This window comes from Solanum lycopersicum, chromosome 2 (assembly GCF_036512215.1).
Source record: "Solanum lycopersicum chromosome 2, SLM_r2.1".
Taxonomy (NCBI): domain Eukaryota; kingdom Viridiplantae; phylum Streptophyta; class Magnoliopsida; order Solanales; family Solanaceae; genus Solanum; species Solanum lycopersicum.
Window position 1 is genome coordinate 42596538 of NC_090801.1, and position 144179 is coordinate 42740716.

General features: G+C 33.6%; 5 protein-coding genes and 2 long non-coding RNA genes across 10 annotated transcripts; 5 read left to right on the forward strand and 2 right to left on the reverse strand.

Annotated features, from left to right (window-relative positions):
- The first annotated feature begins 50221 nt into the window (after window positions 1-50221).
- Window positions 50222-55056, forward strand: LOC138341701 (uncharacterized). 2 transcript variants are annotated; one of them, XR_011214553.1, is made up of 5 exons: window positions 50222-50390; window positions 50930-50980; window positions 52282-52958; window positions 53897-54457; window positions 54550-55056. It is a non-coding gene; the product is annotated as an uncharacterized lncRNA (long non-coding RNA). The 2 variants fall into 2 exon arrangements; XR_011214554.1 differs by lacking the exon at window positions 50930-50980 and having other exon boundaries at window positions 54550-55055.
- A 118-nt stretch (window positions 55057-55174) lies between these two features.
- Window positions 55175-56617, forward strand: LOC138342045 (uncharacterized). The gene has a single exon (XM_069294228.1). The coding sequence runs from the start codon at window positions 55175-55177 to the stop codon at window positions 56615-56617; it is 1443 nt and encodes a 480-aa protein (XP_069150329.1).
- A 220-nt stretch (window positions 56618-56837) lies between these two features.
- Window positions 56838-60591, reverse strand: LOC104645537 (uncharacterized). 3 transcript variants are annotated; one of them, XM_069293295.1, is made up of 6 exons: window positions 60270-60591; window positions 59028-59537; window positions 58176-58878; window positions 58051-58099; window positions 57433-57972; window positions 56839-57356 (listed from the first exon to the last, which is right to left on the reverse strand). In XM_069293295.1, the coding sequence occupies exons 2-5, from the start codon at window positions 59109-59111 to the stop codon at window positions 57969-57971; spliced, it is 840 nt and encodes a 279-aa protein (XP_069149396.1). In that variant the 5' UTR covers window positions 59112-59537; window positions 60270-60591; the 3' UTR covers window positions 56839-57356; window positions 57433-57968. The 3 variants fall into 3 exon arrangements, 2 of the variants coding, with proteins under 2 accessions (XP_069149396.1, XP_069149395.1); XM_069293294.1 differs by having other exon boundaries at window positions 56840-57356; window positions 57433-57603; window positions 57791-58099; XR_011214555.1 differs by having other exon boundaries at window positions 56838-57356; window positions 57433-58099; window positions 58176-58778; window positions 59332-59537.
- Window positions 60592-76143: 15552 nt separating this feature from the next.
- LOC138342046 (uncharacterized) lies at window positions 76144-77010 on the forward strand. Its single transcript, XM_069294229.1, has 3 exons — window positions 76144-76275; window positions 76397-76643; window positions 76835-77010. Exons 1-3 carry the CDS (start codon window positions 76144-76146, stop codon window positions 77008-77010), a joined length of 555 nt encoding a protein of 184 aa, XP_069150330.1.
- Window positions 77011-88602: 11592 nt separating this feature from the next.
- Window positions 88603-91021, forward strand: LOC138342047 (uncharacterized). The gene is made up of 6 exons (XM_069294230.1): window positions 88603-88619; window positions 88885-89170; window positions 89729-89783; window positions 89836-89894; window positions 89995-90060; window positions 90617-91021. The coding sequence occupies exons 1-6, from the start codon at window positions 88603-88605 to the stop codon at window positions 91019-91021; spliced, it is 888 nt and encodes a 295-aa protein (XP_069150331.1).
- A 5865-nt stretch (window positions 91022-96886) lies between these two features.
- Window positions 96887-97460, reverse strand: LOC138342290 (uncharacterized). The gene is made up of 2 exons (XR_011215142.1): window positions 97323-97460; window positions 96887-97241 (listed from the first exon to the last, which is right to left on the reverse strand). It is a non-coding gene; the product is annotated as an uncharacterized lncRNA (long non-coding RNA).
- An 11294-nt stretch (window positions 97461-108754) lies between these two features.
- LOC101256819 (trihelix transcription factor ASR3-like) lies at window positions 108755-111631 on the forward strand. Its single transcript, XM_010317350.4, has 2 exons — window positions 108755-109981; window positions 111048-111631. Exons 1-2 carry the CDS (start codon window positions 109337-109339, stop codon window positions 111417-111419), a joined length of 1017 nt encoding a protein of 338 aa, XP_010315652.2. The 5' UTR covers window positions 108755-109336; the 3' UTR covers window positions 111420-111631.
- The last annotated feature ends 32548 nt before the right edge of the window (window positions 111632-144179 follow it).

Sequence of the window (144179 nt, forward strand, 5' to 3'; positions counted from 1 at the left end):
CGTGCAAGCCATGAGGCTTTATTCATAATTTGTCTAAGTGACTTATACTTACCCAAGATTATGTGGTACAAGATTTATGCATCTTTTCTTTTCATCTTTACTCACCTGTCATTATTTTCTCATAGTATAACATACATATGCTCACTTGGAATTCACATTGAGGGATATTGATTCTAGGCATGGATACAACTTTTCTCACTTGTACTAACCTATCCTTATGTAGCCACTCTTTATTTACTCATTCATGGTTTAGAATAAATATTCTCTCATAGAAATTTATTTAGTGACATTGACTTTTAGGCATAGATGCAACTTGTCTCATTTGCACTAGCCTATAGTCATGTAGTCACTCTTTGTTGGCTTATTAACTATGAATTCTTTCTTAAAACTTTCTTTTGGAGTATGCTTGATGTTAGACTCTAGATTATTCTACACTCCCATAGGTGAGTACCTTTGGTAACATTTTCCTAGGCTTGGTTTAAAACTTGCCTCACAATTAATCTTAGCCTCTTATCATGTGGTCACTATTGTCATTAGCTTTAGCATATTAGCTCTTCATAATTACTCACCCCATAACGTGAATATTCATTTCGTCATATGCTCATGCACTTGGCCTTTTAGGTTGTTCCACACTCTTATTTAACCCCCCTGGAGTCATATCGATTCATCGCATACATATTAGGTTCACTTACTTTTAAACGTATGTTGGACTTATGAATCCATACGTACAAACCATTAGGCTTCATTCATAATTCGTCTAAGTGACTCATACTTATTTAAGATTATGTGGTACAAGACATATGCATCTTGTAAGTATGCAAAGTTCTCAAGTTCGATTCCTATGGGCAACATTCATTAAATATTTTTTCACGTAAGATTTATGTATCAATACGAAATTGGGCAAGGGAACCTTGTTTCAAATCCCTTGAGCAACACTTAGCCCCATATTAAATTTTTTATTTATATTTTTTACCTAGGAGACTTCAGGTATAATCCCAACACCAACACTTCTTTTTCCTTTCTTTTTCTTTCCTCTCTTTTTCGATGGAGACCAAGAGGATGTAGGATCGATCCCCCACAACCTCATTTTATTTTTCTTTAATTGTTCTCCTAACTTCATCACCTATCCGAGAGGTTGTGGGTTTGATTCCTGCACCTCTCAATTTATATTTCTTTTATTTTTCTCCTATCTTTCTCACCTATCCAAGAGGTTGTCGGTTCGATCCCCACACCTCATTTTTTTGTAATTCTTTTTCTCTTTCATTCCTTCACTTGAGCCTTACCCCATTTCGGATCACCCTTACCTCATTTTTATTATTTAATTTTTAATAGCTTGCATATGGTGAGCTTTTGGGTTCAATCCCTAATGACCTCACATCTTTTAAAAAAAATTCAGCATCTCACTTGTTGCTTAGCCAAGACCAGATTTACAGATTTTCTGGAAATTTGGTCACGTTTTTAGTCCATTTTTTCCATCATTTGAACGTTAGATTCTTAGGTCATTCGCTTGATATTTCGTACATTATTATGTGCATCTTTTCAAATTTATCATATACAAAAAACACAAGGCTTTAACGTGCCATTTCATGCTCCAAAATATGCCCAAGAACACAGCTACACACACATTGCACACAAAATCATCATCACATATATCTGAATATACATACATGAACATAATCATCACTAAAACACATTATATCCCTAATTTCTACCACCAAATATACCCAACGTACAACAATCGATTGGAGCTAGTTACAGGGACATGAAAAGGGGAATACTCCTAATTTTCGGATTAGAATTCGACTGAATCTTAGGGGCCTATTGGGAAAGGGACCAAGAGGAAGAAAACCCATACCTTTTTTCCTGGTTTAACACCTTTCACATCTTATCTCATGTGCTGCCAACTCCCACAAAAAACAAATGTTTCTCCACTAATACTCACACGCAAACCGTTTGAAAACTGCTTTCGCTTTTCATTTTTTGTTTAGTTTTTCTTTTGAGTTTTTGTGTGCAAGTTCTTCAAGTGATGAACTTTGATTTTTTTTTGTTTTTACTGATGATGAAACTTAAAATTAGAGTGAGATACGTGAGAATGACAGTGGAGAGAGATGAGAGTATGTTTAGAAGTAGAAGTTTTAGTTGAAGACCTAGTCAAACTAGGACACTTTGTAATTTTTTAATTTTATTTTTAATTTTTATTAAAAATATGATTTTAACTTGTTTTAAATAAAAAAATTAAATAACATTTAATTTAACTTAATCATTAAATACCAATTAATTCAATTTAATAATTGCTTCCACCAAAGATCGAACCCGGGTGAAACCTAACTCGTGAAAATGAATCAATTTGGGTCAAATCTACCCGAATTTTTTACTCCTTATATTTATTAATTAATTAAATATTTAAGGTTATAAAAATACTACCCTTTTCCTAGAAAAGACCATTTTATCCTTTGACCCTCCAAACCTAAGATTATCCCTTTCAAGTCCGGTTAAGACTCATCTGGTTGAATCTTAATATTTGGGTGCCCTACATGGTTGGACCCATCCTTGACTAGCTCAACTAAATCACTAAGTTGGTTGGATTGACTGATGTATAGGTTCATAGGTTTGGTTCTACGAGCATCAATCTGTGTGAACCCAATCTAATCTAGGACTTCTAGGTACTTTAAGCATTACTTAACATAGTCAAATTTTGGGTTGTTACATTATCCCCCCCCCCCCAACTATTTAGTAACAACAAGTTAGTCATCCATAGAACATATGCATACATAAGAAATTCAACACTTTTCATTGGTTAATATCTGATTCACATATTAGCATGATGGTGCACATGTTTGCAACCTACTAGCAGCCTCACATTAATAGACTCAAGAAACTCTTTTCTAAACTAGTCTCATCAAAGCATACAACATAAGTAAACACATAAGTCACACAAATCAGCAACCAACATATGACTCAAACATATTAACCTCATAGTACTGCATAAAACCATACATAGTCAAACACATGAAAGACTATTTAAGGCCTTCTGGGGTTTGCTTCCGAAAGGGTCTTAGACCTCACACACTCGAGTCATCACCAGAAGTGCCTTCCCCTACACCCCTAGACTTGAGTGCGAAGAATTGTTGCCTCCTTGGATCCTATTCACTTGGACTATTAGGCTGAACTTTCTCCTTCCCTTTTTCTTGACCTCTCAAATTCATACAATCCTTCATCATGTGACCTGGTTTCCACAACTATAACAAGCGTCAGAGACCATCATACACTCTCATTCATGCAGTTTGCCACACTTAATACAAGGTGGGCTTTTATGAACTGTATCTACTTCCTTAATTCTCTTAACTCTGGGTTCTCATCTTTCTAAAACACCAGAGTTGATTTTAGATACGCTCTTAACACCAAGAAATCAAAATTTCATAAGGCGTGATAAGATTAGAAGAAGGGAAATTTTCCTAAGCATCATGCAGTCTTTAATTCATGATAGTGGTGCACTTCACTACCATAACTTAGAAACTACTTAACATGCTTTATATGAGCCTGATGTCTTGGATATTTAACCTAATACTCTGATACCAAGTTTTTCACGACCGGGGTCCAGATCCTAGCTGAAATCAGCGTCATTAACCTCTCAGAGGTCGCAGACAAGCCTATTTTAATCGTCATTACATTTGTTCGGATTATTTTAGCGGAAATTTGAAACTTTTTATTTTGTTTGAAGTGTACATACACTTCATAGTTATAGCATGCACACACATACAAACAAGTTCATTACTCATGTGTATCAACCATCTAATAAAGGATTATTCAGTCTTTAAGCCTTATAACATAAGTAAAAATTTGCTAAAATGTCACCATAACATAAGTCTGAACAAATTAGGAAAGAAATACTAATGGAACATACTCCACTATCCTAAACTTCTTACTAAGCTCAAAACATAACGACAGGCATCCACCAATGCATCAGAACCAACCAAGTCTAAATGAAAAGCTTTGATGTCTGAACAGCTGCAATGAATGTCTTCAACACCCTCCTGAACTTGCACCTAAAATAGTATAACGTATGGGATTAGTACACACTTGTACTAAGTATGAGTGTATGCAAGTACACACCAAATATATGCATGATTAAGAAGATATCTCTCGTAAAGATAAGAGTTTATGAAAAGCCAAGTCAGATGGACTTGCCAAATAACATTAGGAAAGTCATGCTATGAAAGTAAAATGCATCATAGTTCTTTTCCTAATGCACCCAACACATAACATATTTAATATAACACATAAATATATCACATATCATTCGTTTATATACCATGAGACCTTGGAATCACAAATTTAATGTTAATACTTCCCAAATAAGGGCTCAACATATGGGATCTCAATTTGGGAGCTTCTTTAGCAAAGACATAGTCTGCTGCTTTCATTCTTACGTATGTAAGATTATTCATTTCATTAATTGGTAGGCTTATATAAACAACAGCTATACCTAGGATGAAGTTTAAATTTTCTCATCGGGATCATGAAGTGCAATGACAAAGAATGACCTAATGTCATTACCTGAATCTAGTTTCACCTCCTGATTGTGTTGCACATACATCTTCAGTATCATTCATTTCATTAAATTTCATATTTTGAGGAACTTCAACTTTAACCGACATAGATCATGTGAGCATAATGAAGTCCGGTGTCTTCCGCACACCTAAAAAAGGTGGAGTCACTGGCCAAGGTGAAACCAAAACATCACTACCTCGCTTAGGTGGAAAACCATTGGTTAGTTCCCTATGTTAGCAGCATAGTTCAAAGACTAAGAGATTTAAGGAGACCCATACCCACCATGGTGGACAGTCTCAATTCATGATAATCACGGGCACCTCTGCCCTTCCCGAAAGAAGGCATCACCACTCATACTGGCCTATCGGTGCTCCATTTAAAGTTCCTATTTACATTCAACTCATACATCATCGAAACTTGCTTCTAGCATGAGGTAGTCATATCTCATTAGATGATTTTTCTTATTTTATTTAAGTATTAAGTGTGAATTATCCTTACACTTACATATAGAGTGTATTGAGACTTGTCTCTTAATATTCAACACATTCTTAGATAAGTACTTTTGTTTACATTCTATGTGTGTAGGTACCGCTTGTTTCACTTGCACTAGCCTCATATTGTAGTGCCACCCTGTTCTTTCTTACCATCTTTTCATTTCATTTTTACTCACCATTCATTATTTACTCATCGTATAACATACATATGCCCTCTTGGAATTTACATTGAGGGACATTGATTCTAGGCGTAGATACAACTTGTCTTCATTGTACTAGCCTATCCTCATGTGTCCACTCTTTATTTGCATATTCATGGTTTAGCATAAATATACTCTCTTAGAAATTTTATTAGTGACAATGATTTTAAGGCGTTGATGCAGCTGTCTCACTTGCACTAGCCTATAGTCATGTAGTCACTCTTTCTTTCGTTATTAACTATGAATTCATTCTTAACATTTCCTTTTGGAGTATGCTTGAGATTTGACTCTACATCATTCTACACTTGCATTGGTGAATACATTTGGTAATATTTTGTTAGGCTTGGTTGAGAGTTGCATCACCATTCATCTTTGCCTCTTATCATGTTTTCACTATTTCATTCGCTTTAGCATATTAACTCTTCATAATTACTCACCCCATTATGTGAATGTTCATCTAATGATATGCCAATGCACTTGGCCTTTTAGTGTGTTTCACACTCTTATTTAACCCCCCTTGAGTCACATCAATTCATCACATACATCTTACGTTCACTTACTTTTAAACATACGCTGGACTTATGAATCCATACGTATAGACCATGAGGCTTCATTCATAATTCGTCTAAGTGACTCATACTTAGCCAAGATTATGTGGTACAAGACTTATACAACTTGTAAGTATGCCAAGGTCTCGAGTTCGATTTGTATGGGCAGCATTCATTAAATATTTATTCACGTAAGACTTATTTATTAATACGGAATTGGGCAAAGGAACGCGGTTTCAAATCCCTTGAGCAACATTTAGCCTCATAAATTTTTTATATATATTTTTTTCAGCTTGGAGACTTGAGGTAGAATCCCAACAACAACACTTCTTTTTCCTTTCTTTTTCTTTCCTCTCTTTTTCGATGGAGACCAAGAGGATATGGGATCGATCCCCCACAACCTCATTTTATTTTTCTTTAATTTGTCTCCTAACTTCCTCACCTATCACGGAGGTTGTTGGTTTGATTCCCACACCCCTCATTTTATTTTTCTTTCATTTTTCTCCTATCTCCTTCACCTATCCAAGAGGTTGTAGGTTTGATCCCCACACACCTCATTTTTTAAAAAAAATCTTTTCTTCTTTCATTCCTTCACTTGAGCCTTACCCCATTTCGAATCCCCCTTACCTTATTTTTAATATTGAATTTTTAATATCTTTCATATGGTGAGGTCTTGTGTTCAATCCCTAATGACCTCACATAATAAAAAAAAATAAAAATTTCAGCATCTCACTTGTTGCTTAGCCGAGACCAAATTTCCAGATTTTTCTGGAAATTCGGTCACGTTTTTAGTCCATTTCTTTCATCATGTGTATGTTAGATTCTTAGTTAATTCGCTGGATATTTCGTACATTATTATGTGCATCTTTTCCAAGTATCTTATACAAAAATTACAAGGCTTTAACATGCCATTTTCATGCTCTAAAACATGCCCAAGAACACGGCTACCTACACATTGCACACATTTTCATCATCACATAAATACGAACATACATACATGAACATAATCATCAGGAAAACACATTATATCCCTTATTTTTACCAGCAAATATATTCACCCTACAACAATCGATGGGAGCTAGTTACAGGGACATGCAAAGGGGAATACTCCTAGTTTTCAGATTAGAATTCGACTAAATCTTAAGGGTCTATTTGCAAAGGGACCAAGAGGAAGAAAACTCATACATTTTTTTGTGGTTTAAAACCTTTCAAATCTTATCTCAAGTGCTTCCAACTCACACGAAAAACAAATTGAAAAATGCTTTCGCTTTTCGTTTTTAGTTTAGTTTTTCTTTTGAGTTTTTGTTTACAAGTTCTTCAAGTGATGAACTTTGATTTTTCTTTCCTTTTTGCTGATGATGTACGTGAGAATAAGAGTGAAAGACGCGAGAATGAGAGTGGAGAGAGATGAGAGTAAGTTAAGGAGTAGGAGTTTTAGTTCAAGACATAGTCAAAGTTTATTTTATTATTAATTTTTATTAAGAATCTGATTATCCCTTAATTCAAAGAGTTAAATACCAATTAATTAAACTCAATCATTAAATGCGAATTAATTAAATTTAATCATTACTTCCACCGAGGATCGATCCCGGGTGAAGCCTAACTCGCAAAAATGAGTCAATTCGGGTCAACCCTACCCGAATTGTCCACTCCTTGAATTAATTAATTAAATAAATAAATATTTAGGGTAATTACAATACTACTCTTATCCTGGAAAAGATTATTTTACCCTTAGACCCTCAAAACTTAAGATTACCCCTTTGAAGTTCGGTGAAGACTCATCCGGGTGAATCTTAATATTCGGGTGCCCTACATGGCTGGACCTAATTTTGCTTAGCTCAACTAACTCACTCAGTGGTTGGCATGGATGATGCATAGGTTCAGAGGTCTGGTTCCACGCGCATCAATCCGTGTGAACCCGGTCTAATATAGGCATTTTAGGTACATTAAGCATTACTTAGCATAGTCAAATTTTGGGTTGTTACATTCTTCAACCTTGGACCGGTAGAAGGTAGGAGGATTCATCCATGTGAAATCCCTAGAAGAGATGCCATGGTAGCAACATTTTAATTTGGATGGGGTACAACCTCCCGGTTAGCTTGGGCCATCATAGCTTGGGCTTGAGTAGTGACGACTTGGGCTAAGTGGATAAGGACAGCCCTAATGTCAACATCCGTCAAAGGTGGAGGATTGACTGGAACTTGTTCATCATTACTATCTTCTTCAAGAGGAGGAAATTGATCACCACGGGGAGAAGCTCCCGCATTGGAAATCTTCTCTTCAAGCCTTCGTGTTGTATTCCTTCGAGTGTTCATTTCATATAATAACAATGATAGGATTAGGTGCAAAAGCACACAATAAGTATACTCTAATGGCACGATATTGGATTTCCATGAAAGTGAGAGTTTTCTTAGGCATCACATAGGTTCTTATCCATCAGTGTGGCGCGCTTCACAACTATGAATACGAACTTACATAGACGTGGTTGACAGAAACATTGACTCAAAGATAACTCAACCTCATGCTCTGATAACAAGTTTGTTACATCTGGGTTTACCCCCTAGACGTAACTGGTGTCGGCATCCTCTTTGAGGACTAAGACTAGCCTTTTAGTTTACATCATTACATTCATAGGTAAAATTTAGCGGAAAATTTAAACTTTTCATTACTTCTTCTTAGAGGTTTACATTGACCTCAAAATACACATAACATATATATATATATATATATATATATATATATATATATATATATATCGAGTATACATAGAACCTTTGTATAGGAAGATTATTTACCCTTCTACTTTTATTGCACATGATTATATAAAGTATAGCATAGACATAATAGTCATCTCATCTCATAACCATCAAATAAGATTGTAAGAACTGGGCATAACCCATATATGAAAGTAAAAATGCCTCACATGAGCTATACAATATTTCATGCTAAATGAAAAGCAAGAACATCGAAGTCTTTAACTAGAGGTATCTCTATAAGTTAGATAGTGGCATCCCCCTCGGAAATTGAGGACCTACCGTACTTGGATGAATAAGAGATCAAAGCCTTCTTCAAGTCGCTTTCAAAACACTTCAATGACCGAAACCTAAAATGTTGGGGAAAAGGAAGAAATGGGGTTAGTACGCCACTTGTACTAAGTATGAGATCATATGCACACATACTTTGAAAACATGCTAAGAAAAAGGGATATTTCAGAAAGTATGAATTTTTCATTTAAAACCTTTATGCACATTCAACAAGACCATACCAATCTGTTACACACATTTATTAAGTCATAGGCATGTACATCACAAAGACAAAAACATAAAGTCTAATCAACCATGCATATCATATAATTCGGTACATTTTCAAGTAACTCTATCATCAAGTCATATTAAAAATAACCATAAATAAGAGTACATTTCAACATAGCCAAAGTAAGATAAATACCCATAAAACTCTTTCAAGTCAACAAGTGCAACGACCAAGTAAATCCCCATAACCTTACTCAATCGAGTAACCCAAAAAGAATCATGACCAACGTCCTACTTCAAATAACATGGCATTTAGGTATACATATCATCTTACTTTAACCATATAAACCAACACATATTCATAAGTGAACTAATAAACATATAGTATCAACAATGTGAAAGTCCAACATATAAATGTCACATAACATTATAAGCATAATCATACATAAGAACATCCTACTAAGACTCCCCTAAAGGCTAACTAGTGCAATGATTAGGTAGAGTCCCATACCCCTACTTAGACTAAGCTAAACCAATTAGGTTGTCATAGATAGAGTTCAATTCTTTCATTTTACCTTTTGGGGACATCTTTCCCTAATCGACATATACCACATGATCTAGTATGGAATCTGGTGTCATAAAACCCAACACCGAAGGAAGGCAGACTACCTGGCAAGGTAGTACTAAAACATGAAACATACTAACTACGTGGATCCACTAGCTAGTATTCCTATGGGGCAACATAGTTCAAGAACTAGGAGATATAGTTGGGACCCTCTATATGCTACATGCATTATAGTATCCAATATCAAGAGTACATTAGTTATCCTACCTTCCCTATGTAGGAAGGGACACTCCTCAGTCTATTTCACTCGGTGCAAAGCTAGAGTCTCTTTTTGAAATATCTTTAAGTTTTTATTGTCAATCATAGCTTAGTTAGGGAATAGGGTCTACACCTTGTATATTAGTAGTCATCATATCTAAATAAGAATTGTGTGATTATAAATACTTTCGTTACAATTCATATAGGTGAGGTTCGCACATTAAGATCTTCATATCATGATAACGCAAATTGGTAAATCATTCACCCTCCGTATAAAATTGACAGCTTAAGACAACACCTCACAATAATAATAAAGACATTTCAATTCAACATCATACCATCCTATCAATCCTAATACAAGGCATACTAAAATACAACATCATGACTTAATCATTATTAAAGATAATTTGAAGTAAAGGATAGAGATCATAAGACTTACCAAATCTCCTTCATAGTTCATCATCAAGGTCTTACCATAAACCCTCAATTCAACCCAATTTGGGTAAAAATCATCATAATTCAATAGTCAACATGATAACAAGGTTATAAGAATCACTAGATCACAATTTAATACTAGATCATAGCTTAAGACAAGATATTTAGGTCAATTCACAACATACTTCGTAACCTATACCATCTTCTTAAGAACTAGCTTGAAAGAATATAATTGACTCTTATATGTTCATGATTAATTTAACAAAATCATCTAATAATAATTCAACTAATAACTAATTTTTTTGATCCAAATACAGCCTATTCATATCAAGATCAAAACTAGGGTTAAGGGTTAAGGGTCATATTCTACAAACTAGACCAAACCATCAAGATATATCATAATTAAGTTAGAATACATGTTAATCAATTCATATTATCCAATCAATAATATAAAAAAAATTCATAGCATAATTTTTGAGATTGAGAAAAACCCACATGAAAACTCAAATTTTGAAAATACTTTGAAGGAACCCTTTGAGGAAAGAGGTCTCAAAGTTGAATTATATCCCATACATCAATGTTTGATGAAGAATTTATGGTTAATCTTCCCTTTACATTCCCCAAATCCCTCCCCTGGCTTTTATTCAATGGTGTCTTCAAATAGAGAGAGAGAAGAGAGAAGGAAGAGAGTTTTGTTTTGAGAGTTGTAATTAGACTAATGTGGTTGGGGTCTTTATAAGGGAGGTTAATTAAGTTAATTAGTCTTACCTTAATCCCTAAATAACAACAAAACCCTGAATTAATTCTTTTAAACTAAGTTAAAACGTGCAGCAAAAACAAGAAACTCACAGATAGGACCCTGTCGACGCCTCGTGGCTCAATCGACGGACCAGCCCCCCTTCCATTCTGCATGTCCATCGATGAGTTCGGAGGGTGCGTGAATGAGCCCCTTCAACAAATTTTTTAAGTGTTGGTCGACGGTTGGCATCAACGCCTCATCAATCGAGACACGCCACGTCTATGCTCTTTCTTGGGTGCACGTTGCCCAGGCAGTGTTTAAATCCCCTTGCAAGGGTCCTCCTCAAGGGACATTGGTTCGTCCTTGGGGATTCATACCCAGACGTTTTGACCATGACTCAACTTAAGAACATGTTAGACACCCTTCCACCATTTTTCATTATTTTCGGACTCCTAAAAAATAGTCAAATAGGGTAAGGCACGCTAGTACCTCCTTGAACTACTTTCCGGACGTCATGGACGTTCATGAACATTTTGGTTTCTAGGCTTCCTAAATGACTTATAAATATTATATTGGACCTTAAATTAGTTTTTAGACCTTATGACACTTATTTTATGTTGTAGAACACATCTTGGATTTTTAAATTGTTACATGTTGTCATTGGTATGATCCTAGTCTTTGAATTTATTGTTTATGGTTTGCTACATCCATGAGCGAGTTTATCATTTCTAAATCTCATAAGTTTTTCATGAAGTTTGTTGTTATTTATGAGCAACTTATTGAACCATTCAGTGTTTCTACACCTTATGGTGAGTCCATTCTATCAGAGTGTGTCTATCTTGATATTCTCATTTTCTATCAATCACAAGAGTACCATGAGTGTTTTAATTTAGTTAAACATGGTAGATTTCATTGTCATTCTTTCTATCTAATGGCTTCACACATGTTATACCTCAATTTAGTAGGACTCAATTTGTCATGTTTTAGTGTCTAAATGAGCCCATCTTAGTGTAGAAAAGTAGTTCACAGTGCCTAAGGATCATTTAATTTCTTACCTTCTATTAAGGAAGTTAGTTTCTAAAGGGTGTGTTTATCACATAGTCCTAGTTAACTACTATAGTATTGAGTTACCTCTTATTCAGTCAGTTTCAGTAGTAAAGAGTTTCTAGAAGTCTTTCCGGATAATCTTCATGGAGTCCCTCCTGAGAGAGATATAGACTTCATTATAGATATTTTTGCACCTACTCCGCCTATATTTATTCCGCCACATAGAATGGAACCAGCAGAGTTGAAAGAGCTTAAAGAACAATTAAACAGCCTCTTAGATATGGGCTTTATTCGACCAAATGTCTCACCTTGGGGCGCTCCAGTCTTGTTTGTGACAAAGAAAGATGGTTCCCTTAGGATGTGTATCAATTACCATCAGTTGAACAAGGTTCCCATCAAGAACAAGTATCCTCTTCCAAAGATTGATGATCTTTTCTATCAATTTCAGGGGGCACCTATTTCTCTAAGATAGATCTGAAATCTGGATACCATCAGTCAAGAGTAAGGGAATGTGATATTTTAAACATAGCTTTCACTACCCGTTATGGTCATTTTGCATTTTTTTCTCATGTCCTTTAGTTTGACCGATGCACCTGCAACATTCAAAGACTTTATGAATCGGGTATTAAAAACATACAGTTATGTTTGCTATCGTGTTCATTGATGACATACTAATATATGCAAGGAATGAAGAGGATCATCCTAGTCATCTTAGAATAATTCTCCAATCCTTAAAGGATAGAGAGTTGTATGTCAAATTCTTTAAGTGTGAGTTTTGTCTTGAGTCTGAGAATTCCTAGTCCACATTGTGTCTGGAGAGGGAATTAAAGTTGATACTCAGAATATAGAGGCAGTGCAAAATTGGCCTAGACCCACATCTCAACATATCTTGGATAGATTAGTCAAGTTACATCACGTCCATCTTAAGGTCATGACATGTAGTTACAAAGTTTAAGACATAGAACAACAATCACCAACAAATGGGGACTGTAGTCACATTATTATGAATCCAAAAGAACTGGATGCAAATCCCACATGAACATAGTTAAAAATACCAGTCCTCTAAGGGCACAATAATACACATACCCAATACTCTCATGGAAACCACATACAAACTATTAGTGTATTGGTGTGGTACCTAGGCCAATCACAATTAGTAATCATAAAAAGTATGGAATCCAAAAAAAAACCATTAGAATTCATAATAGACGTGTTATCTGAGCAACCATTAGTATTTGTGTACCAATATGTAACCCGGTCCAACCAGCAATCACAAACAAGTATGAACAACCACAAACGCAATGAACAATTACAATTCCAATAACATGTCACATAACCAGGTTTATGCATGAGATTATCAACATGATATTATTTCATATATTTTCTATATTTTCCCAAACATGTATTGCATCATTGAAATTATAGAGTAGCGGACATGCATATATACATAAACCAAATAATATATAACCATCACCTACCTCAAATCAAGTCCCTTGGAAATTCTAAACAACCAAGTTTTCCCTATTTAAGTGTCTTGACTTGTTCTTCGTTTAAAATAATAATTAAACACAACAATCAATCATAAATAGCCTAGACATCACCCTAATTATAACCAAATCCTAACCATGAGCCTATTCATGATTATTCTTCCCAACTTATGTCTTTTTCCATCATTAAATCAAATCGAAACCCTCACCTAACAGTAATATCTTTGATTTTAAAGGGATTAAGAATCATTTTATAAGATTGCGAGGTAACAAATTTACCTTAACTGACAAATTTCATGAAAAAATAGGTGCAAACAACGCTAATTCACTCCTCTCAATCTCATGAATACTGATAAAGAAAATAGGAGATTTTTAGACTGATTCTATATTAAATCCTTACTTACCCCATTATAGAGCATGAACACACTTGTTTTAGTGGGTGCAGCGTGCTATAGGATATTGCATGAAGTACTGTAAATTGAAATTCCCTGAAAAGTGGCATTCGTTAAAAAATTATTTTTACAACATATCTTCCTCCCTTGGCATCTCAAACTATTCCTTCTATGCCAAAATGGATCATTTGAGTTCTAGTCACCCGAACTCTATTTTGTCAAGTCATATAGGTTTCTTAATGTCTTGGAAATAAAAAATATCCACCAATTCTAGACATTACACTCCACCTATTCTTGGATATCCCAAGACTTCACCAAATCCAGATTTCGTCTGAGGCTAGCCTAGCCTAACATTTTTATGTCCCTATCCGAAATGTTCTTTGGCTCTATTTATTTCACCATTGGCCTACTAATATATACTTAAAAGGGTCATCACAGTATTAAATGTTTATTACTCATACTACACTTCTTCACCATGCCGATCGTAATACGATTTCTCACAATTGGCTTCTGCCTCGTGCGGACTAAGCATGGATCAGAGACTTTGGTGAACCCCTAGTATTTAGAGTTTCATATCCCCTATTAAATAGTAATACAATCTATTATTTTTCCAAATTAACAAGGAATATAATTAGACATTTTTCGCAAAACTAGGAATACAATAATAGACATACCCAATCCTCTCATGGAAACCACATACAAACTGTTAGTGTATTGGTGTGGTACCTAGGCCAATCACAATTAGTAATCATAAAAGGTGTGGAATCCAAAAAAACCATTAGAATTCATAATAGACGTGTTATCTGAGCAACCATTAGTATTTGTGAACCAATATGTAACCAGGTCCAACCAACAATCACAAACAAGTATGAACAACCACAAACGCAATGAACAATTACAGTTTCAATAACATGTCACATAACCAGGTTTATGCATAAAATTATCAACATGATATTATTTCATATATTTTCTATATTTTCCCAAACATGTATTGAATCATTGAAATTATAAAGTAGCGGACATTCATATATACATAAACCAAATAATATATAACCATCATCTACCTCAAATCAAGTCCCTTGGAAATTCTAAACAACAAAGTTATCCCTTTTGAAGTGTCTTGACTTGTTCTTCTTTTGAAATAATAATTAAACACAACAATCAATCATAAATAGCCTAGAAATCACCCTGATTATAACCAAATCCTAACCATGAGCCTATTCATGATTATTCTTCCCAACTTATGTCTTTTTCCATCATTAAATTAAATCAAAACCCTCACCTAAAAGTAATATCTTTGATTTTAAAGGGATTAAGAATCATTTTATAAGATTGCGAGGTAACAAGTTTACCTTAACGGACAAATTTCATGGAAAAATAGGTGCAAACAACCCTAATTCACTCCTCTCAATCTCAAGAATAATGATAAATAAAATAGGAGATTTTTAGACTTGTTCTATATTAAATCCTTACTTACCCCATTATAGAGCATGAACACACTTGTAATAGTGGGTGCAGCGTGCTATAGAAGATTGTATGAAGTACTGCAAATTGGAATTCCCTGAAAAGTGGCATTCGTTGAAAAAAAAAATTACAACTATCTTCCTCCCTTGGCATCTCAAACTATTTTTTCTATGCCAAAATGGATCATTTGAGTTCTACTCACCCGAAATCTATTTTGTGAAGTCATATGGGTTTCTTAATGTCTTGGAAATAAAAAATATCCACCAATTCTAGACATTACACTCCACCCATTCTTGGATAGCCCAAGACTTCACCAAATCTAGATTTCGTCTGAGGCTAGCCTAGCCTAACATTTTTATGTCCCTATCCGAAATGTTCTTTGGCTCTATTTATTACACCATTGGCTTACTTATATATACTTAAAAGGGTCATCACTGTATTAAATGTTTAGTACTCATACTACACTTCTTCACCATGCCGATCGTAGTGCGATTTCTCACCATTGGCTTCTGCCTCGTGCAGACTAAGCATGGATCGGAGACTTTGGTGAACCCCTAGTATTTAGAGTTTTATATCCCCCATTAAATAGTAATATAATCTATTATTTTTCCAAATGAACAAGGAATATAACTAGACATTTTTCGCAAAAACTAGGAATACAATAATACACATACCTAATCCTCTCATGGAAACCACATAAAAACTGTTAGTGTATTGGTGTGGTACCTAGGCCAATCACAATTAGTAATCATAAAAGGTGTGGAATCCAAAAAAAACCATTAGAATTCATAATAGACGTGTTATCTGAGCAACCATTAGTATTTGTGTACCAATATGTGACCCGGTCCAACCAGCAATCACAAACAAGTATGAACAACCACAAACGCAATGAACAATTACAATTCCAATAACATGTCACATAACCAGGTTTATGCATGAGATTATCAACATGATATTATTTCATATATTTTCTATATTTTCCCAAACATGTATTGCATCATTGGAATTATAGAGTAGCAGACATGCATATATACATAAACCAAATAATATATAACCATCGCCTACCTCAAATCAAGTCCCTTGGAAATTCTAAACAACCAAGTTTTCCCTTTTGAAGTCTCTTGACTTGTTCTTCGTTTAAAATAATAATTAAACACAACAATCAATCATAAATAGCCTAGAAATCACCCTGATTATAACCAAATCCTAACCATGAGCCTATTCATGATTATTCTTCCCAACTTATGTCTTTTTCCATCATTAAATCAAATCAAAACCCTCACCTAACAGTAATATCTTTTATTTTAAAGGGATTAATAATCATTTAATAAGATTGCGAGGTAACAAATTTACCTTAACTGACAAATTTCATGGAAAAATAGGTGCAAACAACCGTAATTCAATCCTCTCAATCTCAAGAATAATGATAAAGAAAATATGAGATTTTTAGACTTATTCTATATTAAATCCTTACTTACCCCATTATACAGCATGAACACACTTTTTTTAGTGGGTGCAGCGTGCAATAGAAGATTGCATGAAGTACTGCAAATTGGAATTCCCTGAAAAGTGGCATTCGTTAAAAAATTATTTTTACAACTATCTTCCTCCTTTGGCATCTCAAACTATTCCTTCTATGCCAAAATGGATCATTTGAGTTCTACTCACCCGAACTCCATTCTGTGAAGTCATATGGGTTTCTTAATGTCTTGGAAATAAAAAATATCCACCAATTCTAGACATTACACTCCACCCATTCTTGGATAGCTCAAGACTTCACCAAATCTAGATTTCGTCTGAGGCTCGCTTGGTGGTACCCCTCTCGATGATTGTTGACTCAACATTGATTTCGTGCTTGAGTTGGAGGGCTCTCCCTCCATCCATCGAGTCAAGTAATTCGCTATCGGAAATTTCTCCGCCGCCTATCTCATCCATTCTGTGAAGTCATATGGGTTTCTTAATGTCTTGGAAATAAAAAATATCCACCAATTCTAGACATTACACTCCACCCATTCTTGGATAGCTCAAGACTTCACCAAATCTAGATTTCGTCTGAGGCTAGCCTAGCCTAACATTTTTATGTCCCTATCCGAAATGTTCTTTGGCTCTATTTATTTAACCATTGTCCTACGAATATATACTTAAAAGGTTCATCACAGTATTAAATGTTTAGTACTCATACTACACTTCTTCACCATGCCAATCGTAGTACGATTGACACCATTGGCTTCTGCCTCGTGCGGACTAAGCATGGATCGAAGACTTTGGTGAACGCCTAGCATTTAGAGTTTTATATCCCCCATTAAATAGTAATACAATCTATTATTTTTCCAAATGAACAAGGAATATAATTAGACATTTTTCGCAAAAACTAGGAATACAATTATAGATTTTTCACAAGAACTAGGATTACAATTTATTAAGTTTCCAAATGAATTAGAAATAAAGTATATCAATTTTCTACTTGAACTAGGAATACAATTTATTTATTTTCCAAATATAATAGGAATGCAATTTATTAATTTTTCTATTCAGGTAGAAAATATGGTTGGTCATCCCTCTATGAAGTTTACGGCCATTCCAAACTTATTATTCACTTTTATTTTCCTATTTATGATGTTTTAAAGAACTCAAAAAAAATTCAACATTGTTCTTTGTTTAATTTTTTCTTTTATTATTGGTATTTAAATATGAGTAACTCACATGTTTCTTCTCTTGGTCTTGTTATAAGTAATATTAGTGATTGTGATTCCATAGAGAAAATCATAAGGGCAGGTGTAGAAGACAATCTTCAAGGTCAATCCGAGGCTTATATGGAGGAAAAATAGGATGAAGATATATTGAGATATTTTAACACAAGAATTCATCATGTTGTTGTGCCTAAAGAAGGAGTAAAAAATCCAACGAATACACAAGAGCTTTGTAGAATATGTCTTGGGAATTTTAAGCATGAAGAGACTGGGAAATTGGGAGTGAAGAAGAATATCATGCATGCTGCACCAGAAAAGGGTTGCGACGGGAAAAAAGTTGTCCCATATGTCGAGCTTTAGTTTCTCCTTTCCCATCAACAAAGATGGCACAAATTCATAGCAATTAGGGATTTATTTTATTTTGAATTTTGTGGTATTAGTAAGTTTTCTTTCACTAAGTTAGCAAGACCAAGGCTTTTTGTTATTTGTTTATTAGGTTTACCACACGTGTGTTACACATAGTAACCTTGTATTGAGATACCTAGAACTATGAATAGTATCTATACATTCTTCATTTGATTAATTGTAATCAATTCCAATTTGCCGAAATTCTCACATTTTACATAAGATTAAATGTATCTGAAAGTTTAAAAGTCATCTATTTTATTTTGGGTAGCAAGTCAGTCAAATATACTTAAAGATTTTATAAACATTGGTCAAACCTTTTATTTGTTTGAAAGAAGGAAGTACTCAACGTTGTATAACATTGGTGGAAATAGATGTTTGATTGTGTGTGTTTGTGTCAACCATGCCCTTACCTTTATATTAAGGAAAGGAGCTACATCCATTAGAAACTAAGAAACGATAATTATGAGTGTATTAAAGTATTTGTACGATTTTCATCCATAAAAATGAATATGTGATATGATTAATGAATGGTAGAGTACAAACGTGGTTACCTCATTGTGATTGTTTACATACTCCATTATGTGATTTACTGTGCAATTGTATCCATACTCTATATGTTTGTGGTGTGGGGCTTACAATTGTTTGCCTTTGTGGTATCAAATTATTTTATTTGTGGTATTTTAGTTGAAGGGATTGTTGGACTATGGAGATCGAAATAATTCTTACAACACTATATTCTTGTGTGAAAAAGAGTAAAATGGGTAAACTATGCGGGCCATGAAAAACTTTTAATTTTTTTTAGGTTTTAGTTCTCTAAAATTTATAATATCATAAAACAATATTTAATATTATACCATTTCGAATAATTTAGTGTCTTAGCTTTTCGATGGCGATAAGTCGACATTATTTTATGAGGAGATAGATAGCACAAAGCAACAAAAGTTTCAATAAGAAATGTTCTATTTTTCATAATTCACACTGAATTAGGTAATTATATACACACATCCATTCATTAAGCATGATACAAAACTCTTAAGATATAGAAATCCATTTACTTGGAGAAGGAACTCAATTATCATCTACACTATCAAGGAAGCTATCCTTTGCCTCGACTGTGATTTTACTTATTTTGAATTAGGAGGTTTTCTTCATTTTTTTTCTTGACCTTCTTCTTTCGCAATCTCATAAAAAAATTTTATTTTTTCTTCCACAATGTTTGGTGCTTCATCTTCAAGAGCATGCATTTCTTGCACAACGAAATTAAGATAAGTGAAACAGTCAATGATATTACATCGTCGTCAACAAACATTATCTCTAGAAAGTGCCTTTATAACGTAAATTCATGTACAAAATTATTGTAACCTTTGATAGAAATTACTTTCATCACCCAATCAACAGTTTGTTTTGATATCTTGTTATTTGGAAAACTATACTTCGATATTTCTATTTTAGTGGCCTTGTGTTGATTCTTGATTGTTAGAAGTATAGAGGGATATGTAATAACAATATTTATTCCATGTGTTATGTGTATCAGTAAAATTCAAAGGAATAATTTAGTTGTTTATAGCAAATCTATAATTTTTCGGAAAAATTGAATAACATTAATGATTGATGTATTAAAATCAATGTTAGAATGAAGAATTTGAGCTAGAATAAGAAGACAAGAGTATAAGTGGGGTGAATTTAGCGGTACAACATTTCTAAAAATTTAACTATTAATTTAAAAAGTATGGAACTTTGAGGGGTTCTGCATGTAAAGCCGTTTTAAAGTAGGTATGCGGGCCGATGTAATTTGTCCGTAAACTCTTATACAAAATTACTGGACCCTTTGAAGTAAATAATACTATCATCTCCCAATCAATAGTGTGTTTTGATATCATGTTAATTAGGACACTCTACTTTGATAGATCGATTGTAGTCGTTGTGTGTTGATTCTTGACTGTTCGAGGTATACAGGGGTAAGTGAATAACAATATTCATTGCGGGTGTTTATGTGTATTAGTAAAATTTAATGGAATCATATAGTTGTTTGTAACAAATTCATAATTTTTGGAAAATTGAATAACATTAATGGATGATGTATCAAAATAAATGTGAGAATGACGAAGTTGAGACGGGATAAGAACACAAGAGTATAAGTGGGGTGAATTGAGTGGTATAGAATTTCCATCAATTTAACCGTTAATTTAAAAAGCATTAGAGCTTTGAGGGGTTGTGTATGTTAAGCAGTTGTAAAATAGGTGTGTGCGCCGATGTAATTTGTCACTACACATAAGCCTAAAACAAAGAGGATAAAATTCCACGTTTGGTTGATGAAAATGGGAAAAAATTAGAATTTTCATTGAAGTGAGAAAATGTATTTGTTGGAAAATTTGTAGACGTTGGTGGCTGTATAATTTGGGGGAGTTGGAACTTGAAAGTGATAGCTTTTGGCATGGAGAGTCTAGCGCGGGGATGAGGTTTGTAGGCTATAGCATGAAGTTTTTTAGTTAGCTTTTTTATAATTTAAGGGTATTTACATAATTTAACAATCATTTTTTTTTTGGAGTTCATGCCTTTAAGTTAGTAAATAAATTCTAAATCGATACCATGAACTACACGACTTTCATACATACAAGAACAGTTTGCTATTTTTCCTAATTATTGTTAAGAACAATGAATTACAATGTCATATACATTAATCTTATGTAGATACTCGAATAGGTATGATAATGTATTTTGCCTTGGATTGAGAACCAAGTTTTTTGATGAACGAATAATAGAGCCATACATAAAATTTATGCATAAATAATATACCTACTAAAATGCAAATAGAGTGAAAGTAAAAAGAAGTTGAACAAGAATTTTGATAGGCTAAATACCTAATATATATTGCCTCTCAAAACATGGAACAATTTGTATTATTTTTTATCATTGATATTAGAGAAAATTAATATTAGCAAAGTCCCTAAAATACAAGAAAATTTTGTATGATCGTAACACAAATTTCAATAATTAATTAAGAGGTAAGATTAAGGTAAAAATTAAGAATAATAATAGCTAACTATTTCAATATCTTCATTGTTAATGTAATGAATTGTCATGCCCCGAGACTATCCCCGACATACGGACATAGACCTAGGACTGCAAGTGATCACAATCTAACCCTGCTGGCATGATCTTGAGCATACTAAAGACAATAAACTGATGTAGAAGCTATATCATATTTAAAATGAAAAGATGGGGAATACCCATACACTATAACTGAGATATTTGAAATTAATGAGTTTAATACAAAGAAAATTAACTCAATACTAATCTGAAACTAACTATGTCTGAAAATAGCCTCAGACTGACTAGAAATGTCGTAGCAAAACTAAAACTAAAGGAATTAAAATACTGAAACTAAACTCATGACTATTGTCCTCGGCAAATGAAAACTCACCACTGATTCTTATGAACTGGAAATCGGGAATAGATCTAAGCGTGATCTGGATGCTGAGAACCTAAACCTACATCACAAGAAGATGTAGCACATTTATGTGTCAGTACTTGAAAGGTATTGAGAATGTAAGATAGAAAAAATCTGAAATAAAACATAATTGAACAAGAACAAAAGCAAGTATAATATTCTGAACATGATATATTGAATGTTGAGCAAACTGGATGCAATGACCAAATTTATAACATGCGGAGACGGAATACTAATTGAACTGCAAATATGGTCAATGCGATAGTCTCAATGAATTGTGGGAGCTACTAATAACCGCTAATAAAACCACATGAGCTAAATATAAAGCCCAGTGTATAAGCCTTATCGAGAGGACCTAATATATCCTGCCAGAGGTATAAAGGCATGCTAGCGTGATCACTAAACTGATGCCCACAGAGGAGACTTAAAACATACATGGCTAATAGTTCTAGGACTATTTAGGTATGTTGAACCCTAGTCCAACTCGGTAATATGCTACTCATAATAAATTAAGTAATTAATTGATTATGACTAAGTTTCTATAAATACTGGATAGCTCAAACTGAACATGCAAACTGAGAATGCAAAAATTAATCTGATAATGATGCATTAATAAATTAGGCATGTATGAATGCATAACTAAAATATTTGACCTAGCATGTATAATTCAAAAACTAAAGAAATACATAGCTAGGGTTTGGAAATTCATTCAATAAATTGAGTGATAACATGGTAATTTGATTTGGAACATATAACTAACTAATTTATGATAATTTGGTGAATTTTTAAAAATCTTAGGTTTAATCATGATAAGAGAATCAAGAATATGACTGATATATATATGGATCTAATAGGTTAAATGAACCCACTAGTGAAATCCCACATGCATGGTAAAAAATTCACAGAGAAATCTTTAGATTTTGGGGCTGAAATTGATTGAACCTTGCTGAGTTCTTGAACTAGGGTTCTTGAACTTTTTATCCTTTCTTGCTTTTAATTTTCTAAGTTTTTATTAATTATATTGACTTAGGTAAGTTTTAGTTATATTTCTAGGCTTAAACAGACAAAAATCTCATGATTTAGGGTTTAAACGGTGTATCTTAGGAGTTAACGAACTAGGAAAAGACCAAAAGACCCCCAAAATAATTGTTGTTGCATAAATCGAGCGTCCATCGTTTGAGTCTACTCGTTAGGCCTTCACTAAAATAGGCAAAACATTTTACTCAGAGGTAAGATTTTAGAAAACTCGGTGGCCTTGGAAAGAGTATTCAAATATCTATCATATTATACGTCATATGACACCTAATTTATTTTGTGCTTAAACTTATGTCCGTTTGATATTAACCCAACTACCAGTTTCCCCTAACTCACTGCTAACCATCACTTACGGTCAGAGCTACGGACCGTAAATCCGACGATGGTCCATGCTGGTCATCCATAAATCATGTCAGAGGTTGGGTAAAGAGAGTCCTGATCCACGGATCGTGGTCTGACTTATAGACTGTAGTTATGTCTATGGATCAAGACTTGTAATTTTACGAGCTAAGCTTTTGGTCAGGCTACAGTAGTAAACCACCGACTCACAGTATGGGTCGTAGATCATAATACGATCCGTAGATGGTGACCGTCGATTGCATCCTGCAATTTTTCTGAAAACCTAATTTCTAGTCTGTTTTGGATATGGGGTGTCACATTATCTCCCCCTTGGGAACATTCATTCTTGAATGGGAACAAAACTAGCTGAAATAGAGGGAGAGAGTTGCAATCCCTACTGCAAAATACTGAGAACTGTATTTCTGACTTAATTGAGTTCCAAGAACATACAAATACACTGAAAATGCAAGGATAAACTGAGGGAACATGATACTAAGGTTGAATTCAAGCATGAATGACTAAAAAATAAAAGAGGAATTATTACCTCACTCTGGAGTTAAACCGAAATGGAAGAGGTGAGGATAGTTAGCTTTCATGGATGCTTCTATTTCCCAAGTAGCTCCCTCTATGGACTGACTCCTCCTCAGAACCTTGACTGAAGCTGCTTCTTTGTTTCTAAACCTTCTAACCCAACGGTCAAGAATCTATGTTGGTACATCCTCATAAGAAAGACTATCGTACACTTCCACACTTTCTAATGGCACTATAGAGGTTGGATCGCCCACACACTTCTTCAACAGCGAGATGTGAAAGACTAGACGCGCTACTTCTAGTTTTGCTGGAAACTCAAAGTCATAAGCCACCATGCCAACCCTTACAAGATCTTGTAAGGGCATACATATCTAGGACTGGGCTTTTCTTTCTTGACAAATCTCATCATCCCCTTTCTAAGTGACACTTTCAGTAAAACCCAATCATCAACTTCATACTCTACTTCCCTTCTACTTACATCTGCATTAGATATCTGATGGCTCTAGATTGTCTTAAGTCTATTTCTAATGAGTTGTACTTTCTCCATAGCGTAAAAGGCTGAATCTGGACCTATCACAATTTCTTCACCTACTTCAAACCAACCAACAGGAGATCTACATCTATACCCATACAGTGCTTCATAAAGGGCCATCTAAATGTTGGAATGGTAGCTATTGTTATAGTCGAACTGAATAAGAGGAAGGTGATCATCCAATCTACCCTTGAAATCGATCACACAAGCTCTCAACATATCCTCTAGGGTCTGAATTGTACGCTCTGCTTGTCCATCCGTCTATGGATGAATTGTTGTGATAAATTTAACATGAGTACCAAGACCCTTCTGAATGACTTCCAGATATTTGAGGTAAACTGAAGACCTCTATCTGAGATGATAGACAAATGAAACCCATGCAACCTAACAATTTCATTAATATAAATATCGGCATAGTCCTTCGCCGAATATGTAGTCTTGACCGCCAAAAAGTGAGAAGACTTAGTCATCCTGTCAACTATCACCCAAATGGATTCATGATGTTTGCGAGTACGAGGTAACCCTGTGATAAAATCCATATTTATCACATCCCACTTCCAAGTAGGAATGTCGATCTATTAGTCCATACCTCCTAGTTTCTGATGTTCTACCTTGACTTGCTCGCAATTGGGGAACGTACTCACAAAATTTTCTATATCCCTCTTCGTGCCATTCCACCAATAGACTCCCCCCATATCGCGGTACGTCTTAGTGGCACCTAGATGAATAGAATATCTGGAGTTATGGGCTTCTGCAAGAATATGTTGTCTCAACCTACCCACTTCAGGAACACACAATCTACCCTGGTAGCAAAGTACACAATCTCCCCTTAGGAGAAAACCTCCAATCTCTGGTTATTGACTACACCCTTAAGTTCAAGCAAGATTGAATCATTGTCTTTATTTTCCTTAACCTCCACTACCAAAGAAGATTCTGCCCTATTTTGAACTGCTACACCACTGTCTGATATGGTCATAACGCAAACTCCCAATCGATTAAGCAAGTGAACATCCTTAACTAGTTCCTCCCTTTCTTACTTAACATGGGCTACACTACCCATAAGTAATATGCTAAGATCATTTGCCTTACCAATATTGTAATGCATACTCATATCATAATCCTTTTAAGACACTCAATCCATCTCCTCTGGCGAAGATTCAACTCTTTCTGTATGAACACATATTGAAGTCTCTTATGGTCAGTGAACACTTCTACATGAACACCATACAAGTAGTGTCTCCATATCTTGATGGCAAACACCAACGTTGCAAGCTCAAGGTAATGAGTTGGATAGTTATTCTCATGCGCCTTAAATTATCTTGAGGCATAAGCTATAACCTTATCTGGCTGCATCATCACCTAACCTAGGCCAAATTTGGATGCATCACAATAGATTACATAACCATTTGAACCCTCTCGTAGAGTCAATAGAGGAGTTGTAGTCAATGTAGCTTCCAATTCTGCAAAGTTTATCTCACAATTATCTAACTTTGAAACTTGACCATCTTCTGAGTCAACCTAGTTAATAGTGAGGCTATGGATGAAAATACTTTCACGAAACTTTTGGAATAACCCACTAGACCTAAGAAACTTCTAATATCTGCAGTAGACATAGGTTTGGGGCATTGTTTCACTACTTCTATATTCTAAGAATCTAGTCAAAAATCCCTTCGCTAGATATAGTGTGACCAAGGAAAGAAACGGATTGCAACCAGAACTCATAGTTGCTAAACTTAGCGAATAATTGGCGATCTTTGAGAATATGCAGAACAAATCTCAAATGACTCACACGTTCTTCCTCATTCCTAGAGTAGATGAGTATATCACCAATAAAGACGATAATGAACAAGTTCAAGTATTGTTTAAACACTTTGTTCATCAAATCTATGAAAGTTCCAAGAGCATTGATTAATTCAAATGACATAAATACAAATTCATAAGAACCATACTGAGTCGTGAAGGTTGTCTTCGAAATGTCACTATCTCTGACTTTAATTTGATGATAACCTGATTAGAGGTATACCTTTGAGAAATGGCTAGCACCCTAAAGTTGGTCAAACAAGTCATCAATCCAAGGGATGGGATACTTATTATTGATTGTGACCTTTTTCTATTGTCTATATTCAATGCAAATTCTAAAAGAACCATCTTTTTTTTACGAACAATAGTGGTGTACTTCATTACTAAATACTAGGTCTAATGAATCCCTTGTCTAAAAGGTGTTTCAACTGATCTTTTAATTCTTTAAGATCTGCTAGAGCCATTCTGTAAGGAGGAATAGAAAGAGTCTGGATATCTGGAAGAAGATCAATTTGAAAGTCAATTTCCATTTCCAGAGAAACTCCGAGAAGATCTTCTAGAAACACTAATTGATTATTGGAACTAACTGAAGTGTTGGGGTTTCAGAGATGGAATCCTTAAACTAAAATAGATGATAGAGATAACCATTAGACATTATCTTTCTAGTCTTAAGGTAAGAAATGAATTGTCCCACAGTCGCTAAGTTACTAACATTCCACTCTAAGATAGGTTCATTTGGAAACTGAAAACGAACAATCCTAGTTTTACAATCGATTAAGGCATAACAGGAATGTAACCAATCCATGCGTAGAATGACATTAAAGCTACCATTTCTAACTCTACAAGATCTACTGAGGTGACTTCTTGAGAGACTATGACAAGTAAATTTTTGTATACCAGTCTAACTATAACTAGATCACCAACTGGAGTAGAGACTGAGAAAGGTTCTCAGAGAGTTTCTTGGCTGAAACTAAATTTGACTGGTACGTAAGGAGTTACAAAAAAAAGAGTGGCCCCTGGATCTAACCATGCATAAATATCAAGGTCAAAGACTCATAACGTAGAAGAGACTACATCAGGAGAACCTTCCTGATCTTGGCAAGCCTAAAGTGCATACAACATGTTCTGGCTCTATTCGCCACCTGTACCAAATGAGTTACCCTGCTGCGTCAGGAAATTTGTTGGTGTTGCTAAAGTTAGAGACTAAGATCTACCATTACCACCTCCTTGACCTTTTCTAGAGGACAATCCCTCAAACTGTTACCAGACTGACAGCACCCAAAGCATCATTCCTTTCCTATGAGGCACTCGCCTGGATGAATCTTACTTTACTTGGGGCAAGTAGGGTAATTCTGGGTGCCTGAACACTTTCCTAACACTTATTTCCTGGTAACCTTCTAATCATACCTATTCTAGAAAGATAGAACATTAGCTGATGAAAGGGATGGGGTTGAAATGTTTTCTTTTACTCTACGAGTGATTTCTACCACCAGATTTTTGCTAAGAATAGTCATAGTTCCCAAACCTAGCCTTCTTAATTTCCTTGGCATGTTCTCTAACCTTATCACCCTCAAGCTGTTGAGCATGAGTCATAAGCCTAGAGATGTTCATATCTCCAATAACATAGCATTTCTACACTCCGTTTTCACCAAATCTGACACTCTATACAAGAACTTATTCATCTAAGTCCTGCAGTCAACAACCATGTGAGCAGCATACATGGAGAGTTAGTTAAGCTTGAGCCCATATTCTTGGACCGTCATGTTACCTTCCTTAAGTTCATGAATTCCTTAGTATTTGCCTCTCTCAACTCTATTAGGAAAAATATGTCCATAAAGGTCTCACTAAATCACTTCTAAGTAAAAGGAGCTGCATATGTACCCTATTCTTCTTCCACTGAGTGTACCAGATATGAGCAAGATCTTTCTGCTGGTAAAATGCCAACTAAACCCAATCATTCCTAGTTACCCGCAACACCTCAAAGATTTTCTTGATTCATCCAAGAAATTCTTAGAATCTTCACTAGTTTGCGATCCTAAGAACTTAGGAGGATTCATCCTAACAAAGTCACGGACATTTGATGTTGTTGATCCACCATTAGCATTCAAAGGAACCTGAACGCGATTGTTCTGGTTGACCACACTCTAAGCCTACATCTGAATGGTGTTCCAGAATTTAGCAGTAAAGAATTCCTTATTTGGGAGTAAAGGATATGTGTTTGCATTCCTGTTATTAGCTCTACGAGGAGGCATGATATGAAAGGTAGAACGTCGAGTTAGAATGGAATTAGATCATACCTTACGCACGATAAGAGTAACAAGAAAATGAAGTTTTCCCTAAAACACTTCATAGCCTCCCTCTCATTAGATGTGGTGCACTTCACACCCATGAAAAGAACTCTACTTAGTGCGGCTTTTAAGTCATCCTAGAAGACTTAAGCCTAGTGCTCTTATACCAAGTTTGTTAAGCCCCGAGACAACACTGAGATGCGGACACGGGACGTAGGACCAGAAGTGATCCGAAGCTAACCCTGCTGGCATGATCATGAGCATACTAAAGATAATAAACTAATGTAGAAGCTAAATCACAATTAAAATGAAAATATGGGGAATACCCATATACTATAACTGAGATATTTGAAACTGATGAGTTTAATACAAAGAAAATATTAACTTAATACTAAGATGAAATTACTATGTCACAAAATAGCCTCTAACTGACTAGAAATGCTAGGACAGACCCTAACTAAGTCTAGAAAAAACAGAAGCTAAAGGACTAAAAATATTAAAACTAAAATCTTGACTATTGCACTCGGAGAATTAGGACTCACCACTTATTCTGTTGAACTAGAGATCAGGAATTGATCTAAGCATAATCTAGATATTGAGGACCTGAACCTACATCACGAGAAGATGTAGTGCACGTATGAATCAATACTTGAAAGGTACTTAGCATGTACGATAAAGTAAAGTTGAAATAAAACATAACTGAACAAGCACAAAACCTATTATAATATTGTGAACATGATATACTGAATATTGAGCTAATTGGATGCAATAACCAAATTTATAACATGCTGAGACTGAATAATAATTGAACTATAAATATGGTCAATGCAATAGAGTCTGACTGAAATGTGTGAGCTATTAAGAACCGATAATAAAACCACATGAGCTAAATGTGGAGTCTCATGTATACGCCCCATCGAGAGGACCCAATATACCCTACCAGAGGTATGAGGGCATTTTGGCGTGATCACTAAACTGATGCTCATAGAGGGAACTTACAACCTACTTGGATAGTAGTTCTAGGACTATTTGGGTACGCAAAACCCTATTCCAACTTGGTATTATGCTACTCCCAATGAATTAAGTAATTAACTAATTATTACTAACTTTATGTCAATACTGGATAGCTCAAGGTGAACATGCAAATGGAGAATGCAAAAAGTAATCTGATAATGATATATTAATAAGTGAGGCATGTATAACTGAATAACTGAAATATCTAACCTACCATGTGTAATTTAAGAACTAAATGAATAAATAGCTATGTTTTTGAAATTCATGCAATAAACTTAGTAATAACATGGTAATATGATTTGGAACATATAACTAACAAATTTTTGATAATCTCGTGAAGTTCTAGAAATCCTAGGTTTAATCATGATAAGAGAATCAAGAATCTAACTGATATTTAGGGATCTAATGGGTGAAAGGAACCCACTAGTGAAATCCCACATACATGGTGATGAAATTCACGGAGAATATTTAGATTTTGGGGTTGGAATTGATGGAACCTTGTTAGGTTCTTCAACTAGGGTTCTTGATCTTTTTTTCCTCTATTGGTTCTAATTTTCTAAGTTTTTATAAATGATTTTTTCTTAGGTCAATTTTAGTATATCCATAGGCTTAAACTTATTAAAATATCATTATGTAGGGTTTAAACGATGTATCTTAGGGGTAAATGAACTAGAAGAAGACGGAAAGACCCCTGAAATAATTATTGTCAAAACAATCGATGACCTGGACTGAAGGGTCGTCGTTCAGTTGACGGTCTGTCATTTGGGTCCGTTGTTCAAATATGCTAGATATGCCTTCACTTAAATGTTACTAACGTTTTACTTGGAGGTCGGATTTTAGCAAACACGGTAGACGTAGAAAGACAATTCAATAATTTATCATATCATAGGTCATAGGAAATCTAATTTATTTTGTGCTAAAAGTAATGATCTTTTAAAGTTGGCTTGACAACAATTTCCCCCTAACTCACTGTTAACCTTCACCTACAGACCGTAGATCAAACGACAGTTCGTGTTGGTCGTCCGTAGTTCATGTCAGAGGATGGGTAACTAGAGTCTCTATCCACTGACACAAACCACAGACCGTGGTCTGACTTACCGACTGTAGGTCTGTCCGAGGGTCGAGACTTAGTCGATTTTCTAATTTGAGTTTTGAGAGGGATACAATGGTAAACCAGGGACCCATAGTACGGGCAATACATCAGGCTACGGTTTTTTCATGGTAACTGTCGATTGCATCCTTCAATTTTTGTGAAAAGTGTATTTCTCGTCTATTTTGGATACAGGGTGTTACATGAACTCTAACAAAAATTACTTGTACAGATATTTATCATTGTAAATATTTGATCCATTTTCAAATGAACAAATTATAATTTAGTTAACACACTTAAAAATATTTTATATCATCTTGAAGAACCAAACTTAAATTGAATCGAAACGAAAATGAAAAATTTAACAAAACCAAACACTTTACATTTTTTCTCTTACTTTTATTTTTAATCGATTTCAAGAAGTGTATAATCATTTACCCTTTTCCACTAATACTAAACAACGAAACAAAAATGTATTTTTCTACATTTCTTTTCAGTTCTGTTCCTCGCAAAGTTTCTAAAAATAAAATGTTTGTATGTTTAAACCCATATAGATATGTAATTAATAACGAAATATCTACAAATATTATTTGAAAATAAATAGGAATAAAACATTATTGACTTCCCAAATTAAGTATGACAAACTATCTCTATATATTTCATATTTTCTATAAATATGATTTTAAAATAAATTAGGAATGCAACTTATTAATTTCGCACATGAACTAGGAATACAATTAATTAATTTCTAAAATATCGTGATCTAGGAATAGGATTTGTTAATTTTCCAAACACAGTGAACTAGGAATACAATTATTCATTTGCCAAATATAATGCTATACGATATATGGTATGCCCTCTCTACTTATATTTCATTGACACTAAAACTTCTTGTGAGCATTCAAATGAATTTAACTAAACTAACATAAGTGATTGTTATTCAATGGACGGGATCTTATTTCAACATAAAATGTTTGTGATTTAGTGGAAAGGGTTTTATTGCTAATGAAAAAACCAATCTTTAATGTCAATCTATGCGAAGTTGGAACAATTTGCAGAACGGGAATGTTACATATCAAATCATCATGATGCACCTAAACCAACCCCCAAGCAGGTGAACCAACAGTTGACAATCAAACTCATGCATCATCTTACGATGCTTACTAGAAATATAACAGTACAACAAATAAACTCTACGTCTTTAAATTAAACAAAATAGTGGTGGAAGTTTAAAAAAATACAGTAAAACCTCTATAAATTAATGCTTAGTAAATTAATAATCTCTTAAAAATAATATTTTTCTCCGATCCCGACTTGGGCCACTGGAAAAAATCACCAACTTCAATAAGATAATATATTTTCAGAAGGCCCGTATATAAATATTTGGTCCCATTAATATCATAAATTAATAATTATTTGAAAGTACAAATATATTTAAGACAATTTAGAGAAATATGATTCTAATGTGTTCTGTTATTTTTGAAAAATTAAACATATTTGAAATGCATCTCTAACTTTTCTTATTGCATCCAAGAGCTTCGGTGTTGTCTTTTTGAACTGCACCACAATATTTTGAAGAGTTTTAGATGTGCTAATTGTTTGTGCATAACTGGTTCCAAAGGTATAATATCATCTTCAACTTGGTCATCAATATTGTCTTTTTTCTTTGGTATCCACAATTTTCTTAATCTCTGGACCTCTGAACATGTATCACTTTTTGTCGACTAATCCAACGCGCTATTGTCATTTATTTTATTGTGATAACCAAGATCATTAATCATGACCTCTTGTTCATGAATAAAGATAAGTGGGTTCATTCAAATTCTCTTAATTTGCATCTCCCCAATGACTTTTACAGTGTCGAAAAACAATTTACGATTGTCTCTTGCTGAAGTTATGTTGTCCAAGCAGGGAATAAAAAATTGATATCACCCAAAACATTAATTTTTTCTTGATCAGTTTGTCCCACTTCATAAAATTCTAATATCCTACAATAAAATCATTTACAATAATACATCTTGAAAGTTCTTATTATCCCTAAATCACAAGGAAATTAGTAAGATATAATGATTTTGACGTATTCATTGTACTTTATGTATATTATTTTATGTGAAATCAATAAATATGATATATAAATTGTAAGATACAATGATTTTGATATAATTGGAATTAACCTTCATTAAATCTCAAACCGTTCCTTAAATTAATAAATATTAAGACATGTGAAAGTTTCAAAGTCATTGTATTAATAGATTCATGGTCCCACCTATATTTATTTATGGAGTTTTATTGTATCCCCAAAGTTTGAAAGTCATTGTATTAAACATCTAACTAATATGTGTAATGGTAGGAAATAATAAAATACTTCAATGTCTGAAAGAATGATATAAAAAATGAAGAAAATATGGGGCATTCCATGTGGAACTAGCTCACTCTCATATCTGGAATCACACAGCTAAATGTGAGGTCAGAAAAATGCCTCTGGATCATAATTTGCACTCAAAAGAACGAGAAGGAGTAGCATCATGTAACATCTCGCAAATTGAAAAATGCCTCTGGTCATTATAAATTTTCTGTCATATCCTTTGGTTTGACCGATTCTCCTGCAACATTCATGGACCTTATGAATACAATATTCAAACCTTATTTATTTATATTTGATCGTACCATTAGAGCCATAATTTTATTGATTTGAAATTTGTTATCGTCTTCATTGATGGCATAGTAATTTATTCAAGGAATGAAGAGGATCATGTAAGTCATCTCAGAATAGTTCTCCAGACTTAAAAGTATAGAAAGTTTTATATCAATTTTTGTAAGTGTGTGTTTTGACTTGACTGTGTATCATTCTTTGGCCACATTGTGTCTAGAGAGGGAATTACAATTGATACTCTGAAGATAGAGGCAGTGCAGAATTGGCCTAGACTCACATCTCAACCAGATATTAGGAGTTTCTTGGATTTGGCTGGCTATTATAACAGGTTTGGAAAGGGGTTCTCGTCTATTTCATCTCCTTTGACACAATTGTCTCACAAGAAATTATGTATCAATGGTATGAAGCTTGTGAGAAAAACTTCCAGGAATTGAAAAAGAGGTTGAATACTGCCTTAGTTTTAGGAATACCAGAAGGTACTAAAGGTTTTGTGATGTATTCGGATGCATCTAGAGTTGGTTTGGGTTGTGTCTTAATGTAGAATTGCAAATTTATAGCCTATGCCTCAAGACAGTTGAAAGTTCCTGAGAAGAATTACCCAAACCATGTCTTAAAGTTGGTTGTTAAAGTATTTTGTTTGAAGATATGACATCTTTATTTGTATAGTGTTCATGTTTATGCAATCACTGATCACAAGAGCCTTCAATATATGTTCAATCATAAATATCTTAATCTCAGACAAAAAAGGTGTTTAGAATTACTAAAGGATTATAATATGAGTATTCTTTATCACCCGAGTAAGTCTAATACAGTTGTTAATGCTTTGAGCATGGTGTTTATGGGTAATATCGCTCATGTTAAAGAAGAAAGGAGACTTAGCGAAGGATGTGCTTAGAATTTCATGATTAGGAGTTCGACAAATAAATTCCATAAAAGGAAGAGTAGTGGTGTTGAATGGTTTTGAATAACAATTAGTGTCAGAAGTGAGAAAAAAACAAGACAAAGATCCTATTTTCCTAGAATTGAAAGTAAATGTTCATAAGCAAAAAGTATTAGATTTTGAACAACGGGAGATGGTGTATTGAGATATCTAGGTAGATTGTGTGTACGAATGGGGTATAGACTCCAACAGAGGATAATGGAGGAAACTAATAGCTCCAGATATTCCATTTATCCGGTTTCCAAAAAGATGTATCACAACTAGATTTAAAAGGTTCCCGGAGTTTGAAAAGTCGTATCACATAAAGAATTTTTCAAAAGTAGGAAGTGTGTCACATTTATGAATAAAAAGCTACAAGTTGTTAGAAAACTTCAACTCATTTATTACTGTAAAATCATGAGATAGAGTTGAGTTGAGTTGTATAACGCTCTTCCTTCTAACTCTTGTTTTATGCATTTTCCAAATGCCTCAAAAAAGAGCTCAGTTGAGAAGGAATGTCAACAATAATGTGAAACTCAGAGTTCCTCAAGATCTGGTTGATCATTCTGTTGAGAAAGTGTCTCATGCAAATTTTAGGGTTGTTTACCAAGTATTGGCCCAAGCAATAGTCATTACTGTATAATCTAGAGAGGTATTGTAGATCTCGTGAGAACATTAATGGGTGCAATGACAACAAAGGTTAGAGACTTTAAAAGGATAAATCCTCTTTAATTTTATGGTTTAAAAGTGGATAAGGATCTATAAGATTGTCTTTAGCTATTCCATAATATCGTGGATAATTATGGGAGTAACTCTAGTTGTGCAGGTTGTAGTTGTGGAGGCTAGATTGGGATGAGAAGATTTATCATTTAATGCTAGTTTTACCTAATATTAGTTTGTTACTTGTTGTGTATTATGTTGTTTGTACATTCATTCCTTGTTTTTATACTTTCGTGGATTTTGAGCCTGGATCTGTGTGATAACTCTTCCTCTACCTACATTTGAGGCTTATTTGTGGAAACTTGAGGAGTAATTGCTAGTAATCACATCAAGTCCATTTGTTCCTTATTTATGTTCTTGTTTTATTCAAGGAACAAATACATGGATACTTTTATTTATATTTCAAATTGTATCATCACACTAGTTGCTTGTACACTTAACAACCATGTTTTAAGGGTATTTGAGAATGACTAAGTACTCCGCACTTATTTTATTACTTCCAAATTTCTTTTTTATTATTCAATTTAGGTTAACCTGTCTTGGTCAGATTAGACAAGTTTCATCACGTCCATTTTAAGGTCATGACATGTAGTAACAAAGTTCAAGACAGAAAAAAAATCAGCAACATATATTGACTATAGTCACAATATTATGAAAACAAAAGAAGCGGATGCATATCCCAACCACTAGAACTACTGGTTTTAAAGCCCAAAATAAAAAGGCTTACTTTTTGTTCACTTGAATCATAATTACAAGAATCTAGATTTGAGTGAATCTAGATTTGAGTATCGATACTAGTTACAAATACGAGTCCTCTAAGGGCACCAAAAAATACACATACCCAGTCCTCTCATTGAAACCACATACAAACTGTTATTGTATTAGTGTGGTACCTGGGCCAATCACAATTAGTAATCATACTACGCGTGGAATCCAAGCGAACCATTAGAATTCATAATAGACGTGGTATCTGAGCCAACCATTAGTATTCGTGTACCGATATGTTACCTAATCTAATCAGCAATCACAAACAATCATGAACAACCACAAACACAACGAAAAATAACACTTTTAATCACATGTCACATAACCGAGTTTATGCATGAGATTATCAATATGATATCATGTCATATGTTTTCTATATTTTCCCCAACATGTATTGGTCAATGAAACAATAAAGTTGTAAACATGCATACATACATAAACCAAATAATGTATAACCATCACCTACCTCAAATCAAGCCCTTTGAAAATTTTAAAGAACCAAGTTTTCCTTTTTGAAGTATCTTGACTTGTCCTTTACTTAAAACAATAAAAAAACAAAATAATCAATCATAGATGTCTTAGAAATCACGCAGATTATAGCCAAATCGTAACCATGCACCTATTCATGATCATCCTCCCCAACTTATGGATTTTTCCATATTTAATTCAAAAACAAAACCCTCACTTATTAGTAATATATTTGATTTTAAGGGACTTAAGAATCTTTTTATAAGACTGCGGAGTAACAAATTTACCTTAACTGACAAATTTAATGGAAAAAGAGGTGCAAACAACCCTAAATCGCTCCTCTCAATCTCAAGAACAATGATAATGAAAATAGGAGATTTTGAGACTTGTTCTATATTAAATCCTTACTTACCACATTATAGAGCATCCACACTCTTGCTTTAGTGGGCGCAGCACGCTATAGAAGATTACATGAAGTACTACAACTTTGAATTCCCTGAAATTTTTGTTTTACAACATGCCTTCTTCCCTTGGCATCTAAAACTATCCTATTTATGCAAAAATGGTTTATTGGAGTTCTACTCACCCGAATTCTATTTTGTAAAGTCGTACGGGTTTCTTAATGTCTTGGGAAAAAATATATATCTACCAATCCTAGACATTAAACCCCACCCATTCTTGGATGGCCCAAGACTTCATCAAACCCTTATTTTTTCTGAGGGTAGCCTAGCCTAACATTTTTAAGTCCCTACCCGAAAAGTTCCTTGGCTCGATTTATTTCACCATTGGCCTACTTATAACTTAAAAGGGTCATCACAGTATCAAATGTTCAATACACATGATACACTTCTTCATGACGCCGATCGTAGTACGATTTCTCATCATTGGCATGTGCCTCGTGTGGACTAGGCTTGGATCGGAGACTTGGATGAACCCCTACCATTTAGAGTTGTATATTTGCTTCTACTTTTTCTCATCATTGGCATGTGCCTCGTGTGGACTAGGCTTGGATCGGAGACTTGGATGAACCCCTACCATTTAGAGTTGTATATTTGCTTCTACTTTGGCTGGAGTAGTCTTCATTTTGTGTTCGGAGAAAGTTCTGCAGATTTTTACTTACTTTATAATTCTATTATGAATAGTAGCTTGAACACCGAATGATACGTGATACTGGGGAAACTTTGTGTTTCTTCATTCTCCCTTCCTTATTTAATTTCTATATTCGTTCTTTGTTTTTCGTTTTCTTCTCCTCCATGTAATAGCCTATAATTTCTATAACCAGCTATGAGATCAACTTAATCATATATATATATATATATATATATATATATATATATATATATATATATATATATATATATATGATTAAATTTCTATTGATTTTACAGAATTCATTTAACTAAATAATTAAACATATATCGAATAATAAATGTATTTTTTTTCTTTTATATTTCCTTTCCTACCAAAAGGGGAGAGATCTAGAGGAAAATTAATTTATTCAGTCTTGTTCTCCAACTTTCTATCTTTTACCTTTTTTTGGTATTTATTAAATTATGTAATCATGAATATATTTATTGTATTTCTTTTTAATTATGCATTAATATAAATTAGGAATAAAACTTGGTAAGTTTCCAAATGAAGTAGAATTATGATAGACCATATTTATGTACATTTCACATTGTCATTAAATTAATTCCAAAAAAAAAAATAGGAGCGTAACTTATTGACTTCCCCCATTAGCTAGGAATACAATTTATTATTTTTCCAAATGAAAGTAGGCATGTAACTAATTGATTTCCCCCATTATCTAAGAATACAATTTATTATTTTTCCAAAAGAACAAGGAATATAATTAGAGATTTTTCTCAAAAACTAGGAATACAATTTTAGATTTTTCACAAGAACTAGGAATACGATTTATTAAGTTTACAAATGAATTAGAAATACAATATATTAATACTCTGCGTGAACTAGGAATACAATTTATTTATTTTCCAAATATAATGAACTAGGAATGCACTTAATTAATTTTCCAATTAAGATAGAAAATATGGTAGGTCCTCTCTCTACAAAGTTTCCAGTCATTCCAAACTTATTATTCAATTCTTTTTCCCTATTTGTGCTCCTTTCAAGAACTCAAAAAAATCTCAACATTGTTCTTTGTTTAATTTTTATTTTATTATTGTTATTGAAATATGAGTAGCTCACATCTTTCTTCTCTTGGTCTTGTTATAAGTAATGTTAGTGATCGCGATTCCATAGACGGAATCTTAAGGGCAGGTGTAGTAGACAGTCTTCAAGGTCAATCCGAGGCTTACATGGAGGAAAAAGAGGATGAAGATATATTGAGGAATTTTAACACAAGAATTCATCATGTTGTTCTTCCTAAAAATGAAGTAAAAAATCCAACGAACACAATGAGATTTGTAGCATATGTCTTGGCAAATTTAAGCATGAAGAGACAATTGGAAAAATTGGGTGTGAACATGAATATCACGCATGCTGCATCAGAAAATGGTTGCTACGGAAAAAAAACAGTCCCATATGTCGAGCTTCAGTTTCCCCTTTCCCATCAACAAAGACGGTACAAATGCATACCAATTAGGGATTTGTTTTATTTTGAAAATTTTATATTAGTAAGTTTTCTTTCGCTAAGTTTGCAAGACCAAGACTTTTATTTTTATGCTTATTAGGTATACCGCATGTGTGTTACTCATTGTAACCTCGTATTGAGATGCCTAGAACTATGAAATAGTATATATACATTCTTCAATTGATTAAATGTAGTCAATTCAAACTTGCGGAAATTCTCACATTCTTCATTTGATTAAATGTATCAACTATAAATTATTGGATTTGTTAGAGGATTTTCTGAAATTTTAAAAGTCATTTATTTCATTTTGCGTTGCAAGTCAGTCAAATATATTTAAAACTTTTATAAATATTGGTCATACCTTCTCTTTGTTTGAATCAAGGAAGTACTCAACGTTGTGTAACATTGGTGGAAAGAGATGTGTGATTGTGCTACATGTGTAAATGATGGCAACCTTCTTCCACCAATCGGAAACCAATTTTCCAGTTACATTTTGATTAACCATTATTTTTCCTCCTATCCCGAAATGATTTACAACAATCATGAGGAACACACCTGTATTGGGGTTGTGTGTGTTTGTGTCAACCATGCTCTTACCTTTGTATTATGGGAAGGAGCTACATCCATTAGACATTAACAAGCTATAATTATGAGTATATTAAAGTATTTATATGACTTTCATCCATAAAAATGAATATGTGATATGATAAATGAATTGTAGAGTACACACGTGGTTACCTCATCATGAGATTCATGTCTAAGCAATAGTGTGCTAATATATCGTTGTAATTATCTACATACTCCATTATGTGATTTAACTGTGCAATTGTATCCATACTCTATATGATTGTGGTGTGGGGCTTACAATTCTTTGCCTCTGTGGTATCAAATTATTTTTGTGTGGTATTTCAGTTAAATGAGTTTTTGGACTATGGAGATTGAAATAAGTCTTAAAGTACTAAATTCTTGTGCAAAATAGAGTAAAATGGGTAAATTATGCGGGGCACGAAACACTTATTATAATTTTTTTTAGGTTTTAGTCTTCTAAAATTTATAATATCATACAACAATATTTAACATTATAGCTTTTGGAATAATTTAATGTCTTAGCTTACCAATAGCGATAAGTCAACATTATTTTATGAGGAGATAGATAGCACAAAGCGACAAATGTTTGAATAAGAAATGTTCTTTTTTTTCATAATTCACACTGAATTAGCTAATAATATACACACATCCATTCATTATGCACGAGATAACGCTCTTAAGATATAGACATCCATTTACTTGGAGACGAAACTCAATTGTCAGCTACAGTATTCAGGAAGTTATCTTCTGCCTCGATTTTGATTTTTCTTATTTTGGATTAGGGATTTTCTTCATTTGTTTTCTTGCCCCTCTTCTTTCGCGATCTCATAAATATTTTACTTTTTCTATCACTATGTTATGTGTTTCATCTTCAAGAGCATGCATTTCTTGCTCAAAGAATTTAAGCTAAGTGGACGAGTCAATGATAGTACCTCGTTGTCAACAAACATTTTCTCTGGAAAGTGCCTTCATGCCGTAAATCTTATAAAAATTATTGGACCCTTTGAAATAAATAATACTCTCATCACCCAATCAACAGTGCATTTTCTATTAATAGTAACAAAGTCTCAAGTACTTTATTATTATTTTGAACTAGAACTGAATTATAATGGAACTTAAAGTAGAGAATGTAACAACTGAAAGCAACAATAAAACACCGAAATATAAGATAGAGAAGAAGGGGATGAGACGCTCATATTTCTAATAATTAGGGAAGAAGACTCAGGAGATTACCATAACAATAAAAACCCTACTTTGTGCTCCTGTTGTCACTTGTTTTCTAATTAACACATAACGCACACATGCTCACTGATTCCTTCACAAGTTTTACCCCACCTTTTATTCAAAATCAGTTCATATTTTGGGTGTCCTCTTAACTCGTGTGTTGTTCCTACCTGGCACGATAGGTTCAGAAAAGTTGGCGTCCACCTCACTGTTTTTATTCATAACAATAGCTTCCAAGATTGGTTCAGCCACATTGGCGTCCACCTCACTATTTGCATTCATAACAATCCATTCCTCACTGAGAACCTTGTCCTCAAGGTTTGAGATAGGAGGATCACAGTTACATAAGTTCAGAGGAGTAATTTGTTCTGTTGGGCTGCCCACGAAACATCTTAGCACAGAAAATGAAAAACAAAATGAATCCAAGCAGCCTCTGGTAATTAATTCTAACTTGCAAGAAACTTCTCCAACTCATTTAAGAATCTGGAAGGCCCAAAAAAACGTCTGTCCAATTTGTGAGAGGGCAGCTCCTAGAGAGAAGTCTAACGATAAGGTTTGAGTTGACATAGACACAATCACCAACTGAAAAGGTGACCTCCAAGCGCTTGACATCAACGAATTTCTCCATGCGAACTTGAGCCTTGCCAAGGTTCTGTTTTAGAAAGGAAAAGACCTCATCAAGCTGCACTAAATAGACTTCGACTAAGTCACTGGAAGTACTCCCCAAGATGTAGCGTGCAACAGTAGGTGGTTCACGCCCATACAAAGCCTGAAAAGAGGTCATGCCCGCGGATGATTGATAGGAGGTATTGTACCAATACTCGACCCATGGAAGCATGTAAACCCATTCAATGGGGACATCAGCAACAAAACACCTCAAATATTGCTCAAAACATTTTAAGAGCCTCAGATTGCCCATCCGTTAGAGGATGATAGGCGGTGCACGTAGCAAGCGAAGTGCCCTGCAATCTATTGATCTCTTGCCAGAAGGAATGTAAAAATCAAGGGTCCCTATCGTTTACAATACTGCGAGGATGTCCATGAAGATGAATAATTAGAGTCACAAAAGCTTCTGTGACAGTATAAGTGGTAAAAGTTGACGCCAAAAGGAATGATGTGGCCATACTTAAGAGAAACGATCCACAACTGTCATAATGGTTGATCTTCCTTTAGAACTAGGCAAGCAAGTGATGAAATCCGTGGTGATGTTCTCAAATACGAATTGTGGAATGGGGAGGGGCTGTAAGAGACCAGCAGGAAGTTGGTGAGAGCTTTTCATTTGCTGGCAAACTTGGTAAAAAGCTACATAAGCCTGAACATCTCGTCGCATGTGTTTCCCAAAAACAATTTGATGCCAAACGGTGGTAGGTATGAGTTGTCCCAGCATGTCCACCTATAGCAGTGGAGTGAAACTCATATCGCAGGCGTTGGCGTAAAGAGAGTCATCCGGAATAACCAATCTGCCACGGCGAAAGAGCAATCCTTCACGAAAAACATAGCCAACCGACTTAGAGGACTGTGTAGTGAGAGCTTGTTCAATGGCTAAGAGATCTGGATGAGATTGATTCAAAGCATTTAGCTAATGTTCCAAGGCAAACATTTGAGCAGAAAGAGCTAAAAAACTAGTATTTGGTTGGCGACATAAAGCATCGGCCGCCTGATTTTTCTAACCGGGTTTATACAATATGCAAAAATCATACCCTACCACTTGGTAAGCCATTTTTGTTGCTCCGGTGTTTTGATGGTCTGGGTAATAAAATTCTTGAGTGAATGCTGATCGGTGAGTATAGTGAATCGTCGCCCCAAAAGGTACTGCCTCCATTTGCTCACTGCCTAAGTAATAGCAAACATTTCACAATGATAAGTTAATGTTATCTGCATTGTAGTGCTCAACTTTTGAGTAAAGTATGCAATGAGATGACCTCGTCGGGACAAAACAGCCCCTATGCCTTGCCCTGAAGAATCCGTTTCCATCTGAAACTCTTGAGTGATACTCGGAAGAGTTAAGACAGGTGTACTGTTCAATTTCTTCTTAAGTGTCTCAAAAGCTTCCTAGGTTAATTTAGTCCAGTGAAATAAATCTCCCCTACACTAGCGTAAATTTGAATGAAACGCTGACAATAACCAGTGAGCCCTAAAAAAACCCGAACATCCTTCACCGACTTAGGTACTAGCCATTGTTGGATCACTATGATTTTACAAGGATCCACACGAAGACCTTTGTTAGAAATCACATGCCCCAAATAATCAATGGTCGTTTGGCCAAATAAACATTTACTCCTTTTAGCGACGAATTGGTGAGAGCGAAGAAGCTCTAAGACAGTGGTGAGATGCTCCAAATGAGACTCCAGCTTGTACTATAGACAAGGATGTCGTCGGAAAAAAATAATACAAAATATCGAAGACACGACCGGAATATCTCATTCATAGTAGCCTTGAAAGTGGAAGGTGCAACAGATAACCATTCAAAGAGAATTCGAAGATGCGTGTTATGACCGGAATCTAGACCCCACACGAGACCGGCGACGTTGACCTCTCAGAGGTCGCAAACAAGCCTACCTACCTCATTCTTACTTTACATAGGTGAATTTTAGTGGAAAATTTGAAATTTTTTATTCTTTTAAGGGAAAATACCCAAGTACCCCCTCAACCTATGCCCGAAATTCTAGAGACACACTTATACTATATTAAGGTCCTATTACCCCCCTGAACTTAATTTATATGTAATTTTCTACCCCTTTTTAGACTTCGTGGCACTAGTTCAAAAAAAAAAGTCATCCATCGTTGGGCCCACAAGATAGTGCCACGTAATCTAAAAAGAGGAAAAAATTATTAATAAAATAAGTTCAGGGGGGTAATAGGACCTTAGTATAGTAGAAGTGTGTCTCTGAGATTTCGGGCATAGGTTGAGGGGGTACTTGGGCATTATCCATTCTTTAAATATACTTGCTAAACATTTTCTTTATATTTCATAATCGTTCATCATCAACCATCTAACATTTAAGAGATAAGCAAGTGAAAGAAATAATTTTTTCAGTATTAATTGTATATCGGCCGAAATAGCACTAATCTGAAGATAAACAGGAAAGAAACGCTAGTGAATATGATCCACTAGCTGAACTCTAAAACTACGCTAGAATGTAACACAATAGCATTCTCGAAAGTGTGAGGACCTACCAAACTCCGGATGAATGCAGACGTTCCGATAGCTGCAACAACGAACCTGTAGCTCTACTGTCCACCTGTGCCTGCACCTAAAAGTATATGTTTGTATGGAAGTAGTACACACTTGTACTGAGTATGGGTATATGCAAGCACACACCAGGGACATGCATGAGGAAGAATAGCTCTTTCCTAACGACATGATTTTTGGAAGTTAAGTCAGTGGACTTGCCAATTTAAGATTGGGAAAGTTATGCCATGAGAGTGACATGCATCATTATAATTATCGTACAACATACAACACAAAACATCTTCATATAGCACATAACATATAACACATAGTTTCTTTCATATTATTCATTCATATGCCATGAGACCTTGTTATCATGGACTTGACCTAAAGACTTTCCAAAATCAGGGCTCAACAGATGGGACCTCAACTAGGGAGCCCTCTTTAGCAAACACAGAGTTTGCTTCATCCATTCATACGTACGTCATTTCAATTCATTTATAGGTCAGTGTGAACACCAGCTATACCTAGGATGTAGTTTAAGACTATCATCAGGTTTGGTGTGCAATGATCAGGAATAACCTAATGTCATTACCTGAATCTAGCTTACCTCTTAATTATCCTATCCTAACACCTTCGGTATCATTCATTTCTTTATATGATTCATTTGAGGTTGGCCCCATTCATTCATTGGTAACTTTAACTTTAAATGACATGGATCATGTGAGCATCACGAAATTCAATGTCTTCCCCACACCGAAAAGTGGTGGAGCACCGGCCAAAGTGACTCAATAACATGCTAGCGTATATGGGAATTTAACCCCGCCAGATCCCTATAGTGGAAATATAGGTTCAAAGAGTAGGAGATGTATGGAGACCCATACCCGGCAAGCCGCACAGTCTCATCTCAAATGAGAGTTACGTGAACCTCCGCCCTTCCCAAAAGTAGGCATCACCGCTCATAGCTAGCCTATCGGTGCTCAGTATAAAGTTCCATTACATTCAACTCATACATCATGGAAGCTGGCTTCAAGTATGAGGACATCATACCTCAATAGATGATTTCTCATCTCATCATTAGTATTAAGTATTTTAAACTCAATATTTTCATTAGAGTGTTCATAGAGACTGGTCTCTTCATTATCTTACACTCTCATTGGTGAGTACGTATTGGTAACATTTACTTAAGCTCATTTGAGATTGGTCTCATCATATACATTAGCCTCACATCATGATTGTCACCACATTTTTCATTATTGACACATTTGTTCTTCATAGCCACTCACCTCATATTACGTGAATGTTCATTTCTTCATTTCATAATTCATCTCATTATATGCCGATGCACTTGGCAATTTAGTGTATCTTACACTCGTATTTAATCCTCCTAAGGTTCATCATTTCATTACGTACATTTTAGGTTCACTTATTTTTGAACGTATGTTAGACTTATGTGTCTATACATACAAGCCATGGGGCTTTATTCACAGGTCGCTAAGTGATTCTCACTTTCCTAAGATGATGTATTACAAGACTTATGTATCTTGTATATATGTCAAGATCTTGATTTTTGATCTAAGTAGATGACATTATTCTTGAATATTTTACTCATGTATGACGTATGTATCAATACGGAGGTTTGGGCACGGGAACCCAAATCTTGAATCACTTGGATATCATTTATATTCTTCATTGATTTTATTTCTAATATTCATAACATTAGAACTCTTAATTAAATCTCAGCATTTTCATGAAATAATTAATTTTCTATATTAATTAGAATTCTAAATTAAATCTCAATATTTACATGAAGGAATAAATATTCTATTTTTAATTAGAGTTCTAAATTAAATCTCAATATTTACATGAAAGAATTAATCTTTTATTTTAATTAGAATTCTAAAGTAAATCTCCATATTTACATGAAAGAATTAATTTTTCTATTTTAATTAGAATTCTAAATTAAATTTCCATATTTACATGAAAGAATAAATTTTCTATTTTAATTAAAATTCTAAATTAAATCTCCATATTTACATGAAAGAATAAATTTTCTATTTTAATTAGAATTCTAAATTAAATCTTCATATTTAAATGAAAGAATAAATTTTTTATTTTAATTAAAATTCTAAATTAAATCTCCATATTTACATGAAAGAATTAATTTTCTATTTTAATTAGAATTCTAAATTAAATCTCCATATTTACATGAAAGAGTTTTATTTTAATTATTTAAAGATAACATTATAGAGAATTTCATTCATCACTCTTAGACGATGTATTGTTATAAATTTTATTGGCATAAGGCATGCAATTCATTCAACTATAATTTCATGGAATCATTAGCCAATTCTATTACATATTTTGAAAATAATGTTGTAGACAAATTTATTGGCATAAGCCAAACATTCACTACACTTGAACTGTTAATATTTGATTAACATACAAGAACAATTCAATGCTTGGTTTGGCCAAGCTATGAGGGTTTTTTTGGCATTATAGATTCATGAACTAGCTTTGATTCTTTATGAAAGTTATACCTACTTATTCAATGCTATTACGTTCACAAGTTCGTGTGGATAGGGTATGTTGGGACTTGTCCCATTGGTTGACATACCCTATGTTATGAGTTCATTGATGTAGAGATTGGTATTACTTTGTTAGTATTACTTCACACATTTTGGGAGATAATATTTTGGACATAGTTTTTGCTAGCCAATTTGTTGGCATAAACCAAACTTTCACATATGGTGGTCATTTAAATCACATTTGTTGTAAGTCAACCTCTTTACATTCAATTAACTTATAATTATAATTCAAAGAACAACCTATAACAATAGAGTCAACTTCATAAACAACTCATAACAACTTCATCTTTCTCGAACACAAAACTAAGCATTATGTCATTCCTAAATCTATGTAACTAATCACTCAATCATCCGAATCCAATCTATAGACCTTATTAATCATTAATTAATCAAGAACATATAAACTCAGTTAGAACTACATACCAACAACATGTTCAAGATCACATCTATATACTTAAAGAATCGAAAACAAGGATAACTAGGGAGATGGACGTTCAACAATATCATTGGGAAACAACCCTAGTTTCAAAATTCATGAGTTTGAAACGTTTGAAAAGCCTCTTGGAGAAAGAATTTCATTAGAGAAAACTCATACCTTAATCTATGTACAAATGCTGATGTTGCTGCCCAGAAACTCCTCCAACCCACGCCCAATTTACTTCAACGTACTCCTCACTCGACGAACCTCTCTTAGCCTTGACGTTTTGATTATTTTTTTTCTTTTACTTAAAAATTCTTGTGATTTCTTCAAGTGTGATTCACTCTTGATGTATTTTCAGTTCTCGAAATTATTTTTGGCAGAAACCAATGTGAGAGAGAGAGAGAGAGAGAGAGAGTGTTATTTGGATTATGAGACTAAATTCAAGACTTAGTCAAATAGGATTTAAATTAGAGTAATACAAATCTAATTTATTTTAAATAATACGTGAAAGGACCATTATGCCCTTAAAATTTCATATTTTTAATTAATACTTAAATCACCTTAAGTACCTATTATTTAATTTATTTATTTTTTCGGGTCGTTACAATGCGTGTTGCATAGTCAGTGACAACAGGTCCCAAGGTTGCTAACACGAGACACCCAAAACCACAGCTGCTCCATGGATATATAAAACTTATAGATCCATAGGCAAATCATACCCCTGAATGTGCAAAGGAACTCCATGCACAACCCCGTCACAACACAGATGTTGGCCACTTCCAACTACCACAGAAAAACTAGGAATGGATTCAACGAACATGTTCAAGTATTTTTCTGCCCTTTCTTGTATAAAATTATGTGTATTACCCCCCATCCACAAGAATTTGAATTGGAGAACCACTAACAACGCCAGTAAAACGTAAAGTAGTCGGTAAATCTCCACCACACAAAGCTTAATAAGAAAGAATGATCTTGTACCTGTAAGATTCGCAAGTCTTTGGACGAAACTCCATCAGATTCAAATGATTCAGGATACTCCGCAGGTGACTCTAAATCTTCAGTAAGCAATAGTAATTGGGGTAGCGCCTTACATTTGTGAGAAGGAAAGAATTTCTCATCACAATTGTAGCATAAGCTTCTCTCACGACAACTCTGTAATTCAACAGGAGATAGACATTTGAAGGTTATGTGATTTAAGGGTACACGTGGTGGTACAGCAGGGACTAATGTCGATGATGAAGGTTTGGACGAGTGGGGCATCGGAGTAGGATTGGGTAGAATCGGATTTGTTCTAGCAAAGGCATGTCGATTTGACCCGTTCTCAGAGCTTAACCGTTGTTCATGCTCAAGAGCCAGATACATAGCTCAATCCAGTTTGGTAGGCTCAGGAGCCACCACTGCTGATTTAATTTCGGGTCAAAGCCAAGAAATCAAAAAATGTACCAACCCGTGCTTACCAATGGAAGCAATCTCATTGCTGAGAGCTTCAAATCTGCTCTGGTACTCCGCTACTATTGTAATCTATTATATCATAGCCTAATGACTCTCTGGTGCTTCTAACTCCCATTTTCGAAATTGATAAACCAATTTCTCAACAAAGTGGTCCCAATCAATCAACTACTTATTGTGATACAACCAGTTGTACCATTCAAGAGCATCGCCATCGAGATAGAACAAATCCAGGGACAATTTATGGTCATCAACAATGCGATTAAAATCAAAATATCGTTATGCTTTGGAAGATCCAAGCCTCTAGATTAATGCTACAAAAATGCCCCAGGTCCACAAGTGATGGCTGATGGCGAAGAGTTGGAGGGGCTGGTGGTGGTTCTGGGCGGTTTACCCATGACACCGGCTCACGATAATGATATGGATCCACTGCAGGGACACGAGTAGGCTGAAATAAGGTAGACATGGAAGCTACCAATTGTTGTATAGAGGAGCACAGATCTGCAATTTCTTGGGCAACGTATATGTCGCTGATACCCTTCAAGTGTTGGTCAACAATTAGACACGCAAGAATGAAAGCACCAATGTAATAGTAACAAAGTCTCAGGTATTGTGTTTATTATTTTGAACTAGAACTGAATTACAATGGAACATAAAGTACAGAATGTACCAACTAAAAGCAACAATAAAACATCGAAATATAAGATAGAGAAAAAGGGGGATGAGACGCTCAGATTTCTACGAATTGGGGATGAGAGACTCAAAAAATTACGATAACAATAAAACCCTACTTTGTGCTCCTGCTATCACTTTTTTTATAATTAACACATAACACCTACGTGCTCACGGATTCCTTCATATGTTTTACCCTACCTTTTATTCAAAATCAGTTAATCTTTTTGGTCTCCTCTGAACTCGTGTGTTGTGCCTAGCTGGCACAATTTTTTCAGCCACGTTGGAGTCCACCTCACTGTTTTAATTCATAAAAATAGCTGCCACGATTGGTTCAGCCACATTGGCGTTCACCTCACTTTTTGCATTCATAATATTTTGATATCGTGTTAATTGGGACACTCTACTTTGATAGTTCGATTTTAGTCGTTGTATGTTGATTCTTGTTGGTTAGAGGTATAGAGGGGTAAGTGAATAACAATATTCATTCCGGGTGTGTATTAGTAAAATTCAAAGGAATCATTTAGTTGTTTGTAACAAAATTATAATTTTGGAAAAGTTGAATAACACTAATGGATGATGTATCAAAATTATTGTGAGAATGGCGAAGTTGAGACGGGATAAGAAGACAAGAGTATAAGTGTGGTGAATTGAGTGATAGTAAACTTCCATCAATTTGACTGTTAATTTAAAAGTATTAGAGCTTTGAGGGGTTGGGTATGTTAAGCAGTTCTAAAATAGGTGTGTCGGCCGATATAATTTTTCCCTACACATAAGCCCAAAACAAAGAGGATGAAATTCAATGTTTGGTTGATATAAATAGCAAACAAAATTAGAAGATGCATTGAAAGGAGAAAATGGATCTGTTGGAAAATTTATGTGGACGTTGGCACCTGTATAATTTGGGGGAGTTGGAATGTGAAAGTGGTAGCTTTTACACTACTAAAAAAACAGCGTTAAGCAACAGATACTAGTGACGAACTATATTCCATCACTATATAACGTCGGATTTGCGACGGAATAACCATTTTGTTGCAAAATTAACAACAGATTTTTTAATTTATAATATACCGACGGATACGCAATGGTATCTTTAATTAATCGCTAAATATTAGCGCGAAATTATGGCACTCAAATTTCCCTACGGATTTAGTAACAAAATAAGGGTGACAAATTAAATTAATATTTTGCGATAGAATTAACGACGGAAAAAATGTCACTAAAATTTTATATATATTGTTATAAAATTTATATTATTTAGTGACGAAAATATCCGTCAATATAATATTTTCTAAATATATATATTTATTTGAAAGTGACAGATGTTATAATCCGTCACTAATTCCATTGCAAACTTTTTTTAAGAGATATATTCTTAGGGCATCAAAATATTCACACTAACACTTTTCAGAGATGAAACTCTGAAACTCCAAGCCTCCATCTCTGGAACTCCGTTTAGATTTCAAAATCTATCTCGGAGCTGGTAATATTCGAAGCTCTGAAGCATGTGTCCATCTCGAAGCTCTAAAGCAAGTCTCCGTCTAGAAAGGTAAGCGCTCAAACTCCATTTTTTATTTCAAAGCTTTAGTTTTTCCAAATTTATTTATCAAGAACTAGTTATAAAATCAAAACCCTAGCTCCAATATGCAGTATTTCTACATCTAGGCCATCTTCGATTTTGATGAGTTTCAACTCTTTCTCTCTGAAAATAGGAACACCCACTAGGAGTTGTGGTAAGATTCCTGCATTAGGATATCATATTTACTCAACATACCATTGTTTTCCAGTTTTTACTCGACATACCATTGTTTTCCAATTGCAAAATATAAACCCTAACTAGGAATCATTTCACTTGACCACTAAAATTTGAGATTTTAGTCGACTAGGTGTTATGAAAATATGATATTATAACTATGAACTCTTTCCAATTCATTTAGCTTGAAGTAAGATTGAATGTTCTAAATATAGAGGGTTCTTTAGAAGTAAAGTATTCTGAAAACAGGTGTTAAGGTTTAAGCAAGCATCTAGAGTTAGGTACAAGAATTTTACATTGATTTTACACTGATTTGTTTTAATTTTCTACTACAGGTAACTTTTATTGCTATGCTACTCACTACCGACTCATTCTCTCTGTAAAAAGTATCTCTCTCTTTCTTCTTTGCACAATATCTTTCTTTTTTTTCAGAAAAATGTGTTGATATAAATCTTTTTCTTATACTTTTGTTTGGATTCATTTTTTTGTGATAAATAATGTTAGTGTTGTATTGAATCTACTGTTAAAAGTTGTTTCTGGATGATTTTGGTATTCTTATTTAGGATGTTTTGAACCTGTGTGATGTATAATTTCTTTTTATTTTTCTATTAATATTCTAAAGTGGTTCTTTATGTTTTTGTCACTTGAAATGTACTATGAGTGATCTTTCTGGTAATAATCTGAATGTTACGGCTGTTATTTCTAGTGATCAACTTTTTGCTATGAGTTATTATGATAGAGCTAAATATCGTGTTAAACGTATGTTACACATTACAATTAAATTTGACATATTGTATGGTTTATATTGATGATCTGTACCGCTAAATTGGCATTTGTTTGAAAGATTTTTTGGTGTTTTTTCTTGTTTTAAATTAAAGGAATGATACTATTGTTCAAACTCGTTTTTGTCAGTTATGAATATTTTACTTAAAGGAGCTTAGAAAGAGAAAGAATTGTTTTCTCCAAGAGTTTATTAAAATAGTCTTTCTATCTAAACCAAAAATCTTATATTAGACAATTTATAATCATCAATTTTTTATGTTCAAGGAGAAATTTGTCAGTTTATACACTGTAAAGTCCTGGATAGATGTTTTAAAATGAAATGTTGCTCAAATAAGTGATATGAAGCTTCAATAACATGTAATATAATGAAATAAAGGATTTCTCAAAGTGCTAAGACAAGCCACTATATTCTGTTGGAATAAGAAACTTCTGAAAGTTTATTTATAAACGATAATGGATAATCTAATGTTTCATGGTGAAATAAGTCTCAACTAAATTTGACGATTCCTAGATGCCGACATTATCAATTCTAAAATTGTATGAAATCAATTTTGGTTATCTGCAAGAAAATCAATACATCATTGCTTCTTAACTTTAAGTTCATCAGTGTCTTGATTCTCTCTGCCAAGTGATTAGAAGTTGACGCAATTTTGTTTTCTCATGGTTCCATAAGCTTACAAAGCTTGAGAGTATCTGTTGTGCAAGCTAACTCGACTAAATGAACATCTAGTCCTCATGATGGAAGAGACTAAATGAAGTACAACTCTTTGCATTTCATCAATGTGCTGCCTGATTAAGTGAATAGGGTGATGTTTGTAATAGTATCTGGTAGGAGGCCTTAACATGTTCTTAATTTACCAATTAAACTTGGGAAATAAAATCATATATTGTTAAAATGTTGCAGGAATTTGTTGTTATAATACCAAGAAAATTTTATGTTTAAATGTTCCTGGTCTTTGCTACCATAACTTCAGCATCAAGATCTGGTTGATATTCGATCGAAGTAAGTCTTGCTCTTCATTTCAATCTCTACTTTAGCCTAATAAATAAATCTCGAGGTATTTACTTTAGTGAATTAATAGTGGGTTTCTAAAATTAGAATGTTTTAGTTGGATATATTAGTTGACTAAAATTAGAAGACTTTAGTCATTGCTATGTAAGTTTACTATAATCACTAACTGTTTTAGTAGCTTCTAAGCTTATTTAAGTCTACCTATGAATTTAGAAAATATTCTTATTTTGTCATATGTATATTTTGTTAGAATTTGATTAATATAAATGAGAGTACCTTCTGGTAAATTAGTTTTTTTCTTGTTACATGCTACTTTGTAAATTTAAACATTATTAGGAGCATGAATAATAAAGAATGTGGTTTTTTGCAATAGAATCATATGAGTGGTAACAAAGTTAGTTGTCCATGTAAAAACTTTAAGTTCGTGAATGTTAAAATTATTAAACATCACCTTGAGAAGTATGGATTTGTTGATAACTATTTTGTTTGGAAGCATCAAGGGGAAAAAGATGTGATCGGTGAGATTTCTTCAGACCGGGATTTGTAAGGTGGTGCTCAACCCGAATCAGGTGTTGTTTTGATGCTTTTTTGCTACAATATTAGTGTTGTTTCAGTGTGATCCTACTGTTGTTTTAAAGTAACTCTGGTGCAGTTGTTTTTGGTGCAATTCTAGTTGTGTTTTAGAGTGTATTCGTTGATGTTGTTTTAGTATAATGCAGGTGATGTTTTAATGTTTTTCTGCTGTAATTTTAGTGTTGTTTAAGTGGAGATTATGACCAAAATAATCTATTATTTCATTTAATTCACCAAAATAATATGAAACTTTGAAATTTTACAAAAGTAGTATAAACGTTGTTGGTAGTAACGTATTAGGCTATATTTCATTTTCAAAAAATAAACAGACTAAAATTATTTGGTAGACGGCGTTAAGAAGCATTACGTTACTGACAGTAACATTTTAAGCTTAAGACGTTACCATCAGTAACGTATCTTTGTAAATCTGCCACCTGCCACCTTAGAATCTCTGTACGAAATTTGACGTCGAAGACGTTACTGGAAGTCACGTTTTACATATAAAACGTTACTTGGAGTAACGATTATATCAAATCAAATCACAGGTCTGCCACCTGAGAATCTTTGTACAAAATGTGACGTTAAATCGTTACTGGGAGTCACGTTTTAAGACTAAAATGTTACCCTAAGTAACGATTCTATCATGTCACGGGTATGTGAAGATTTCTTGTTGATTTGATCGTCCAATAAAACGTTACTATATGTTACGTTTTAACTTTAAAATAAATTCTTAAAGTGTTGCCACAGAACATTATAAGAAATGGTTGTGTAGAACGTTTAGCACATTCAAATAATGTTCTACAAAGCTTCTGCGTATATGCCCTATTGTTGAATCAATACTCACAAAATTTCAATAGGTATGGCTTGTCAATATATTGTAATGTACTTATAACATATTTTTAATAACTATAATGCATCTTATTTTTGTGTGTAGGATTTTTTGATGGCTAATTTTGAAGATAACGTGATGATTGCTTTGTATTGGGGCGGTGAAATAATCACTGAAATAAACGGATTTCGATATAACGAATGTGCTAGAATGATTGTTAGCATGTCTATTTCGACCAACTACGTTGAATTAATTAAATTATTGCATGAGAAAATGGGGACTGATGGAGAAAATATTCAATTGGATATTTCTGGAAAATATCCATGCTCATTTCAAGGTAACGTTATAAGATTTATTGAGTTCAAAATTGAGAATGACCAAATCTTTGGTACAATTTTTTGCCATTCCTCAGAAATTTTTGAACAAGATTGATATAAATCTTTTGGAGATGTATATAAAGATTAGACCAATAAATCAAGATAATCTGTTTCGAATGAATGATCAACATGGTTATCATATGAATTTATTGGCTCAAAATTATGGATTTGCCACATTCAGTCAGCCTCATTTTACATACACTGCAACACATGGTATTCATCAATCATTTGATGAAGGCTCGGGTAGTCAAAGACATATTGAGAGTATACACAATCAATATGAAATCAGGTAGAATAATCTTTTTAGCTAATTTTATTTAATAGCATGAATAATTAATTATTTTCATTTTTTTGTATTTCATGAATTTTTTTTTTTTACAGAGAAGATGAAGCTACCTTTGATTTGTGTAATGATGCACATGCTCAAAGAAGTGATGAAAATTCGGAGGAAGATGAACCTTCAGAAGATGATGGAGAGAGTAAAGTCATTGAAAGTGAATCCGATGAAGATATTGGAGATTTACCTCAAAATGAAAGTGCGGTGAATTTTCAAAATCAATTTGATGAAATGCAAAATAATGATATACCTTACTTTACAACATTGGAGACTGAGGAAGATATTTTTATCTCTACTCGTGAATCCGAAATGAAATGTTGTTCTGTTTGGGTCGAGGATGCAAAAAAAGATTTAGAAAAAAATATGTATTTTAGTAGTAAAACTAAGTTAAAACGGGCTGTGACAATTTGGAGTTTGCGCAAAAATAAAGAATTTAAGATTGTAATATCAACTAAGAGCGTATGGACTGTGAGATGCAGATTTTATGATTCTTTGGGTTGTCCATGGTTTCTTCTAGGTCGTAAGGTTGGAGGTAGCCTTTGGAAGATAGGAAAGTATTTTAATAATCATAGATGTGAGACTGAAGGACTTACAACAGGTCACACTAACTTAGATACCAATTTAATTGCATCTCTATTTTTAAATCAAATAAGTAAAAATCCAAAATTGATGGTAGTGGATGTCATGTCTAAGGTTCATGAAAAATTTGGTCATCAAGTAACATATAGAAAAGCGTGGCTTGGGCGTCAACGCGCATTTACATTGGTATATGGTGATTTTCAGAAATCATTTAGTGAGCTTCCTAAGTTTTTTGCAGCTTTTCAATACTTTAATCCTGGAACAGTTGTGGAATGGAAACACGAAGAGTCAATGAGTTCACCAGAGGTAAAAACTTTTAAGTTTGTATTTTGGGCTTTCAAGCCATGCATTGATGGGTTCCAAACTTGTCGTCCTGTTATTTCAATAGATGGAACTCATATGTATGGTAAATATGAGATAAACTTGTTAATTGCTGTTGGAGTTGACGGAAATGATAACATTCTTCCTCTTGCGTTTGGTATTGTTGACAAAGAGTCGAAAGAGGCATGGAAATGGTTTTTTAGGAAATTGAGTGCACATGTGATAAAAGATAGAGAAGATATTTGTATTATCTCTGATAGGGCAAAAGGAATCTTGACTAGTTTATCGGAGTTGTGGCGATTGCAGGAACCTCGGGCCTTTCATCGATTTTGTCTGAGACATCTTAAAAGTAATTTTCAATCTCAATTTCCAAATAGGGACCTCAGTAATCTTATGTGGAGGGCTGCTACAACTCATCAAGTAAGGAAGTTTGAAGCTTTGATGTGGGAAATTCAAGAAGAAAATAGAGAAGCATATGAATACCTCATGCGAATTCCATTGGACAAATGGACTGTTAGTCATGATAATGGAAAAAGATGGGGAGTACTGACAACAAATCTTTCAGAGTCTTTCAACGGACTTCTAAAGAAAGCTCGAGGCTTGCCCGTCACTGCTATGGTTAGACTTTCATTGGAGCAAACCGTTGAACGATATACTCGTAGATGTCAAAAAACTCACCAACTTGTTGAGCAAAAGGAATTATGGACAAGCAGTTTCAAAAAGAAGTGGGAGAAAAACTATGAAAATTCAAAAAGACACTTTGTTTATGATTGGAATATATCCACAGGGGTATATGAGGTTAGATCAATACAAATTGATGGTATTGGTGGTAATCCTCATTGTATTTCATTAAGTGAAAAAAAATGTGATTGTGAAAAATGGGCTAATTTGCACTTCCCGTGTTCACATGTCATGAAGGTTACTGAAAGAATGGGAGCATTAGCTAGAAATTTTGTCAGCGAGCATTTCACAATAGAGAATTATGTTACAACATATTCTGGGTCATTCTCACCGATTGGACACGAGGCATATTGGCCATCACCAAGCTTTATAATGAGAAGTAATGAATTCTATCGACGTCCCAATCGATCAAGGACCACTAGAATTCATAATGAGATGGATCGTGATACTGCAACATATGGGCAGGCTTGTGGATTGTGTAAACAAACTGGGCATGACAGGCGTCGATGTCCAACTCGAAATCAAATTTAAGTGGGTAGTCTAATTATGTATTTCTTTTACTTTCAAACAGCTCTAATTATGTATTTTTTTTAACTTTCAAACAGCTCTAATTTTTTTTAACTTTCAAACGGTCGCCTAAATTTGATGTTTACCTAAAGCAGATACAAGTTATCGCGTTGGTTGGTTATGGCTATTGCTCTTCTTTCTTGTAGCAAGTCTTTCAGAAATTACCTCTCAATCATTACATCATTTAAGTTGGATAACTTTTGCAATTCTCATTATGCTAAACAACCAAACTTTCTAATCCTTGAGCATCTGTTACAATAGACATAATGTTGGTGTGTTGCAATGCAGAAATTTACACATTATGATAATCAATTAAAGTGGATCAACAAGCTGCTTTGCTTAGCAGCACGACACTTGTATTGCTCTCCCACAACCCTGTTTTCACAGTAAAAAAATAGATCTAACTTATGTACCAACAAAAAAAGGAGTAAACTTAGACGACAGCAGGAGTTTGGTCTGGAGGTGTGTATCTGGAGTTGTCATCATCTTCAGTACTCTTGAGTTTTTGAGGAGGTAAACTATGCTTTGGGAGTTGATCACTCGCCTTTTCTGGGATGTGTATACTGTCATTCCACCAAGAGCTGTAACGGCACCACATATACTCGTCCACCCTGGATCTGAGCTAAACAGGAAATATCCTCCTAGTAGGATCACACAAGTCTTGAATTGTCCTAAAACAACGTGTGACGTTGCTGATGTAGCTCTGCATCAATAATTACAGTTCCTCTTAACGAATTTTCAAACAAACAAGTCCGGAGCTCATATTAGAAGACTCTTACCCAAGTGCTAAAGCTCCAGACCATTGCAAGAGGAAACCAAGTAAGGCTGAGATGAGAATAGCACTCGTATTGTTGATGTCCCACTTGAAAAATAGCACTCCTGGAGGGTCTAGCAAAGGCGACAGTGGTACCAAAAAGAAAATTGTCACTGGAGTCGTCCTCCACATCAACCTGCATAAAACTTAGGTCTTCAGCATATTTGTAGCTCAGAGTCACTGGATATCATATGAAAAGTAAACGAAAAAGGAAGCATTTCACCATTCACCAGGTCATGTCAAAACAGTTAAAGACTCGTTTTTTTGGTGTTACATATATTGCAACCATCAAAAGTTGGAAAATGTAGGAACGAAAGCCATACGAGTTTGTTTCCCAATATTATTCCAACAGCAACCATGAAATTGAAGGTCATTGCCATAACTGGACCACAGAATCAAACAAAAAGTTAAGTATCAATGCTGAAAACAAGAAACCCCTCCATGCCACAAGATCAAAGCTCCATATCTTCATCAATGGCTCCATCATTCAACTTTGCAAATTCACCTATAGATACATACAATATATCAGCAGCTCCAATTTTCAGCAACACCAAAAGATTTCAGCAACATCAATTTTCATTACTTATTCTTGGCTCTCTGTTTTTGGACATGTTGGATAGCATAGTGACCGCCTGTAAAGAAAATATAAATGTTATATTATTCTAAAAGAGAGTAAAACTAAATAAAAAATGTCAGATGTTAAAGTACCAGTCCCACAAGGCTTAAGTTTAATTTTACGCTTCTCCCTCCTTGATGGTTCACTATTTTGAATAGTCGTATCACGGCCTTCACTTGCATCCTTTGGATCATTATCGTCCACATCATGATTCGGGTCCTCTAAACTATTAGTGGCATCAGAGGTTTCAATGATCAGAGGCACAGGCGATGAGTTAAAATTTGGGACATTCTCAAAATTACCAATGACATTCTCAAGTGATAAAAGACTTGGATGACTTGATATTTGTAGAGTCTGTGGCGTCACGTATGGCATGATATCTGTTTCTGACAGTTGATATGTCATATTTGATGCCTGAGTGATTTCATGAGTGCAACCTCCTGAAATAGAACCAATATTATAATTGGATGTTGCTTGATCATCTTCTAAGGCTTCTTGGACATTTTGTGTGGCCTGATCTATTTCAACATGTGTTTGTGCTCTTTCAACAGCACGTTCTCTCCTACCTGCAACACCACCTTTTCCTCGCCTACGAACTGGGTGATGTAACTGGACAGGTTGTACCACATCTCTTCTATAATCGGCTGACACATGAACCCTGTCAGCCTCATGGACATATTTCAAACAATCAGAACCTTGATCTCGCACCATTTTTCTAAACATGTATAAGGCCTCATATGATGGATTATCACCAAGTGTTTTAGCTTCATCAACCATCGAATGAATATGCCGCACCTAAATAAATTAAAGCGGAAGTTATTTAATGACGCACCATTAATCTGATGATACATTAAACAAAATAAATGACACACTAAAATCAATAAAGACACATAAATCACTTGGCAGCAACAACACTAAACAACAGTAATCAATAAATGGCATACCATAGTTTCATATGCCGTCGAATTAGGCACATAACCTTGTTGATTTTGAGGACGTGAATTAGGATTACAACACCTCACAGGCATACCATAGTTTCATATCCTTATCATTTCATTACCAAGTACTGGATCACCACTCACAGGTAATCCATACAACACCTCTACGTCCTGCAAGGTAATTGTTGCTTCGCCTGTTCTAAAGTGAAAAGTGTGAGTTTCGGGACGCCAACGCTCAACTAGTGCAGTGATCAAACTACGGTCAATAGCAGGCCGATTAGATTTGTAAACACCATATAATCCAGATAACCTAATTACTTCAAGAACTCGTGGATGGATGGGATATTTCTCTATGAGCTTCCAAAAATTTCCATCTTCTCTCCTCGTATTAAGAATCATATTAACATTTCCTTCCCATATATCTTGTGATCTATGAGTAAGTTGTCCCGTTAATACATTCGATTCCAATGGACCGGGATCCAACTTGTATTCACTATCATTAGCCATAAAAAATACCTATGAAATACACATGAAAGTAAACTTAAATGTTAGCCCGAACTATTATGTAGTTTTTTCTTGGCGACATACTTCAAAAGTGATGTAAAGTTATGAAATCACATTTAAAAATTTTAAGGTCATTCTCTTTAATTTGGAAGTGTGTTGTATAAGACAAACCATCTTAGACTACACTAAGCAACAATAGAACTTGAGTATAATCTTTTTGTTGATATATGTTAAGAATCAAAATTTACAGAGAATTGTTTGAATAGATGAGACAAATTTAAGGAATCACAGAGAAGAATATAGATTATCATTATTAGATAGTTTCATTATATGTTTACATCTGTACAGTAGGCTATTTATATAAATGACTAAAGTGCTAATTACAATAATCAAAGTTAACCAACTAATGAGTTAAGCAATTTAGGCTAACAAATTAATTATGTTATGTAACTAACTAACAAACATATACTAATCTAAAAGACAATGTAACAATGACTATAGCTATTCTCTCAATGCACTGCTACGCAATCTTCTTCAACAATATACAATTGTTACAACTTTAAATAACAATTCTGAGTTCAGTAACCATGAAACAATCCTTAAATCGAACTAAACAAAACAAGTTACCAGATAACAACTTATTTTGGAATCCAATTTCATGAGTTGGTTGGCACGTTCTTCAATTTATACAAGATAGAATCCTACTTACGATTCAATTCAATTCCTTCGTAAATAAAAACATACCTTAAGCAAAGAAACTACCTCTCGAAATACTTATGGTTTTTGGGAAGTAAATGATCAGACCCACAATAAAAGGAGACTCTTTCAATTCCCATATCAATGTAATCACTCACTCACTCACTAAGACAAACCAGATATTAAATGTACAAAATTTCAAGAATCCTTTATGAAAAATTCAATCTTTAATAACCATAAGACTAGCAATATATTTGGGACTTAAAAAAAAACAAATCACAACAGAAATCTAAAGACTCTTTCCTCCCCAACAAAACCACAAAACCCCCTTCTCTCACTCTTTTAGAAAAATTAAAAAAAAAGTGTTTCAAATCTTTAATGACCATAAGACTAGCAAAAAAATTCATTCTTTCTAAGCATATGGTCAAGATCTGATAGCTAATTTATTATTTGAGGATTGTAGATTAAGAAAATTAAAAGAGTGAATACATTTTTTCTATTTTTGGGTGTTGGAAATTAATTCTTATATTCTGAAATCTGTATAAAGACATTCCTCATTTGTCTATGCTCCTATGGTCACACACTCATAAATGGTTCCAAATCTGAAGGCTTTATAGTTCTTTTTTTCAGGATTAATATAATTATACTTATTTTGGAATCCAATTTCATGAGTTGGTTGGCACGTTCTTCAATTTATACAAGATAGAATCCTACTTACGATTCAATTCAATTCCTTCGTAAAGAAAAACATACCTTAAGCAAAGAAACTACCTCTCGAAATACTTATGGCGCTGAAATATTGTGAATCCCCTTTTCCGGCAACATTAACGACGAGAACCAGCTCTTAGCGAGGGAATGAAAAAAGGGGGAAAATATGAAATAGGGTTTATTTAGGTTAGAAGGTGAGGGAAGTGCGGCTAATGGGTTATAAGATAATAATTCTAAAACGTTACCATCTGTAACGTATTTCGACTTAAACTCTAAAACGTTACTTTCAGTAACGTATTCCAACTTAAACTCTAAAACGTTACTTTCAGTAACGTATTCTAACTTAAACTCTAAAACGTTACTTTCAGTAACGTATTCCAACTTAAACTCTAAAACGTTACTTTCAGTAACGTATTCCAACTTAAACTCTAAAACGTTACTTTCAGTAACGTATTCCAACTTAAACTCTAAAACGTTATTTGTAGTAACGTATTATAACTTTAACGTCGTCCCCCGTTAGTTTTGGTCTGTTTCTTGGCAGAATTAATAGATGGCCTAATACGTTACTGTCAACAACGTTTATACTAGTTTCGTAAAATTTTGAAAAAATATATTACTGTTGTAAATTGATTTAAATAATAAATTATTTTGGTAAAAGTCTCTGTTTAAGTGTCATCCTACTATTGTTTTAGTGTGACTCTAGTGCAGTTGTTTTTTATGTAATTCTAGTCGTGTTTAAGAACGCATATGTTGTTGCTGTTTTGGTATATTACAGGTGTTGTTTTAATGCTTTTCCGCATTAATTTTGGTGTTTTTTAGTTTGATCCTACTGTTATTTTAGTGTCACTCTAGTGCAATTGTTTTATGGTTTCGTACCTTGGTCAGTCAGATTTCAAGCGTCTCATTTCTTTTCTTTTCTTTTTTAGCTCTCGACCCTGCACTCTTTTTCAATCAATGAATGTATAAATTTGGATTTTTCTTGGCTATCATCCTACGTGAATCTACATTTATGTAAGTTTCATGTAACATTTAATGCATAACACTAATCTTAATCTAAAAATAAAAAGTCCTTCTAGGAATTATTTGAGGAGGTTGTTGGCGATATTGATTGCCCTGGTCTGTTCTTGTCCATTTGATGTTGGGTTCTAATATTTGTCAACTGAAAATTTTATGTTATTAGAAAAAATCACAATCTCCCCATGGGCATGTTTATATGCACGTTGCAAAGGAGTAACATTCTTGCTAATTGGTTCATTCACAACATTTTGTAAATGACCTTCACTTTTAGTGTATGCATCATCACAGTTAGTGTTAGGAAGGGGATTACCTCATTTCTTCTTATTATCTTGAATTTATTATTTTTCAATTTTACCTTCTTGCTGCTCCTGATTATCATGTTGAGTAGGCTGGGTTTTTGGGCCATAGTGTGTCACGACTGGAATCTAGACCCCTGACAAGACCGACGTTGTTGACCTCTCAGAGGTTGCAAACAAGCCTACTTACGTCATTCTTACTTTACATAGGTTAATTTTAGTGGAAAATTTGAAATTTTTGATTTTTGAATATACTTTCTAAACATTTTTTTTATATTTCGTAATAACCATCTAACATTTAAGAAATAAGCAACTGAAAGAAATAATTCATTAAGTATTAATTGTATATCGGCCAAAATAGCACCAATACAAAGTCTGAACCAAAACAGGAATGAAACGCTAGTGGAACATGCTCCACTAGCTCAACTCTAAAACTACGCTACAATGTAAAACAGTAGCATCCTCGAAAGCGTGAGGACCTACCAAACTCCGGATGAATGCTGACGTCCGGATAGCTGCAACAACGAACCTGTAGCTCTACCATTCACTTGTGCCTGCACCTAAAAGTAGATGTTTGTATAGATAGGGTGTTACTAGGATTAGGAGACTAAATTCAAGACTTAGTCAAAGACGATTTAAATTAGATTAATAAAAATCTGATTTATTTTAATTAATACGTGAAAGGACCATTATGCCCTTTAAATTTAAGATTTTTAATTAATAATTAAATCACCTTAAGTACCTATTTATTAAAAAAAAATTGAATCGTTACATAGTGTGAGTGCTTGCAGGTTCCTTTCAGAACTCAATTTGAATGGGAGTTGGACTAGACACCATCGAATTGTCCTGAAACCCAAATAAGAAATTTGAGGATTGTGCATCACCAGAGTAATTCCCTGCAACTGGATTCCTTGATTTTTTTAATCATATGTAAAGTGATTTTGTGTGCGTTTTAGGGGGTCTAGAAACCTCTTGTCCTATTTTTATCATATGGTTGAAAAATGTACATTGCATTTAAGCTTAAAAGCTTATGCATCTTTCTCCGTTATCCTTCAAAATTAGTTTTGTTCCCTATCTTTAATGCTTTCTAATTTTCTCTACTTATTATAGGAAAAATATGAAGAAATGTTACATAACAAACTATCTCAAATTGATATTGATCAATGTAAAACATATTTTCAAGATGCGGGGGAAAAAAGAAATGAAGAATATACGGTCGTGGATCTGAAGCAAAAGGTTACTATGGGAAAAATCATTGTGGCTCATCATCATTACCAACTCCATTTTCTCAATCAACACCGACAACAAATATAGATGAGTTTGTAAAGCAAATTATGCCGACACTCACTATTCATCTTATTCTTATTATTGTTGAACAGGTGCAAGCATCGATTACTTATCCCTTCGGCTTGTGACACCCATAATGCCTTCTACTACTAATGTGGATGATGTTGATCCTTCAATTTCAAGTATTGATCATATCCCTTATTCTCCCGCAACTTTAGTTTTTTATATTGTCGTGTTTTTTGGAAACTACAAATTGTGTAGTAACATTTTGATGAATGTAGGTTCAGTTAAGAGTATTTGATAGTTTTCTTTAGATATTTTAAACCAAAAATGTGGTTTAGATTTTTATATTTATATATTATGAATCGTATATGAGTATTATATTGTATGAATTTTGGTTATTTATAGAAGAATAATCATTAGCAACAAATTTAGCGATTATTTAGTCGTTGCTATGTAAAGAATGTTGGCAACGAATTAGCGACATATTATTGAAGGCCTAATATGAATAAATGAATTATGAAATTAGCAACAAAACAATATAAATATGACGACGGCTATGTCCGTCGCTAACAATGACGACGGCTATGTCCGTCGCTAACAATGGCGACGGAAATATTTCGTCACTATACATCACTAACTTGTGACAAAACTCCTTTCTTTGTCCTAGAATTATGAAGTAGCGACAGAATTCTATAAATATAATGACGACTATGTCCGTCGCTAACAAATGGTAACAAAAATATTATGACACTATGATGTCGCTAAACTAGTGACAGACTCATATTTTCGTCGCGAAGAGCTTACGAACAAGCATAATAGCAACAATCAATAGTCCGTTCCTATTCCGTCACTAATCATGTTTAGTGACGGATTTTCGTTGGATAGTGACGGATTTTGCCCGTCGCTAAACACAATTTGTTTTGTTGTGTTAGCATGGAGGGTCTAACACGGGGATGGGATTTGTAGACTGTAGCATGAAGATTTTTAGTAAGGTTTTTTTATAAGTTAGGGGTATTTACATAATTTAACAATCATTTTTTGGAGTTTATGTCTTTAAGATAGTAAATAAGTTCTAAATCGCTATTGTGCACTAAACATTATACATACAAGAACAATTTGCTATTTATCATAATTATTGTTAAGAACGATGAATTATAATGTCATATATATTAAGCTTATGCATACACTCGAATATGTATGATAATGTAGTTTGTTTTGCCCTGAGCACCAAGTTTGTGATGAACGAATAATGGAGCCACAAATAAAATTTAAACATATATAGTATACCTACTAAAATGCAAATAGAGTGAAAGTAAAAAGAAGTTGAACAAGATTTTTGTTAGGCTAAATACCTAAGATATATTGCCCCTCAAAACATGGATCCATTTGTATTATTATTTATCTTTGATTTTAGAAAAAAATAATATTAGTACAGTCCCATAAATATAATAAAGTTTTTTATGATCGCAGACAAATTTCAATAATTAATTAAGAGGTAAGATTAAGGTGAAAATTAAGAATAATGATGGTTAACTATTTCAATATCTTAATTTGTCCAGATAAGCTCTACAAAAAATTACTTGTACAGTTCTTTATCAATGTAGATATTCGATCCATTTTCAAATGAAAAATGATAACATAGTCAACACACTTGAATATAACTTATATAATATTGAAGAATCAAACTGAAATAGAATCGAAATGAACATGAAAAATTGAACAAAACCAAACACATTACATTTTTTTCTCTTACTTTTCTTTTTAATCGATTTCAAGAAGCTTATAATCATTTACCCTTTTCCCTTAAGACTAAACAACGATACAAAATTGTATTTTTTTACATTTCTTTTAAGTTCCTTTCCTCGCAAAGTTTCCGATAATAAAAGGTTTGTATGTTTAAACCCATATAGATATGTAATTAATAATGAAATATCAACAAATCTAATTTGAAAAAAATTAGGAATAAAATATTATTGACTTCCCAAATTAAGTATGGCAAACCATCTCTATATATTTTATATTTCTATAAATGTGATTTCAAAATAAATTAGGAATGAAACTTATTAATTTCACTCATGAACTAGGAATACAATTTATTAACTTCTCAAATATAGTTACCTAGGAATATGGTTTGTTAACTTTCCAAACAAAAGAACTAGGAATATAATTTATTCATTTCCCAAATATAATGATCTACGAAATATGGTAGGTCCTCTATACATATATTTCATTGACACTCGAAATTCTTGTGAGCATTCAAATGAATTTGATTAAACTAACATAAGTGATCGTTGTTCAATGAATAGGATGTATTTCAACATGAAATGTTTGTGATTTAGGGGATAGGGTTTTATTGCCGCATGGAAAGAACAATCTTCATTGTAAATCCATGCAAAGTTGGATCAATCTGCAGAACGGGAATGTTAAATCTCAAATCATTATGATGCACCTACACCAACCCCCACGTAGGTGAGCTAACACTTTGTTATGCGGAATTCGAGATAATACGAGAAAATATAAATGCGAAAAACAAGACAACAGATTTACGTGGTTCACCAATAAATTGGCTACGTCCACGGGGAAGAGGGGGAGCAGTTTTATTATGGAGAGACAAGAACAGAATACAGAATAGGGTTTGCCATAGTGTCTATATATAGTGCTAAGCTACGCCGTAACAGGTTTGGGCCCAAAATACAGAATTGACCCCCGTTCTTTCTGTTGTAACGGGTCCGATTCAAGGCATTCAACAGACAATTTAGTGAAGTATAATTTTATTGTGTTCTGTTTTTTTCTTAAAATTTAAATGTAGTTGAAACTCATCTCTAACTTTTCTTATTGCATCCAAGAGCTCCTGTGTTGTCTTTTTGAAATGTACCATAAAATTTTGAAGAGTTCTAGATGTGATAATTGCTTAATTATAACTTGTTCCAAAGGTGTAATATCATGTTCAACTTCATCATAAATATTGTTTTTTTCTATGGTATCCACAATTTTTCTAAGCTATGGACCTCTAAACATGTATCACTTTCACTCGAATAATCCAAGGGTTATTGCCATTCATTTTACTGTGGTAACCTAGATCTTTAATCATGACCTCGAGTTCATGAATGAAGTTTTCACAAGTGGGTTCATTCAAATTCTCTAAAATTGCATCATCCAAGCGAATTTTACATTGTCAAAAAATAATTTACGATAGTCTCTTGTTGAACATCTGTTGTCCAAGCAGGGATTAAAATATTTATATCACCCAAGAGAGGATAATGGAGTAAACTCATAGCTCAAGATATTACATTCATCCGGGTTCCACATAGATGTATCATGACTAGCTTTAAAAGGTTCTCAGAGTTTGACAAGTCGTATCACATAAAGAAGTTTTAAAAAGTGGGAAGTGTGCATTATTTATTATTATAAAAGGCTACAAGTTGATACAGAACTTCATCTCATTTATTACTCTAAAGTCGTGTGATATAATTTAGTTCTATATGCATATTCAGAATGCCTCCAATAAGAGCTCAATTGAGAAGGAATGTCAACAATAATTTGAAACTCAAAGTTCCTCAAGAATTGATTGATCCTTCTCTTGAAAAAGTGTCTCATGCAAATTTTAGGGTTGTTTACCAAGTATTGGCCCAAGTAATAGTCATTACTGTATAATATAGAGCGATATTGTAGATCTCGTGAGCACATTCATGGGTGCAATGACAACAAAGGTTAGAGACTTTAAAAGGATAAATCCTCTTTAATTTTATGGTTCAAAGGTGGATAAGGATCTACAATATTGCCTTTAGCTATTCCATAATATTTTTAATATTCTTTTGTAGCTTTTGAGCCCGAATCTGTGTGACTACTCTTCCTCTATCTACATTTGAGGCTTATTTGTGGACACTTGAGGGGTAGTTTCTAGTAATCCAAGCGAGTCCTTTTGTTCCTTATTTATAATATTGTTTTAGTCAAGAAGAAAATACATGGATACTTGTATTTATCTTTCAAACTCTGTATCATCAGACTAGTTGCTTGTACACGTAACAAGCATGTTCTTAGGGTATTTGAGAATGACTATTCCCCGCACATATTTTATTAGTATTAGTTTACTTCCACATTTATTTTTTATTACTGGATTTAGGTTGACCTATCTTGATAAGATTATAAGAGTTTCATCACGTCCATTTTAAGGTAATGACATGTAGTAACAAATTAAGACATAGAACAATAATCACCAACATATGTGGAATGTGTTACATTATTATGAATCCAAAAGGATTGGATGGGCATCCAAAAGGATTGGATGCATATCCCACATGATCCCAGTTAAAAAGACTAGTCCTCTAAGGGCACAATAATACACATACCCAATCCTCTCATAGAAACCATATACAAACTATTGATGTATTGGTGTGGTACCTGGGCCAATCACAATTAGTAATCATACTAGGCGTGGAATCCAAACCAACCATTAGAATTCATAATAGACGTGTTAGTATTTGTGTACCAATATGTAGCCCGGTCTAACCAGCAATCACAAACAAGCAGGAACAAACACAAAAACAATGAACAATAACACTTCCAATCACATGTCACATAACCGGGTTTATGCATGAGATTATCAACATGATATCATTTTATATGTTTTCTATATTTTCCCCAACATGTATTGCATCAATGAAATTATAAAGTAGCAGACATGCATATATACATAAACCAAATAATATATAACCATCACCTACCTCAAATCAATATCCTTGGAAATTCTAGACAACCAAGTTTTCCCTTTTAAAGTGTCTTGACTTGTTCTTCGTTTAAAACAATAATTAAACACAACAATCAATCATAGATGGCCTAGAAATCACCCGGATTATAATCAAATCCTAACCATGAGCTTATTCATGATCATTCTTCCCAACTTATGTCTTTTTCTATCATTAAATCAAATCAAAACCCTCACCTAACAGTAATATCTTTGATTTTAAGGGTCTTAAAATCATTTTATAAGATTGCGAGGTAAAAAATTTACCTTAACTGACAAATTTCATGGGAAAATAGGTGCAAACAACCTTAAATCATTCCTCTCAATCTCAAGAATAATGAAAAGGAAAATAAGTGATTTTAGACTTTTCTATATTAAATCCTTACTTACCCCCTTATAGATCATGCACACACTTGCTTTAGTGGGTGCAGCACGCTATAGAAGATTGCATGAAGTACTGCAAATTGGAATTCCCTGAAAAGTTATATTTTATAACATACCTTCTTCCCTTGGCATCTCAAACTATCCCTTTAATTCCAAAATGGATTATGGGAGTTCTACTCATCCGAATTCTATTTTGTGAAGTCGTACGGGTTTCTTAATGCCGTGGCAACAAAAAAAATATCTACCAATCCTAGACATTTCACCCCACCCATTCTTGGATTGCCCAAGACTTCAACAAACCCATATTTTGTCTGAGGCTAGCCTAGCCTAACATTTTTAAGTCCCTACCCGAAAAGTTCCTTGGCTTGATTTAATTCATCATTGGCCTACTTATAATAACATAAAAGGGCCATTACAGTATCAAATGTTTAATAAGCATACTACACATCTTCATTATGCCGATTGTAGTACGATTTCTCATCATTGGCATGTGCCTCGTCTGGACTAGACTTGGATTGGAAACATGGGTGAACCCCTACCATTTACAGTTGTATATCTGCTTCTATTTTCGCTGGAGTAATCTTTATTAAGTGTTTGGAAATGGTTTTACATATTTTTACTTACTTTATATTTCTGTTATGAATAGTAGCTTTAACACCGACCGATACTTGATCTAGGGGAAATTTTGTGTTTCTTTATTCTCCCTTCCTTATTTAATTTCTTTGTTTTTTGTATTGTTCTCTTCTGTGTAATATCATAAAATTTATATTACCGAGCTATGAGATTAACTTACTTACTAGAGGGATGTTAGAAGATGTCATCATAACTAGAGTTTTTGGGTCATGACTAAATGTTTGACTAAACAAAATATATATATATATACACACACACACACACACACACACACACACACACACACATATATATGTGTGTGTGTGTGTGTGTGTGTATATATATATATATATATATATATATATATATATATATATATATATAAGAATAATTGAATAACAATATTCATTCCAAGTGTTTATGTGTATTTTTATTAAAATTTAAAGGAATCATTTAGTTGTTTATAACAAATTTATAAATTTTGAAAAAATTGAATAACATTAATGGATGATGTACTAAAATTAATGTGAGAATAGCGGAGTTGAGACAGGAAAGAAGAAAAGAGTATAAGTGGGGTGAATTGAGCGGTACAACATTTCAATCAATTTAATTATTAATTTTAAAAAGTATTAGAGATTTGAGGGGTTGTGTATGTTAAACTGTTGTAAAATAGGTGTGCGGGTGACTGTAATTTGTCACTACACATAAGACCAAAACAAAGAGATGAAATTCTACATTTGGTTGACATAAATAGAAAAAAAAATTAGAAGTTGCATTAAAGGGAGAAAATGCATCTATTAGGAAGATTTTTGGATGTTGGCGCCTGTATAATTTGGGGGAGTTGGAACTTGAAAGTGGTAGCTTTAGCATGGAGCGTCTAGCGCAAGGATGGGGATTGCAGGCTGTAGCATGAAGTTTTTTTAGTTAGGTTTTTCTGAAAAGTTAGGGGTATTGACATAATTTGACAATTATTTTTTGGAGTTCATGCTTTAACGTAGTAAATAAGTTTTAAATCGATACTATGCACTACACAACTTTCATACATACAAAAATAGTTTGCTCTTTATTCTAATTATTGTTAAGAACAATAAATTACAATGTCATATACATTAAGCTTATGTATACACTCGAATATGTATGATAATGCAGTTTGTCTTGGCCTGAGCACCACATTTGTGATGAACGAATAATGGAGCCTCAAATAAAATTTAAACATATATAATATACCCACTAAAATGCAAATAGAGTGAAAGTGTAAAAGAAGTCGAAAAAGATTTTTGGTAGGTTCAATACCTAAGATATATTGCCCCTCAAAACATGGAACCATTTGCATTATTTTTTATCTTTGATATTAAAATAATAAGTACAGTCCCATAAATACAAGAGTGTTGTTTATGATCCCAGATAAATTTAAATCATATATATTTATATAAAAGAGAACCCTAAGCCCGGCTATGAGGCGCAACCACAAACAAGAATCTCCTTTTAAATTTATTTATTTCCAAATCTAGCCTTCCTCTTTCATAAAAAAAATGTGACTTTTATGAAAAGTTGGGACTTTAATGAAGAGTTGCGACTTTTATGAAAAAATGTGACTTTAATGAAGAGTTGTGGCTTTATCAAAATTTGTGACTTTTATGAAAAGTTGTGATTTTAACGAAGAGTTGCGACTTTATCAAAAGTTGTACTTTTATGAAATGTTGTGAACTTTTCGAAGGGTTGCAACTTTTCCAAATAGTTGTAACTTTTCTGATAAGGCACAATAAATAATTATTCACACTACCCTTTGTTGTCTATAAATAGGGGAATTTCCTTTCATTTTAAAACAACAAAAATTTTGATCCTCTTCTTCTACTTCCGCAAAATTAAATATTCGTGTACTTTGCTCATGTTTAGTGACTTACTGACATCGTTATTTTTGTATCAATAAGTTGGTGAGTAAAATTTTTCCATCCTGAGAGGATGTAATTCTTTAAACTTCAAGTATTGGAGAGGATTGTTTCTTAAGGGGGATATTGTGCGTCCAAAGGACTCAATTTTTTCTTTTCTATTTTATTCTATTTTTAAATATCCTAGTAAATTTTTTTACACTCATTAATTAATACTTATGATATTAATTACTGCTTTTATTACATTTTTAAACTCTGTTGTTTATTTTTCGGCAAAGTTATTATCTCCGGTTATATTGAATATATACATATATAGTACATATATTTATCGTGTAGAAAACAATTATCTTACTCACAACCCCCAAGTAGGTGAACCAACACTTAACAATCCACCTCATGCAACATCTTACAATGCTGGCTAGAAATATAAGAGTACAAAAAAAAAAACTCTAAGTCTTTAAATTAAATAAAATAGTGGTGGAAGTCTAAAAAATTACAATAAAACTAAATTAATATTCACTAAATTAATAATCTCTATAAAATGATATTTTTCTCCGGTCCCGACGTAGGCCAATGGACAAAATCATCAATTTCGATAAAATAATAAAATAATATATTTTCAGAAGACTCCTATATATATATGGTTCCATTAATATCATAATTAATAATTGTTTAAAAGTAAAAATATATTTAAGTCAATTTAGTTAAATATGATTTTGTTGTATTCTGTTTTTTCTTAAAATTTAAATCATCTCTAACTTTTCTTATTGCATCCAAGAGCTCCGATGTTGTTTTTTTGAACTACATAATAAAATTTTGAAGATTTTTAGATGCGAAAAGTGCTTACGCATAACTGGTTCCAAAGGTTTAATATAATCTTCAACTTCATCATAAATATTGCTTTTTTCTATGGTGTCCACAGTTTTTCTAAGTTGTGATCCTCTGAACATGTATCACTTTCACTCGAATAATCCAACGAGTTATTTCCATTCATTTTATTGTGGTAACCTAGATCTTTAATGATGACCTCGAGTTCATGAATGAAGTTTTCACAAGTGGGTTCATTCAAGTTCTCTGAAATTGCATCCCCCGAATGAATTGTACAGTGTCGAAAACAATTTAGGGTTGTCTCTTTCTGAACATCTATTGTCCAAGCAGGGTTTACAAAATTGATAGCACCTAAAACATTAATCTTTTCTGAATCAACTTGTCCCACTTTATAGCATTCTAATATCCTACGATAACATCATTTACGTTATTACATCTTGAATATTCTATTATACCAACATCACAAGGAAATTCGTATGATATAAAGATTTTTACATATTCAGTGTACTTTATGTATAATATTTTTATGTGAAATCAATAGATATGATATGTAAATTGTAAGATACAATGATTTCTAAATAATTAGAATTAACCTTTATTAAATCTCAAATTGTTCTTTAAATTAATAAATATTAAAACATCTTAAAGTTTGAAAGTCATTGTATTAGAACCTTCGTGATCTCACCTATATTAATTTATAGAAGTTTTAATGTATCCCCAAAATCTGAAAGTCATTGTGCTAAACATCTAACTAAAATGTATAATGGTAGAAAATAAATTAATACAAAGTAGTCTCGATGTCTTAAAAATGCTATAAAAATGAAGAAAATATGCAATATTTCGGATGGAAGTAGCTCACTCTCATATCTGGAAGTACACGGCTTTATGTGAGGTCCGAAAAACACCTTTGGATCATAATTTGCACTCAAAAGAAAGAAAAGGAGTAGCATCATGTAACATCTCGCAAATTGAAATAACTAGGAAGAAGCTAATAATTGAAAATACTCGTTTTTGGAAAGACTGCAAATCTGGAGATTTTGTTAAGTTAGAATAAGTTGAGTTTTGGCCAACTTCAAATGGACAGAATATGTAGCTCAAGATCAGTTACAGATAATTCCATATATGGTAGGAAAGATCTTGAAATTAACTTTCCAAGGCCGCCAAGCTTGAGTGATTCCGAGTTCGTATGAGTGAGTTATGCTTTTTGAAAGTTGGGTTGTTCGAATAAGAAAAGTCAAAACCGAATTTTAGAAGGGTAGTTTAGTCTATTACTTACTCTTTTATTTTAGTTTGGTTTTGGTAATTACATAGGGTTCTAAACTGAACTTAGTCAGTTTACACTTTTATAAAAAGAGTTAGGGTTTTGAGAGAACAGAAAAGAACAGGAGAAAAGAGAAGAGAAGAAAGATTTATCAAGATCGTCGCGTTTAGCATGTGCATTTAGTTAAGTAGTGATACCTACAAGGTATGTGAGATAACATAGCTTTGGGTTAGTTAAAACACGTGCCAATCATGATTTTATTCAGTGAAATATGCTTGATTTTGAGAGTAAACCGTATGAGTTCTTGATGATATTTGTTTGAATTCTTGTGGGTAGTGTTGTTTAAGTTCTTGATGATTTGATTCATGTTTCTGGGTGTAACTTCGAGTTGAATCTATTTTACATTGAGGATATAAATAATTTTATGTGTTTCGGGAAAAAACGATGAAGTTAGAGGGTTTAATGATGAAAAATGAGCACCTCGGGATTGAGGTGGGGCGTGGCACCAGCCAGTTCCCCCCAAAGAGGGCTCTCAACTTTCACCCTTGGGATGATGAGCCAGCCACAACGCCCCAGGGCAGTGTCTCATCTTTTCCCTCTGGCGCCCCCGCTCCTTTCGGAGCCAGGGTCTTTGCTACTTATTTCCCACCTTTTCGCACTTGTTCCTTAGCAATGAACCAATGTTTCTTAGTTGATTTCAACACTCTAAGGTACATCTAAAAATCATAAAATCATCCATGAATATGAGATCATGAACCTTGAATCCATAATCCAATTCAAGGAATGTTAAGATCAAATTCAAGAGAAGTAGGAGTCGAGTCAAGAGGAATTCTTAGAGTTTTCCAAAAGTCTTTTTCGAATGTTTTACTATGTTATAAGACTTAAATTTCAGGTTGAGTAAATAGTAAAGAGTAAAGATTGAAGTTCATTTATTCAAAAGTATATGGTGATAGTGTATTCCAAAAGGGTTGAAAACATTTTTTCACATTTAAACAAGAAAAGAAACCTCGATTTCCAAAGAGCCTTCAAGCTAGTTTTCAGCAAAGAGTAATTGCTTTCTAAATAAAGAAATAGAGGAAACTATGTTATATCTTTTAACATAACAGCTAATATCATAATTTTGGGAGTAGTATTGAGAACCAATATGAGGGAGAGTTGAGACGACTCACAGCCCCCATAAACCATGTAGCATCATGGGTAAGAAAGGGTCATACATTTTAGATGATTCCTTTAGTGTTTTTTAGCATAGACTAGTGGATTCACTTAGTAGATCAAGTTCTATACCCTCGGCAAAGTATAGCACGGCCTTGCAAAAGTGAGGTAAAATGTTATATCATCAAAATAGCTATTACATGATGGTTGTCAATTAGAGAAACTCCATAGAAATAATTGCATTCTTATATAACATTTTTTGTATTTTTACACACATTTAAGAGTTATATTGTATCCTTACATACACAAAGATTTGACATCATGCTTGTAAACAACTTTTGTTTTTATTGAACTTGTTTTAAAATAGTTTATATTGAAATAAGTTAAGTAATGTTGAATTGAGTTGAGCTAGGTAAGTTCTTCAGATTCTTTTCAAGCTTAAGTTGTGGTTAGCATTCCCACTCGCATATTTTTAAATTCAATGTAATTATGTCAGTTGTCATGCATCTTATTATGATGCAGAGACAGGTCACTAGGATCGGCATCCAGTGCATTGTTGATCTAGTTGAGCACTCCGTAGTCAGTTGGAGAATCTTCTTGCATTACGAAGGACTACTTTTTATTGCTTTAGTTTTTTTCAGTATTTCAATTGTTAGGATGACCGGGGATCCTGTCCTGACATCCATCTCAGTTATTTTAGAGATTTCATAGATAGTTAGATGTTAGTTCCTTAGTCTTCTCATTATCATTATCGTATTTAAGACTTCTGTTTGCCTTTATGGCCAGTTGAATGTTCATTTATAACATTCAAGTTTATTTCATAGATTTATCTTTATTTAGTTAACTCTTCCTCTTAGTAAGTAAGTCAGACCAAGGGTTCGCTTGGGGCCACAAATGATTCTCAAGTGTCAGCCATGCCTAGATTATAGGCTTGCGCTGTGAAAAACTTGGTATCAGAGCATAGAATTCAAGATTCCTATGGATTCTATGAAGTCCTATATCGAGATTCCTCGTTATTGGTGTGAAGCGTGCCACATCTATAATTAGGAGGCGGCAACACTTCAAAATATTTCTCACTTCTTTCACACTCATTTCATGCATTAGAGTTTGATCTCTAAAAAGTTTCCTTTTTATATGTGCTTGCGCGTGTTTTGAGATAATCACGCCTCCATGAAGAGCACTCAAAATGTGTTTGGCTAGGGGAAATGTTTAACCACAAGAACAAGTGGCATCTAATGCACATAAATTACAACATCAAGGAGAAGTTACCAATGTTGAGTTCCGAGAGGCTATCTGAATGGTGAGCCAAGTTGTTACCAATAAAGTTGGGCAACAAAAGGAGCTAGATAGAAAGTGAATGATACTTCTAGTATCTGAGAGTTCTTGAGGATGAATCCTCTAAGTTTCATGAGTTCGAGCACTATGAAAGATCCCGAGAGTTTTATTGAGGAACTGCAAGAGGTACTTGATGTCATGCATGTTGTTGTTGCTTAGGGAGTTGAAATAGCTGCATATTAACTAAAAAATGTTGTTAGGACTTGGTTTGATCAGTGGAAAAAGGGTAGAGGTGAGAATGCACCCCATGTGATTGGGCTTGTTTTGAGGAGACTTTGTTGCGGTGTTTCTTTCCTCGGGAATGGAAAGAGGCTAAGTAATGGAATTCCTTACACTTAAACAATATTCTTTGAGTGTTCATGAGTATGGGCTGAATTTCACCAAACTATCCTGTTACGCTCCGTAAATGGTTGTGGATACGAGGAGTAGAATGAGTCTATTTGTTGCTGGGTTTTCCCATCTATCAATCAAAGAGGATAGGGCAGCAATGCTTATTGTGGACATGGATATATCGAGGTTAATGATATATTGTGCAACAGTTTGATGAAGAGAAGGTAAGGAATAGAGAAGATTTTAAGAACGAAAAATCTAAGACAAGGAACAAGTCAGGACAGCTGAAGAGTAATGACAACCGATCATCCTTCAAATAAAAATGGAAGGGATCTTCTCCATCATCTACTAGTGCACCTTCGCCTAAGAATGAAAATCATTACAACATTCAAAACCTCAAAGCTAAACCTGCTTATTCTCAGGGTAGCATGGCACTAGAGGGTAGTAAGTCTCCTGCAGGCTCAAAATGTGGAAGAAACAACTCAAGTACTTGTTGTGAGGTCTCCACTGGTTGTTTTAAGTGTGGTCATAATGGTAATATCACGCGAAAATGTCCAAAGAACAAGCAGGGAAATGGTAATTGAGGGAAATAGAGCATAGTCTTTAGTTGCTCCACCAGACAGAACTGCACCTAGAGGGGCTACTTCCATACTGCGGAGGAACAAATTGCTTATATGGTATCAACATTCTCCAAGATCAAAAGGATTCGTCAGATATTGTCATTGGTATGATCCAAGTCTTTGACTTTACTGTTTATGCTTTGCTAGATCCACAAGCGCGTTCATCCTTTCTAAATCCATATGTTTCTATGAATTTTGATGTTATTCCTGAGCAACTCAGTGAACTATTCAGTGTTTCTACACTTGTTAGTGATTCCATTCTAGCAGAGACGGTCTATCATGATTATCTCATCTTCCCTCAATCAGAAGATTACCATGGCTGATTTAATTGAATTAGACATCGTAGATTTCAATGTCTTTTTGTGTATTGACTGCCTTCACGCATGTTATACCTCAACTTAGTAGGACTCGAGTTGTCAAGTTTCAGTTTCTAAATGAACCCATCTTAGAGTGGAAAATAAGTTTAGTAGTGCCTAAGGGTCAATTTATTTCGTATCTTCAGACAAGGAAGTTAGTTTCTGTAGGGTGAGTCTATCACTTAGTTTGAGTTAGTGACTCTAGTATTGAGATATTTTCCATTCACTCAATTTCAGTAGCAAAAGAGTTTCCAGAAGTCTTTCCTGATAATCTTCGTAGGGTCCCTCCTGAGTGAGATATAGGCTTCGGAATAGATACTTTTCCAGATACTCCTCCTATCTTTATTCCTCCATATAGAATGGAACTAGCAGAGTTGAAAGAGCTTAAAAGGAAGTGAAAGTATCTCTTAGATAAGGGCTTTATTCAATGAAGTTTCTCACCTTGGGGATCTCTAGTCTTGCTTGTGAGAAATAAAGATGGTTCCCTTAGGATGTGTATAGATTACCATAACTTAAACAAGGTTACCATCAAGAACAAGTACCTCTTCCAAGGATTTATAATATTTTTTTCGATCAACTTCATTGTGCCACCTGTTTCTCTAAGATAGATCTCATATTTGGATACCATCAGTTATATGTTAGGGAATGTGATATTTCAAATATAGCTTTCGGAACCCGTTATAGTTATTATATATTTTTGGTCATGTCCTTTGATCTGACCAATGCGCCTAAAGCATTCGTGGATATTATGAATAGGGTATTTAAACCTTATTTAGATATGTTTGGTATCATCTTTATTGATGACATACTAATATATTCAACGAATGAAGAAGATCATACTAGTCATCTCAGAATAGTTTTCCATACTTTAAAGGATAGAGAGTTGAATATAAAGTTCTCTAAGTGTGAGTTTTGACTTGAGTTTGTGGAATTCCTAGGCCACATTGTGTCTGGAGAGGGAATTAAAGTTGATACTTAGAAGACAAAGGCACTATAGAATGGACCTAGACCCATATCTCAACCTGATATAAGGAGTTTCTTCGATTTGACTGGCTATTATAGAAGGGTTGTAAAGGGTTCTCGTCTATTTCGTCTCCTTTGATCAAATTGACTTAGAAGACAATTAAGTTTCAATGGTCTGAGGCTTATGATAAAAGCTTTCAAAATTCGATAAAATGGTTGACTATTGTGCAGTTTTTACCTTACCAGAAGGTACTCAAGATTTTATGGTGTATTGTGATGCATCTAGAGTTGTCTTGGGTTGTGTCTTAATATTGAATTGCAATGTTATAGTGTATGCCTCCAGACAGTTGAGAGTTCATGCAAAGAATTACTCAACCTATGACTTAAAGTTTGTTGTAGTAGTATTCGCTTTGAACATATGGCATCTTTATTTTTATGGTGTTCATGTTTATATATTCACTAATCACAAGAGTCTTCAATATGTGTTCTAAGAAAGATCTTAATCTTAGACAAAGGAGGTGTTTAGAATTACTTATTTTGACATGGGTATTCTTTATCACCCAGGTAAGTCTAATATTGTTGTTGATCCCTTTAGCAAAGTGTTTATGGGTAATACCTCCCATGTTGAGGAAGAATTAAAAGAGAGAGTAGCGAAGGATATGCATAGAATTGCACGATTAGGAGTCCGACTAATAGATTCCATTACAGGAGGAGTAGTGGTGATGAATGGGGTTGAATTATCATTACTGTTCGAAGTGAAAGAAAAACAAAACCAAGATCCTATTTTTCTTTAATTGAAGGCAAATATTCATAAGAAAAAGTATTAGCTTTTGAACAAGGGATGATGATGTATTGAGATATAAAGGAAAACTGTGTATATGAATGATAGATAGACTCCAAGAGAAGGTCGTGGAGGAAACTCATAGCTCCAAATATTTCATTCATCCGGGTTCCACAAAGATATATCACAACAAGATTTAAAAGATTCTAGGAGTCCGACAAGTCGTATCACATAAAGATTTTTTCAAAAGTGGGAAGTGTGCCACATTTATGAATTGAAGGCTATAAATTGTTACAAAACTTCATCACATTTATTACTCTAAAGTTGTGTGATAGATTTGAGTTCTATAACGCTCTTCTTTCTAACTCTTGTTTTATGCATTTTAAGAATACCTCCAAGAAGAGATCAGTTGAGAAAGAATGTCAACGACAATGTGAAACTCAAAGTTCCTCAAGATCTGATTAATACTTCTCTTGAGAAAGTGTCTCATGCGAATTTTAGGGTTGTTTACCAAGTATTGGCTCAAGTAATAGTCAATACTGTATAATCTAGAGAGCGGTCGTAAATCTCGTGAGCACATTAATGGGTGCGATGTAAACAAAGGTTAGAGACTTTACAAGGATGAATCCTCTATAAATTTATGGTTCAAAATTGGATAAGGATCTAAAAGATTGCCTTTAGGTATTCCATAATATAGTGGATAAGGATCTACAAGATTGCCTTCTGGTATTCCATATCATCCTGCATAATTGTGGGAGTAACTCTAGTTGTGCAAGTTATAATTGTTGAAGTTCGGTTGGAATGAGAGGAGTTCTCGTTTCAACATAGTTTTACCTCGTATTAGTGGGTTACTTGTTGAGTACGATATTGTTTTGTACATTCATTCCTTGTTAATATACCTTTGTAGCTTTTGAGCCCGGATTTGTGTGACTACTCTTCCCCTATCTACATTATAATCTTATTTGTGGACACTTGAGGGGTAGTTTCTAGTAATCGCAGCAAGTCCTTTTGTTCCTTATTTATGTTCTTATTTTATTCAAGAAACAAATACATGGATACTTGTATTTATATTTCAAACTCTGTATCATAACACTAATGGCTTGTACACGTAACAAACAGGTTCTAAGGGTAATTGAGGATTACTAAGTTCTCCGCAATTATTTTATTATTAGTTTACTTCAGCATTTCTTTTTTATTACTGGATTTAGGTTGACCTATCTTTTTAAGATTCGAAGAGTTTCATCACGTTCATTTTAAGGTCATGAATGTAGTAACAAAGTTCAAGACATAGAACAACAATCACCAACATATATTGATTGTAGTCACAATATTATGAATTCGAAAGTACTGGATGCATATCCTGCATGATCACAGTTCCAAATACCAGTCCTCTTAGGGCACCAAATAATACACATACCCAATTCTCTCATGGAAATAACATACAAACTGTTATTGTATTGGTGTGGTACCTGGGCCAATCACAATTATTAATCATACTAGGCGTGGAATCCAACCAACCATTAGAATTCATAATAGACGTGGTATCTGAGCGAACCATTTGTATTTGTGTACTGATATGTGACCCGATCTAACCAGCAATCACAAACAAGCATGAACAACCACAAACACAATGAACAATAACACTTCCAATCATATGTTATATAACCAAGGTTTACGCATAAGATTATCAACATGATATCATTTCATATGTTTTCTATATTTTCCCCAACATGTATTGCATCAATGAAACTATAAAGTAGTAGACATGCATACAAACATAAACCAAAAATATATATAACCATCACACACCTCATATCAAGCCCCTTGAAAATTCTAAAGAACAAAATTTTCCCTTTTGATGTGTCTTGACTTGTTCTTTGTTTAAAACAATAAATAAACACAACAATCAATCATAGATAGCCTAGAAATCACCCAAATTATAACCACATCCTAACAATAAGACTATTCATGATCATCCTCCTCAACTTATGGTTTTTTCCATCATTAAATCAAATCAAAAACCTCACCTAATAGAAGTATCTTTGATTTTAAGGGGCTTAAGAATCTTTTTATAAGATTGCGGAGTAACAAATTTACCTTAACTGACAAATTTCATGGAAAAATACGTGCAAACAACCCTAAATCGCTTCTCTCAATCTTAAGAATAATGATAAGGAAAATAGGAGATTTTCAGACTTGTTCTATATTAAATCCTTACTTACCCCATTATAAAGCATGCACACACTTGCTTTAGTGGGTGCAGCGCGCTATACCAGATTGCATGAAGTACTGGAATTCCTAAAAAGTTATTTCTTACAACATACCTTCTTCCTTAGGCATCTTAAACTATCCCATTTATGTCAACATGGATTATCAATTCTGCTCACCCAAATTCTATTTTGTGAAGTCGTACGGATTTATTAATGTCTTGGAAACAAAAAAAATATTTACCAATCCTAGACATCACACCCCACCCATTCTTAGATGGCTCAAGACGTCACCAAACCCAGATTTTGTCTGAGGTTAGCCTAGCCTAATAATTTTAAGTCCCTACCTGAAAAGTCCTCTGGCTCGATTTATTTCACCATTGGCCTACTTATAACAACTTAAAAGGGTGACTACAATATCAAATATTTTGTACTCATACTACACTTCTTCACCATGCCGATCGTAATACGATTTCTCACCATTGGCTTGTGTGGACTAGGCTTGGATCGGAGACTTGGGTGAACTCCTACCAATTAGACTTGTATATTTCCTTCTATTTTGGCTGGAGTAATCTTTATTTTGTGTTTGGAGATGGTTCTGCATATTTTTACTTACTTAATATTTCTGTTATGAATAGTAGCTTGAACATCGACTAATACGTGATCTTGGGAAAAGTTTATTTTTTTTATTATCCCTTCCTTATTTAATTTCTATATTTATCTTCCTTTTTCATATTCTTCTATTCCATGTAATAATAGCCTATAATTTCTATTACCGAGCTGTGAGATAACTAGAGTTTCTGGGTCATGACTAAAAGTTTGACTAAAACAATCGTTAAATTAGCATATAAATAAATAAATAAATAAATAAATATATATATATATATATATATATATATATATATATATATATATATATATATATATATATATAGATTAATTTTTTGTTGATTTAACACAATTCATTTTACCAAATGATTAAATATATCTTGAAAATAAATGTATTTATTTTCTTTTATGTTTCCTTACCTACCAAAAGGGGAAAGATCTAGCGGAAAATTAATTTATTCATTCTTCTTCTCCAACTTTCTATTTTTCACCTTTTTGGGGGTTTTATCAAATTATGTAATAATGAATAAATATTTTATTCTATTTCTATTTAATTATGCATTAAAATAAATTAGGAATAAAACTTATTAAGTTTCCAAATGAAAAAGATATATGATAAACCATATTTATGTATATTTCACATTGTCATTAAATTAATTCTAAAACGAAGTAGGTATGTAACTTATTGATTTCCCCAATAACTAGGAATACAATTTATTATTTTTCCAAATGAAAGTAGGAGCGTAATTAATTGATTCCCCCATTAGCTAGCAATGCAACTTATTTAAGGCATAATGCACAAGTACCCCCTAGACTATGATCGAAATTTTAGAGACACATCTATTTAAACTAAGATCCTATTACCCCCTCCCCCTGAATTTATTTGTTTTTTAATTTTGTATACCTTTTGTCTTATGTGGAACACTCCGTGACTTAACGCGATTGAAACGCGTGGGAGATATTCGGATGCCACGAAAGATAAAAAGTTGCAAAAAAAATACAAAAAAATAAAAATAAAATAAGTCCAGGGGATAATATGACCTTAATTTAGTTAAGATGTGTCTTTGAAATTTCGGTCATAGTCTAGGGGGGTACTTGTGCATACAAGGAATATAATTAGAGATTTTTCGCAAAAGCTAGGAATAAAATTATAGATTTTTCACAAAACTACGAATACTATTTATTAAGTTTCCAAATGAATTAGAAATACAATATATTAATTTTCTACGTGAACTAGCAATAAAATTTATTTATTTTCCAAATATAATGAACTAGGAATGCAATTAATTAATTTTCAAATCAAGGTATAAAATATGGTAGGTCATCTCTCTATAAAGTTTCCTGTCATTTAAAACTTATTATTCACTTCTTCTTTTTTTCAATTTGTGCTCTTTTCAAGAACTCAAGAAAATCTCAACATTGTTGTGTCTAAAGATGGAGTACAAAATCCAACGAACACAAATGAGATTTGTAGCATGTCTTGGAAAATTTAAGCATGAAGAGACTATTGGGAAAATTGGGTGTGAACACGAATATCATTCATGCTGCATCAGAAAATGGTTGCTACGGGAAAAAACGGTCTCATGTGTCGAGCTTCAGTTTCCCTTTCCCATCAATAAAGACGGTATAAATGCATACCAATTAGGGATTTGTTTTATTTTGAAATTTGTTGTATTAGTAAGTTTTCTTTCGCCAAGTCTGCAAGACCAAGAGTTTTATGTTTAGGTTTATTAGGTTTATGGCACGTGTGTTACACATGGTAACCTCGTATTGAGATGCCTAGAACTATGGAATAGTATCTATACATTCTTCAATCTATTAAATGTACTCAATTCCAACTTGCGAAAATTCTCGCATTCTTCATTTGATTAAATGTATCAACTAAAAATTATTAGATTTGTTAGGGGGTAATTTTCCAAAAGTTTAAAAGTCATATATTTCGTTTTGGGTTGCAAGTAAGTCAAATATGGTTAAAGCTTTAATAAACATTGGTCATACCTTTTCTTTGTTTGAATCAAGGAAGTACTCAACGTTGTGTAACATTGGTGGAAATACATGTTTGATTGTGCTACATGTGTAAATTATGGCAATCTTCTTCCACCAAAGGGAAACTAATTTTCCAGTTACTTTCTGATTAACCGCTATTTTTTCACCCAAAATGATTTATAACAATCGTGAGGAACACACCTGTATTGGGGTTGTGTGTTTTTATGTCAACCATGCTCTTACCTTTGTATTATGGGAAGGAGCTACATTCATTAGAGACTAATAAGCGATAATTATGAGTGTATTAAAGTATTTGTATGACTTTCATCCCTAAAAATGATTTATGGTATGATAAATGAATGGTAGAGCACACACGTGGTTACCTCATCGTGAGATTTATGTCTAAGCTTTAGTGTGCTAATATATCATTATGATTGTCTGCATACTCCACTATATGATTTAACTGTGCAATTGATTTCATACTCTATATGTTTGTGGTGTGGGCCTTACAATTATTTGCCTTTGTGGTGACAAATTATTTTTATGTGGTATTTCAGTCGAAAGGATTGTTGGACTATGGAGATCGAAATAAGTCTTATAGTACTAAATTCTTGTGCAAAAAAGAGTAATATGGGTAAACAATGCGGGGCATGAAACACTTCTTAATTTTTTTAGGATCTAGTTTTCTGAAATTTATAATATCATACACAATATTTAATGTTATGCCTTTTGGAATAATTTGATGTCTTAGCTTTCAAATGATGATAAGTCAACATTTTTTTACGAGGAGATGGATAGCAGAAAGCGACAAAAGTTTTAACAAGAATTGTTCTATTTGTCATAATTCACTTTGATTTTCTTATTTTTGATTAGGAGATGTTCTTCATTTGTTTTCTTGCCCCTCTTATTTCGCTATCTCATAAATATTTGTTGGGAGAAGCTACATCTGTTGTAAAATTTGTGGATGTTGGCGCAGCTGTAGCAAAAAGTTGGCGCCAGTATAATTTGGGTGAATTGGAACGTGAAAGTATTGTCTTTTAGAATGGAGTGTATAGCGCAGGGAAGGGGTTTGTATTTTGTAGGATGTAGTGTGAAGTTTGTTTTCTTAAAAGTAAGGGGCATTTACATAATTTAACAATCAATTTTTGGAGTTCATGCCTTTAAGGTATTATATAAGTTCTAAATCGATATTATATGCACTACACAACTTTCATACATACAAAAACAATTTGCTATTTATCCTAATTATTGTTAAGAATAATCAATTACAATGTCATATACATTAAGCTTATGTAAACACTCGAATATGTATGATAATGTAGTTTGTCTTGGCCTGAGCACCAAATTTGTGAAGAACGAATAACGGAGCCACAAATAAAATTTAAATATAAATAATATACCTACTAAAATGCAAATAGAGTGAAAGTAAAAAGAAGTTTAACAAGATTTTTGATAGGCTAAATACCTAAAATATTGCCCCTCAAAACATGGAACCATTTGTATCATTTTTTATCTTTGATATTAGAAAAAAAATATTAGTACAGTCCCATAAATACAAGAAAGTTTTTTATGATCCAGACAAATTTCAATAATTAATTAAGAGGTAAGATTAAGGTGAAAATTAAGATAAATAATAGCCAACTAAGGTGAAAATTAAGATAAATAATAGCTAACTATTTCAATATCTTAATTTATCCATGTAATAAACTCTATCAATAATTACTTACAGTACTTTACCATCGTAATTTAATCCATTTTCAACTAAACAATGATAATGTAGTAAACACACTTAAATGTAATTTATATCATATTGAAGAATCGAACTGAAATCGAATCAAACCGAACACGAAAAATTGAACAAAACCAAACATTTTACATTTTTTTGTCTTACTTTTCTTTTTTAATCGATTTCAAGAAGCTTATGATTACCTTTTCCATTAAAACTAAACAACGATACAAAATTGTATTTTACTACATTTCTTTTTAGTTCCATTCCTCGCGAAGTTTCCAAAAATAAATTATGGCAACCCATCTCTATATATTTCATATTTTCTATAAATTTGATTTAAAATAAATTAGGAATGCAACTTATTGATTTCTCACGTGAACTAGGAACACAATTTGTTAATTACTCAAATATAGTGAGCTAAGAATATGATTTTTTAATTTTTCAAATACAATGAACTAGGAATACAATTTATTTATTTCCCAAATATAATGATCTACTCTACATATATTTCATTGACATTCGAACTTCTTGTGAGCACTTAATTAAAATTGATTAAAGTAACATTAGTGATCGTTATTCAATGGATATGATCTTATTTCAACATAAAATGTTTGTGATTTGGTGGATAAGGTTTTATTGCCGCATGAAAAAAAAATCTTCAATCAATCCATGCAAAGTTGGAACAATTTACAAAATGTGAATGTCACATCTCTATTCATCACGACGCACCTACACCAACCCCAAGTAGGTGAATCAACACTTGTCAATCAAACTCATGAACCATCTAACAACGCTGGCTATAAATATAAGAGTACAACAAATAAACACTAAGACTTTAAATTAAACAAAATAGTGGCGGAAGTCTAAAAGAATATCTCCAAAATCTGAAAGTCATTGTATTAAAACATCTAACTAAAATGTATAATAGTAGCAAATAAATATATACTAAGAGTCTCAATGTCTGAAAGAATGATATAAAAAATGAAGAAAATATGTGGCATTTCGAATGGGAGTAGCTCACTTTCATACCTGGAAGTACACGGCTAATGCGAGGTCCAAAAAACGCCTCTAGAACATAATTTTCACTCAAAAGAAAGTGAAGGAGTAGTATCATGTAACATCTCAAAAATCGAAATACCTAGGAAGAAGTTAATAATTGAAAATAGTCATTTTTGAAAAGAATGAAAATCTGGAAATTTTGTTTAGTTAGAATAAGTTAAGTTTTGGACAGCTTCAAATGGACATGACTTATATATCAGGATGATTTATAGAACTTCCATAAATGGTAGGAAATCTCTTGAAATTATCTTTCCAAAGCAAACAAGTTTGCGCAATTTCGAGTTCGTATGAGTGAGTTATGCTCTTTGGAAGTTGGGTTGTTCGAAAAAGAAAAGTCAAAACCAGATTTTAGAAGGGTAGCTTGATCTTTTCCTTACCCTTTTATTTTAATTAGTTTTTGTAATACTCAGGGGTCTAAACTGAACTTAGTCACTTTACACTTTTAGAATAAAAGTTATGGTTTAGAGAGAAGAGAAAAGAACAATAAAAAGGAGAAGAGATGCAAGATTCATCAACATCGTCTAATTTAGCTTGTGGATTTCGTTAAGGGGTGATCCCTACAAGGTATGTGATATAAAATAGCATTGGGTTAGTTCACCCATGCGCCAATCTAATCAGCGAAATATGTTTGATTTTGAGAGTAAATCCTCTGATTCTAGATGATATTCATTTATATTCTTATAAGTTATGTTGTTGAAGTTCTTGATGATTTGATTCATGTTTTCGGGTGTAATTTCGAGTTGAATCTATTGTATATTGAGGTTATAAATGATTCTAAGTGTTTGGGGAAGAACCAATGAAGTTTAGAGGATTTAGAGATGAAAATGAGCACCTGGGATAGGGGTGGGTCGTCGCGCCAGCCTGCGCGAACCAAAAATGGCTCTGAACTTTCACCAATGGGGAGACACGCCAGCCCATAAATCCCAGGGAAGTCTCAGATCTTTTCCCTCTCAGAGCGCCAGGGGCACCAGTCTTTCCCTTTTCTTTCTCACCTTTTCGTACTTGTTCCGTAGCAATGTACTTATGTTTCTTAGGTAATTCCAACACTCTAAGGTGCATACAAACATCATGAAATCATCCATAAACATTAGATTATGAACCTTGAATCAAAGTCAAGAGAAGTAGGAGTCAAGTCAAGAGCATTTCTTAGACTTTTTCAAAAGTCTTTTCCAAATGTTTTAACTTTGTTTTAGGACTTAAAGTTCAAGTTGATTAAAAAGTAAATATTGAAGTTCATTTCTTTAAAAGTATATGGAGACTATGTATTTCCAAAGGGTTTAACATGTATTTAAACAATTAAACAAGAAAGGAAACATCGATTTCCAAGAGCCTTCAGGTTAAGTTTTCAAAAAAGAGTAATCACTTTCTAAATGAAGCAAGAGAGGAAAATTTGATTTCCAAGATGGTATTTGAGCTAAGTTTTTGAGTTTTAATCTCAAAAAACAGAAAAAAAGTATGTTTTTAAACATAAGAGCTAACATCATATTTTTGGGAGTAGTATTGTGCATCGATATGAGGGAGAGTCCAACAACTTACAGCCCCCATAAACCATGTAGCTACCATGGGTAGAAAAGCATCATACTTTTTAGATGATTCTTTTAGTACTTCTTAGCATAGACTAATGGATCCACTTAGTAGTTCAGTAACTATACCTTCGGCAAGGTATAGGACAGCCCTGGCAGTGTGATGAAAAACGTTTGTATCATCACAATAGCTCTTACGTGATGGTTGTCGATTAGAGAACCTTCATGGAAGTAATTGTATTCTTATATACACAGTTATTTATATTTTTACATACATTTCAGAGTTATGTTGTATCCTTGCATACACACAGAGTTGGCGTCATGTTTTAAAGAAACTTTTCTTTATATTGCACTTTTTTAAAATTCTTAAAAGTGAAATGAGTTTAGTTATGTTGAGTTGAATTGAGTCAGGTAAGTTCTTCAAATTATTTTCAATTTTATGTTTTATTAGAATTCCAACTCGCATATTCGTACATTCAATATACAGACGCCACTTGTCTTGCATCTTCTTATGATGCAGTTAGAGATAACTAGGATCGGTATCTACCATATCGTTGATCTAGTTGAGAACTCTATAGTCAGTTGTTGAGTAGATTGAATGTTCCTTTTTAACATTCAAGTTTATTTCGTAGATTTATCTTTATTGAGTTAAGTCTTTCGATGAGTGAGTAAGTCAGGACAAGGGTTCGCTTGGGCCTAATAATGGTTCTCGAGTGGAGGTAATGCCTAGGGCATACGCTTGGGCCGTCACAAACTTGGTATCAGAGCAAAGAGTTAAAGAGTCATATAAAGTCTATAAATTTGTGTCTCTAAAGTACTGGTTATTGGTGCAAAGCGTATCACATCTAAAAATAGGAGGCGACAAAACTTAGGAAAATTTCTCACTTCTTTCACACCCATCTCGTGCGTTAGAGTTCGATCTACAAAAAGTTTCCTTCTAATTCATGTGTGTGCATGTTATCATATAATCATGCATCCATGAAGGGCAATCAGAAGTCGTTCGACTAGGAGAAATGTTGAACCACAAGAACAAGGGGTAACTAATGATCCTGAAGGGCAGCCTCAAGAAGAAGTTACCAATGTTGAGTTCCTTGAGGCTATCCAAATGTGTAGCCAAGTTGTGACCAGACAAGTTGGGCTACAAAGAGGATCTAGACAGGAAACGAGTGATACTTCTGGTATCCGAGAGTTTTTGAAGATGAATCCTTCAAGTTTCACGGCTCAGAACGCTATAGAAGATCCAGAGAATTTGATTGAGCAACTACAAAAAGTATTATGTCATGCACGTTGCTGATACTAAGGTAGTTGAACTAGCTAAATATTAACTAAAGAATGTTTCTAAGACTTGGTTTGATCAGTGAAAAACGGATAGAGCTGAAGATACACCACCTGCGAGTTGGTCGTATCTTGCGGAGACTTTCTTGGGGTATTTCTTTCCCTTGGAACTAAAAGAGGATAAGGTAGGGGATCCCTTCTACTTAAACAAGATTCTTTGAGTGTTCATGAGTATGGGTTAAAGCTCACCCAACTATCCCATTTCACTAAGTATGGGTTAAAGTTCACCCAACTATCCCGTTTCACTCCGTAGATGGTTGCGGATATGATGATAGAATGAATCTATTTGTTGTTGGGTTGTCCCGTCTATCAAGCAAAATGGAAGGGGACGCAATTCTTATTGGGGACATGGATATATCAAGGTTAATGCTATATGTGAAACATATTGAGTAAGAGAAGCTAAGCATAATAAGAGTTTAAGCAGAAAAGAGCTAACACGTGGAATGAGTCGAGATAGCAGTAGAGTAATGCAAACCAGTTATTTTTCTAACAGAAACATAAGGGACTTGCTCCATCATCTACTAGTGAACCTGCGCCTAAGAACAAAGGTGAGTACAATATTCAAAATTTCAGAGATAAACTTGTTTATTCTCAGGGTAGCATGGCACAAGGAGTTAGTAAGCCTCATGCATGCACCTAGTGCGGAAGGAATCACTCAGGTACTTGTCATGAGGGCTCCACTAGTTGTTTCAATTCTAGTCAGAATGGTCATTTCATTTTAGAATCTTCAAAGAACAATCAGGGTAATAATGGTAATAGGGGCAATTGAGTCAGTCTAATTTAATTGGTCCACCAGACATAGCTGCACCAAGAGGGGCTACTTCGGTACTGGTGGAGGAAAAAAACCGCTTATATGCTATCAACAGTCGCCAAGAGAAAAAGGATTCCCTAAACGTTGTCACTTTTATGATCCATGTCTTTGACTTTACTGTTTATATTTTTGTAGATCCACAAACAAGTTTATCCTTTGTAACTCTATATTTTCTATGAATTATGATGTTATTCCGGAGAAACTTAGTAAACCATACAGTGTTTCTACACCTGTTGGTGAGTCCACTCTAGCAGAGAGAGTCTATCGTAATTGTCCCATTTTCGTCAATCACAAAGTACCATTGCTGATTTAATTAAGTTGAGCATGGTAGATCTTGACGTTATTCTTGGTATGGACTAGATTTACACCTATTATGCCTTAGATGATTATAGGACTCGAGTTGTCAAGTTTCAGTTTCAATTTGAGTTTGTCTTAGAGTGGAAAAGTAGTTCAGCAGTGCCTATTGAGCGTTTCATTTCGTACATTCACACAAGGAAGTTAGTTTCTAAAGAGTGTGGCTATCACGTAGTCTGAGTTAATGACTCAAGTATTAAGGTACCTCTTATCCAGTCAATTTCATTAGTAAAAGAGTTTCCAGAATTCTTTCCTGATAATCTGTCTAGAGTCCCTCCCGAGGGAGCGATAGACTTTGGTATAGATATTCTTCTAGATCCTCATCCTATCTCTATTCAGTCATATATAATGGAGCCTGCAGAGTTGAATGGGCTTAAAGAGCAGTTAAAGGATCTCTTATATAAGGGCTTTATTCAACCAAGTGTCTCACCTTGGAACGCTCCAGTCTTTTTTGTGAGAAATAAATATGGTTCACTTAGGTTGTGTATAGATTATCGTCAGCTAAATAAGGTTACCATAAAGAACAAGTATCATCTTCCAAGGATTGATGATATTTCTATCAACTTCAAGGTGCCACCTGTTTCTCTAAGATATATCTCAGATCTGGCTACCATTAGTTAAGAGTAAGGGAATGTGATATTTCAAAGACAGCTTTCAGAATCAATTATGATCATAATGCATTTTTGGTTATGTCTTTTAGTTTGACCAATGTGCCTACAGTATTCATGGACTTTATGAATAGGTATTCAAACCTTATTTAGATATGTTTGTTATCATATGCATTGATGACATACTAATTTATTTAAAGAATAAAGAGGATCATGCTAGTCATCTCAGGATAGTCTCCAAAGTTCAAAGGACAGAGATTTGTATGCCAGGCTCTCTAAGTATGAAGTTTTTCTTGAGTTTGTGGCATTCCTATGCCACATTGTGTCTGGCGAAAAAATTAAAGTTGATACTCTAAAGATAGAGGTAGTGTAGAAGTGTCCTAGATCCATATATCCAACTTATATAGGAGTTTCATGGGTTTGGTTGGTTATTATAGAAGGTTTGTAGAGGGTTTCTTGCAAATTTTGTCTCCCTTGACCAAATTGACTCAGAATACAATTAAGTTTCAATGGTCTGAAGCTTGTGACAATAGCTTTCGTGAATTGAAAAAGAGGTTGACTATTACCCCAATTTTGACCTTACCATAAGGTACTCAAGGTTTTGTGGTATACGGTGATACATCTAGAGTTGGTTTGGGTTGTGTCTGAAAAAATAATTTCAAAGTTATAGCCTATGCCTCCAGACAGTTGAAAGTTCATTAGAAGAATTACCCAACCCATGACTTAAAGTAGGCTACTGGAGTATTTGCTTGGCATCTTTATATGCATAGTGTTTATGTTGATGTATTCACTGATAACAAGAGCCTTCAATATGTGTTCACTCAAAAAGATCTTAATTTCAGAGTTATGTTGAGTTGAGTTGAGCCAGGTAAGTTCTTCAGATTCTTTTCAAGCTTAAGTTGTCTTTAACATTCCAACTAGCATACTCGTACATTCAATGTACTAATGCAAGTTGGTCTGCATCTTATTATGATACAGATATAGGTAACTCGAATCAGCATTAAGCGCATCGTTTTCCCAATTGAGCACTCCAGAGTCAGTTGATGAGCTTTTTGCATTCCGGGGAACTCCTTTTTATTACTTTTAGTTCTTTTCAATATTTCATTTGTTAGGATTATCGCGGGTCCTATCCCGACATCCATACTGTTGTTTAGAGGCTTCATAGATAGTCAGATATTAGTTCCTTAGTCTTTTCACATTATCTTATGTTAAGTTAGTTTGCCTTTATGGCCAGTTGAATGTTCCTTTATAACATTCCAATTTATTTTGTAAATCTATCTTTATTAAGTTAAGTCTTCCGCTAAGTAAGTAAGTCAGGCCAAGGGTTTGCTTGGAGCCATCAATGGTTGTTGAGTGCCAGTCAGGCCAGAGTGTAGGCTCGCGGTGTGAGACATCAATACAAACACTATGTATAGAGGTAAACATCATAGCCCGACTAATATTACTAAATAAATATCTAATCGGAACAATAAAACAAGTAGATCGATAATCCCACATAGTCAAACACATAAGCCACAACCAATGAAATCATCTCAAAGTCACTAACATATCCGGTGTAAGTAGATATAATGTCACAACAAAAATATCAAGTGGGATACCACATGCCTTATCCCACTAAGACAGGTCAGCCTAAACAACCCTTATCATTGGTACATGCAGAAGTAAGAAAGAAATTAAGAGGTAAACATAACATAAGATTTGTGATAATAGTACTATTGCAAAAATATCCCCAGAACCCGGTGTCACGTGTACAGCGACAAATGTAATATATTACATTCAAAGATAATACAAGTCTAAATGTATATAATACTAGAATAGTAAAAATACATACTTAAAAGTATGTGTTGTCTACTGAGATGACTAATAACTACCTCACAAACTCCAAGTTGGCCTTAGATAAAGATGTAAGAGGAATGATCAAGATAATTGGGGCTCGTAACTTACACATGTGTAGAAAGTAAGGTAATGATTATCAAATAACAACGTACTCAACAAGCTTCCCTAGCTAACCTAAGTAAAGTAATAAACAAGTACCCTGACACACCATCTGAACCTCCACATACTACAATCTGCTTAGAAATTAGACCATCCCATCCAAACCATTTGACAAGTAATAGGACAACACAATACATTTAATACACTAGAAATTCACACAGCATCGTCTCTATAGCATAATCACAACCTTTCATATTTAAATAATCACAAGCATAATAACTCACTCATAAAGGTTAAATAATGAAATGTGGTTCAGTGTAATGCAATACAAACGTAATATAGAGTGATACATGTTTGTTTTGTTGAAACACACTCACTACCTAACATCACGGGACCATAGTGGCATGTCAATCTATGTACCTACCATGATGTGTGGCACATCCCTCAAAAATAGTATAAATCACTAACTGTGGCACATCCCTAAAAATAGTACATCATTTTTATTGTCACTAACTGATCACTTCGACAAAGTACCCAATACCCATCACAATAGTGTCTCATAACCACTACGAATTAACATGGTCATACGTATAATAAGAGGATAATACTTTCACATCGATAGTCAAACACGCATAATCATGGCATATAATCAAAAGTGAATCAATATGGCCATCCAAGTCACTCACGGCATATCATACATCATCATATCAATGAATTCATTTTTCCCCATATGATCATGACTTATATTCAGGTAACATTTGATGTTTTGGACCCAATGGAACCATTAAAACATAGATTAGAGATTTTGTTGACTTAAAACCCGTTAAAGCCACAATAAACTAACTTTCACCTAAAAAGACCAAAATGCCCTCAAAACCTCCAGAAGTTGAACCATCTTACTAAGACCTAAAATCACCCCCTAAATCTAAATAAATCAACTAAAGTATCGAAACTCCAAACATATACTAGAGTCAACTATGGGCCTAAATTCACTTAAACTTACTAAAGGGCTCAAATCCACATAAAGACTTTCGAATTGAAAACGACAACATTCCTAGAGCAAATTCCGTATTCTAGAGCTGATGGAGCTAACAAATTCCATTATGAGACTAGTAACTCTGGATATTGACTAAAACCACTTATCTCAACCAAAGAGTCTCGAAAACTCTAAAACTCTAAAATTATCAAAACTTTTCAATCCCAGTAAAATTCATCTAAAAGTTGATTCAACATGACTTGGGACAACTATTGAGAGGGTTAAAATAGTAATTTTCTAATATTTCCAAAAATGATCTTTAGGATCATCATATTATCCATCACTAAGAACCATATTCGTCCTTGAACACGGCCTCTGGAAAATTAGAATATCGCAAGACCTTTTTGATTTCTACCATTCTGATGCTAAATTTCACCCCTTAAAGAAAGACAGTTGTGTTTGGGCTGCTCTAGTTAGTCATTGGAAGGTTGGTGCAAAACTCCCACGCTCATCGCCCATTGCAAGCACATGGATCTCAGCTAGTGGCTCCCACCTTAAAATTATAAAATGGATTCAAACTTTAGCATCCTATCATCATAAACTGATCACCTAGTTCGATGTAAACAATGCTATGAGCAAATTAGTAACATAAAGTTCAGAAATATCATTGATCTACCATCCTACTAGAGCAAACAAAATCCTACTCATATACCACCACCACCCATCACTTAGTTTCAACAACTAAATAGGTATAAAATATGTGAATTTACCATGCAAATCTAAAACTAAAGTATAAGGAAGGAAGATTTAAGTTAGTATTCGATAAAGAGGGAGAGAGTTGTTGAGAGAATTGATTCTAGAAGTTAAAGAGTGGAAAGTGAGGAAATGACCATTTCTTTTTTGATTTGAAATACAAGTGTTTCGTTATAGTCGATTGTTGTTTGTTTTAGTGAGACTGTTATAGAGCAAAAGATGTTGTTGTAGTGGTTGGGTATAACAACATAGATACATAGATAGCTAGGTTCTCCTACAAGTCATGACTAGATGGACAATATTAAAGACCCATTAGAATTTGTGTAGAAACGAATTACCGGTGTGAGTGATTATGTGAGTGAAATATGAGACTGATGAGCTACGAAGATTATACAGTTGTAAGGTTAGTGGGAATATGATTTTCATAGTTGTGTGACTGCATATCACGTCTAGGGTATACTTTAGGTCGTTATAAATACTCTCTATAGCATTATTCTTATACACTATCAAACGACCCTAGTAGTTTATACCTTTATATCTTTTGATTCTATGATACATATATTGGTCAATTGATCCAAACCAATTTAATATATTATGAGTTTGTTTTATAATTTCTCTTTGTTATTGTTGCTCAAGATTTTTTAGTTGGCTTCAGCATGATGCCCTCTTATTTCGATCCCAGCAGCATACTCATAATTTGAGTTCAATGTTAATCATTTTTTTCATCAACAATTTTGTCGTGCCTTTGATTTAATCTCTAACTTTAATTTGTATGTTTTTAGATTTTTAGATTTTTGTTTCATGTTGTGGATTTGAAGAAAGTAATTGTTACGCCAGTTCATTTTGCTTATCTTTAACATAATTTGACTTAATTAGATTTTCTCCATTAGTTGAGTCTTTATTGATAGTATGTAATTTAAATTTTTTCATATTTGTATTTTCTTTCTTTATAAAATTTCTTCACATTATTTGTATGTTATGTTATTTATATACTCATATTCACAAAGTTCCATCTATTCGGATAAAATAATATCATCATCTCATTAAAAAAAAGTATAAATTTTGTATATAGCATTATATACAGTAATATTATCAAGTTATGACATTAGAGTTTCAATTTTATTGTTTAGCATTTAATATCTCACTCTATAGTATTTTATTAATAACTATATTGTTAATTATAATTTATTAAAAAGAGTTGTTATTAATAATTAATTAAAAATTAAGGAGATAAAGTAATAATGGATAATCAATGTTAATAATTAACACACTGACAACATAAATTATGAAACTTTTGTTTCTTTATTAATTGCTACATTTAATGCAGGTAGCACGTTTTTTAATATGAATAGTTGCACTTTTTAGAGAGTTTAATTAAAGTTAAATATATAATTGGCACGTTTTTAGGGATATTAAACATTTTTCAAATTACAAAATTAATATATGTTTTGTATTAATTTTGTACAGCAGATAGATCAAAACTTGAAAGATGGAAGGGGTTTGCTGAGGTGAAATTCAAAAAGACAAAAATGACTTGCAGTAGATGTCGTCAAGTTGAACACGATAGAAAGACATGTTCAAATTATCTTGTGCAAAAACAATGATTTCGTTATGTTACATTTGTTATTGTATTGTTTTGAATGTTAGAAACACGTTTTATTTTATTGAGTGCAGTTGTTATCATTGACATTTATAAAGTTTGGTTTCGTAAGAAATTGTCATATCTATATCATTTGTTTCTGTTACATATGTCAAAGTTCAATATGACATCCATAATTCATACAATGTTTATACATTATAAATATACATTGAACTATATTGTCATTCATAAAATGTTCATATAGTATTCATATAATGTTCATACAGTATTCATACAATGTTCATATACATACCATTTGTTTCTGTTACATATATCCAAGTTCAATATGGGATTCATAATTTACACAATGTTTATACATTATATATATACATTGAACTTTACTATCATTAATAAAATGTTCATATAGTATTCATACAATGTTTATATATACACCATTTGTTTCTGTTACATATATCAAAGTTCAATATGATATTCATAATTTATACAATATTAATACATTTTTCATACAATGTTCATATATTGTTGCATATTGCAATCGAAATCTATACTAAAATCATACACATTTAATAAAGTGCAAATATTCATTTAAGCATACTACCATTAAATACAACAGTTAATATATTATGACATATATAGTTAAATATATTTTATACAACATGCAGACATGAATGTTACAAGATCTCTAGAGCTGGATTTTTGTGACAAGTCAAAATTATCTCTTGGTTTCACACACCAAGAAGACGACGAAGAAGAAGAAATTAATGAACTATGTGATTCTCACTCACTTCGTCTTGTTCTTCATTAACAACTGGTTCTCCAATCATGTCCGGGACAGAATTTTTTACTTCCTTCCTCCTGTAACATTTTTCTCCGATTGCTTTCACTGTTGACACTACTTTCCTTTTAGAAGGACTAGACCTTACTAGTTCATCATTCGACTTCTTCTCTAATTCCATCGCAGCTTATAGCCTGAGATTTGCGATTGAATTTGAGTTATACATAGATCAAAAGATGATATTTCAACCATAAAGTTACCGATATAGTTTGTACCTCCTGTGAATCTCCTCAGGGTATTTGGTTTAGACATTGTATTCAACAACCAAGATCCTAAAAATTTATAGACAAATAAATATTAAATAATTTGACATAAACAAATATAAAATTTGAAGAAACCTGCATTATCTATACAAAGTAAATTCTCCTAAAATCAAGAAACAACATATAAAAATTATATAATTTGACAAAAGAATTAGAGAAAAAATAAAACTTTAAGAAATAAACTTGTTTGATGATCTATACAACACGATTTTTTTCGAAAATCATGCAATATTGTGAATTTGACGGTCGAAAAATAAAAAATCTAATTTTGTTGAAGATTGATAGAGATGTAGTTGAATAAGGATTTTAAGCTTAATTTAATTTTGAGAAATAAGTTTAAAGCTTGAAAAGGTTTGTACTTAAAGATGACATTAAACGTGCAATATGTATGCTCAGATTTAATATGACAGAGAAATTAGGTGTGTTGTCTTTAATTAATTAATAGAGAAAGAAACGTGTGCTGCCTTTAATTGATTAATAGAGAGAGAAACGTGAAAAAAGGCGTGCAAAATTAATCTGGAAGAAAGAGAAGAGTGTAAATAGGGAAAAGGTTGAGTGTATTGGGGGAAGATAAAAGAGTATTGGTTGATATGATGATGGGTAGTTATTGGGTAACCATATAATATGAAATTAATTAAAATTAAATTCCTAAGTTTTAGATTTTGTTTTTTAAAAGTTAACTATATAATATGAAATTTAATTAATATTTAATAAATAATAATTTATTATTTATATTAAAAATATTAATGGTAATTGATTAATATTTAATAATTTATTATTTATATTAAAAACTTTAAAAGGTAATTGATTAACCAGTAATAATTTAAAAGGTTTTGTTGATAAAAATTAAGTGAATAAATGAAACTAATTATTTAAACATAATAATTATTAGTTGAATAATAAAATAATTTTTTTATTAATATATTATTAGTTAACATGCTAGAACTTGATAATAATATGCTATAAATAGTTTATTTTTAAATATTTTTTAATTAATATATTATTAATTGATGTATTATAAGATGATAACAATATGATATAAATAATTTATTTTTAAAGAGTATCATTACAACTTGATATTTATCCTCTTAAATGTGTGCGAGATGTTAATTTTACACAAAAAAAAAATCATAGTAAAAGCACAAATACGTTTTGCAGAATGTTGTTTGTCTTTCTTACCCTTTAAAATTAAATTTCATATCAGGAAAAAAATACAGTATAGTAATTATATTCTAATAATTAGGACTTTTTAAAATAAACTAATAATTTTGATTATTATTTGAACTATATATGCAAACTTAATATTTACGACTTTAAAGCTTGATTATTTGAGTTCGAGTTGGTTAAAATAATGACTCGGAATAAGATTTGAGCCTGTAAAATATGATTATGACATGATAAATTAACTCTTTGTAAGATTGAATTAGTATAGTCCTCCCTTCACACAATTACTTCTATAATAAAATATAAATAACTAATAACATAGCGATGGACAAAACGCATAAAACCATTAATTGTACTTAATACTTTGAGATATATACATATTGATCTTTTTTTCATAAATAGTTATTATTAATTGATGTGTTGTATAAACTAAGTAATAAGAAGAGAAGCAATAGTCCTCTTTCCTTTTTTACTATGGCATGTAAAACATATTTCATTGATTCAACGAAGAAGAGTCAAAATTATCTCTAAATTATGTGAAATAGATAAATTGTATTCAGAGGCAAACTCATACGATTAGGCGAGAGTACATGTGCATCCGTTAATTTTTAAATTTATATATATATATATATATATATATATATATATATATATATATATTGAAAAATTACAAAAATTAAGATGTAATTAATAATGCACTCATAAAAAGCATATAAATATCACTGTGCTACTGATACGAGCTAGAGAATCCAATTCGAATCATAAGACCTGGGTTCAAATCTGTCAATTGAATTTACATAAATAACCTTTGGTGAGTGTATGTAATGTATCCTGCAAATGAAGCAGGCTAGAGTCCAAATACTAAGAACGACAGCGACGAGTGAGGGGGCAATGGCTGTCCTCTTCGGTCAAAGGTCAGTCAATTCAGTCAAAGATTATGGGGCCCATCCCTGTCCTAATTGGCAGGTTTTATATAAAGTTGGAAAAATGAATCAGTGACGTGGCATATGCTCTTTAATTGCCCCCTGAGATAGGATAATCCAAATTCACCAAGGACAAAACTGTCATTGTCACATTATATATTTTGTTAAAATTGTATTAACAAAATATCAGTATATAATTAAAAAGAAATGAATATTTTATGATTTTATAGTGTAGATCATGTTATGTTAGACATTTATGTGACTTAAATTATTTTATTAAGTATAAATTAAAAATATCTTCCAAGTTAATTATTCCATCATAAAAATAATATTACTTTTAAAATATCGTAAATGTAATAAGAAAGGAAGTAAATATCTATAAACTAATGGATGAGTACAACGACAAATATACATTTGTCAACATTAATTTGGTACTTTTTGCATGATAACAAAGATTTACTAAACCCTGATCTAATGATTAGGGTGTCCTAATTGGCAAAGAAAATCATACTAATTGTGCTTTATATGCTTTGTTTTCTTTTAGGAAGTCAATAAGTCAAAGCTGCTTATCTTTTAAGACATTGTTTGGCATTGTTGTTGGAGGTCATAAGTGACCTTTTTAGAAAAAATATTTTTTTTAAAAAAGAAAAAAATAATTGTTTGATAAATCTTTAAAACTGTTTTTAAAAAGAAGCAGATGTAGTTTTTGCTTTTGGGACACTTTTAGGAAGTAGATAATTTTTTTAAGACTAAAATATTCTTTACATATATGCATATTTATCAATATATTTCTCATAATTAATTAGCATATCTCATAAATTTGATCTATTTTCATTCAAAAAAAATATTTTTTATTTTTTATGTTATAATTTTTTTTAATTTTATTTATGTTTTTATATTACTATTTATACTTTATATAGTATATATATTATTTCATAGAATTAGAAATAAGAGTAACAATAATTTTTTTGCAGGATTTAAAAAAGAAATAATTAAAGATTTAGACCCTTCCAGAAAATAAAAAAATAATATTTTTTTTCTTTTTTTTAATCTACGTATTATTTTATTTTAACTTGAATTCATAAAACTTTGGGGTATTAGAACCAAAAAAAAAAAAGGATAATTGTTAATATTGAACCAAAAAAAAAATATGTAACAAATAATGAATGCATTCTTTTCAATACTTTTCAACAATATTTATTTATATATAATATTGATTGAAAATTTGAATATGTACAAATTAATTAATTAAAATTGATTTTGTCATTTTTAATAATTTGACTCCTAAAAGCACCTTTTTAAAAATAAGTCAAACACAAATTGCTTATCAAACAGACTTTTCAAACGAATTTGTCAAACACAAGTTGTTTTTCTTTTAAAATACACTTTTCTAAAAAGCTATTTTAAAAAACGCTTTAAATAATAAGTAATTTTTAGCAGCAATGTCAAATAAGATCTTTCTTAACACAATAAAGATTATTTAAATTTGTTGTCTTTCCATTTTTTAAATCTAATTGCTCATAATATTAATTTTTGAATTAAAACATCTTTGTGCCCATACCTTTCACATAGACTAATCATCTCCTCCTTTGCGCTCAAAAGTTAGTTAGTATAGCGAAACAAAGCATGGAATATAGCCTCATATACTACAACAGATGTGCTTCTCCAGGAATAGGGTGTGAAACTGAATCTTTCTCAGCAAAGGCAAAACAAACGAATGACACTCTACATAAGCTTTTCACCACTATTTAGCATCTCCCTGGAAAGTAATGAACTTCACTTACATGTCTAAATGTCACTGCACTATACCTAGCTTATGCAACCTCTCATAACAATTCAAGATGAACTCAAAAACATCCTCACTCTCAGTACCATGAAACAACAAATTAAAGGCTTTTGCTTTACTTGATCAACAACTCATGCTCAGTGCAAAATCATAACATGGCCTAGTATCATGTGGAAGAATGCACCAATACCCGAAACTTCCTCCATCTTGGGAGTAGTAGTAACAACAAGATTAGAACCCAGGGCCTAAGTAGTCTGCATAAAGGGAGTGACTCCAGTACCCATCTGTTGAGATTGACAATCTCATAAGTCATGAAACCAACTAAACACCCAGGAGTAATAGCTTAATAACACAAGTTCTCATAACCAAAATACAAAGTTAGAAAAATAATTATGGAGTAACCCTTAGAACATGAAAGTTGTATATCAAATCATCTAACATAATCTAGAATATAAGGATGTAACACCACAAACAATAAAGTCTAAATTAGAGAATGGGCTATAGCGGAAAGATAAATTCATGATAGCCTAGAGGAAACAACTCGCCCTTGGATTCAGGAAGCATTGGGATCGCACCCGAGGTCGTATAGAAGCCACTGAAAATATGTCATGTACTCAACAATGACAAACTTGTTGATTGAATGAGAAAGATACAAAAATTGTTATTCCAACTTACAGTGCTAATATGTACTTATACAATTTCATTGTAACTAACTAACAGAAAATGTTACTAATAACTAATGAACCAATAGGATATTGACAGCTGGATAACAATAATAACTAACTACTACTTAACTCTTAACAACACTCTTATCATATTCTCCAATACCCCCCTTCAAGCTAGGTGACATGAAGATGTTCTTCATGCCTAGCTTGGATACAAGATATTCATGTTGCAAACGACCAATACCGTTAGTTAACACATCAGCAAGTTGCTCTGTAGTGGCCAAATGTTGAATGAAGATAATTCCTCTTTGTATCTTCTACCTAACAAAATGACAATCAATGTCAATGTGTTTGGTCCTTTCATGGAAGACAGGATTGGATGCAATCTGAATGGCAGCAGTACTATCACTATGTATAACAATAGGTAAAGCAATAGGTATATCTAATTCACGAAAAAGACCAATTATCCATGTAACTTCAGCAACAGTGGAGGCCATGCTTCTATATTCTGCTTCTGCAGAACTCCTAGAGACAGTGAATTGCTTTTTTGACTTCCAAGAAAGTAAAGAGTCCCCAAATATTACCATATACCCGGTAATGGACTTCCTAGTATCAAGACATGATCCCCAATCAGCATCACAATATGCTTGCAAAGAATCAGAAGATTGTGCAGCCAACAATATGCCTGAACCTAGATTCTGTTTGATGTATCTTACAACTCTAACAGCAACATCCATATGAGACCTCTTTGGTGCATTCATAAACTGACTTAAGCTTTGAACAGCATAAGACAAGTCAGGTCTAGTAATGGTTAAGTAAATCAACCTACCAACAAGTCTTTGATATGCACCAATATCTGATAGTAGTGGATCAGTTGAAGAACCTGTATGTTTATCAAAAACTATAGTAGTTAATTTGATATTTATTTCAACAGGTGTGGCAATAGTTTTAGACCCACCTAAGCCTAAATCAGAAATTATCTCCAATGCATACTTCCTCTGGTGCATAAGAATCCCTTTAGTGTTTCTGGCAAATTCTATTCCTAGAAAATATCTCAAAGTTCCAAAGTCTTTTATTTTGAAGTTATCCTTCAGAAATTTTTTTCGTTTCATTAATCAACTTCAAGCTACTACCAGTTACCAACAAATCATCAACATAAATCAATACAATCACAATGCCTTCATCTGACCTTTTAATGAACAAAGAATAATCCATATGACTTTGCTGAAAACCAGCAGCTAATAGAGCCTGAGTTAATTTCACATTCCATTGTCTCGAAGCTTTCTTAAGTCCATATAATGACTTAAGTAGCTTGCATACAGGTTGAACCCCATCATATCTATGAGTGTAACCTGGAGGCAATTGCATATACACTTCCTCCACTAAATCACCTTGCAAGAATGCATTATAGAAATCCATTTGTTGAACATCCCACCCCTTAGTAGCAGCAAGAGTCAGTACTGTCCTTACAGTGACCATTTTAACAACTGGAGAAAAAGTCTTCTGATAATCTAATCCTTCCTGCTGACTATAACCTTTGGCCACTAATCTAGCTTTGAATCTTTCAACTTCACTAGTTTCTTTGTACTTGATTTTATACACCCACTTGCAGCCTATAGCCTTCTTACCAATAGGTAAAGATACTATCTCCCAAGTCTTATTATCTTCCAAAGCTTGTATTTCTTCCTTCATAGCTGCCACCCATCTATTGTCCTTGACAGCTTGATGATAAAAATGAGGTTCAATGTTAACTGAAAGATTAGCAATACAACATTGATATGAAGGAGACAAGCAACTATAATCAATACTATCTCCAAGAGAGTACAGACAATTAGACTTTGATCTAGACTTAGTTGAAGTCACAAAATCCTTTTGCCAAAGTGGAGGTCTGGAAGTTCTAGTGGACTGTCTTTTTCCTATAGTGGTACTCATAGTTGGTTCCTGAACAACTGAAGATGGATTCATATTTGGCTCCTCAAGAGTATGATCAACAGAGTGTCTAGTGACACTATCAGTATCATCATGCATGCAAACATGATCATCATCCTGAACATTCAAAACTGGAGTTGAAACTTGAATTTCATCATCAGATACAATTGTCTGCATATCTGTATTAGTATGAATCTGAAAAGGAAATATGGATTCTGTAAAAACAATATCCCTGCTGATAAACAAAACTTTATTTTCAAGATCATAAAGTTTGTATCCCTTTTGGGTAGTGCCATAACCCATAAAAACTGATCTAATAGCTCTAGGCCCAAACTTGTCTTTCCTCAACAGTTTGGTAGCATGACATAAACAACCTATTATTCTCATGTAAGACAGGTCTTGTGATTTGCTGAACATCATCTCAAAAGGTGACTTATTATACAACACAGTAGATGGAATTCTATTAATAATATGTACTGCAGCTAAAACACATTCCCCCCAAAACTTGATCGGAATGTGACCTTGAAATCTGATAGCTCTAGCTGTCTCCATGATGTGTCTATGCTTTCTTTCCACTACACCATTTTGTTGATGTGTATGTGGACAAGAACTCTGATCAATGATACCTTTAGAATGAAACAACTCACTCACTTGAGCATTGAAGAACTCTCCCCCATTATCTGATCAAAATGTTTTAACCTGGACACTATACTGAGTTTGAACCATGGCAAGAAATTGCTTCAATATAGTAGAAACATCAGATTTAAGATACATGATATATATACAAGTCCATCTAGAATAGTCATCAACCAATGTAAGAAAAAACTTCATCTTATTGTGAGTTGCAACTTTGTAGGGTCCCCATACATCCATATGAACTAAATTGAAACATTTTGAACTTCTAGTGTTACTAATGGAGAATGGTAATCGAACTTGTCTAGCCAATGGACAAATACTACAACATTGTAACTGAAACTTCCTTTTATTAGCAAAAATATCTATCTTTTTAATAACATTCATAGGGATGTGATCTAATCTTTTATACCAAACTTCACCCTCATCAGAATCTTGGACAGCTGTAGTAGCAACACTCTTATGATGTTGTTCAGTGTTTATCAGTTGAGGAGACTTCAATGTATAAACCACCATCCCTTTTACCAATCTCCTTCACTCTCCCAGTGAGAAGATCCTGAAGAAGGAAGAAATCAGGATAAAATATAGCACAACAATTCAATTGTCTAGTTAGTTTAGCCACTGAAAGAAGGTTGAAGTTAAAATCTGGCACACATAAAACATTTTTGACTATATCACCTCCTTGTAGTTTAGAACAACCTGAATGTGTGACTCGAGATGAATCACCATTTGGAAGTTGAACATGTTCTGAACTCATCACTATTGATTCATGAGTCAAGACATTCTTAGTTCCCACCATATGATCAGTTGCTCCACTATCAACAATCCAATCAAAACTAGAGGAATTAAACTTAGAGTTTCCTGCAAAGTTACCTGCTGCATTGGCATTAATGTTTGTAGATGTTGCATTTCCTTCATGAATCAATGGTTTGTTCAACATATGAAGAATTTGCTTATACTGATCAGGTGTAAACTGTGGCACTGAACCAGCTCCAAAACCTGAACCATATTGTTGTTATGACTGTTGTGTTGAAGGAACAAAAGAATTGTTATCATTTGAACTCCCTAGAAATCCACAATCCGTTGCCACATTGTTAGCTAATCTTTTCCCTTTGTAATTGATAGGATAACCTATTAATTGGAAACAAACATCCTTTAAATGCCCATGCTTTTGACAATGAGTACAATATTTCAGCTTGTTGCAATCAGCTCTACTGTGACCCTTCATTTCACAATGATCACAATACAAATATCCACTCCTTTGTGGTTTATGAGGTTTCACATTTCCTTGACTTCGATAACCTTGACTCCCATTACTTCCAGAACCATTGCCTCCAGATCTACTGGAAAATAATGCAGTAGAATCTAATTGTCCACCCAAAGTGTAGTGATCTCCACATAACTCCATTTGGATTTCATCTTGAATTATCATAGCATAACATTGATTAACAGTAGGTGGAACACTCATCATAAGAATTTGACTCCTAGCATGACTATAATTGTCATTCAAACCCATTAAAAATTACAAAAGCTTTTGTCTAAGCATACTATCAATATACTCTTTAGATCTATCACAATTACAAGAAGGATGAGGAACAATTTAGTCGAATTCATCCCATAGATCCTTTAACTTTGAGTAATAAACTGATACAGGGGAAGTACCTTAAGTATGTGTGACAATCGATTTGTGCAGATGAAAAATTCTGGACATATTCACCTTATCAAAACGTTCCTTCAAATCACTCCAAACTAGAGCTGCATTAGAACGAAATAAGATTCCACTCACCAAATCCTTGCTCACATTAATCATCAGCCATGAAAGCACCATAGCATTATATCGATCTCACTATTTCTTCTCAGAATGAACTGTATAATTTTCACGTTTGATGCTTCCATCAACAAATCCCAGTTTATTCTTAGTCAACAGAGTTAATTCCATCGCATTGCTCCATAACGTGTAATTCTCCATACCTGTGAGTTGAATTCCAACTTGAACAGCTCCCGGTACATCAGAAGATGATGACAAGAACAGAGGATGACCATGGTCAATTTTGTTCGCCATTGATGTCTCCTCAGATCTGCAAATTCAGCTATCAATCGAAGCTAAAGAATCACCAAGAATCACATTCCATGAGCTCTAATACCATGACAAAATTGTTGATTGAATGAGAAAGATATAAAAATTATTATTTCCAACTTACAGTGCTAATATGTACTTATACAATTTCATTGTAACTAACTAACAGAAAATGTAACTAATAACTAATGAACCAATAGGATATTGACAGCTGGATAACAATAATAACTAACTACTACTTAACTCTTAACAACACTCTTATCATATTCTTCAATAGTAACAACAAGTGCAATATTAATATATAAAATCTATGGTATTATGGTAGGATCATCAACCAGCTATCATTATACTAAATATAATTAAAAAATCAAAACTTAGTAAAATAACACAATATGCAAATATTTTCAACAACATTACAATGAAAAAAATACATGATTCACTTATGAAACCAACACATAGAACAATCACATGTACGAAGTGTTGTACCCAAGAAAACTGATATAAAACTTGTAACAGACATGATACACATGCAAACTAATACGATATCTTGTGTCAGACATGATTCTCGATCCAACTAATAGTTTTATATATACTAGGTGTGGTACCCAAGCCAATCAAGAGATATCATGTACTAGGAACGATACCTGAGTCAACTGATAATGTAGGCGTGGTATCTAAGTTTACCGAGAAACACATGTCATACAATCACAATTGCAACCACAATCACTTTCACACAAGCAATATGACAAGTTCATCGCATGATATTGGCAATAAGTTATCATTTTAATTTCATCCCTTTCATATTTTTCTAACTAGATATTATAATTTTGCTAATCCCATATTGTACAAATATTATTAGCAAAATAGCTAACATGCACATATGACGTAAACGAGAATTAATTCAATCATCACCTCCCTCAATTAAGTTTGAAAGTTTGAAACGCTCTACTAAACCAAAGCCTTCCCCTTGTTATGAAGTCTAGCTTGGTCTTGGTCTATAAATAATCAACATAACACAAATCATGCCCAAATGGCCTAAATACACACATAATCTCAAACCTCGTGACTATTTCATGATTAATCCATACAAATCAGGGTGTTTCCACCGTTAAATCTAACCAAGCCCTCCATTAAACTCACCATCATGCATTCTAAGACCTAGTAATCGAATTAGCAAGTTAGGTGAGAAAATTACTCATTTTTGCATATGATTCAGTGGAAATAGGTGAAAACTGCCCCAAAGGTTGCCTTTTACTTCCCCCGAAACATTGTTGAACAATAATTGGCATTTTTGAGGAATTTTATGCATTTTTTGTTGGTTCATTTTCTGTGATGAGATAGGTTAATCTTGTCATCATTCACATTCTTGTTAATGCCTAAATCAGAAAAAATACCATGACAATACGACGATAAAAATTGAAACGCATATTAATATCCTCAAAATCCCTCCATCTAAAGAACTTGCACATCTTTTTCTAAAATGACCTATAACCAAGTGAATTTAATGAAAACCTGAAGGAAAAAAAAGTAGAGAAATGTATATCATACATACGCAAAACCATGGACAGAACCAAAATTTCTAATTGGATTGTCCTCCAACCACAAAGTCTGCATTTGCAACAAGTCTCCATGTTTGCATCGCATTTTAATACGTAATAGTGGATCGTTCGAATGTCATTACAAATGCATTTCACTTGCATTTACCATAATAATAATAGTCTCCTTTAAAACCTAATCACAATAGATTATAATGATCAGTTGATTTCATAACTTTTAAACAACAAATTAAAGAAGAAAAATAAATCAAAGCTCTCCAACGTCTATCAATGAAGAATTTGGGATAGAACATAGTGAATCTATTTAATAAAGAAGATAATTCAAATTGAGAGTGTCATGTGATAATTTTACGTTGATTTGTGACTATACTAATACTCCTTTACTCATGACTCATGTTTCATGATAACATGACTGTCGTTTAAATGAGTCAAAAAAATTATTTAATTGTGGATTTAAATGATGTCGCGCGGTAATAAAAAAAAACCCACAAATTTAAAAAGCGTACTTGAAATAAAGGTGTAACTTTAGGGGGGGGGGACTTTAGTATTTTCTCATTTTAGTCTATTTTTTCCTTACAAAAAAAAAAAAGGAAAGAATTTTTCAAGAGGAATAAATCAAAATTTGAAAATAATAAATATCAAACAAAAATTACATGATGAAGTTTCCTATAAGCTATATGTGCGTGCAAAGATCTTGGTGTCATGATGAGTGTAGGCTTAGCCTCATGTGTGATTATGCTCATCAAATTCTTTCTTCCATGCAGCAAATGACTATTAAGCCCTTTTCCCACAAATCCCATCTCACTCCACCCTACACACCTCTCTGCAAGAAAATTTTTTGGGGTTGTAAATATGTCAGTTTGAATGGATTTGTTTGGACTTTTCTTATAATTTATCAATTGGTTTCTCTCTCTCTCTTCAAAAATAAAAATAAAAAAAGACCACATCTTCTTAAACCCCTCTCCCTATCTATTCTTTCATTTTGTTATTAGTGGTAGAAATCACTAGTTTTAGATTTGAACTTTTACTTTTCAAGATCTTCTGAAAATTTTTAGGAGATCTAGCTCTCAATAAAGAGCAACTAATTTTTATTTATTTTTAATGGTAATTCACTTTTACTACTTCTCATCATTCTTATTTGCAAATTCCAAAACCATCCACATGAATTTATAAACGTTGTCCTTTTCTTTAAGAAAATTAAAGACTCCTCCTTTTTGTCTAAAGTTGTTTTGCATGGATAGTAGTAGTAGCATGTTGAGGGACTATAGGAAAGGGAATTGGACAATTCAAGAAACCATGGTACTTATAGAAGCAAAGAAGATGGATGATGAAAGGAGAATGAAAAGGCAAGGAGGGGATATTGGTAATAGTAGTAGTAGTGAAAGAGGGAATATTAATAAACCAGGTGAATTAAGATGGAAATGGGTTGAAGATTATTGTTGGAGACATGGATGTTTGAGGAGTCAAAATCAATGTAATGACAAGTGGGATAATCTCATGAGGGATTTCAAGAAAGTTAGGGAATATGAAAGAAGAGTGTCTGAAAAATTATTATTAGCTCAAGGGAATGATGATGAAAATGTTATAAAGTCTTATTGGAAGATTGAAAGGATTGAAAGGAAAGAAAAGAACTTGCCAACTAATATGTTGCCTGAAATTTATGAAGCATTAGTTCAAGTTGTTGACAAAAGGGGTCAAAAAATGCTTGTTGGTTCTTCTTTTAATCCAACCACAACTTCTATGTCTCCCACATTGCAACAACTTCAAATTGCAACTTTTCCACTACCACTACCACCACCACCACAACTATTACCACCACCTCCACCACTTGTACAACCACCACCACCTAATATTCCTCCTACTCAACCTTTACCAACAGTAGGTACTCTTTTCTCTCACTCTTTTTTTTTTTTTAAATTATAATATTTTTGAATTTATCTCACATTTATTACATGTAGAATTTCTATCAATAGTACTGCTCTATAAGCTTTTTGATATATCATTAATTGTAAAGTCACTATTCACCAACTAGTAGTACTATTGGGAAGTACTACTTGGATGTAATGTCCATATACTGGTAAATTAATATTGATCCCTTAATATATTCAATGAAGATCAAATCCTTTGCCTATTGCATTACAATTTTGCTTTCTAGAATATCAAATCAGTGACAGCTTAGGTATGAAACTCAAAAATAGAAAATAATTTTAGATGTGATTTTTGTCACTTATTTCATTTTTATTCTATTGAACATTATATTAGGTGTACTTCCCTAAGTTATGCATGAACCTTTTGTTTTCTTAGGTATTTTAGCTATAATAGAAACGTGTTGTTCTCAAGCTTTGCCAATGAATTTTCCAATATTCATCAACTATCCTAGTATATATATAGTATTCTATAGAGCTTGCAATAATATTCTTGATTATTACCCTTCTTCTTTGTGTATTGGATTCATTTCTCTCACTCTCTATCCCCTCTTTGTATCTCAACTCTCAAGGCCTCTTGGGGGTGCAGTTGGTAGGGTTTTAGTGCCTTGAGTAAATGGACCTTAAATTTATATTTCACTTAAGAGTATAGAAAACTTCAATTTTGTACTTCAAAAAATTGGAGTTAAAAGTAGATCGTAATAAATAGTAAGAATTCATATAACCAATCACAATTTGCTTGGAAATAAGGTCTTGTTATTTAATTTGTTGTTGTTTGGAATTGGACCTTGCATTCAATTATATGAAGATTAGGGAGCAATTAATATATTGATCTATGTTTTGCATACTTTATTTTAATATGTTAACTCGAGCTAGAGGATGGTCTATTCTCTCTAATTTTTTAAGGTAATTAAAGGTAAGGCTTTGTCCTTCCTAGACTTTAGTACTTGGATTATACTAAATATGTTATTGTCTGTTGGAATGTTGACATAGTGTTTGGTTTACATGTGTGTTTGGAGATGTGTGATAGCTCAGATCATGATAAAAGTGAACATTCAGATTCACCAGCAAAGAGGAGAAGAAAAGGGGAAGGAGGAGAAGCGAGTGGGACTAGTGGTGATCATCATAACATAAACAATTTGCAAGAAGTTGGTAGTGCAATCTTCAAAAGTGCTACCATCATAGCAAAGACGATTAAAGCATCTGAAGAGGGAGAAGATAGAAGACACAACGAAATGTTGAAGTTGCATGAAAGAAGATTGCAAATTGAGGAATCAAAAGCTGAGATTAATAGACAAGGCATCAATGGACTTGTTGATTCTATCAATAGACTTGCAAATTCAATCCTTTCTTTAGCTTCTAACAACAACCAACCACCTCCACCTAAATAGAATTATTCTACTAAAAAAAACACAATGCAAGAGACTAATTAATCACAATTCATTGTACATATACCTCATCATTGATTAATTCATCATGTTATCTTGTGGAATGTGGATAATGTTCCACCTAATATTGTCTCTCTCCTGTAATACTGAATTAAAGGGTTGATAATTGTTGCTCTTTTTAAAAATATTTTTCCTAATATGATTATTTTTCAATATTTTCTCTTTATTTGCGTAATATGATTAATAGAATCAATTGAAAGAGTTTTTACTCTTTTTTGTTGCCTAATATGATTAATAGAATCAATAGAGAGAAGTTTAGTTGTTATCACACAAGAGACACTCTAGTGGTTAGTCTCCATTTCAAACATACACCTCAGTGCAATGTATGACATCATCGTCCATGTCCTCACTACCTTGGATACTCTCATTCAAAATTAGAAGAGTATTTAATTTTTAAAGCAGAATTATTTGGGTTATAATTCTCTAATAAATAATATCAACATCGAAAAAGGTAATGTTTGAAACTTTAACATTTCAATTATTAATTTTTAGCAATTATATCTGGAGTAAAAAACTAACATAAATTATCAAAAATTAAGAATACTCGTACAATGAATAAATAGAGGACATTATTTTGATTGAACTTCTAATTAAAAAAAAATATAAATAGGCTGATTTCATGATCCCCTTTTTGGCACTAACGAAACGTTTTTGTCTTCGTTTCTGACGTTATTAGTTACAAGTTTTGGTATCAATACATCTCATTTTACAGCAAAGAAGTAATTTTTATAAGATATTGAAATCGACCTAAACACCTAATTTATTACTGGAATATCTTATTATCTTTTATTAATAACTACTTTTATTGAATATTTATTATTTAATCTATGCTGTCCATAAAGACTTAGTCATACAAAAGAGAATGAATTATTTAGTGATGACTTTTGTTTTTAATGGGATTTTGAAGTTCTGAATTATGGATTTCATGTTTTTCACCAATTTTATTGACAAAAGCAAATTAAAAGTTGCTATGTCTAAAAAGCTCTAGAAGCACTATTCTATCTGATTTTGTATCCACGTGGTTTTATAATTTCTACATCTTTGGTATTCAATGGTCAAATGGAAAAAGAAAGTTAAAATGTCAATAAAGTTGAAATCTTTATGATACTATTTGGTATAATAAAAGAAATTACTCCATAGTTTACCCCTAAGTTTGTGTATATATTATATGTGTGTAGGGTATAGCAAAAGGACTGGTCAAAGGTGCTTGAGTCAAATGATCTCTGGCATTTGCAAAATGGCCATTTATGTGCTATTATTGGTGTCAGTCTTGTGAAGGCTGTGGTGATGGAATCGTTGGGCTTTCCCTTTCCCATTACAGGACTCAGGACTGAGGAGTTATTATTGGCTATGCCTTGTAGACTTTTCTGACATAAAGTTCTACCCTCCTTTTTTTCTATGGTTGCCTTTTGGCAGAGATGGGTATATTTCAGCTTTTCACCCTAACCTATTTAATTACTCACCTTCTCAATTTATACGTATATGCTTTTATGATTTGACTTAATATGAAATTTAATAACATAGAGAAGATTTTTTAATGTTATGGTCCTAGATTAAAATTATCTCAAATATAATAAATATTCTTTATTTATGTGATCTTAAATATGTCATATGAAAAGTTGAAATAAAAATATTATCGAAAGAAAAATTTGTTATTCTGTTTTAAACTCAGAGTATTTGTTACTCCATCTCAAACCAATTGTTGGTTCGTGATATTACTTTGCAATATGGGTAATGATTCCATATCAACTCCCTCATGATTAGTTTGATAGTGTGACATCGATCATAGGCGGTTCAAAAGGGTAAAGCTCTAGCTTAGTAGACTTTGGAGCACTCGATCGTGACTGAAATCTGGGTAGGCTAAAACTCACCGACCTTAAACTATGGTTGTGTTGATATATACATGATGTTTACCAATAGTCCCTTGTGATGATGGATGTTTGGTTATGAGATTTTTTTAGAGTGCACTAGCTATAGTTCGAGGTGAGTGGATGACATTCTAGTTTGACTCATCTTCATTTGTATATAATTTTTTATTAGTCTTTTGTATTCTAGACAAGCCTGTATTTAGTTTGCTTATTTTGGAGTTTTTACTAGTTTTAGTGGCTTGTACCATCGTCCACCAGGCCGTGGGATTGGATCATGTGTTGTACATATATTTATGTCATTTCATCTCTTCCGTTGTTTATGTTGTTTTTTTTCGGTGATTTTAAGGTTTCTGCCTACTATGTCCGTTACTTGTCGTTCTAAGATATGAATTGCCTTAACTACCAGTAGATTTTTGATACGTACCATCATGATTCAAGTTTTCGAATCGTGACAAAGTTAGTAATACAATCAAATTTTGATTCTGGGACCTGTGGGTTATGGGCCCAGATATATTGTGAATTCTTGATGATAATTGAATTGATTAGTGTAAAAAATAATTATTGACTCAACTAAAGATTTTGGGATTGACATCAAAACTTAAATCTCTAACATAGAAGTCATGCACTATTTCACCGTCATCTGTGAAACACCAAAAACAAACTCTTTTAGTGTGTTAAGTGATTATCAGAGAATGTTCCTTCATAGTCATGTTACTCTGTTTCAGGTTAACAAATTCTAAGCTTTGGTTCCCTTAACTTCGGTGGAAAGAATCTATCTAGAAATATAGCCACTAACTTATCCCAGTCCACTAGACCTACATCGATGCCTCCATCTTCCTTCTAGTGATTATACCAAGCCTAAGCTACTCCATTCAACTGATAAATAGCTAAGTTTGGGTTCTCTACTAGTGTGACACCCATCATCTATGTAAACTTTTTGATGTCGTTAGTGAATTCTTACTAATCCTCCTCCATCTTAGAACTAAGGAAATTAGAAGGGTTCATCCAAGTGAAATACCAGACTCTTGCTATCGCTGTATTCCTATTCGGATTGACTAGGGCCACAACTTGTTGATTGAGCTGAGTTGTCATGACATGAGCTCGGTTATGGAAATCAACCTTGAACTCGACATGTGACACTTGTTGATTCAAAGGGTCTGCTGGAGCTAGTAGTGCTTGTTGGTCCTCATTTATGTTTTTTTTATGTAAGCTCTTTTAGGAGGCATGATTTTGTAACGCATAGAGAATTAAAGGAGGTAAAATAGAGGTAAACTCTATTGCCCGACTGTGAGCATATAAAAGAAGAAATGTATTTCCTAAAACATTTCATAGCTTTTCATTCAAAAGTGTGGAACATTTATCACCCATGAACAAGAATTTATTTAATGTTAATTTTATACATTATAGGACATTTGAACCTGATACTATTTGTCACCATCCGACACTACCTCCATTCATAACACGTGACTTAGAGATAGCTACAAGTGATCCCAAACTAAACTCATGATCAAGAGACACTAATATTAACCTAAACATTAATTGAATGCGGAACATAAACTAAAATAAATTGTGAGTCATAATAATTAAACAGAATACTCAAAAGTGTGTTAATTGACAGACCATAAGTGTGTTAATTGATTGTACATGCATAGTGTTGTTCACATAGACTAGCCTAGTTAAGAGGTATTTTAGTAGATTTAAATAATAATGGTGGTTGATACGCTCAAACTTACTTCTCAAATAAGAAGTAAAGCGGTCTTATCAAGTATAGAACCCAACTAATGAGGTTGGGATCGTTCCCACGAGGAAAATAGTTTAGACTTAACTTTAATCTATTATTACTATTATTTAGTCAATTATTTCCTTAGAAAACAAAAGACAATAAAAGGGGGGGGGGGGGTTTATTTCTAAATTAATGAAAATAACTAACTAAATTAAAGTAAACAACTAACAGATTCAAATCTTGGAGTTTAATCAATTAATAAAAGTAACTAGGGTTTAAGTGTTCCCCACAGGTTTCTAACTTGATAATTCTAACTATAATAATTCTTTCCTAGTATCTTGCATGCAAAGTGATAAGTTATGTATTTCTAAATTCTTGGTACGGCATCTAGAAAATTTCACTCCGCTACGTGTGTTGCTATACTAACCCTTACCTTTACCTCATATTAAGCATTGTATTCAATATTTGACTAAGTTATTACCTCGTACCAATCGACACTAGCCTATTAGATATTATACACTAATTCTATGTTGATAATTCTTTTCCTGTTATCTACATCCTTGGTCCGGCAAATAGCATTAAGGCGAGTTCTAACGTTGTCCATCCGTTCAAAAGACTTCTAAACGAAAGAATTATCAATACATGCAAGACACTATTCTGGAATTGTTATTTCAGTTAGATTTTACCTCATTATTCACCCATGGTTCCCACAACCCTAGTTATGGAGTTTAGTTACCCATAGTCATAATCACAATATTCATATATTTAATATAAGAATTCATGCACTTACTTTGATGAGAAGAATAAAATCCAGAAATTCACTTGATTAATCAACAAAATCACCAACAATCAATTCCAGAAAAAGTGTAACAATTGCTGAAATTAATCCTTCAATACTTGAACAAGAGAACCAAAGATTCTCCAAAAGTCTAACAATCAAAAAGTCTAAAATCAAAGAGTTTACTGATATACCGTGGTTTCATGGTATTTTGAATGCTTTTTCCTTAAGTTTAGTGTGTCCAAAAGCCTTTTTGTACTAATTTTTATGTAAGTTTCTCTTTATTTGCAGGAAATCTGTCTAAAATATGAATGCGGAGGTTTTTGAGCAAGAAATACAGAAAAGTACCACCTACGGAGCTTGTGACGGTTCGTCGTGCCCGTGACGGTCCGTATGTGGCATCGTAGTGCAGCTGCTGAAGGAAGATGGAGAATTCTGACCAAGTGTGGGGTTAATGAGTGAGTGACGGACCGTCGTAAACTTGACGGTCCGTCCTGCTGGTTCGTCATGAAGATCAGAGAAATAGTCCCAGTACCCAAATTCCAAGAGTTCAAGTGTTTTGGAACGGAGACCCTCGATGGACCGTTGAGCCTGTGACGATCCCTCATACCTGCCGTCGAGAGTAATAAGAGAGCAGCAGAAGAAATTGCACAAGTATGGGACGACGGAGTCCATGACGGTCCGTCGTGACCACGACGATCCGTCTTTAGGTCCGTCGATCCAGCCGCATTTTGATAGATTTCCAGCAAATAAAGTCCTTATTTAATTAGGTTTTTATTTTTTTATAAATAGTTCAAAAAACCTCGTTTTTGAGGTTAGACTCTTGATTATTTTTTAGACTCTTTGTGAGATTCTTGATTATTTTGAGACTCTTGAATATTTTTAGACTTTTGTAATTGATTGTTGGTGACTTTTGCTGATTAATCAAGTGAATTTTTGGATTTTATTTTTTCTCATTGAAGTAAGTGCATGAATTCTTATATTACATATTTGAATGTTGTGATTATGACTATGGGTAACTAAAATCCATAACTAGGGTTGTGGGAACCATAGGGTGAATAATGAGGTAAAACCTAACTAAAATTACAATTCTAGAATAGTGTCTTGCATGTATTGATAATTCTTTCGCTTAGAAGTCTTTTCAACGAATGACCAACGTTAGAACTCGCCTTAATGCTACTTGCCGGACCAAGGAGGTAGATAATAGGAAAAGAATTATCAACATAGATTTAGTGTATACTATCTAATAGGCTAGTATTGATTGGTACGAGGTAATAACATAGTCAAATATCAAATACAATGCTTAATATGAGGTAAAGGTAAGGGTTAGTTTAGCAACACACGTAGCCGGACCAAGGTGCTGAGTGAAATTTTATAGATGCCGGACCAAGGATTTAGAACTTTGCATGCAAGATACTAGGAAAGAATTGTTATAGTTAGAATTATCAAGTTATGAACCAGTGGGGAACGCGTAAACCCTAGTTACTTTGATTAATTGATTAAACTCCAACATTTGAAGCTGTTAGTTGTCTCCTTTAATTTCGTTAGTTATTTCATTTATTTAGAAATAGAAAACCCCCCTTTTATCATTTTTGCTTTCCAAGGAAATAATTGACTGAACAATAGTAATAATAGCTTGAATTTAAGTCTAAACAATTTTCCTCGTGGAAACGATCCCAACCTCATTAGTTGGGTTATTTACTTGATACGACCGCTTTACTTTTTATTTGAGAAGTAAGTTTGAGCGTATCAAATTTTTGCACCGCTACGGGGAAAGTAGCTTTTAGATTAACTAAAACTTATTATTATAGTTTAGTCAATATTTTTTTGATTTTACCTTGTTTTATTATTTTTGATTCTTGCAGAACCATCCTCCTTGTAGGCCAAATACACGGAGAGGAAGCGAACTTTTGTTTCCCTATGATCACGAATTAAAGCGTACACTACGCAACATGAATCGAAACTTGGGAATTAATGATGATGATCCAAACCAGAACATCCCAGCTCTGGTTGATGTTCATGGTCATTTGTTACCCGATGCTCCGGGTGAACACCAATAGAAGGGACAAAATCCTGCTCCACAGCCCCAAGAATACTATAGAGGCTATGACAATATAGCAGACTCCGATTGGCCACTTGTCTTGCCCCCTCTACCACCAGGTCACACTTTTGTGGTAACTTGTAGCCTGATGCAAATGCTCACTGCCAGAGGTTTTTTTTCAGGGCTACCTTCTGAGGATCCACATGCCCATATAGCTAAGGTTAGGGCAGTGTGTAAAAGCTGTGTAGGGAGGCCTGACTTGGACTTGGATGTAATAGGGCTAAGAGTGTTTCCTCTCTCACTGACGGGAGAGGCTGCTATGTGGTTCACTGAGCTCCCTTACAACTCAATTTTCACTTGGAACCAACTAAGGGACGTTTTCTTAGCACGCTACTACCTGGTCTCCAAGAAACTAAACCACAAAGACAGAGTGAACAACTTTGTGGCACTACCAGGAGAGTCAGTTAGTAGTTCTTAGGATAGATTCAGCTCGTTCTTGAGAAGCGTCCCAAATCACCGTATAGATGATGAGTTACTGAAGGAATACTTATATCGGGGACAAGATGATAATAATAAAGCGGTGTTGGACACTATAGCAGGTGGATCTTATAGAGAGTGTCCTTATGCTGAGATTGCTGAAAAATTAGAGAAAATCTCCCGGAACAATAAAGCTTGGAGTACTAGGAAGTCAGATACCGGGAGAAATACTTTCGCAGTGCAGTCCACTCACAAGCCAGCCACAGATGAGATTCGTGAAAAAATGGCTCAGATGAGAACTGAGCTCGATTGGTACTAAAACATGTCACTAGGGGTGCAGAAAAGATAAATGCAGTCAACTACTTGTCAAAACCACAGCCACAAAATGATGAGTGCTATTATGAGGAGGATTTTTATGCGGTAAATGAGCAGACGGGGGGTTTCCAACCGAGTGCCCAAGGCTCTAATCAGGAGAATTGGTGTCAAGGTCAAAGGAACCAAGGTCGGAACTACGGTAACTATAACCGTGAGGGTCATTATGTCCGATATGAAAACTACAACCGCGACAACAACTTCAACAGGGGTAACTATGGTAATAGAAACGATAGGAATGGGCCCTATGTTCCTCCTCAAAATCATGAAGTTACTCCTAGGTATGGTGGAGGTAGTATGACGCGAGTTGAGGATATGTTGCTTAAAATGATGAGGAGGTTCGATGCTAGTGATGAGCACAATACAGAGTTGAGGAATGATTTAGCGGGTATTGGGCAAAAAGTCGATACACATGCAATATCGATTAAGTAACTTGAGTTACAATTGGCCCAATTATCTGTGACTGTGAACACACGGCAACCGAGCACTCTTCCTAGCAACACTATCCAAAGTCCAAAAAATGATGGACATTGTATGGCAATCACTACTCGCGGTGGTAAGCAAACCATTGACCCACCTATGCCGTCTAATGATAAAAAGGTGACAAAGATACAGATAAAATGGTAGATGTTAATGGTGAAGTAGAGGATAACACTGTAAAAGATGCTGAAGTGCCTAAAAAGGTAACTCCCATGCGTAGGCCACCACCCCCATTTCCTCAAATATTAGTGAAAAAGACCGGGGATCGTAAATATCGGCATTTTATAACAATGTTGAAACAACTTTCTATCAATGTCTCTTTGGTAGAAGCTTTAGAACAAATGCCCGGTTACGCCAAGTTTATGAAAGATCTGGTTACAAAGAAAAGATCGTTCACTTTTGAGGATGATGATAGAATGCAGCATTGTAGTGCTATTGCTACAAGATCCCTGGTACAAAAGAAAGAAGATCCGGGTGCATTCACTATTCCTTGTACCATCGGGCTATTACATTTTGCGAAAGCATTAAGTGATTTGGAGCCAAGCATAAATCTCATGCCCCTCTCGATTTATAAGAAGTTGGATTTGGGTGATCCAAATCCCACTGCGATACGCCTACTGATGGCCAATCGAACAGTAAAAAGGCCTATAGGGATACTTCACGATGTGCTAGTAAAAGTGGAGTCGTTTATATTTCTGGCAGATTTTGTTATTCTTGATTTTTGAAGTCGATTTTGAAGTGCCCATTATTCTTGGGAGACCATTCCTTGCTACGGGAAGAGCCTTAATAGATATGGAAAAGGGGCAGATGAAATTTCGGTTGAACAATGAGAAAGTGACCTTTAACATTTGTATGTCCATGAGGTAGAGTGGTGAGATCCAATCGGTATCTGCTATATCCTACAACATTGGTGAGATATTTGAGACACCAATAGAAGAACATCTAGGTGTAAAAGCATTAGCGGTAGTGATAATGAATTTTGATAGCGATTGCATTGAAGAGTATGAATCATTAGTTGCGGCTCTTGATCGAGGTGATGTTCGGTTTAAACCAAAGAAATATGAGTTTGATATGAAGAATGTGAGTCCCCACCCGCGAAACCATCTATAGAGGAGGATCAAAAGTTAGAACTAAAATCTCTCCCACCTCCTCTCAGGTATGAATTCTTAGGAAATGGTAACACTTTGTCGGTAATTATTGCATCAGACCAGAATGAACAACAAGTTGAGAGTTTGGTGAAAGTGATAAAAAGGTTCAAAAAACTATTGGGTGGACTATTGCGAACATTATTGGGATCCCTCCCGGTATTTGCTCTCATAAAATCTAACTCATGCCTGATCATAAGCCAAGTATTGAGCACCAGAGACGCTTAAATCTATCTATGTAAGAGGTCGCGAAGAAGGAAATCATTAAGTGGTTGGATGCCGGAGTAATCTATCCAATCGCGGATAGTATTTGGGTATGCCCTGTTCAGTGTGTACCTAAGAAAGGGGGAATAACTGTGGTCCCCAATGAAAAAAATGAACTTGTTCCAATGAGACTGGTTACTAGATGGAGGGTGTGTATGGATTACCACAAATTAAATGCATGGACTGAAAAAGACCACTTTCCTATGCCCTCCATGGATCAGATGTTGGATAGACTTGGCGGAAAAGGGTGGTACTGTTTTCTTGATGGATATTCGGGGTATAATCAGATTTCTATTGCACCAGAAGATCAAGAGAAAACCACTTTTACTTGTCCATATGGGACCTTTGCGTTCAAAAGAATGTCGTTTGGGTTGTGCAATGCACCTGCCACATTTCAGAGATGTATGATGTCGATATTTTTCGACATGATGGAAGATACTATAGAAGTTTTTATGGATGATTTTTCTGTGGTTGGTGATTCATTCAAGCGGTGTTTGAACAATTTATCTGAGGTCCTCAAGAGTTTTGAAGACTGCAACTTAGTACTAAATTGGGAAAAATGCCATTTCATGGTGAAAGAAGGTATTGTTTTGGGTCATCGCATTCCAGAAAAGGGCATAGAGGTTGATCGAGCTAAAGTTGAGGTAATAGAGAGATTTCCTCCACCTATCTCTGTGAAAGGTGTGAGAAGCTTTCTTGGACATGCACATCCATTGTGCAAACTGCAAGAGAAAGATTGTAAATTTTGTTTTGATGAATCCTGTCTTAAATCATTCGGCGAGCAAAAAGAAAAATTGGTGTCTTCACCTATCATTATTTCTTCGGATTGGAACAGTCCATTTGAGGTGATGTGCGATTTTAGTGGGGTTGCTCTTGGTGTAGTATTGGGACAAAGAAAGAACAAAATCATTCACCCCATTTACTATGCTAGTAAATCCCTAAATGAAGCTCAGAAGAACTACACAGTGACTAAGCAAGAACTCCTTGCAGTAGTCTTTGCTTTCGAAAAATTTCGCTCTTATTTGCTAGGTACTAGACTTATAGTTCATATTGACAAATCAACATTGAGATATTTGATGGCAAAGAAGGATGCGAAACCTAGGTTGATTCGTTGGGTATTACTGCTATAAGAATTTGACTTTGTAGTGATGGATAGAAAAGGAACTGAAAATCAAGTTTCTGATTGTTTGTCCCGTCTAAAGGAAGAATCTATGAGAGATTAAGGGGATAAGACTGACATTGATGATACTTTCCCTGATGAGCATGTATTGGCTGCTTCACAAGACTTGATTCCATGGTTCGCAGATTTTGCAAACTATCTGGCTAGTGATATTGTTCCATCGGACTTGTCCTTCAACAAAGAAAAAAGTTCATGTATGATGTGAAGAAGTTCTTTTGGGATGAACCATAATTATATAGGAGTTGTGACGACGGGCTTATTCGGCATTGTGTGCCAGAATATGAGATGTTGAGTATGTTAGAAGCATGCCATTCCTCACCCGTTGGTGGACATCACAACGGTATCCAAACCGCTCATAAGATATTACAACGTGGTTACTATTGGCCAACTCTTCATCAAGATGCTTATGAGTTTGCTAAAGCATGTGATCGATGCCAACGGGATCGCGACATTTCAAGAAAGCAAGAGCTCCCTCTAAACCCCATTCTAGTGATTGAGTTATTTGATATTTGGGGTATTGCCTTTATGGGCCCTTTTGTGAGTTCTCATGGAATGAAGTACATTCTAGTAGCGGTTGATTATGTATCTAAATGGGTGGAAGCCATCGCCCTCGCAAACAATGAAGGGAAGAGTGTCACTGTGTTCTTAAGAAAAATATATTCTCTCGTTTTGGCACCCCAAGGGCAATTATTAGCGATGGGGGCTCCCACTTCTGCAACAGATTGTTCAAGGGGTTATTGGAGAAATATGGGGTTCTCCATAATGTGGCCACTCCTTACCACCCTCAAACTAGTGGGCAAGTTGAAGTGTCAAATCGGGAGATCAAACAGATATTGTCAAAAACAGTGAACGCTAGTCAAACGGATTGGTCAAGGAGGCTTGATGATGCTCTTTGGGCCTACCGGACAGCGTATAAGACTCCCATAGGTATGTCCCCATACCAACTTGTATATGGAAAAGCTTGACATCTTCTGGTTGAGTTACAACATAAAGCCGTGTGGGCTATGAAGAAGTTAAAAATGGATTGGAGCGAAGCTACATAACAACGGTTAACTGCGTTGAATGAACTCAATGAATTTCGTTTGAAAGCTTATGAAAGCTCAACTCTCTACAAAGAAAAGATAAAGAAGTATTATGACCAAAAAATTAAAAAAATGAGAGTTTATGGTTGGGGATTTGGTGCTTTTATTCAATTCTCAGGTGGGCTTGTTTTCGGGCAAGCTCAAGTCCAAATGAACTGGTCTTTACTTGGTTACCCAACTATACGCTCATGGAGCAGTTGAGTTGGAAACTAAAGAGGTGTGCGGTTCAAGGTGAATGGACAACGCATAAAAATCTACTTCGGGCATGCTGAATCGGTGAATGAAGTGATCGAGACATACCATCTTGATGAAGTCTGAGTAATCAAGTGTCCTCATTTGTGTCATGATGTTAAATCAGACGCTTGTTGGGAGGCGACCCAATGCTTATAGTTTTTCTTTCTAGTAATGGTAGCATTTTCTACTAATGGGTTTTAAATTTGCAGGCACATCACTAGGAAATTCTGCAGAAAATTACTCTGCAACAGTCATTGACGGATACATCGATGGACCGTTGTGCTTGTGGCGGACCGTCGCATGAATCCGTTGTGCCAGGTACATCTTTCTGTTATTTTCAAACTAGGGCACACGCGACGGAACCATCGATGGACCGTCGCAACTTCAACGGACCGTCGTCGGGGATTCATCACGTCATTAATGAAGCGTACCCGACCCGACCCGTCTGGAGGGTTTTAAAAATTTAACATTTAAAACCCCCACCCCTTCATTTCAACCCATTCTTCCCTCCTTCTCCCATTTCCCTCCCTTTTCAACTTCCAAAGATCATAACCCCCCTCTCTTACAACCGATCAGTTTCCCTAAATTCCCAATTCCTAAAATTCACTATCTACTAGTCGAAGTCTGCTGCTGTGGGTCTCTACTTGATCACCAAGTACCTTCCTCGCTTGTTTTTCTCATATTCCCAGGTATGTGTCGCTGATTTCTACCCATTTACTTTGCATTTTTGTTTATTAATTAGTACTAGCCTAGTTCTTATTGATGGGTTCATTCTTTAATACAAATTCTGTCTGACCTAGGCTGAGAATCCTCAAAATTGCCGTGTTAAAACTCTAGAAATAGGTGTTTTAGCATTGCTAGTTTACTAGGTATTTGGGTTAGACAAATGTAAGTTAAAACACTAACAATTCCATTTGGGTCATAGGGGATGAATAGGGCATCCCCGGTTCTGTCACTGAATGACAAAATGAGACCCCGATGACGGACCGTCGTACCCACGACGGACCGTCATTGGGTCTGTCCCAACATCCCTAACACCCGACTGTCCAACCGTTCTGGTTGTCAGAGACCCTATTCCTGAGGGTCTCTTAATTTTTCTAAGTGTCCTCCAACGGACACATGCGACGGACCGTCGTTTCCACGACGATCCGTCCTGCACAACCGTTCTGGTTGTCAGAGACCCTATTCCTAAGGGTCTCTCACTTTTTCTAAGTGTCCTTAAATGGACACATGCGACGGACCGTCACAAGCTCGACGGACCGTCACAGGCTCTGTAGGTGGTCTCTTTTGAATTTCTCGCTCAAAAACATCCGTGTTCATATTTGGACATATTTCATGCAAATAAACAAAAACTTACATAAAAATCAATACAAAAAGACTTTTGGACGCTCAATAAACTTAAGGAAAAAACATTAAAAATACCATGAAACCACAGTATATCAGTGGTACTGTGCAAAATGATTCAGAATCGACTCTTGTGTCAGATGTTCAAGAAAATCAAGATAATAATCTAAATTTGGTTAAATTGAAGAAAATAGTCTCATAAAAGGCTATGGAGGCTTTCTCTTTAGGGGTAGATGGTATTCTTCAATAATAAGTTTGTTTGTGTTTACCAAATTTGATGAGTTGATGCAAGTGATATTATTATAATCTCACAGTTCTCGGTACTCTATTCACTTAAGAGCCACTAAGATGTATTGTATATATGGGAAATCTATTGGTGGAATGAGATAAAGTAGAACGCTGTAGAATTTGTGGCTAAGTGTTCAAATTGCCAACAAGTGAAGGTTGCACATCAAAAATCGGAAGGTATGACCCGATAATTAGCATTCCTACTTGGAAGTGGGAAGACTTGAATATGAGCTTCATTACAACTTTACCTTGTACTCACCGACATCATAATTTTATTTAGGTTGTTGTAGACCAAATTACTAAGTCACATACTTTTTTTCTGTGAGGATCTCCTATTGAGCCAAGGACTATGCTCGGCTCTATATCCCAGAGATGGTTAAGTGTCACAGAGTGCCTTTATCCATCATTTCAAACAGACTTACTCAATTCACGTCTCAATTTTGAACATCATTTCAGAAAGGACATGTGACTTAAGTTAAACTAATCATAATTTTTACCCGCAGACTGATGGTCAGGCTGAATGGAAAATTTAAAGTTTGTAAAATATGCAGAGAGCTTGTGCGGTCGACTTTAAAGGTAATTGGGATAATTATTTTTCTTTGATTAAGTTTGCTTATAATAAAGCTTGATAGTTAGATGGCTCCGTTTGAGTCTCTCTATACTAGGAGGTGTAGATCTTCTATTGGAAATTGACTTTAATTTGAGGAATCATAGGTGGATCAATCTTCTGAAGGACTATGAAGTTCTATTCTATACCATCCAAACAAGGCGAATGTGGTATCAGACACCTTGATCTTGATCTGGAAGGCGACAAGTAAGGGGAGTCTAGACTTTCTTTCAGTTTCAGAGATATATTTTACATTGGACATCATTTTCTTTTCCAATTTGTTGATTCATCTTGAAATATACAATCTCTAGTGGATTTTAGCTTGTATTTGATGCTCTTTTAACTTTATTGAAGCATATTTGTAGTCGACAATTTGAGGATAAGAGTTATGTGGCTATTTGTAATCAGGTATTGACAATTGATGTTGGCAAATTGACCATAGACTCCAAGGGTGTTTTGGGTGATTTGATGGCCATATTCGCATTGCCAAAGTTGGGGTCTCGATTCAGTTGGTGCTTTGGGATTCTTACAGCTCCAGGTATTCTATTCACCTAGGTAGGTACAACTAAGATCTATAGAGATTTGAGACAACATTACTGGTGGAGCTGCATAAGGAGATATATAGAAGACTACGTACCTCATTTCTTGTGTTTTCAGTAGGTAAAATCCAAGTACTTGAGGCCTAGTGGTGAGTTTAAGAGATTACTCATTTCTAAGAGGGAGATATTATAACACCTCGTATTCGAAAAGAACAAAATTACAGATTTCCTAGATCTGATGCTAGTACCAACGGAACAAGCAACGTTCCATAGGTCAAACTAAAAACCATAGTTTGATAATTCAAATGAGTTAAAATGTTCAAGTCCCAATACTCTTTTAGGGTTTACTAGGATGATTTGTCGTTCAATGTTAGAGTTATAGGTGGGTCTCGTAGGTATTCCATACTTAAGGAAATTTTGAGGAGTAAAAGTAGGACTTACATTGGCCGTGGACGGACCATAGGTTGACCAATGGACCTTAAATAGGTCATGTCATTGGAAGGTCCTGAAACAAGTTTCTTAACCCCACTGAGGGCTAACCAGGATGGTTTGTAGTTGGACTGCCATTGGGGTCTGACATTTATTTTTATAGGGGCTTTTAGGTCTTTTTCTAATTATTTTAATTTAATACTATGTCGTTTAACCCTCTGAAGTAGGCCCAATGTAGACATTTTTACCCCCAAATCATCCAATTCAATTCACTCCCTTAAATTCCTAAAAAGTAATCAAGTTCATCCTCTCAAATATTCTCTCTCTAAGAAAGAAGACTAGGCTTTCAACATCAAGTCTCCAATTCACCAACTGCGTGAGGGATTTTAACTCCAAAGTATAACAGTCTTAACCGATGGAGCTCTTTCCTCCATAGGGTTTCTAAAATCCTCAATTTTTTACTGTTAAAATTCTTAATTATATTAGGGTTTTATTCAATTGCCATGTGTTCCTTCCAATGTGGATCCAAGTGATTGGTTTGTGTATTTTTTATGCATAAATTGAAGTAAATGCATGATTTTAAGTTGAATTACCATGAATCCATGCATAAACCATGTTTTATATATTATGATGATAAAATGTGAGTTTTTAAACTATGAAAGATGAATTTATGAAGATATTTATGTTTTTTATCAAATTGATAAATATGATTAAAGTTGTTTTGAGAGTCTGGCACCAATGATGTTGTTGTTCTCACATACCTTTCACTACAATTCTTAGAGTTGAAAGTTTTTCTCAACTAAACTTTCAATCAAGATTTAGGAGCTATTCTAATGAAGCCTAGATTGGATTGACTACTTGATGTGCCTTCCTCTGATGATAAGACAGGTGACGATTACCCATATCTCTTAATGATAATACAAGTTAGGACTGATGAATTTTCCGTGGGATATATTCCTAACACCGATTGGACAAGTGGTGATTACCCATGTCCAGTAAACTATTGCCACCATATGTTTGTCTTAGATAGACATTAGCTAGTGGATCCACTTAAGCTAGAAGTTTATGGTTCATACCTTTACAAGTAAAGACATCTTTTTTTGGTGTGGGATAGACACTGGATTTCATGTTATAGCTCACATGGTCTATATGTTAGTTAATGGCTACTTCCTACAATAATAAATTAAGGTTACTTCTAAAATATCTCACATGTGTTTTGATGATTATTTTACTTGCATTGACCATGATTATGATTATGTTTACTATCGTTTTATCTTATGGTTTAATTTGGTCATCGCATGTTATAAAAAGTCATTTTAGCATGATTTTATAACTCTTATGCATTGCTATCATACTTGGTACATTCAATGTACAAACACATACACTTTTCTACATTCTTTCACTAATGTAGGTTTTATATCTCTTATTCCACATCCTTGTGACTAATGATCACCTTAGTAGCTTTTGAAGATTGGCGAGTCCTCATTTTCCATGGATCAAGCCTTTTATTTCTTATTGTCTTTACTTTCAAAAGTTTGTATGTGATGTATGAGCTACGTCTCAGTCACTCTTTGATGTAATAGATGACTTTGAGACTATGTCAGACTTCCACTATGTTTTTTGAAACTCTTTGATATAAAAATGTCTTTTGAACTCTTTTTCAAATCTATTATCTTGATGATGTTTTGTTAAGTGGCTCGTATAGGGCCTCTCAGGGTCCTTACGCCATGTCACATTTAGTATGCACTTTGGGTCGTGACAATACCATATCACATGTTTTATGTGGATCCACTAGCTAAGCCATTTAAGGAAAACATACGAGGACACATAATTTGGAACTAGAGGTTGCTACTAAAGACTATCTATTTGAGCCTCCACCTAAAAGTTCTCTCGGGGCTAAGTTAAATCCCAACGAAATAGTCATTTTCATAAGCTTATCATCATATATGGAAAAGCATAATTCAAACACTAGCCCAAGCTTAAACATTAGAGATAAGCTCATTAAATCTTGAATCAAACATATGTAAGAAACTTTTCAGCAAACCATGATTCCTTAATATTTGAGAAAATCCTTTCACAATTTCATTGATGCTCATATTAAAGCAACCTAGATCATAAAATAATTTTTTTTCATAAATCACGCATAACTTCATGAAAACCATTCATAGGTGTCAAAAATCATGATCAATGCATGAGTTCATGTGAAATCAATTGAAAAATATGTAATTGAAAACCTAATCAATTTGATAGAAATTTAACTTGGAGAATTGAGAAACCTTGGGGTCAATAGGTGCATGCGACCCATTGATGAAGTCATACATACCTTAACTATCAATTCCCAAAAGCAATGGTGTAAATGAGACTTTATTTGTAACCCTAGCTTTTTTTCTTGACCTTGGGAGAGAATTGGAGAGGGGTGACTGTGGATGGAATTTGGGGTTTGAGTTAATGAGAGAATTGAGGGAGTTTGGGGGGTAGAAGGGTAGATATAGGTCTTGAAATAAAGATTAAAAATACATATTATAGGTATTAGATGCATAGGAAATAAATCAAATACCCTTAACAAATAATTGTCAGACAGCCCTATGTTTGTGACCTACGGCTCGTAGAATTTCTAATGGCCGGTCTTGGTCACCGTTAGAACCAACTTCAGAAACCACAAAATTTAATTATTTCCCAAAACACCATTCTACTGTATGTCGAATTTTCTACCGTACTTAGACCCCATATTTAGAACACATTTCAACTTCCAAAATTTCACTAAGTCAAGATTAGTTCAACAGACAACCTTACAACCCATAGAACAACCTACGACCCATCAAACCCTTCCATAGGACAGATGTCTTTAAACCAAATCTTAGAATCCATCCTATGAGTGCCATCTACGGTTCATTTTTTTATTCATGGGTCAAACTTCACAAACTTATTTTTCTGAACTTAGTTCTAGGTCCTATGGTTTCATTACTACAGCCTATAGGACTTCAAACAATTTGTAGATTCGTCTCATAGACCTCTACTTCAGGGAATTGTCTGCACTTTCCTTTCTTAACTTTCCAACTTCAGAGGTGTTACAATATCTCCACTTTGGGAACATTCATTCTTGAATGAGACTTAAGCTAGCATGAATAGTAGGAGAGAAACTAACAACCCAATATGAATGACAATTTCAATGTAATGCACATAAACAAAAAGAGTCACCACAAGCTAGATCATAACATCATAATCAAGTTTTTATGAACATGCATGTATATAGAAACATGAGAATGGCTAAAACGCATAAATACGAAAGAATGAACCATGAAGAGCTAATTACTCAAGATAGAGTAGGAGCAGAGCGAAAGATATGAGGATATCGGGACCTCATATCAGCTTCGGAATCCCAAGAAACACCTCCAACTAATTGATTCTTCCAAAGGACCTTCATAGAAGAAACTTCATTATTTCTCAAATACTAGAATTGTCAGACAAATCTCAACTACAAGATCCTCATGAGAGATATTTTATTTGACTCCCAAACCTTCCAAATGTGATTTCCAACACACTTCTCAACAAAGAGACATGGAATACCAAATGTATCGATGCTAAATACTTAGGTAGCTCTAACTCATAAGCCACCTTGCTAATACACTTCAAATATGATATGGACCCATATAAAGGGAATTAAGCTTTTCTTTCTTTCCAAACCTCATCACACACATCATTAGGGTTGGGAATAATTTGGTTCAAACCAAAAAAATCCAATTTCAATTTTTCTGTTTGGTTGATTGGTTTCAATTTTTAATTTTAAAAATTCAATAATTCAATTTGGTTTTTGGTTTTTAATGCATTTTTTCGATGATTGAAAAACTAAATTTTATTTAATACTTTTATAATTTTATACAAATCAAATACATGTACAATCCAAAACCCCAAACTCATTTGTTAATTGTCCAAAGTCCACATGTCATCCCATTAAAAAATAAAAGAAAGGGCACCTATTGAGCGTTTATCACCCACCCCAACTGTCCAATAGATAAATTCCTATTTTCACCAACTCAGTTCTCAAGCTCAACTCATTCCACAAGCCTCGTGCTTCACTACGAAGTATAAATCACAGACTGACTGTGTCATTTCTCACACTTAATTATTATTTCATCATCGATGATCGACAGCTTGTCGCGATAACCCTTAATCCATAAAATTATGTTGATTTTTTTAAAATGACAAATTCTAAAAGTTCATTTATGACCAAAAATGATCGAGAATGATGATATTCAAACCAAAATAAACTGAGCCAAAATTGCAAAAATCAAACCAAACGGAATATTTTTCAATTCCGTATTGGTTAGAATTTTCATCATATTGAAAACCAAAAAAAAAGCCAATTTTCACAAATCGGACCAAAACGACCAAATGCCCAACCATATACATCATGAGTGAAATTTTCAAATAGATCCAATCATTATCTTTAAACTCGAGTTCATTTCTTCTAACATCGGCACAAAACTGTTTCATAGCCTTATGTACCAACTAAGGTCATATCAAAGAAACCTCACCAACTTCAGACAAACCTTAGTTGGTCATATCAAAGAAACCTCACCAACTTCAGACAAACCTATATGAAACCTACATCCCTACAATAAAGAGCCTCAAATGGAGTCATTCCAATACTAGAATAATAATTATTATTATAAACAAATCCAATCAAAGACAAATGATCATCCCAATTACTCTTGAAGTTAATCACATAAGCAAAAAATATCTTCCTAAGACTAAATGGTACATTCACCTTATCCATTGTTTTGAGCATAAAAAGTTTTGCGAAGTTTCACTTGAGTACCAATACCTTTTTGAAACAACTACCAAAACTGAGACTTAAACTAAGTGCCACGATAGGAGATTAAAAATAAGGGCACTCTATGCAACATCATTACTTACTATATGTAAAACATGGCATACTCTTTGGGTGACAATGTAGTCTTAACAGGAAGAAAGTGAGTCGATTTATTCATTCGGTCTAGAATAATCTAAATCAAATTAATTGTCGATAAGTAATTGGTGAACATGTAACGAACTCCATATTCAAATCTTCTCACTTCCATGTAGGGATACTTATGTTTTGAGCTAAATCACCTGGTTTCTAATGATCAACCTTCACTTGTTGAAAATTCATACACTTATTCATATATTCTGAAATATCTCTCTTCATCTCATTCTACCAATAGACTTCCCACAAATCATAACACATATTGGTGGCTCCCCAGTGATATAATAGCTAGAACTTATAGATTCTGTCACAATTTGATCTCTCAACTCATCAATATTCAGAACACATAGTAAACTTTGACCTAAAGGACTCCATCTTTCCCTTGTGAAAAAACATCAATAGTTTTTTTCCAAAAGCAACTTCTTTAAGTCAACTAATACCAGATTAAGATTTTGCAGCCTTCACATCTGATAAAAAAGATGATTCGGGCCGTTATGAATAATAACACCACCTTCATTAGAATCAACCAAAAGAACACCTAATCGATCCATCTTATAAACATCATTCTCAACATGAGAAACACTACCCATTGGTAGTCGACTTTGAGCAACAACCACCACATTCACTTTTTTGAATGGTAGAGGACACTCATGTCATAATCCTTCAATAAATCAAGCTAATTCATTTGGCGAATATTCAAGTCCTTTTAAGTGAACACATATTTCAAACTCTTGTGATAGGTAAGCACATACACATGAAAACTATTTAGATAATGCCTCCAAATCATTAGGACAAATACTATCGTTGTTAACTCCAAATCATGAGTCGGATAAATTTTTTCATGCACCTTCAATTGCCTGAAGTGTAAGAAATGACTATTCTATGTTGTATCAAAACACAACCAAGTCTAATACTTAAAGCATCACAATATACCACCAAACTATCTGATTCTTTCACTAATGTCAAAAAAGGGGTTGTCGTAAGTTTATCCTTCATATCTTGGAAACTCTTATATAAGGCTTCCTACCTTAGGAATTTAACCTTCTTGTGAGTCAATATCGTTAGTGGCTAAGCAATAATGAAATCCTTCCACAAATATTTTATAGTAACCGTCCAAACCTAAGAAACTTTGTATATCTGAAGCGAACAAAGGTCTATGTGAATTCTTAACCACCTCGATTTTCCTAGGATCAACTAGAATACCTTTACCACATAGAATATGACCAACGGAAGCCATGGACCTCAACCAAAACTTACCATATCTAAACTTAGCATACAATCCCGATCCTTGAAAATTTGAAATACAATTCTTAAATGCTCAAAATTTTCATTTTTACTTTGAGAGTAAATAAAAATATTATCAATAAACACAATCACAAACACGAATTATTTAAGCAAAAAAACATCACGAAATATTCATAGTGACCATACCGAGTTCAAAAAATCTTCTTTGGGATGTCACTTTACTCCAACCTCAATTGGTGATAACCCGAATGAAAGTCAATCTTAGAGAAGTAACCATCTTCCTGGAGTTGATCAAACAAGTCATCTCTCCTTGGAATATGATACTTATTCTTTATGATAACCTTATTCAATTGTCGATAGTCAATGAACATTCAAAAGGAGCTATCCTTCTTCCAAACAAACAACACTAGAGACCCATGGTTAGATGTTCGGTCTAACAAATCTCTTATACAACAAATCTTTCAATTAAGCCTTTAATTTCTTAATGAATTAAGTTCATACGATAAGGAGGAATAAATATAGGTTGTGTATCAGGGAGAAGACCAATACCGAAGTCTATTTCCCTTTCTAGAGGAATACCAGAACGGTAATTGGGAAATACTTTTGAAAATTCATTCACAATCAAAACTAACTCAAGAGTAGGGATATTGGAATTCGTATCTCTAACTCTAATACAATGAAAAATGGAACCCTTAGAGATCATCTTCCTAGCCTTTAGGCAAGATATAAATTGATCATTTTAGACATAATTTTCCCATTCCCATGACATGATAGGCTCGTTAGAAACCTTGAATGTGACCAATTGAGGTCCTACAACCTATAGAATCATAACATGCATGGAGTTAACCCATCCCACAAATAAAATAAAAATCTAACATATCAACCTTTAGAAGATTAAAATGAGTGACTTTATGAGAACTAAAAATAGGACAATTTCTATAAATACTTTTAGCATCAATAAAATCACCAATAAGAGTAAAGACGTAAAAGGAATTTGAAAGGTTTTTCAGAACAACATCAAGTATCATGCCAACATAAGGAGTAACAAAATTTAACATAACACCCGCACTGCACAAAGCCCCTACATGGGAAAGGCTTTATCCTAGGGAATAGAAGATACTCAGCTCCGAACAACATAGGGATTAGCACACTGTCGGGAGAATATAGAATAGTAAAAGATCCAGTATACAGAACATAGTAATCCATAACATGCACATCAAAATGAAAGACTTTCAACATACCAATCACCACATCAGGGTAACCCTCATAATCTTATCTATTCTTAAGAGCATAAAATCTATTCTGACGAAGAACACCCTAACAAGAACCACTAGGCCAAGCTTGCCTACTGCCCTTACCCGTGCTAGATTTCAAATGATAATCCCTCACTTGTGACCACTTTTTCTACAACCAAAACAACCGGCTGAGCCTGCTAATTATTTTCTCGAGTGACTCTTACCACACCTTTGGCAAATGGGGATAGTTTATCCATTACAACCACCACCTTGAGGATTAGGGTTTGGCACTCTATTTTTGTTGAACTTAGAAGTCGAAGAATTAGAAGAATCTTGACCAGAAAACATTTGCAAAAATTGAAGACGCCCATGTCCACGGAACCTTGAAAAGTCACCATCACCAGTCCTTTCCCTCTTGGACTCACTTTCACTTTCCTTAAGTTTGTGCTTTTCAATTTGTTTGGAATTTATCATCAAATGTGAGATACTTGTTTACTTTATCAACATGGTAGTTCGACATTCTTCGAAAACCAGCTTAGAAACACCTGACATAAGCTTACCCATCCTTTCTCTAGAGTTGACAACCATTGTTGAAGCGTACTTAGACAATTGAGTGAACTTTAAATAATACTCTTTTACACTCATATTCCTTTTTCGGGGGTTAATAAAATCAAGCACCTTTTCCTTCCCTATCTCAAGAGGAAAGAAGCGATTAAGAAAAGCTCCATTGAATTTATCCCTATCAAGAGGATCCACGTTAATGACAACTAGGCCAAGCTTGCCTACTGCCCCTACCCGTGCTAGATTTCAAATGATAATCCCTCACTTGTGACCACTTTTTCCACAACCAGCTGAGCCTGCTAATTATTTTCTCGAGTGACTCTTACCACACCTTTGGGAAATGGGGATAGAAGATCCATTACAACCACCACCTTGAGGATTGGGTTTTGGCACTCTATTTTTGTTGAACTTAGAAGTCAAAGAATTAGAAGAACCTTGACCAGAAAACTTTTGCCAAAATTGAAGACGCTCATGTCCATAGAACCTTGAAAAGTCACCATCACCAATCCTTTCCCTCTTGGACTCACTTTCACTTTCCTTAAGTTTGTGATCTTCAATTTCTTTGGAATTTATCATCAAATGTGAGATACTTGTGTACTTTATCAACATCGTAGTTCAACATTCTTTGAGAACAAACTTAGAAATACCTAACATAAGCTTGCCCATCCTTTCTCTAGATTCGACAAAAATTGTTGAAGCGTACTTAGCCAATTGAGTGAACTTTAAATAATACTCTTTTACACTCATATTCCTTTGCCAGGGGTTAGTAAAATCAAGCACCTTTTCCTTCCCTATCTCAAGAGGAAAGAAGTGATCAAGAAAAGCTCCATTGAATTTATCCCAATCAAGAGGATCCACGTTAATGACCACTAGGCCAAGCTTGCCTACTGCCCTTACCCGTGCTAGATTTCAAATGATAATCCCTCACTTATGACCACTTTTTCCACAACCAAAACAACCAGCTGAGCCTGCTACTTATTTTCTCGAGTGACTCTTACCACACCTTTGGGAAATGGGGATAGAAGATCCATTACAACCACCACCTTGAGTATTAGGGTTTAGCACTCTAATTTTGTTGAGGTCGAAGAATTAGAAGAACCTTGACCAGAGAACTTTTGCGAAAATTGAAGACGCCCATATCCACAGAACCTTAAAAAGTCACCATCACTAGTCCTTTCCCTCTTGGACTAACTTTCACTTTCCTTAAGTTTGTGCCTTTCAATTTGTTTTGAATTTATCATCAAATGTGAGATACTTGTTTACTTTATCAACATGTTAGTTCGACATTCTTCGAAAACCAGCTTAGAAACACCTGACATAAGCTTACCCATCCTTTCTCTAGAGTTGACAACCATTGTTGAAGCGTACTTAGCCAATTAAGTGAACTTTAAATAATACTCTTTTACACTCTTATTCCTTTTCCGGGGGTTAATAAAATCAAGCACCTTTTCCTTCGCTATCTCAAGAAGAAAGAAGCGATTAAGAAAAGCTCCATTGAATTTATCCCAATCAAGAGGATCCACGTTAATGACACTTTAATACTTTCTTTGTTAAAACCAAACTTGACCAACACCCTTAAGTTGATAACAAGTCAATTCTTCCTTCTCTACCGTAGACAATCACATAATTCATACTCCCTCCGTTTTAAAAAGAATGACCACCTTTCCTTTTTAGTTTGTTTCAAAAAGAATGACCTCTTTCTATTTTTGGTAACATTTTAATTTCAGCTTTTCACATGACATGTTTAAGACCACTAGATCAAAGGATAATTTTGTACATTTGACCTAACTTTAATTTAGTAGCATAAGATTCAAAAGTCTTCTTTATATTCTTAAACTCCGTTCCAAGTCAAACCAGGTCATTTTTTTGTGAAACAGAGGAAGTACTATATTATACACCTCGCCAATGAACTCTTAAGGATCCTCATCAACCTTGGAACCATGGAATTTCGGAGGATTCATCCTAGTGAAGTCTTTTATCCTAGTCTCCACCGTACCGACATTTAGGTTCACGTAAGCAAAAACTTATTTATTTTCTTAGGCCATCATAACTTGATACAATACTAGAAAAGTGGATCATAATTTTACTTTAGTCATTTGCTCGTTCAAAAGGTTAATCAGAACTTGAGGAACCTCGAGCTATACATTCTCACCCGCATGCCTTCTCACATAAACTCTTACAAGGGGGCATATCCTAAAAATCATCGGACAAGAATTAGGAGAAGTATTTTATAGAGATATATTCTATGGCATGACTTTCAAGTAATGAAAGAAGTGGAGTTTCCTAAATGCTCTGTAGTCTTCTATTCATAAATTTGAAGAGTTTCACACTCATGAACAAGACTCTACTCAATTCGATTTGTCAGATATCTTAGTACCTCTTCTAAAACCTTGTACTTTGAATACCAAGTTTGTCATGACTCAAAGTACACTCTAGACGTGACATGACGCATAAGAAATCGGAAGGAACTACACAAGCCACTTGACATACATATACACAATAGACTAGACAAATGTAGAGAATCTCATATAATAAAAGAATTAGACATAAAAACGAAAATCTACTCATTTTCTTGACAAGTCAATCTAATACATCAAAAGATGTGGTCGGGGTGAAACCCATACACCCATTTACAATATATGAAAACTAAAGACATAAGAAAAATAGCAAAGGTTACAAAGTCCTCAAAACAAGAAGATTCATTAAGTCTTCTACGATTGGTCAAACAACTAGTCACGAGCGAGAAGAGAAGTGTCAAATCTTACATTATGAAACAATGTAGGCACAAGTATGCATTAGTTAAGTATGAGGGATATTCATAAAAACCTAAAACATGATCATAAGGGGACATAAGGGAAAATATGATATGCATGATCAAGCTAAAGCATAGTAAAACCTTTTAAACAAGAACCATAAATCATAAACATGGTCAATGCATCTTAAAATCATAATGAAAGCTTCATAAAACCTTTAAAGTAACTTTAGTTTATTTTGTGGGTTATTAACTTTTACTGATAATAAACCATGTTAGCTACAACATGGAATCTGATGTAACTACCACATCGTTAAGGGAGAGTCTACTTGCTAACTAGAACTCCGTATCATGATTCATATTATATTTGTGGATTTCACTAGCTAGATCATTTAAGACAATCATATAGGGCCACGTAGTTTGGAACTAGATGTTGTTACTAGAGACTAGCCTATCTCCACCTCAAAGTTCTCTCAATGCTAAGTTGATTCCTAACAGAATAGGCATTTTTGTAAACATAAAACATACATGGAAAAGAACAATTTAGTTATCAATCCAAGCTTAAATCACCATAGAATAGCTCCTTAAATCATGAATCATGATTTTCATATGTGAGAAAACATTTTACAATTTTATTGATGCTTATCACAAAAGCAACATTTAGACCATACAACACTTTTGCATTATTCATTCATAAATTTTCATAAATCATCATTCATAAGTTCATAATTTTCTTCATAAACTCCTATCTCTATAAATTCATATCCATAATTATGAATAATGCATGGGTCTAAATGAAATCAATTGAAAAATGTGTAATTGAATCAGATCATTCATAATAAGATCAAAATCAAGCAATTGAATCATAACAATTAAGAACCATGGAAAATTGGATGATAAAATAATTAATCTTGATGAAATTGAATTTGAGAATTGAAATCTGTTGGGACTCATTGGATGAATGAAACTCATTGATGAATTCCCACATACCTCGATGATCTAATACAAAAGCAATGGATAAAATATGAGACTTGAAGATTGAACCCTACATGTGGAGGGGAAGAACTTGGATGAGATTTCGGTATATGAGAGAATGAAAGGATTTTGGGTAGATTTAGGAATAAACAGATAGTTACATGACTTAAAATTAGGGTCAAAATGACATAATATAAGTATTAAATGCATAGAAAAAGATCCATTAACCTTAAAAATAACCACCGAGCGGACCTACAATTTGGTCATATGGTTCATAAAACTTTCTATGACTCATACTGGTCAATCGAAGAATCAACTTCAGAAATTCAAAATTCAACTAACATTTCAAGTGACCTTTTTATGATCCATCTATATTCCTACAGTTTGTAGACCCTATCCATAAAATATAAGTTCAAGTCTAAATTTTTACTAAGTTTGTGACTCTTCTACAAAACCCGTCTATGACTCGTAGACTAAACAACGACCCGTCGTGTTCACTCTTAGGTCAAACATTAGAAACTTTATATTTCAAAAACCCAACTTAAGTCCTACGACTTCCTTCCTACGGTCAGTTGGTAGGACTTGTAAAATCTGCTTCAGTGAAATTTCCTGCATTTTTCCTTTCCAACTTGACTTTTCAATTTCCTAAGGTATTACAAGCCTAACATAGAATATTTATGTTACCACCCAAGAAGTTTTTTGACCCAATTCATTTATCATCGGACTTCCCATAATGACTTTAAGAGATAGTTACAACACTATGTACTTAATGTGTAGTTTATGTATAGGTATATCATGTGCATCTGTTATAGTGTATATTTTATGTATAGATGAGCTATATACAGTTTTATGTTTATCATACTGTATAGTTAATGTATAAGTCATGCATAATATTGTATAGCCTATGTATAATACTATATAAATTGCGTATACTTTCTGGTATATGATTATGTGCTTTGTATTTTGTTATTTTCAGCACCTTGATATGCTCTGTGTTACTTGAGTAAGTAGAGAAAATGTGGTCTTAATTTTAATGTGAAGTTCACCACAACTAATTTTCTATTTCACAATAATTTGCATACAAAATTTGTTCAAAATAAGAAAGAATACTATGAAACAAGGCCGGGACCAATTTGAGACGTATAAAGTGTGCTTTCGAGGATCATATGGTAGATGAGTACATTCTTGACTTTGTTATGGATGTCAATGTTCCTTTATAGACAGTTGATGATGTGTTAAATCAATTCATATGAAGAATCGTCAGTATTAGGTGTCTTCACTATTAAAGATAAATGTATTTATGTGTATGATTCGAAGCTTGCAGTTTTGAATGATAATTTTATTCGTGAAGTCGTAGCAACATAGGTTGATCTTACACAAATTTACCTAAAGATAATAAAATTACATTGAAAAAAAATATTGATTAGTCTAGTTATGCATATTTTGGAAAGGACTTAGTGGCACCTTCGAAAATCAAGCTTGTTGATGGATTGCCACACTAACAAATTGCATATATATATTTTTTATTTTTTATGTGTTTTTTCTATTAGTGCTTGCTTCATTTTCCTTTTTTTTCTTTATACCTGTTGGGATTGTGGTGCATTTGTAGCAGCTTTCCTGGAAATTTAATAATGGAGAAAATATTTTAAAATTCAGAAGAAACGTTTAATATCTAACTAATTCGTTAAAAATAGGAAAACTGCTCTACTACTTTCAATATATGTCCGAAATCTCATAGACACATTTATACTATACTAAGGTCCTATTATCCCCTTGAACTTATTTTATAAATAATCGTTTATCCCTTTTCGGCCTATTGACACTATCTTGTGAGCCCAGGCGTATTGTCCTTTTTTTTTTAAGATAGTGTCACGTAGGCCGAAAAGGAATAAAAAATTATTTAAAAACTAAGTTAATGGGATAATATGACCTTAATATAGTATAAATGTCTCTAAAATTTCAGATATAAACTGAGTACTACTTATGTGTTTTCCTTTAAAAATATGTAATTTTATTGTGGCAGTATACAAAGGCCGAAGAAGAATTAGGTAGTGCAGTTAGTGATTCAGAAACAAACAGAATATATGATCGAAGGGGTAAAAAAGAAGAAAATGATAGTAAGGCCAAAAAGCGGAAGAAAAATAGTAGAAAGTTTTGATTGTTGAAAGTTTAGTTTTTTGGGAATTTCTAATCTCATATATAAACTATATGTAGTGACTTTGGTTTATTAGAATTTGCTTTTCTTTACTACCAATTCTAACTAAAGTTTTCATTGTTCTTTATTGTGAACCTCTAGAATTGTTGTGTTTTTGAATATTTCTTATTATTCAAGTTAATTAGTGATGTGACGATTCAATTTAACAGGTTTTTATTTCTTTCTAAACATTTTTTGTTGCAAAGAATATAAATGTGATGTAGACATGATACATATACATATTTATATAAGGGCTAAAGAATATATGGCCTCTTAAAGTTGTGCGCATAATTCACTTAGATATCTCAACTAGGACTGATACCTATTGAACACTTATTATTGTTCAAAATAAGTACCTAATTGACATTTTTCGCTGACATGGCAAGAAAAATGTAATACACATCCATTCAGCGCGTCAGAACATATTTTTGGTGTGTTTTTATTAAATCTCTTTCTTCTTCCTTCTTCCTTCTTCCTTCTTCCTTCTTCCTTAGCCAATAATAATTAATTTAAAAATACAATATAACATTAAAATTTAAAATTAAAGAGAGTTCAAATTCATAATAATTAGGTTAATATTTTTATTTATATATTTATACTTTTACTTGAAAAAAAACTTAATAAATAGAGATAATTTCAAAGACCTCACTCCAGGCTTCGCTCTATAACACTCGCCTTCCCTGTGGTTTACGATATTACGTCTACCTCCCTTATTTTCATTTTCTTGTAACCATTCTTTAAATCTATTTAAATAAATATAAATTAATTTAGATTTGACAAATTTACCCTTATATATGAATGTTTAGATCTAATTTTCAATGATTTATCTTTATTCGTTGGATCATGTTTCTTCTTCGCTTGGGTAAATGTTTAACTAGAACAAAATTTTATCATTCTTATCGAATTTCTTTCTTGGGAAGTTCAATTTTGTCTTTTATTTGAAGAAATTGTTGCTGGAAAATGATGGATTATTGTGGGAGAAAAATTTACGTGAATTGGTAAAGGTGAAATAGAGATAAAGAGTTAATATTTGGTGAAAATGTGGGTCACCTTAGTTGAAGACTTTGATCTTTGTTGGTTTTAAAAAATAAGTCTTTGTGTAAATTTATTTTTAAAGTATTTGTTAAATGAGTTGTTTTTTATATAATATTTATTAATTAGAAGAAATTTATATAAAAAAGAGTAAAATTGTCAAATCTATATTAATTTATATTTATTTTAAATAGGTTTAAAGAATGGTTACAAGTAAATGAAAGTAAGAGAGGTAGACGTAATATCGTAAATCAAAGGGGAGGTGATTGTTATAGAGCGAAACATGAAGGTCTATGAAATTATCCTAATAAATATTATAAAAATAATTTTATTTTGATTTGATTAACAAGTACTAACATTAACATCATGTAATATTGTTTTGTCGATATTTATGGTGATATTTTAAATTATAATTTAAAATTTAATTTAATAATTATAAAAAAACATAATTTTTTTACAAAAAATGGGCTGGCCCATCAAGCCTGTAGCCCACGTACTTGTGGGTTGGACCGATCATTTTCTGGCCCACGCCAAAAATGAGCTAGCCAAGCCTGACCCGTAAAATGTCAAAGCCTGTATAGGTTAGCCCGGATGGGGTGGGCTAGCCCATATTGACAGCTCTAGTTGCCACCAACACCTTTCACCCTTTCTTTTCTCCTGCTTCCTCTTTCTCCCTCCCCCTCACCTCTATCATATTCTACTATGGAAACACCATTACGATTTTCTTCTCCATTTTCTTTAAATTTATTTTGATCTTATTTACGGAAAAAAATATAGGCTCATACAATGACTATTCTATTTCTTCTTCCATTTTTTTCTTATCGAAAATATATCTAATAAATTAGATTTAAAATAAAAAAAAATGAATCTGCTTAGATGATTATGTAGTCAGTGATTTTATTGATATCTAAAATAATAAATGGTTCATATTTTGTATGTTCATGTATTGACTAATTTTTATGTATATGCAATTTGCTATTTTCAACTTAAAAAAAAAACAAATCTGAAAACATAATAGTGGGTTAAGAGGATTTCAAGGTGATGACAACTATGGTGGAGGAGGGGGCTATGGGGAAGAATAGAATTTCAAAGTGATGACTAAGACTTCAATTTTTTCTTTTTTCTTTTTTTTCCTATTAAAATGTCACATGTACGTAATTGATTTGTCCATTTTCCACGTCATCGCGAGTGTATTATACACATTTCATAGTTTTAGCTGATTGTCACAAAAGTATTCAAAAGGTTCAAATCCGAATTAGTAGAGGTATCCAATAGGTACAAGTCCTAGTTGAGGTGTCTAAGTGAATTATGCGGACAACTTTAAGGGGCCGCATATGACTTTAGCCTTATACAAGAATGATATGTTCATATAAAACATCTATTCCATATCATATACATCAACTACATTTTGGAAAAGAGACTGAAAGTTACTTTAACTTTGATCGAAATTATTGTTACGATACCATACAAGACCTTTTACCCCCTCCCTCACCCCCACTATTTAAAAAAATATTTTAAAGGTGTATATGTGCCCACGTGGACACGTTACTATTTATAATGATACAATATTTATGATGTCCACATTGTCACATATATACCTTTAAAATACATTATTAAATAGTGCAGGGGTAGAAAGTCCTTTCCAATGTTCAATATTGTTACAACAATTTCAGCCAAAATTCGAATATATTTCACACTTTTTTCTCATACAATCTCTAGTTATGTCTTTGTTGTCCCTATGATTCGTAGACATAATACATAAATACGTCTTTTAACTTAATTTCATTTTATATTTATACTCTTAAACTTTGAGTTTGCACAAGTAGACACTTAAACCTGTATAAAGTTGAACAAGTAGTAGACACATGAGTCATATATGACATAATACACATAAGACACCACGTACGATGCAAATTACAATATAGGATGTCACGTAAAACACGTGTGTCTTTTTGTTTTATCTTATACAAGTTTGAGTGTCTATTTGTGCATACTGAAAGTTGAAGAGTATAAATATAAAATGAAATAAAATTAAAGAAAATATTGATGTATTATGCCTAATTCTTATGTAGTCTTTGTCCTCTTTTTCTTTATTTCTATACACCATTTTACCCTTTTTTCTATTCTTGGCCTTCCTACACCTTTTTCTCCTTTGATTGTAACACAATTTTTTTCTAAGACCTATTTAGGAATATCCCATATACTCTCTTATGGAAAAGGCTCATGAGGGACTTCTTATATTTTAAGCATATACTCTTTTGTGTAGTAAAAAGAGCAATACTCATCTCAAAAATATACTTCTTCTTTAAAACTGCACAAACATGTGCTCATGGTAATTTATCAACTTGATACTTCTTGCAAGTATATGTTCCTCCTTTCAAGCCCACAATATACCACTTGATCTTGTAAATCACAATGCATAAGTATTCACTCAAAGGCGTTACCTAAATATTTTTAAAAATACAATGTTACCAATTCATATAACACTTATACATTCATTATATAGTAGGCATAAAAACTACAATAACAAATTGTTTTACCCTTATTTATGTTGATGCTTGCATATTCTCCAATAGGATTATTAAAAAATTTGTTTATTGTGATTTTCTTATTTGAGTATTTATATTTTTGACTAGTGTTACGTTGTCATGAACTCCAACAAACAAAACATTGGTAAGTCTGTTGCTATCTTTATTTGTAGAATTAGCAGGTGGGACGATTTTGAAAGTCATAATCAAGCCTCGATTGACTCTCTTGTGCATTCTTGACCATCTGTCATATCCAATTTACATCAAGTATCTTGACACTATAAAGTAATTAATTTTATTCACCTCTATCATCAAATAATCAAATTGTTGAGTCATATAACTATTATCCATAGTAATAAAATAT

Excerpts from the sequence above, each read along its gene's own strand:
- LOC101256819 (XM_010317350.4), top strand. The coding sequence starts at position 109,337 with ATGGATAGTAGTAGTAGCATGTTGAGGGACTATAGGAAAGGGAATTGG. Across the intron at positions 109,982-111,047 it reads CTACTCAACCTTTACCAACA|ATGTGTGATAGCTCAGATCA; the intron begins GTAGGTACTCTT and ends GTGTGTTTGGAG.
- LOC138342047 (XM_069294230.1), top strand. Across the intron at positions 89,171-89,728 it reads TGATTGAGCAACTACAAAAA|AAACATAAGGGACTTGCTCC; the intron begins GTATTATGTCAT and ends TTTTTCTAACAG. Across the intron at positions 89,895-89,994 it reads GTGCGGAAGGAATCACTCAG|GGGCAATTGAGTCAGTCTAA; the intron begins GTACTTGTCATG and ends TAATGGTAATAG.
- LOC138342046 (XM_069294229.1), top strand. The coding sequence starts at position 76,144 with ATGGTTGTGGATACGAGGAGTAGAATGAGTCTATTTGTTGCTGGGTTT. Across the intron at positions 76,276-76,396 it reads TAATGATATATTGTGCAACA|GGATCTTCTCCATCATCTAC; the intron begins GTTTGATGAAGA and ends TAAAAATGGAAG. Across the intron at positions 76,644-76,834 it reads AAAGAACAAGCAGGGAAATG|ATCCACAAGCGCGTTCATCC; the intron begins GTAATTGAGGGA and ends ATGCTTTGCTAG.
- LOC104645537 (XM_069293295.1), bottom strand. The coding sequence starts at position 59,111 with ATGCCTGTGAGGTGTTGTAATCCTAATTCACGTCCTCAAAATCAACAA. Across the intron at positions 58,879-59,027 it reads CGACGGCATATGAAACTATG|GTGCGGCATATTCATTCGAT; the intron begins GTATGCCATTTA and ends TAATTTATTTAG. Across the intron at positions 58,100-58,175 it reads ACTTAAGCCTTGTGGGACTG|GCGGTCACTATGCTATCCAA; the intron begins GTACTTTAACAT and ends TTTTCTTTACAG.
- LOC138342045 (XM_069294228.1), top strand. The coding sequence starts at position 55,175 with ATGGTAGTGGATGTCATGTCTAAGGTTCATGAAAAATTTGGTCATCAA.